The 140295-nt window shown below is 35.6% G+C and overlaps 4 protein-coding genes across 4 annotated transcripts; all 4 read left to right on the top strand.

Moving 5' to 3' along the window:
- Nucleotides 1-5820: 5820 nt before the first annotated feature.
- LOC142341109 (ADP-ribosylation factor-like protein 2-binding protein) lies at nucleotides 5821-12333 on the top strand. Its single transcript, XM_075391988.1, has 2 exons — nucleotides 5821-6655; nucleotides 12112-12333. Exons 1-2 carry the CDS (start codon nucleotides 6067-6069, stop codon nucleotides 12285-12287), a joined length of 765 nt encoding a protein of 254 aa, XP_075248103.1. The 5' UTR covers nucleotides 5821-6066; the 3' UTR covers nucleotides 12288-12333.
- A 6978-nt stretch (nucleotides 12334-19311) lies between these two features.
- On the top strand, nucleotides 19312-64385 carry LOC142341366 (uncharacterized). The gene is made up of 3 exons (XM_075392293.1): nucleotides 19312-19549; nucleotides 51046-51175; nucleotides 63950-64385. Exons 1-3 carry the CDS (start codon nucleotides 19474-19476, stop codon nucleotides 64383-64385), a joined length of 642 nt encoding a protein of 213 aa, XP_075248408.1. The 5' UTR covers nucleotides 19312-19473.
- Nucleotides 64386-67995: 3610 nt separating this feature from the next.
- On the top strand, nucleotides 67996-77744 carry LOC142341108 (uncharacterized). Its single transcript, XM_075391987.1, has 5 exons — nucleotides 67996-68190; nucleotides 73084-73240; nucleotides 73315-73427; nucleotides 75138-75275; nucleotides 77327-77744. The coding sequence occupies exons 1-5, from the start codon at nucleotides 68094-68096 to the stop codon at nucleotides 77662-77664; spliced, it is 843 nt and encodes a 280-aa protein (XP_075248102.1). The 5' UTR covers nucleotides 67996-68093; the 3' UTR covers nucleotides 77665-77744.
- A 46-nt stretch (nucleotides 77745-77790) lies between these two features.
- LOC142341106 (uncharacterized) lies at nucleotides 77791-96619 on the top strand. The gene is made up of 5 exons (XM_075391986.1): nucleotides 77791-78077; nucleotides 78799-79244; nucleotides 79543-79730; nucleotides 95444-95677; nucleotides 96268-96619. The coding sequence occupies exons 1-5, from the start codon at nucleotides 77791-77793 to the stop codon at nucleotides 96448-96450; spliced, it is 1338 nt and encodes a 445-aa protein (XP_075248101.1). The 3' UTR covers nucleotides 96451-96619.
- Nucleotides 96620-140295: the final 43676 nt, after the last annotated feature.

Here is a 140295-nt window from a genome sequence, read left to right as displayed (position 1 = left end):
GTCTATATATACATATACAAGAAGTCTATATATATATATATATATATATATATATATATATATATACATATATACATATATGTATATATATATATATATATATATATATATATTATATATATATGTAATTTATAGACTTCTTGTATGTATATATATAGACTTCTTGTATATGTTCTTGTATATTATATATATATATATATATATATATATATATGTATATATTATATATATATATATATATATATGTATATATATATATATATATATATATATATATATATATGTAATTTATAGACTTCTTGTATGTGTGCTTCTTATATATGTAGAGCAGACTTCTTTAAACCCATCTACAGAGTTTTATATATATATATATATATATATATTTAACTCGGTAGATGGGTTTAAAAGAAGTCTGCTCTACCCTGTATGTGACCCTCTTTGATGGTTACTTTCAACCTCATTTTCAAATTCTGCACACGATGTAAATTGTACAGATATGGACAGAGGAATATGTATCTGCGCTGTTTTTGTGAACATTTTCTTCATTGCTGTCTGTAGTTATTGTTATATGTTTCTGAAATAAAACCTTGTTGAAAAGATTTTGCTCTATCCTGTATATGACCTGCTGCGATGCTTCATCTCAACTTCATTGGAGTAGCCGGACAAAATTGCCGCTGTCACTTTAATGACGCTTTTACATTTTGAATTTACGAAGAAGGCAAATTTTTGTGGCACTACGACATCTTAAACCACCACTAAAATTTTGTAGGCAACATATATTGTACCGTTATCAAGCTTTTTATATATTTTTTATTTTATACAGTTATATAATGTATACTTACAGATTACTCTTTTGAATTTTGTGCTCTATCTTATCTATGGTCTGCTGTGTTGCATGTTCTCAATTTTGTTCGAACTAACAAACAAAATTGCCTCTTTTTCACTTTAATGCCTGTTTGCAAATTAAATCGATGAAGGCGAATCATTGTAGATCTTTAGTAACTAGAACTACTAATCAATTTCGCAAACACAATATAATTTAAACAGATATGGACAGATGAATATGTATATCCGCTGTTTTGTGAACATTTTCTATCTGCTGTCTGTATTTATGGTATTCTCTTTTTGTAATAAAACAGTGTTGAAAAGATTTTGCTCTGTACTGTATATGACCTGCTGCGATGCTTTGTCTGAACTTCATTTGAATAGCCGGACAAAATTGCCTCTTTCACATGAATGACGCTTTTGCAATTTGTATTGACGAAGAAGGCAAATTATTGTGGCACTATGACATCTTAAAGCACCACTAAAATTTTGTAGATAACATATATTGACCGATATCAATCTTTTCAAAATTATTTTTTATTTGTTATAAATAGTTGTATAATATTATATACTTAAAGAACATTCTGTTGAATATTTTTGCTCTATCTTGTCTATGGTCTGCTGTGTTGCATGTTCTCAATTTCTTCGAATTAACAAACAAAATTGCCTCTTTTTCAACTTAATGCCTGTTTGCAAATTAAATTGATGAAGGCTAATCATTGTGGAGATTTAGTATCTTGAACTACTAATCATATTCGCAAACACAAGATCACTTGTACGGAAATTGTACAGCTGATTAAGTATCTACGCTGTTTTTGTGAACATTTACTTTATGCTTTTTGTAAAAAGGGTATTCTGTTTCTTAAATAAAACGAAATTGGAGAAATTTTGCTCTATCCTGTATTTGGCTTGCTGCTTTGCGTTTTCCCAACTTCATTGGAATCCGACAAAATTGCATCTTTTCACTTAAATGCCGCTTTTAGAATTTTAATCAATGAAGTCGGCTATTTATTGTGGCCCTATGATTTAAACTACCACTCAAAATTTGCACACAATATATACTGTACAGATACGAGTTTTTATAAATATGGTTTGATAATTATATATTATTTAATATCATATAATTCTATAGTATTATTTTGATTTTTGCTCTATCTTGTATATGGTCTGCTGTGATGCATGTTCTCGAGTCTTTTTGAACTAGCCGACAAAATTGCCGCTTTTGCATCTTATTGAGCGTTTGCAAATTAAATCGACGGGGAAGGCTAATCATTGTCGCGCTGTAATATCAACTATCGATCAAATTCTGCACACGATATAAATTGTACAGATATGTACAGAATAATTTGTATCTACGCTTGTTTTTGTGAACTTTTTCTTTTTTGCTGTATGTAAATATGATATTCTATTTATGAAATAAAACCGTTGGAGAATCGGAATAGCCGAAAAAATAGCCTCTTTTTCCTCCATTGAGCCGCTTGCAATTTTACTCGATGGAGAAGGCAAAAAATTTTAGTTCTGTGCTATCGTAAACTACCGAATCGAATCTGGCAGTTTTTGATTTTTAATGAGCAGAAATAAGTAATTTTGATACCTTTTCGCTTTTATTCTATCAGTTCCTTAATGGATCGAAGTTAAAGTAATCGAATATCATTTTGAAGATAAGGTGAACTAACTATAAAAGAAAACAAGGCGGCTCGTTAGTGTGCGTTTGCACATGATGTTCCGACCCGAGCTCATCTACATTTTTGACTTAATTGTCAACCAAATGACAACAGAGATAACAAAAATAGATGTTTGAATTTAAAAAAAATGCTACATTTTAAATTAAATAAACACACTAAATTCTGCCTCGATGAAATAGCAACCATAGGTTTCATTCATGTGACATCAATAACTCATCACAATAAGTCGTATGGCAAAGAAAAATACATCAAAACCACGAAATTTTTGAGAAAACCCATAGTATCAAAGTCAAAAAATTCTACAGCTTTCAACGGAAGGCTTTTAATACGCTAAATTATGCCTAGATGATGTGACGACTAGGATGTTTGTCATTTAAAATTTATCAATAAGACATTACAACAAGTCATTGACTATGAAAACAACAACAAAAACAGGCAAAATCCAAAAGTTCTGTAGAAAATTGAGAGAAAGTGTCGAAGCTATTTAAACCATAAGCTTTTTTCTCTGAAAACTTTTTCAACGATCCATTGAACGTCTTCACTAAGCCAATGGGAGCTATCAATATTAGGATAATGTAAGACGATTTCAAAAGGAACCAAAATTACTAAAAAAAATCCAAAAATTATAAAAATTATGAAAACTCGTGCACCGAAGACAAAAAACCAATAGTTAGAAGACAAAACCGCTAACTAGATAAATTGTTGCTGATGTAGAAAAAAAGCGGTTCTGTCATTACCGAGACTGACTTACAATCCACGAAAATAAGCTTAAGATTGATTTATGTTCAAAAAAAAATAAAATATTTTTAAAGTCTTAACAGCCATTAAACTCAAAAACTTTCATAGGAATTCAATGAATACGCTCAGCTATGCCACGATGTGAATACAAGGATGTTTATGATGCCTAGGTAATCAAAAAGACATCACAATATGTCTTATGACTATGAAAAAAAAACAACAAATACAGGCAAAAACCAAAATTTCTTTAGAAAAATGGAAGAAAGTGTTGAAGCCATTTAAACCATATTTTTTTCTCAAAAAGTTTTATCTATGATCCTTTGGACGTCTTCACTAAAGGAAGATGTAGCCATCAATATTAGGATGACGTGATAAGATTTCAAAATGAACCAATAAAACGAAATGTCCAAAAAATTTTTAAAAAAATTTGAAATCTTGTGGCATTGAAGACGTATAACCAATAGTTATTAGGTAAAGCCGCCTATGAGATTAACTTATGTTGCAGTGGTATGAAGAAGTTCAATTCTGTTTTTACTGAGACGAACTTACAGTTCACAAAAATAAGTTTATGATTTACTAATTTTAAACAACTTTCGAAAATTTATTTTCAAAGCCTTAACAACCATTAGCTGTCCACTCACAGCACTAGATAGGTTCACTTAATGCTCATTATCAAATCTATTGAACTTTTAGTCAACAAGTTTATGCCATAGGATTATAAAACTTTAGTAAAACCTCAAAAAATAAATCAAAATTTCATTTGAAATTACGAAGTTTGAGATAAGAGTCCAAAAAAAACATGAGCGATCCCTTCGAAACAAATTTTTTGTTCATTGGGCTTCATTTGATCGTAAGAAAGGTTTGTCATTAACGAAACTTCGATATTAAAAGTGTCTAGTAGTCTCTAGATGACTTGAAAAAACAAAAAAATTGCAAAATTTTCTAAAAAAAGCTCCCAAACCTAATTCGAATTTTTTGTTATATATTAAACTTCCCTAGTCTTTATTATCTCCTTTCGTCTATCAAAAACCTAAAATTGATTTACTTTTTGGCGTGAAATCTATTTTTTAATTGAATTTTTCGTAGAAAAAACAATTCGAACGAAAATTACGGTAAAAGTGAACAAAAGTTAACCAAATATCCAGTGTTCACATGAAACTTTAAACCTCGACAACTCCTCGAAAAAAACGAAATTCAAAAAAATCTTTTTAATTTCGAGTTCTACGCTGGACGAGCTTTTTAATGATACCACGCATATTTCTCTACGATGAAAATATCGGTCGGCCAAAATTCACGGAACAAAAAAAAACCCATTTGAGTATATAGTTCCTCCCCCCACAAGTGGGGTCGGAACAAGAAATTGTTCAATCGGAGCTTAGAATAGAAACTTTCCTTTGTTGATTCTTTCAAACCTTTACCTAAAGTTCCTGTTAACTATGTAATTGATCTCAGATAATTATTTTGGTTATAAAAAGTTAGAATTTGGAGTTTCAAGATTTCATCTGTCTTTTTTTTCGAGGGAACACTTTCGAGTTTTAACAAGGAATCGAGATTTAACTTATCGAAACAACCGGAGATTTTTGCAGGTTTCCAGAGAACAATTTTGCTATATTTTCTATATCTAACATCTCTTTTGATTCCAGCTTTAGTGGACTCAGCAGATGCAATATGTTCTGTGAAGCTGCCGGGAAGGACGACTAGCGAAAATGGGAAAATTTCAGAAAATTTTTTCGGACTGTTTTTGAAAATCGTGCACGGATTACATCTTACACAAATTTGACCTAATTTTGTTGAACAGTTCATAAAGGTTGTTTAGAGACTACCTTAGTATCAAGAATACGGGAAATGTTTTTGTTACAAAAGTTATAGCAAATAATGGCAACACTCTTTTTCTGCGCCTGTGGTGCTTGAGAAGAAACTTTGATTAACTGACTTTGATTCAATAATGACTTAAAGAGAAACTTTGATTCAATAATGACTTAAAGCATAGAATATGGTATTTTTTTAAAACATTGCAATTTTTCTAGCATCATTTTTAAAGTTGAAACATCAAGATCATAAGCCGTTGAAACGACAAAAATAATAATTTGATTTTTAATTGATTTTGAAATCTGTCATATCAATTAACAAAATTTTTATCATTAATTCGGACACCAAACGGCCCTTAAATGAATTCTATAGGGGCTCTTGTAGTAATAGTTAAAATGTGTTTAAATATCATATGTTGTTGATGCGGTAACTATATCCAACACATTTTAGCATTTCAAGTTTTTAAATGGCGTCGGTTATGACGAATTTGAACAGTATGCGCAACAAACGCACAATACCGATCTTCCTTGTTGATCTGAAATTGGAACATCTAATCTATTGGTAGTGGGGTGTTTGAACGGAATTTTCGAGCATGTTGGTACTTCGATTCTTTCTCATTATAGCCCCCCATCTTGGAGAACATATCATAATGGGGGGGGGGGGTGACATAATTTCGTGGGGCGTCTATAATGGGAAAGATTCAGTAATTTGACTGTCTGCAATTTGTGCCATATATTTCCATATTTTTGTGATATCTCAAAATGAAGCACGTGCTTTTGTAACAATTCATCATTTTCGAATTGCATTTAAACACTGTATTCAAACGAACAGCAAAAAATTAGGTGTATAAATTTGCTGCTTATATTACACAACACGCTGGAAGCGTTTAAACACGTAGAATAACGTACACCTGTTTTCGTATTCAGTGCATATAGATAGCATTGGTGGTTATTTTATCTCTTATCTGTTAAAACACAGACAGTACATTGTTATATTTTCTTATACGAGAATGGCCAACCAAATTGATATGCTCAAACTAGACTTGGACGCTGCTTTGCAGGATGATGTTGGAAATGGAGACGCTCCTTTCATCGAAGAAGAAGAAGTTTTGATATCGAACAACGATTCTGATAATTTCAACATAATCATCGGCTGTCTTGAAGAAATTGTGATGAGTGATGCTTTTCAATCAATTCAGAAAAATTTTATGGACAAGTATTACAAACAGTTTGCAGACTCTGACGAGAATAAACTAGAATATACTGGAATATTTAACGAGTATGTATCCCTAATTGAAATATTTATTGAAAAGGAACTGAAGCAAGACGTGCCAGATTTTAACATGCAAGCATTTTTGAGTGATTTGCCTTCTCGTCAGGATGAGATAGACCAGGAATTGTTCAACATCCTTTTATCTTTCACTGACTTTGTGACTTTCAAATCTGTCGTGTTAGAATACAAACGTGAGCAAGAGGGCACTGCATTGGACTTTGGAGACATGCTGCTTGTGAATGGACAGCCTGCCACTCCCAGGACTGCAGCTGCTAATCAGTCGCTCGCTGCTAAACTCGGTCTCAACTTCGGACCTGTGTGTCAAGGTGAATAGATGAGAGTCATCATTCTCAATTTAGCTAACAGAGAAAGCCATGACTGTGTTGATGACACTGTGTTCTTTTTTAACAGTACCCCCCTTTGGTACACAAAAATGTTGCTGATAAAACTTATGAAAAGCGCATTTTTCGTACATCGTATCAAGACAACCGTGCAAGTAAACAGAGGATTAGTTTGTAATCGTAGCAATCTTTTCTAATGTTTGTTGATTATAACTGCATGCTGAGCGGAGCTATATAGCGGTGTTCGTGGTTTTTTTTACAATTCTAAAAATCTGAATTGTATTGGGGCGCTGTCTTTTTTCACGATTTTTGAAGTCAAATTGAAGTGATGATTTTGGTCACTCCAAAACAGGAAGTGGAGCGAAAAAGCGAGTGGTTTTGTGGCGTGAAATGTTATCACTAATTTTGACGTAGAGTTAGAAGCGGTGTTCGAACAGAAAATTGCTTTCTCGCTAGTGGATTTTGTTCTAATGCGGCAATTTGACTTTGTTTTCCAAGTTGTTTTTCCAATCAGTTCATGGTCCAATCTGCGTCTATTTTTTTTGTGAAGTCAATGAAAGTTCTTTGAATTGTTTCAGGTTTTGTCCTGCTATGTTTTTTTTGTTTCTCCGGCTGACATACATTTGCGCGCGTGACGTCATTTCGTAATCTGTATAGTAAAGTTTTTCAGTCACTTTAGTGATTAGATTTTGGTCATACGTGACTTAGCTCTCAATAAAATGACTTTTGCACTTCAAAACTGAGGTTTAATTTGACTTAGTTTAAGGTCAAAGGAACTCATGCTTGCAGTAACCGAGTTATTGAAGCCTCCCTCATCTTTTCAACAGGCTTTTATTGCGCTCCTATTGTTTTTTTTAACTTCGTCGAATAATTTTTTTTTTGCTTTATCTCAATTCGCCGGTTTTTCTACATCTTTTTCGGCGGAATCGTTTTGACTTCTCTAGGCTAGTTTCGCGGCTCCCTCATTCTGCTCAAAGTGCTTTAAATAGCAGTTGCTTCGCAAAGCAATCTCAAAATCACCAAAATTATTATCAAAACACAGAATCAATGCCGGAATCGGGATAAACCTCATAAAGCTGATTTTCAGATGAACGCTACGTGAAGTTTGTTCTCATAAGTCTCAGATATCATCTCTAATGCTTATTGGTATTGGTACTAGCCCCTGTGCCCTCTCATTAAGTAGCAGAAGTATGTGTAACAATAAAATGAAGTCGAATTAGTTCACACTTTAAAAACGTTTTCGTACATCAATCAGTTTTTCCCGTTTTTTTTCTGTTCTTTCAATCCCAATCGGGATTATGGGAATCAATGGTGGCCATTTTTTGGCAATCTGTCGGGTAATTTTTTGAGCGTCAATAACTTTCTCAACTTATATTTCTGCATCTGTTTCTGTCTGTTTTATCTGGCAGGCAAATGATTTTTGTAACTATTCCGGCAAGCTGCTGGCTATGTTTTAAATAGAATTGTTTTGTGCTCAACATAAGCGTGAAATTGGAAAAGGTAAAGATCAAAAAAATGCAAAAGTTTGAAACAATATTAAAATTTTCAGCATGTCGAAACGCAGTCGAAACGCAGCATGTCGAAATTATGCCTATATCAACAACTCTTTTTCTGAAAAATGAGAATTTATCTTTAAATCAATTGAGGATTTTTTGGCAGGTTTTGAGAGGCATGTCGGAATGTTTAGCTTCAACGATAACAGTACACTATCATGTTAAGCAAACTTGATATATAGTAAACACAAGCACAATATATTTGAAAACTCGAAAAAGCGAAATTAACTACACAAAATTTTACCATTTTTGGAACTGCATTTGTACACCATTATATGCAATCCTACCTCCAGTAAAATGATATATCCACACAAACAGAAGTGAATGAAAGGGTAAGAGATTTTCTCTTGAAAGAGAATAAAATCTAATATTTATGGCCGCCCTAACATCATTTTTAAAAGATATGCATGGAACAATTCAGACTAAATATTTGTGTAAACAGAGAAATACCACCACTGATTATAAACAAAAGACACGAAATACAATAAATCGAGAAAAATCAAAAACCAATACTTATGCGATTTTTATATTTAGCGGTCAGCATGCAAAATTTGTTCGTAATTGCAAATAGCAAAGCAGTGACCTTGAGTAAACCGGAGAAAAAGGGTGCAAAAAAGAACAATCCAGTTTTTATTACCTAATCACGTCTAGTTGCAGTATTTGTCCCCAGAGGCTATATAAGTCTGGTCTTTCAATAACATAGGAGTTCATCTTCAAAAATCTCGTGACATCAAATTAATTTTTTGGAGCAAAGATTTTTGACTTGATCAGCATTGTGATCCATATACTAATGACGCTCATTCTATGAGCCTGAATTATAAACTCAATTGACCGAAGGAGTGTTCAAGACAGTGTAAATTTTTTTGTGTTGTTATTTTCTGTTTGTACAATTTAAGTATGTAATGACAAATTACAATCTTACTTTACTTACCAAGCAAATGAGATGCTTATGGTTTGTTTTACTACCTCTGGCGTCAAGAATTCTTGTGTCAATGACAGCAGAACGAAATCATGCTCAGAAATGCTATAGGAGTCTCGCTTCAAGTCTCAAAATTTTCAAAAGTTTCTAAAGTTACTTGTCAAATATTTTTCAAATACCTTTTTTCTCTCTAACAGCGTTAGTAATGGTCGGCTAGATTGAGAGTAATTCACAACCCTTTAGGACATGCTCATCTGTAATTAGAAGTTTTGGCTACTGAAACAGATCTGAAAACTTTGCATTTCAAATGCCAGTCTTGTTTACAAAACAAAATTAAAGAAGAGTTTATTAGTCAATGGCATTGGGCAAATTTGTTTTGACTGTATTATGGAGGAATGGTTAGGTAACTCTGATAGCCAAAACATCTTTAACCAAATATTTTGCCATGCTTACGATCTGATAGACATATGTTGAATCCAAAAGAAAGGGAGGAGGAGCCTTGGTTTTAGTTCCGAAAACTGGCACGACATTCAGAAGAGTTTTTTTTCAAATATTAAAATCATGTGGCATATGTTCTTTTCGACATCACAGACAGAAACTGCTTTTTAGCCTTAGGTACTGTGAAAACAGTTAGCGTGATCTTTCATAGACGAGTGGGTTATCAACATAAATACCATGAAAACGGAAGATTAAAAAGAAACACAATATGAAAAGTTTAAAGCAGTAACTGCTGTGTGAAAAAAACATTCGGAATATAAAATATGGCTGAACCTATAGACCTGACTTCGCATATCTAAAATATAACTGATTGTGTTATTGCTGATGAGTGTGTTATGAAACAATCTTCACCATGCTGTAGGGCTATTTTAGGTGAGGTGCTCATTTTGGCACCGTGAGTTTTTTTTTGAAATTTTAAACCTAATAAAACTAAATAAAACTATTACTATTTCAGAAACTTGGAAAAAAATAGTTAAATAAAGAATTAGAAACTTTAAATTGTTCTAACAAACGACAGGTCCTGGCGTAATGCTGGCTATAATTACAGTTGTCCTAGTGCATTTTTTGCCTTTAAATGCTCCATTAAAAATGTCCGAAACAACAAAAACATGGCGACGGGTTTTCCTACCACACTAAAGAACTTTGGACTAAATAAATTTTTTTTAAACGATGGGAAATACGAGAACTTGTTTAATCGCAGAACAAATTGATTTACAATGATGAGATTAATAAGTTTTATCCAAATCTAATGCAAGCTGCACAAGGCAATGGAAAGACAGGCTTTTTATTAATGAGATGACATGAACTGAATTAAACCTAATATTCATTGCTGCAATAACTTATTTCCCTCATTAATAAAAAAATGCCAACGTGCTTCATATTTGATTTTCCATGCTTGGATAGAGCCGTGCTCTTGTTAAAAGCTATCCTCCATTCATGCTGTACTTAAATTTTTGGTTCCTCTTCATTAGTGCTGAGGAATGGAACGATGCAATAAAATTGTTAGGTAAAAATAAACCTCTCGGTTCTTTTCAATACAGATCTGAGAATGAAAGATTATGGTCCGGTTGTTGTACATGTCATACTACATATTATGAACAACTGCATTATTTATCTTTCGAAAGACGTTACTTTGAAAAGCTTTCGTCATTCCACTTGTTGGGAAACAGTAATCACTAATTGTCGTCGGATACCATTAACGCCATCTTATTTGGGCATTTTTTTTTCTAAGGAACGAAATAAACATTTAGTTCAATAAAAAATTTTTTCTTACTAAAAATCTGCACGTTTCTAATCGAAAAGTTTCCAACTATTGATGCGATAATATGCATTACAGTTTTTAGTAGACTAGCAACAGACGGAGAAAAGTTTGATTTAGTAGCCTTTCTTGATCTCTAAATGGCTTTTGATTAAATTTATAATAAAATTTTGCAAACTAAGCTAAAATACTTGGCATTTGAGCTCTGTGCATTTTATTTGATTATAAGTTGTCTGTCAGTGAACGAATTGAGTAACTTCGTGGAAAATTTTATCAAATAGTGTTGGTTATACCGTTAAAAACGGAAGGTAAATAGATATTCAGGGTAGATAATTTGACATCATTTGAGAAATAGCAGTCAAATAGTCGACTTCACATTGACGATCAATTGAAGTGCGAAAGCCATTTTTAAATTGTCTTGAAAAATTGTCTCAAAGAACTGTGACAAAGCTAATTAGAATTCCAAAGAACCTCCCAAAATCAGCTCCCACACTTTGGTAAACCACTTCCAACTTGGCACATTAAAGATTTAATAAGGACGATTTTTTTTCTTGAACCGGTGCTTCAAACCAGGACAATAAATAAGCTTTCACGCGTTCTCATCAAGATTTGGATTGACCTACAATTAACTTGTTAAGAGTTTGTCAAAAAAAATGTTTGCGTACCTAATTACAGGTGTGCACTCACGTCAACCAATACGAACGCGACAATTTACAGAATCAATAAGAACAGAATTTTTTTGTTCAAAGGCAGGAAAATGAAACACGCTTTCACGCGTTTGACATCAAAAGTTGGATTGACCTAATTGTTTAAAAATTGAGGAAAAGAAATAATTTTCAACCTTTTCTGGTCAAATTCTGCTTGAACAGATATCAATTAGATCCTGACTTGCATTCAATGAGAAATTTTTTGTGGATGGATTAAAAATTTAAACGATTTTAAGCTTGATTTGCTGGGTTTTCACTATAAACGATTTTGCCATGTTATACTTTATAAAACGTTTGAAATTGATATAAATAATTGAAGAATTATCTAAAAAACAGTACCGTAATGTATATCAATTGATAATGTAAATCAATACAATCGAGTGCTTTTTGTTCTTGTTGCGGGTGCTGCTAAGTGTTGATTGAAAAATTTGTATTATAGTTTTGATTCATAGTTTTTCATGTACCCAACCGTCACTTATGGCGCTTAATTATGTGTGTACCCTCAGGTCCCAGTGCAAGCTACAGCAAACCAGCTTCCTCCCCTTCACTTTCATCAGGCAGTGTCAACAGAGTGAACAAAGGTCACCAACAGCTGTCAAGATCAGTCAGCTCTGAAGGAGACCAGATGGACATAGAGACAACACCCGCTGTGCAATACGAGAATGGAGCACCAATATTCTGATGATAGAATTATACATTTCAAGGATCTATTCTGTTTGCCCCCTCCCCCCCCCCCCCCCCCCCGTGTTTTTACCCCCAAACCCCCCCCCCCCCCCCCGTTACAAATTAACAAATTAAATGTTATATATATAGCACGTTGCTATGTAAAAAAATAGCACGTGAGGCGGGGGCGTAAAAGATATAAGCCCAGTAAAACAGCCCAGGCAAAACAAAATAGATCCGATTTCAATTTCCTAAATAGTTTCAAACATATATTGTGTTGTTTTCAGTGGTTTATGAACGTACGTTTCGTGTGACTATACCCTACTTTTAATATTTGGATTTTCGAATCTTTTTAAAAGCAAATGCGTCAAATTAAAGCTCAGCAACATATCACCCCAGAGACTGTACAGGAAATTAAAACTTGCAATTTAGAAGTTTTGAAAAGAGTTTAAATTCAAAGTAATTTTTGACTTTTTAAGGTAGTCAAAGAAACAGATGTTTCAAACCTTTTGAAAACTTGCGAATCAAGTTAAACTTTTGATGGCATCAGTTTTTGTCTGTATACGTTTTTATGTATTTGTAGAATTTATCAATAAATTTATTTGAATTGCTGAGCCTAACTTTTGAAATAGTACACCGCACAGAGCTGAACTTGAATAGAAACCCCCTAATAAAGTCTGCATGGACATTGTGATTGATAGAACTTCCTGAAATTCAACATTCAACATTTTTGAGCAGAACAGCTAAAGAATTTGTATGTCTAACGAATTATATATACTGTAGCTTGTAAGTCTCCATCAAACCAATGTTAAAACATGATCATTAAACTTACGTGAAATTGGACTGCAAAATATTTTAGAATAATAATGTAGTAAAAAACTTAAACTAAAGCCTTTATTTCCTTTTCAGTTGCTCGGTTTGAAACGCAACTTTTTTTTTGAAAAAAAAACCACTTGATATCAATAAGCAAGACGGATACTGAGCACTGTTAGAATTTTAGTGGCACAGTAAGTTCTCTAATCATTCAGTAATGAAACAGCTGAATTAATTGATAAAAGTGCCAAGATTTAAAGAACATTCAACGAAACGCACATTCAAGAAAGTTGACTTGCTTTTGAAAATTTGGAACAATTTCTTCGGATTCGCCCATTTTCATGATTTTTAATTTATACTTCATTCTTATCAAAAGATAGTAATTGTTCAATGATTTAAAGTCGAATATAATTCAACTAACGACTCCGGCACCCGTTAATTTTTTAAATTCTGCAATCCTTGTAGTTTGTTTCGTTATTCTGTTGCCTAAATCTCTAATGACAGGTCTCAATGACTCCTCTAAGCAGGAGCAATTGATTTTGCTCACGATTCAATTTCAAATGGTTCAACTTAACATCAATTGCTTTTTGTGGAAAAAAATCAAAGCATTATTTTTGGTTTTGCCATTATTGTGTTTGTTTTTCTTGTTCTCTCACTTAGTCCTCATCAAGTCGCATCATTTCAATTTGGAGTCTTGTGTTGACTAATTCGATTCATAATTCATCATTTTTTTAAGTATCCAACTCTTTTAACGGTTTTGATGCCACTTTTTGAAAAATGTGCGAATTTTCTTTTGTGTTAGACCATTTTTAAGTTTTTTTGCAATCTGGTCACTTAGTCTCATTGACGATAGGTCTCACCTGCTCTCTTATTAGTGTGAACTATTTGTTTCTTTTCAATAGTTCTAATTTACAGATAGTTACGTTATTGACTGGGATCCCATTTAGTTTCAAAATTTTTCGTTTTTGCTCTTTGCCTTCAATTATTGTTAATTTCGTTACGTGACACTCTAATTGTTAAAGCGGAAACGTGTTTTCTAATGATTGATGACTTGGTAACTATGTATAGTTTGAAAATCCAATTGCGTGTCTCAATGACTTCGAAGGCATTTACTTTCAATTCATCAGTTCAAATCTTTTTTGACCAAGGACTTGTCCCTTACTTTGTCTCATTTGTTTTTATAAAGAAAAAGTTGAAATGGGCTATAGTAAATCCATTACGTTATGCTCTCTTAGGATGACGTTTTTGGACCGTACAATTTAGACCACCCAATCTTTTAAATAGATTTTGAATTTGGGGAAAGTAGATTATGGCTCTTTTTACTATGGAAGCTGATCGTCTAAGTTCTTTAGGTTGTCCAATTCCTTGAACTGTATTTCACTTATTTTTTGATTCGTCAAAAAAATATTATTTCGTTTTATTCATATTTGCCAACTTCGCTCATTCTACTTAATTTTTAAAAAAATTATTTCCTCCGCAAATCAATCTACATCAAAATTATATAAACGTTTTAATTAAAAATGAAAAAGGCGAAACCCATAACCTATTAAGTTCAGTTGGCGAAAAAATATTAAGTTTCTGCAAAAGTTAAAGAGAAAACAACTTTTAATTGTATTCAATTGTTAATTGTTTCTTGTCAGAAAATCAAGGGAAAACAGACGAATTAACAAAATCATTTTGATATTTCTTCTTTCACTTAATTTTTTCAACTCTCATTCTGTGAACATTCTGTGCAGCGCACTGTACTAAGCGAGCCCTGTTGTTTAATATTAATTTATGTTTTTCTATTTGTTTCACTGATAGTAGCAATTGATAGTAGCCGCTTGCAATCTTTTCCTTGTTTCGTTTGAAATGTAAACCAATCCGCAAAAAGGTTTGTGAAGCAACTGTTTTTGGTTGAAAAATGTCAAATATTAATTATCATATAAATTATATACGAAAGTGAGAGTGAGAGAGAGAATAGCAATATGACAGAGGCTCAGTTGACATTTTTTGAAACTGTTAGTCAATCCCAAACAATGTTTGCTGGCAGTTACTCGGCTGCAGCTTGTCTTCTCTGATGGTGCTATTGTGGCATGGTCGGACGTTTCTGCTTTTTGTTTTCAACAGCGGGATAAGTTGATAAAACTTGAGACAATTCAGTGTCTGTTTAGTGCTGTTAGAGCTTTGCAAATCTCTAAGCAAGTCACCAAAACTAGTGGAGACAAGGAGGCTTGATAATGTGCGTTCGCACAATGTTACGAACCACCTCAACCACATTCTTGACTTAATTGTCTACCAAATGACGAAGAGATAGGAAACTTTCAAAAACATATATATCGTTCAACAAGCCACGAATGGAGAAGCAAAATGCCACTTTAGAGGGCCAATGAAACTTGTTAAGAGGGCCGTTGTTAATATCGCTAATAGAAAAACAATCATAGAAATGAAATAACAAATATTAAGTACGACCAAAACTCGATGTCGAAATTTTTTTAAAAAATATTAACAAAATTAACCTCCCATCGCATAACACCTGCTTGAATGAAAAATATCCTATACTTCGTTAGTAAGGACATGGGACCTGTCCTCAATGCGTTTGGGTAACAGGTCAACAAAAAGAGCAGAGTGAAGTTCAAAAATACGTTTCTATTTTTAAAAATAAAAAAGTTCAGTGATTAAAATCATTATATAGTAACTGAAGTCACTAAAATTTTAAATTATATCTCCCTAGGAAGCAACTGAGACCTGTCTTATCCACTTTACGTCATGCAAAAAGAAGGACAAATATCGGCAATATTAAAAAAAATCGAAGTGAAACCGTTAAAACGAAAATCTTGTCACTAAGAACCTTAAAAATGTTCAATTGCGCAATCTTTCAAAGCCATTGGGACCTCCCAATAATGTCAAAAATCAAAAGGAAAACAACAATTCTGTAAAATATACAAATAAATGAAATTCAATGCTTTTGTGAAATCTAGTAACCCAGCCAAGAAGCAAATGGTTGAAAAAAAAACCGTTATATAGATTAATCTATAGCTCACTGGCAACAAGTTGGAACTTGTCCTTACAGAGAATTGATATCAAAAATGACGAAGCTCTAATATCCAAAAGTTTTTGAAAACAAATATTTTTAAAAGTAATAACAGTCATAAGCCAACATTTCACCAAAAAAATTAACGACATCGTAGTGTTGAAGTCAATATAATTATAAGAGGTTATCTGCTGGAAACATAAATCATCACTTGCTTATCGTCTGAACATCAACGGGTTTTGGTTAAAAGAAATTAGGTTGAAAAGACAAAACAGAAGCCCAATAAAAAACAGTGTCGAAGAGTAGAGTATTTGTTATGAAATAAAAAACGGTAGAAGCCATCAGTCAAAACATATAAGCAACAGAGGAAATGATGTTTGAGTCAACAAAACTAGTCGAGGTTTCTTATTGATGAGATTGAGTTACATGACGACAAAAAAGAGAACAAAAAAGGAGATAATTGAAAAAATGTTTTTTTGATGTTCATTTAAGAATCATTAAAACAATTAGTATTAAAACTGAAATTGTTAAATAGGTCCAATTATAAGTCTTGGGGAAGAAATTGATACCTATTACTACGATATCATAATGAGAAACCAACACAGGCAAAAATGAAACTTGAGAGAAATAAGATAAAATAACGGCAATGTAAAATTGTAAGTGCAATAGAGACAGCTGAATGGAAATCAATGAAGAGACACACACACACGCACACAGAGAGAGAGAGAGAGAGAGAGAGAGAGAAATTATGAAGAAACCAGTTACTTTTTACATAAAAAAACCGAACGCAAGTCCAAATATTGAAAGTTTCTGTTTTCTCCGATTTGAAGAAAACTTTGTAGATAGCGAAAAATTCCACCCACAGCTTTTCCGAGAGGTTTCATCAATTTTACACCCGGGATGAGGTTTTACCCTTTATCCACCCCTAATTAGCGGGAATATATATATATATATATATATATATATATATATATATATATATATATATATATATACAATTCGCGACTGTACTTAACGACAGTTCTTGTAATGTTTGTTCCGAGACGAAACTCGTGGAATTTGTTCTAAGGTCATTTGATCTTTGTTCGAAGATAACAAGTGAAAGGTAAATTGTTGTATTTCTATTCTTTTGAACTCTTATTCTATTGTCACAAATACGACTGGGAGATATGGAAGATTTCATTGTAAACTTGGAAGAGTTGTGAAAGGAGACCGAAAAGGCGTTCGTGCATATGTTAATCTGAATCATGGCTTGACGAATTTCATCTACATCTTTCAAATTCCATTCCACAAACTGACTTCTCTTGAATTTTAATAGTTGATTTTAAAGGTTGCTCACGATGAGATGCCTTATAGGACCGAAACAATCTCTCCTCATGTCCACACCAATGCCCAGGATGAAGTCCGCGACCCAAGACAGGTATTGGCCAGACCGACTTGGGTCGCAGACAGGGGGGTCCGGTGCGACCGTCCACAATGGTCTGGAAAAAATTTGGGTCGCGACTTCCGTTTGGCCAATGGCAATTTTAGTCTGTTCGGTCTGGCGAATACCCATATTTCGGTCTGGCCAATACCCATATTTCGGTCTGTTCGGTCTGGCCAGTACCCATATTTTGGCCTGTTCGGTCTGGCCAATACCCATATTTCGGTCTGTTCGGTCTGGCCAATGCCCATATTTCGGTCTGGCCAATACCAAAATTTCGGCCTGTTGGGTCTGGCCAATACCCAAATTTCGGTCTGGCCAGTACCCATATTTTGATCTGTTCGGTCTGGCCAATACCCATATTTCGGTCTGTTCGGTCTGGCCAATACCCATTTTTCTGTCTGTTCGGTCTGGCCAACACCCATATTTCGGTCTGTTCGGTTTGGCCATTACCTAATTTCAAGGCCTAGAGGTCCAGACAATTAAGAGCCAAATTGTATAAATGCGTGCTGTATTGACTGTTATTCAAAATAGCAGCCCATAAATGGTAAACGACATCTACTTCTAGATGATTAGAATACTTCATTAACCTTCTTTTGAAATTTGCATTTGTCTTTAAATCGACGGTTTTTTTCAATAATTTCTTTTTAAAATCTCATATTCATTTGTCATTCAAAGAAATGAAATGAATAAATTATAAATTTTATTGGATGCTTATACACGTTTAAATGAGTCTGTTCGGTCTTGCCAATGGTCTGGACAACCGTCTGGTGGATGGTCTAGCCTACGGTCTGGACAATGGTCTGGCCTAAGGTCTGTTCGGTCTGGCCATTAATCTTGACAACAGTCTGGCGGATGGTCTGGCCTACGGTCTGGACAAGGTTCTGGCGTAGGGTCTGCTCGGTCTGGCCATTGGGCTGGACAACGGTCTGTTGGATGGTCTGGCCTACGGTCTGGACAATGGTCTGGCCTACGGTCTGTTCGGTCTGGCCATTAATCTTGACAACGGTCTGGCGGATGGTCTGGCCTACGGTCTGGACAACGGTCTGGCCTAAGGTCTGTTCGGTCTGGCCATTAGTCTGGACAACGGTCTGGCCGATGGTCTGGCCTAAGGTCTGTTCGGTCTGCCCAATGGTCTGGACAATGTCTGGTCAGTCTGGTCAGGCCAATGGTGTCCAAAGTCTGTTCAGTCTGGCCAATGGTGGCCAAAGTCTGCTCGGTCTGGCCAATACCTATCTTTGGGTATTATCGGTCTGGTCAATGCCTGTTTTGGGTATGTTCGGTGTGGCCAATACCTGTCTTGGGTCGCGGACTTCATCCTGGGTGTCCACGCTTTCATGTAGCCCAAGTTATTTCAGACTATTCAATTGGTAGGCCGAACATCCTGGCATGGGCTCAAACATTGTCTGATCAGAGGTCACTTTGTTCTGAGACCTGGACCTGAAGTAACTCTGTCATTAAATAAGAATAAATCTTGTTTCCCTAGTGTTGCATATATCTTTGAATTGATAGAGTTAATTTATTTACAAATGACAAAAATTGTTTTACTTTTAATTGACAATTGTCTCTGTTTATCTTTTCTTTTCTTCTCACTCTATTTGATCTGAAATATATCAAAAGTTAGCCTGAGTTATCAGTTGTCCAGGTGTATTGACAGGCAGCAGCTGTATTATCATTCAACAACTAACAGTTTAAAGTGATCAATCATTGATATTTGACCATACCTACAGATCTTACTGTTGAAAACCTTGCAACAGAATACATAATAACATATTTCCCTTGCTCTAAAGATATTTGCTACATTTGATATCTCCCATTCCATAGTTTAATTGATGCTGATTATTTTTCAAACAGTTTTCAAAATTAGTCACAGCAAAAAATTCAAAAATTTTAAAAATTTTCTCGAAACTTTGAATTTTGCAGCGAAGCTATTTATCTCGGCTGTTTCCCCCTAAAATGTTGTTGCTTTCTTTGTGTTTAGCCTTTTTCCTCCTCTCAACCCTCGCATCTACTACATGTCCTGAACAAACAGGTGAGAGCATATCATCTAAATTTAGAGGTCATTTGTCTGCTTTTAATTCACCAAAATTTAAATTTGATTAAAAAGGCCTCATTTGTCAACAACCATCGTTTCAGTTGAAACACATAGTATATTGAGTGATTAGTGCCTTTTCAGTGTTGAGTATTATTTGTATTAACTGTTCTGTTGACTCTTTGTGTCAATTTGGAATAATTTGATCTGATCTTCCTCCCATTGGATGAGAACAGGACTGGCAATACATGCAAAAAGTTGCAAGTCAATTAAAAATCAAATATTGCCAACTTCTACCCGGGCCGAGGATTTTGCCCAAAAATAACGGGGAAAAGAGTGTAAAGAGTGTAAAAATAATATTTTTACACCGTTAGTGCCCCCCTTATTAAGGGTGAAATTCCCTGTTAGAGTGTAATTTTAGCGGTGTAATTTTAAGATTTAACGGTGGAAAAAGAGTGGAATAACTTATTTTTACACTCTTTTGATTACACTGTTGAAACTTAAATTTACACTCTTTATTACACCGTTAAAACTTATTTTTACACTCTTTATTACACCGTTAAAACTTATTGTTACACTCTTTGTTACACCGTTAAAACTTATTGTTACACTCTTTTTTACACTCTTTTTCTATAATTTACACCCGTAAATTACACTTTAATATGTAATTCCACCCTTAATAAGGGGGGCACTAACGGTGTAAAAACATTATTTTTACACTCTTTACACTATTTTCCCCGTTATTAAACCCTTAGTTAGGGGGGCACTAACGGTGTAAAAATATTATTTTTACACTCTTTACACTCTTTTCCCCGTTATTTTGGGCAAAATCCTCGGCCCTTAAACCGTCTCGAAAGCACGCGGTAGTCTGATCAGATGCACTAAATGAGTCTATAAATTTAGCTACAGTAGTGTCGGAAATATCTCAATTTGATTTTAAAAAATCAACTTATGAGATTTTTCCATTATGATTTGGGTGTGTTTCCCTCCTCCTTATCTCAACCGGGCTGGGGACCGGCTACGGCGGAGTTACGAACATTCAACTATAGGAGATTTTTGAGCAAAGCACTGGCCAAAAAACCAGGTCTAAACTCTATCTCCAAAGAAAATAAAAGCAAACAATAAATAAAACAATTATATAAACCATTAAATAAAATTCAATAATTGCAATTTAAACGAAATAATAGCAAATTTCCGTATGAAAAACTAACTTTTTTTCTAGGAAGGTTAGGCGGACCATTCTTTTTGCATTACAACCTAAATATTACTGGTAGTGTGGGATATCAATTTGGTTCACTTTGAACAACTTCTTGACCCGATGAAAAAGACCTATTTTTAAAATTATTTATTTGAAATAATAGCAAATTTCCGTATGAAAAACTAACTTTTTTTCTAGGAAGGTTAGGCGGACCATTCTTTTTGCATTACAACCTAAATAGTACTGGTAGTCTGGGATATCAATTTGGTTCACTTTGAACAACTCCTTGACCCGATGAAAAGGACCTATTTTTAAAATTATTTATTTGAAATAATAGCAAATTTCCGTATGAAAAACTAATTTTTTTCTAGGAAAGTTAGGCGAACCATTCTTTTTGCATAACAACCTAAATAGTACTGGTAGTCTGGGATATCAATTTAGTTCGATTTGGACAACTCCTTGACCCGACGAAATAGACCTTTTTTTAAAATTCAATAATTGCAATTTAAACGAAATAATAGCCAATTTCCGTATGAAGAACTAACTTTTTTCTAGGAAGGTTAGGCGGACCATTCTTTTTGCATTACAACCTAAATATTACTGGTAGTCTGGGATATCAATTTGGTTCACTTTGAACAACTCCTTGACCCGATGAAAAAGACCTATTTTTAAAATTATTTATTTGAAATAATAGCAAATTTCCGTATGAAAAACTAATTTTTTTCTAGGAAAGTTAGGCGAACCATTCTTTTTGCATAACAACCTAAATAGTACTGGTAGTCTGGGATATCAATTTGGTTCGATTTGGACAACTCCTTGACCCGACGAAATAGACCTATTTTTAAAATTCAATAATTGCAATTTAAACGAAATAATAGCAAATTTCCGTATGAAAAACTAACTTTTTTTTAGGAAGGTTAGGCGGACCATTCTTTTTGCATTACAACCTAAATATTACTGGTAGTCTGGGATATCAATTTGGTTCGATTTGGACAACTCCTTGACCCGACGAAATAGACCTATTTTTAAAATTCAATAATTGCAATTTAAACGAAATAATTAGAAATTTCCGTATGAAAAACTAACTTTTTTTTAGGAAGGTTAGGCGGACCATTCTTTTTGCATAACAATCTAAATAGCACTGGTAGTCTGGGATATCAAATTGGTTCACTTTGAACAACTCCTTAACCCGATGAAATTTCTATATTTTTGAAAATAGAATAAGCGAATAAGTCAAAATTTCCGTATGAAAAACTAACTTTTTTCCTAGGCAAGCTATAGCAGAAATTCTTTTTGTTTTACACTCTAGATACCTATGGGATTCTCCATACCGAGTTTGGTTTGATTTGGACAACTCCTCGACCCGACGAAATTGACCTATTTTTAAAATTATTTATTTGAAAAAATAGCAAATTTCCGTATGAAAAACTAACTTTTTTTCTAGGAAGGTTAGGCGGACCATTCTTTTTGCATTACAACCTAAATAGTACTGGTAGTCTGGGATATCAATTTGGTTCACTTTGAACAACTCCTTGACCCGATGAAAAAGACCTATTTTTAAAATTATTTATTTGAAATAATAGCAAATTTCCGTATGAAAAACTAATTTTTTTTCTAGGAAAGTTAGGCGAACCATTCTTTTTGCATAACAACCTAAATAGTACTGGTAGTCTGGGATATCAATTTGGTTCACTTTGAACAACTCCTTGACCCGATGAAAATACTATATTTTTGAAAATAGAATAAGCGAATAAGTCAAAATTTCCGTATGAAAAACTAACTTTTTTCCTAGGCAAGCTACAGCAAAATTTCTTTTTGTTTTAGACTCTATATATACAGGGGATACTCCATACCAAAATTGGTTTGATTTGGACAACTCCTTGACCCGACGAAATAGACCTATTTTTAAAATTAAATAATTGCAATTTAAACGAAATAATAGCAAATTTCCGTATGAAAAACTAACTTTTTTTCTAGGAAGGTTAGGCGGACCATTCTTTTTGCATTACAACCTAAATATTACTGGTAGTCTGGGATATCAATTTGGTTCACTTTGAACAACTCCTTGACCCGATGAAAATTCTATATTTTTGAAAATAGAATAAGCGAATAAGTCAAAATTTCCGTATGAAAAACTAACTTTTTTCCTAGGCAAGCTATAGCAAAATTTCTTTTTGTTTTAGACTCTATATATACAGGGGATACTCCATACCAAAATTGGTTCACTTTGAACAACTCCTTGGCCCGATGAAAAAGACCTATTTTTAAAATTATTTATTTGAAATAATAGCAAATTTCCGTATGAAAAACTAATTTTTTTCTAGGAAAGTTAGGCAAACCATTCTTTTTGCATAACAATTTAAATAGTACTGGTAGTCTGGGATATCAATTTGGTTCACTTTGAACAACTCCTTGACCCGATGAAAATTCTATTTTTTTGAAAATAGAATAAGCAAATAAGTCAAAATTTCCGTATGAAAAACTAACTTTTTTCCTAGGCAAGATATAGCAAAATTCCTTTTTGTTTTAGACTCTATATATACAGGGGATACTCCATACCAAAATTGGTTCGATTTGGACAACTCCTTGACCCGACGAAATAGACTTATTTTTAATATAATACTCGCAAAATTATTCGAAATAATAGCAAATTTCCGTATGAAAAACCAACTTTTTTTCTAGGCAAGCTATAGCAGAAATTCTTTTTGTTTTACACTCTAGGTACCTATGGGATTCTCCATATCGAGTTTGGTTCGATTTGGACAACTCCTCGACTCCACGAAATAGACCTATTTTTAAAATTATTTATTTGAAATAATAGCAAATTTCCGTATGAAAAACTAACTTTTTTCCTAGGCAAGATATAGCAAAATTCCTTTTTGTTTTAGACTCTATATATACAGGGAATACTCCATACCAAAATTGGTTCGGTTTGGACAACTCCTTGACCCGACGAAATAGACCTATTTTTAAAATAATACTCGCAAAATTATTCGAAACAATAGCAAATTTCCGTATGAAAACCCAACTTTTTTTCTAGGCAAGCTATAGCAGAAATTCTTTTTGTTTTACACTCTAGGTACCTATGGGATTCTCCATACCGAGTTTAAATCGATTTGAACAACTCCTTGACCCGATGAAATTTCTATATTTTTGAAAATAGAATAAGCGAATAAGTCAAAATTTCCGTATGAAAAACTAACTTTTTTTCGAGGAAAGTTAGGCGGACCATTCTTTTTGCATTACAATCTAAATAGCACTGGTAGTCTGGGATATCAAATTGGTTCACTTTGAACAACTCCTTAACCCGATGAAATTTCTATATTTTTGAAAATAGAATAAGCGAATAAGTCAAAATTTCCGTATGAAAAACTAACTTTTTTCCTAGGCAAGCTATAGCAGAAATTCTTTTTGTTTTACACTCTAGATACCTATGGGATTCTCCATACCGAGTTTGGTTTGATTTGGACAACTCCTCGACCCGACGAAATTGACCTATTTTTAAAATTATTTATTTGAAAAAATAGCAAATTTCCGTATGAAAAACTAACTTTTTTCTAGGAAGGTTAGGCGGACCATTCTTTTTGCATTACAACCTAAATAGTACTGGTAGTCTGGGATATCAATTTGGTTCACTTTGAACAACTCCTTGACCCGATGAAAAAGACCTATTTTAAAAATTATTTATTTGAAATAATAGCAAATTTCCGTATGAAAAACTAATTTTTTTTCTAGGAAAGTTAGGCGAACCATTCTTTTTGCATAACAACCTAAATAGTACTGGTAGTCTGGGATATCAATTTGGTTCACTTTGAACAACTCCTTGACCCGATGAAAATACTATATTTTTGAAAATAGAATAAGCGAATAAGTCAAAATTTCCGTATGAAAAACTAACTTTTTTCCTAGGCAAGCTATAGCAAAATTTCTTTTTGTTTTAGACTCTTTATATACAAGGGATACTCCATACCAAAATTGGTTCGGTTTGGACAACTCCTTGACCCGACGAAATAGACCTATTTTTAAAATAATACTCGCAAAATTATTCGAAATAATAGCAAATTTCCGTATGAAAACCCAACTTTTTTCTAGGCAAGCTATAGCAGAAATTCTTTTCGTTTTACATTCTAGGTACCTATGGGATTCTCCATACCGAGTTTAAATCGATTTGAACAACTCCTTGACCCGATGAAATTTCTATATTTTTGAAAATAGAATAAGCGAATAAGTCAAAATTTCCGTATGAAAAACTAACTTTTTTTCGAGGAAAGTTAGGCGGACCATTCTTTTTGCATTACAATCTAAATAGCACTGGTAGTCTGGGATATCAAATTGGTTCACTTTGAACAACTCCTTAACCCGATGAAATTTCTATATTTTTGAAAATAGAATAAGCGAATAAGTCAAAATTTCCGTATGAAAAAATAACTTTTTTCCTAGGCAAGCTATAGCAGAAATTCTTTTTGTTTTACACTCTAGATACCTATGGGATTCTCCATACCGAGTTTGGTTTGATTTGGACAACTCCTCGACCCGACGAAATTGACCTATTTTTAAAATTATTTATTTGAAAAAATAGCAAATTTCCGTATGAAAAACTAACTTTTTTTCTAGGAAGGTTAGGCGGACCATTCTTTTTGCATTACAACCTAAATAGTACTGGTAGTCTGGGATATCAATTTGGTTCACTTTGAACAACTCCTTGACCCGATGAAAAAGACCTATTTTTAAAATTATTTATTTGAAATAATAGCAAATTTCCGTATGAAAAACTAATTTTTTTTCTAGGAAAGTTAGGCGAACCATTCTTTTTGCATAACAACCTAAATAGTACTGGTAGTCTGGGATATCAATTTGGTTCACTTTGAACAACTCCTTGACCCGATGAAAATACTATATTTTTGAAAATAGAATAAGCGAATAAGTCAAAATTTCCGTATGAAAAACTAACTTTTTTCCTAGGCAAGCTATAGCAAAATTTCTTTTTGTTTTAGACTCTATATATACAGGGGATACTCCATACCAAAATTGGTTCGATTTGGACAACTCCTTGACCCGACGAAATAGACCTATTTTTAAAATTCAATAATTGCAATTTAAACGAAATAATAGCAAATTTCCGTATGAAAAACTAACTTTTTTTCTAGGAAGGTTAGGCGGACCATTCTTTTTGCATTACAATCTAAATAGCACTGGTAGTCTGGGATATCAAATTGGTTCACTTTGAACAATTCCTTAACCCGATGAAATTTCTATATTTTTGAAAATAGAATAAGCGAATAAGTCAAAATTTCCGTATGAAAAACTAACTTTTTTCCTAGGCAAGCTATAGCAGAAATTCTTTTTGTTTTACACTCTAGATACCTATGGGATTCTCCATACCGAGTTTGGTTTGATTTGGACAACTCCTCGACCCGACGAAATTGACCTATTTTTAAAATTATTTATTTGAAAAAATAGCAAATTTCCGTATGAAAAACTAACTTTTTTCTAGGAAGGTTAGGCGGACCATTCTTTTTGCATTACAACCTAAATAGTACTGGTAGTCTGGGATATCACTTTGGTTCACTTTGAACAACTCCTTGACCCGATGAAAAAGACCTATTTTTAAAATTATTTATTTGAAATAATCGCAAATTTCCGTATGAAAAACTAATTTTTTTTCTAGGAAAGTTAGGCGAACCATTCTTTTTGCATAACAACCTAAATAGTAGTGGTAGTCTGGGATATCAATTTGGTTCACTTTGAACAACTCCTTGACCCGATGAAAATACTATATTTTTGAAAATAGAACAAGCGAATAAGTCAAAATTTCCGTATGAAAAACTAACTTTTTTCCTAGGCAAGCTATAGCAAAATTTCTTTTTGTTTTAGACTCTATATATACAGGGGATACTCCATACCAAAATTGGTTTGATTTGGACAACTCCTTGACCCGACGAAATAGACCTATTTTTAAAATTCAATAATTGCAATTTAAACGAAATAATAGCAAATTTCCGTATGAAAAACTAACTTTTTTCCTAGGCAAGCTATAGCAGAAATTCTTTTTGTTTTACACTCTAGATACCTATGGGATTCTCCATACCGATTTTGGTTTGATTTGGACAACTCCTCGACCCGACGAAATTGACCTATTTTTAAAATTATTTATTTGAAAAAATAGCAAATTTCCGTATGAAAAACTAACTTTTTTTCTAGGAAGGTTAGGCGGACCATTCTTTTTGCATTACAACCTAAATAGTACTGGTAGTCTGGGATATCAATTTGGTTCACTTTGAACAACTCCTTGACCCGATGAAAAAGACCTATTTTTAAAATTATTTATTTGAAATAATAGCAAATTTCCGTATGAAAAACTAATTTTTTTTCTAGGAAAGTTAGGCGAACCATTCTTTTTGCATAACAACCTAAATAGTACTGGTAGTCTGGGATATCAATTTGGTTCACTTTGAACAACTCCTTGACCCGATGAAATTTCTATATTTTTGAAAATAGAATAAGCGAATAAGTCAAAATTTCCGTATGAAAAACTAACTTTTTTCCTAGGCAAGCTATAGCAAAATCTTTTTGTTTCAGACTCTATATTGACAGGGGATACTCCATACCAAGTTTGGTTCGGTTTGGACAACTCCTTGACCCGATAAAAATGACCTATTTTTAAAAATTATTTAAAATTAATTATTCGATTTAATCGGAAATTTACGTATGAAGCAATATATATCAAGCAATATGAACATATTTGATTTATGAAAATAAGTTTGAAGCAATATTATATTGAATCAATATAAAAATTTTCGGAAAAAGTCTCTATAGTTGAATTTATAATCAACTTTTCGAATTCTTTCCAGTATGCTCTGTTCATGTTACCCTCCTCCTTTTTCATTCCGGACTTGGGACCGGCAGTGGTGGAGTTACAAAAAGATTTAGGAGAATTGAGCACAGCACCAGGTACACAACCAGGCTCAAGGAACTCTCTCCAAATGTAAACAAACAAACAGATATTTCTTTTGTTTGAAGGTTATAGGAGAGATAAGCATAGCACTAGATACAAAACCAAGCTCCAAAACTCTCCAAACCTAAACAAATAGATACTATTTTTTTGTTTAGAGGTTATAGGAGAAATGAGGAGAGCACTAGATACAAATCAGGGCTCAAAGAGCACTCTCCAAACCTAACATAAAATTATCTATTATCTAATTAAACTTCGAAGCGTGCAGAAACACCCGCTAAAGTCCCGGAATTTCAAATTTAAAGATTTAAATCCGCGGTCGAAGCGGGCAGAAACACCCGCTAACGTTTATTGCGTACTTCAACATTATTAAAACTTTTAAGTAATATTAAAATTAACTTAAACAAGTAACAAAGTTAAAAGCAGAACTAGTAATAAAAATTCGAAGCGGACAGAAACACCCGCTAACGTCCCGGAATTTCAAATTTAAAGTTTTAAATCCGCGGTCGAAGCGGGCAGAAACACCCGCTAACGTTTATTGCGTACTTCAACATTATTAAAGTTTTTAAGTAATATTAAAATTAACTTAAACAAGTAACAAAGTTAAAAGCAGCACTAGTAATAAAAATTCGAAGCGGACAGAAACACCCGCTAAAGTCCCGGAATTTCAAATTTAAAGTTTTAAATCCGCAGTCGAAGCGGGCAGAAACACCCGCTAACGTTTATTGAGTATTTCATCATTATTAAAGTTTTTAAGTAATATTAAAATTAGTATGTATGTATGTGTAATGAATGTATATATGTACTCTTGAGAAAATAAATTTCAGAAACCAGTAAATTCACTCAGAAGCTCCACTTAAACAAAATATTGATTTAGTTCCCTTGCTATCAGAAACCTACGCAAGTAGGCAAATCTCGACTAAACTATCAGAACAAGTAAAAATTAAATTTTAAGAACTAAACGGTCCTTCAAATCTAATCGTGCTCGAAATGTTTTAGCACATTGATAAAGTAAAGATCGCCCAGGAAGAAAAACTTGATAAGCTTATTTTGAATTGAATCCACTCTCAGAAGCTGAATGTCAGGCAATTCTGTAACACGATATGCAAGAGGCTCAAGGACACCTGATTCCTTTTCAAATTCTGTCGACCTGAGATCAATAACGACTGTTTCAATTATCTCGTACAGCTGTACTAAACAGAAGATCGCTGAACTTCGATCTACGAACAGTAGAATCTGACCCACCTTAAACTCACCATCCTCACGAATTGCGACAAAACTGTTAGCGTTTGATCTCGTATAACTCTGGCTGTCAAGATGGAACAGCCCTCGAAATCTGCCGAATAAACGAGCTTCTGGAAACTTAGCTTGGGTCTCATTGAAAACGTCATTCCTTTCTACGCACAAGTCCTCTTTGAAATCGCTAGGTTTGTTTTTCAGTTTTTTAATAAAACATGTCAGATTGTCTTCTTTCGTTTCAAAGCTGCCAAGTTGTCGATTACGAATATAGCGACTGACAATCAGACTGCAAGTATTTACCGTTCCAGTCAGAGTTCTTATAAGGTGGTTGTTTGCGTTCTCAAACATCGTAGCCGAAGTAGTCCACAATGGCCCAAAGGTAGCGCACTGCCATGCTAGATGTCTTAATAAATGATAATTGATAGAATCAAATTTTTTCAGCGGATAGCGAAACGACATATTATAGCAAAAGGCTTCTAAAATATGTCCGCATAGGCTTGCTTGTGATACACTCTCGTACATGGATCGTAGTGAAAATGCTAGGTAATCAAGATTTTGAATGTTAGTCTCATGGGCGACAGAACTTTCGAAAAACTTACGAAAAACTATGGGTGAAAAAAAAAGAAGAAAAGTTTTCAATTCATTTGCTTTGAAATGATCAAGTGAGCGCAGTGATCTGATCGACCGCTTGAACTCGCTTGGTAAACGTACTTTTTCAGTTGCATTGTCAATTTCGGCTATTTCAATCGAGCTGAGTTGTTCAGCGAAAAATTTGATGACATCATGAGCAACACCCTTAAGGCATTGGTGCATGGTGTCTATAGGGCAGGTCAATGGCAGGTTCGGAACAATGTCGAAAATTTTCGAGCGTCCTTTGACACCCAAGGTGTCAACTTCTGGATCCTTCTCTTTTCTTCCCTTTCTTTCGTCAACGACTCCGCTCTCAAATAGTCTAACCAAGTGCTCATGCTCTGCAGGATTCCTCATTGTGAAGGTGCGATCATTCGGGTACGATAGTAGAAAGCCCACAGCCATAATAACCGTTGAATTTTTTCATTTTCAGAACATCATGTTTGCAGACGAGGTCGACAATCAAGAAAATTGTAGTGAAGCGGATTTGGTACGAACGTTCATTGTATTTAATATTCTCTACTTTTGAAATCTCAGAAGCATAGTGATCAAAAATGGGATCCCACGAAATTTCTCCTTTGCCGTACCACAAAGAACAGAGAAAAATATTATCGAATGATGATCTGAGTTTTGGTGGCAGGTCAGCTAAAGCAACCCAGAGAGGGTAAGCGGAGCAATCACTAGATTCTCGAACCTGAACTCCGTCAACGTTAATTATAAGTTTCAAATGGATTGTACCTTCCTCAAAAAGACTCGAGAGTTTTAGATCTGTTTTTGTTTCTGGGTCTGCGTATTTCACTATTTCATTAATGTACTTTTGAACATTCTGCACCAATTTGTCGAAAAAATTTAGATAAATAACTTCCCCATTGCCATTGTTCTCTCTGTGCTTTATGTATTGCTCTGTCAGTTTCTTTGTCTCTTGTTTCAAAAAATTTGGAGCAGGTAGACGGTCATTTGGATGAATAATCTTTTGAAATTTTAAAAGGTCTTACAGCGCTTCGTCGGGTAAACAATAACGGGCAGAAATTGCAAATAAACCAAGTGCAGCATTATGGACAGTGACGTTTGAATTACACAATAGAGGCTGAGAAGAAAATTGAAAGCCATCTTTGCTATGGTCGTAACAGTCTTTTTCCGTGTCGACTACGTCTTCACTGTCGTGGTCTGAGATGATATCTAGCCGATTCGATGACGATTCACCTATAGAAGCAACTTCACAAGATGGATCGGACATTATGTCATCAGCAGAAACAGGCATACTCCCATGGGTACTATTCTCCTCAGTTTCAACATCTGAGGAACGCACAGAATCAACTTGGTGTATGTACGTTTGAATGTGTCTACTTGAACTGTCCACCAACCTTCTTTTCACGCGCCTCTTCCGTTGATTCTGGAATTTTCTTTTTATGGCACTTCCAAAATCGGTAGGCGTACCAACACTCGATTGACTTGCTCCATAATTTGAACCGAAACTTTCTCCGGAATGAAAAATTTCACTTGAATTTCCTGAAGCATGTAAAGATTGGGTCGAAATATCACCCAGGCGTTGTTCTCGGGGTGTCGTGGGTGGCAAGATTTCATTATATGATTCATGCTTCTCTTTGTGCGGACATCTACATTTCAATCGGCCATCTTTAAAATAGTTGTTACCGTAGCTCACTGTGATTTCTTCTCCAACTTCTATAGACTTGATAACTTGGAGAAAAATGCATCTATTGTGGGGGAGGAAAGAGCTTGTGTATCCCATAAAAAATTTGGTGTTCGGGGAGCAGGAGTGGTTGGCAAACCGAATTGGACCCAATAGCACTAGTTCATCCCTTTCCAACTCACCGCGCATGACTGACAAATCAGACATTTCGTTTTGTAATTCCTGAGGAACACTTTCAATAGGCCCAACAGGAAAAGGTCTTAGGGGTTCCAGCGAAGGCTTCAAGGTCTTTTCTGTATGATTGAAGAGGCCAAAGCCCCCGAAACTGTCTGGCAAGATTTTGAAACCCCTCTCAATAGAGGCCTCATAGAGTTCTTTTAAAGACGAGTATGCTTTAAAAAGTCGTCTGTCTGCTTTCAAACGTTTCTCATACTCTTCAAAACTGATCAACGGAAGCATTGTTTGAGGAACTACATCGAATTTGCTTAAGATTTGACGCATTACTTGTCCGTCCACAATTACCAATTCTTCGCAAGTTATCATCATATGACTTGAAAAACTTAATTAGAATTTAATCAAAGTGAATGAATGAATAAACGAATGAATGCATGAAGGGATTAACGTATGTATGCAAAAGAGCACTCTCCAAACCTAACATAAAATTATCTATTATCTAATTAAGCTTCGAAGCGTGCAGAAACACCCGCTAAAGTCCCGGAATTTCAAATTTAAAGTTTTAAATCCGCGGTCGAAGCGGGCAGAAACACCCGCTAACGTTTATTGCGTACTTCAACATTATAAAAGTTTTTAAGTAATATTAAAATTAACTTAAACAAGTAACAAAGTTAAAAGCAGAACTAGTAATAAAAATTCGAAGCGGACAGAAACACCCGCTTAAGTCTCGGAATTTCAAATTTAAAGATTTAAATCCGCGGTCGAAGCGGGCAGAAACACCCGCTAACGTTTATTGCGTACTTTAACATTATTAAAATTTTTAAGTAATATTAAAATTAACTTAAACAAGTAACAAAGTTAAAAGCAGAACTAGTAATAAAAATTGGAAGCGGACAGAAACATCCGCTAACGTCCCCGAATTTCAAATTTAAAGTTTTAAATCCGCGGTCAAAGCGGGCTGAAAACCCGCTAACGTGTATTGCGTACTTAAACATTATTAAAGTTTTTAAGTATTATTAAAATTAACTTAAACAAGTAACAAAGTTAAAAGCAGAACAAGTAATAAAACTTCGAAGCGTGCAGAAACACCCGCTAAAGTCCCGGAATTTCAAATTTAAAGTTTTAAATCCGCGGTCGAAGCGGGCAGAAACACCCGCTAACGTGTATTAAGTACTTCAACATTATTAAAGTTTTTAAGTATTATTAAAATTAACTTAAACAAGTAACAAAGTTAAAAGCAGAACAAGTAATAAAACTTCGAAGCGTGCAGAAACACCCGCTTAAGTCTCGGAATTTCAAATTTAAAGATTTAAATCCGCGGTCGAAGCGGGCAGAAACACCCGCTAACGTTTATTGCGTACTTTAACATTATTAAAATTTTTAAGTAATATTAAAATTAACTTAAACAAGTAACAAAGTTAAAAGCAGAACTAGTAATAAAAATTCGAAGCGGACAGAAACATCCGCTAACGTCCCCGAATTTCAAATTTAAAGTTTTAAATCCGCGGTCGAAGCGGGCTGAAACACCCGCTAACGTGTATTGCGTACTTAAACATTATTAAAGTTTTTAAGTATTATTAAAATTAACTTAAACAAGTAACAAAGTTAAAAGCAGAACAAGTAATAAAACTTCGAAGCGTGCAGAAACACCCGCTAAAGTCCCGGAATTTCAAATTTAAAGTTTTAAATCCGCGGTCGAAGCGGGCAGAAACACCCGCTAACGTGTATTAAGTACTTCAACATTATTAAAGTTTTTAAGTATTATTAAAATTAACTTAAACAAGTAACAAAGTTAAAAGCAGAACAAGTAATAAAACTTCGAAGCGTGCAGAAACACCCGCTAAAGTCCCGGAATTTCAAATTTAAAGTTTTAAATCCGCGGTCGAAGCGGGCAGAAACACCCGCTAACGTTTATTGCGTATTTCAACATTATTAAAGTTTTGAATGTATGTATGTATTTAAGTAAGTACGAAATTAATTTTGTATGTATGAAAAACTATCAAGTAAACTTTGAATTTATGATCACAACACGAAAACAGAGCTTCAGAAAACGGCAAACTCATCAACTAAACAATATAATATCAAATGATTTAAACAGGGAATTAGGTTAAACACTAGAGTAGAAGTAAAGGCAGAAAGGCGAGTATTTTCTAAGGAACTGTATTTCTACAAATAGGAAGCAACGTATCAGTACAATAAACAAGATCAAGGAGATGGCCTTCACATTACAAACAATGATCTTCTAAACAACTACTCATTCGCTTCTAAACTAGAATGTCGTTTCCGACAATCCTTGCCGTATTGGTTGGCAGCTTTTCTTGCAGTCTCGAAAGCCAGTTTTGGTGTATCTGGGTGTTTTTGCTCTACAACTTCTAAAACAGGCAGAAAAACCTGGTCATTTTTTGCTCATCAATTAACTTAGGTTTTTGGGTTTTCAGGTCAAGGAAAGATCGATCTCTTAATTCATGCTATTTAAGGCTGTTATGCAATGATGACTCCTACGGTGAAGCTGACGAATAAGTTTTACTAAAAAAACCTACTCCTGAACTTTTCGAGAATTTCACTTGGCGCTTCTTTGCGGCCGTCAGCTTCACGTCTTCTCGGCTCAAGGATAACACCTGCACGCTCGTTTTCTGGCAACAATTTCTCAAAGAGGGCCCGCGCAAATTTCCCGACTTCAGATCCGGCATGCATTGTCATCAGATCTTCATCGTTGTGTATAACAGCAACTATAGATGTGCCGCGGGAAGGATGATCGTCTATGCTCTGGTAGCCGTGATGGTCAACAAAGAGAATTTCTTTCAACTCTGCAGTCTGAAACAAGTTTTCATGTAACCCACTGCGCCTATTTCTTGCAGAAACTCATTTGTCTACTACCACTTGTCACTACCAGTTGTCATGGGTAAGGCCAAAAAGGTCTAGCAATTAAGGCTGGGTGATACCAAATTGTTAAGCAAACAATAATCTAACTTTCTCGTCATTTCTTGCACACAGGTTTGCGCGCTTCTTGTCGTCGATCTTTCGTTTCTCTTCAAAGCTTTTCATCAACTCGTTCATCTCCAGAACGTGATTATCGAGATACTCTTTTAAAAAAGAGCAATTGGGGCCGCAATCGTTTTTGTTGGTTCCACTGTTTGAAACCATGTTGGCGCTGATCTGAGGTAAAGAACTGGAGCAAGGTTGTGAGAAACTCAGATTGTCAGAGGGCTGCTAAAAACGCAAAGAGCAAATTTTCCAATCACACCAAAATTCGAAACTCGAAGCGAGCAGAAACACCCACTGACGTCTGCGATGATTAAAATTATTATATATGTATGTTTGTATGTATGTATTTATGTATGGAAGTATGTATGTATGCATAAATGTTTATTTAATTTGGCGACTGATTTTGATTTAGAAACAACTGGAACCATATGATCTGGTTTGTGATTAAAATTATTGAAAACCTTTAATTTTTACCATGTTCTTGTTCTGGCTGCCCTGGAGAACGGCTGGCCGCGTTAACTTTTCGACTTTAGCCTTTTTTGAATTCTTCCGCTCAGTTGATTGTCCTAGGCAGACTTCTCTGCTGCTCATAACTGGAGCGCGGGAACGACTCAAAAAGTTGACATCATCAACTACAGGAGCCTTCGGCGCAGCTAGAACTTTTTTGCGCAATTCTGAAGGACTTTTGCCACCGTCTAGTTCTGCTTGAAAACTCTTCATCGCTTCTTCTAGTTTTTTATGATTGCTTTTAGACAACAAACGACAAGAAACAGATTGGTCTTTAAATTGCAGGTTGTAACTCTCTCCTTCAATTAAACTCAACATTTCTGAGGGTTTTATTTTCTTAGGCCACTTGGTGCTGCTGTAAGTAATAAGAATCAAATTGTCTTTCACAAAAAGCCATGCTAAGTTGTCCCTCAAAATGCTATCCTTTATACTATCCTCTCTTTCAGCCTCAGAGTCGAATAGGTTATGGCTTTCGCTGGTTCAGATCTCAAGTTGTCTTTTTTCATTTTCAACGATCTAAAAATTTGCAGACAAAGTAGAGCGAAACTATTTCTATGTTGTGTGCGAATCTGCAATTAGAATTTCTTACATTAAATTGTTCTTGTGTTAAATTATTTGAAAAAAAAGACTTGATTTTCAACAACCTAAATGAGTTGATTTCATCCAAAATTTCCAATACAAAAAATAGCACCTTTAAGAAGACAAACTGAAACTAACTAGCATAAATTCTCATCTGTAACACTTAGGCGTACTTCTGCTAAAGACAACACTTACGTATAGGATATAGGAACCCAAATCAACCTCGTGTTAAACGTCTGACTCAATTACAATTTATTTCAAAACAGAACTAAAGAAAAACAGCCGATTCTAAAATCACTACAAACGGTTCCTAATCTTGATTACAATTCAATTTTCTTCATTCTTAACTATCTTAAAACTTTCAAACTAGCTAGAGCGAAATTACTTCTATGTTTTTTCTGCGAATCTGCAATTAGTATTTCTTGCATAAAATTGTTCTTGTGTTAAATCATTTGAAAAAAAAGTGATTTGATTTTCAACAACTTAAATGAGTTGATTTCATCCAAAACTTCCAATTCGAGAAATAGCACCTTTAAGAAGACAAATTAAAACTAAAGTAGCACAAATTCTCATCTGTAACACTTTTGCGTGCTTCCGCAAAAGACAACACTTACTTATAGGAACTCAAATTTACCGTGTTTAACGTCTGATTCAATTACAATTTTTCAAATTTCAAAAATCACTCGCAACAATTGCTACTCCTGACTATTGCATGGAAACTCATTGCTTTCGGTCTCAGATTCGCTCAAATCTACACAACTTTGAGAAGTCTCGGGGAGTTTCTTTCCCTGTCGCTTTTTCTTGGTCTCTAACTTTTCCCTCATTTGATTCACCCAAAAAGGATCAGATTTTCGTTTCTTGTATCGAAGTGAATCCATGCCAGCTCTGTTGGCAGCCAAACAAGCTTCATTGTACGCATCTGGCCAAAGACGATGTGGAAACTGTCTCTGTACAAGGCCTTAAGCAGAGGAAAACACACCTAAGCTAAGCTTTTTAGGAAAATCAATCATAAAAAATGGTTCCAAAAAACTTCAAAAACGAAAACAGAAAAAAATCATTTGAGAAAATCAGTTTGAACTTCCGACAACTTATTCTTGAAACCCAGTTTTTGACAACTTAGGTTTTGATCATTGTACCTTTAAAGATTTTTGTTCTCTTGGGAGATGCAGGCTTCCGCACTTCGCTTTCTCGGGTTGGGGATATGATATCCCTCTGTAGACCCTTCTCGCCCCATAATGCTGTTCGCAGATTTCTTCCCAGTTCTTCCGGATTTGAAGTTGTTGGGAAATTATCCAAATCAACTTCCTCATAAAAACTTGGTATAGCTATACCTGCCTCTTCTGTGTCATTGTCTGCATCAACTTTCTTGAGATCTTTCTAAATACAGATAGTTTGGAATCTATCCAAAACTTGGCAAAATAAACATTTCTTGACAGAAAAGTCTGAGCGCAAAAATAGAGCAAACTTTATAAAAACTTGCTAGAAACCACTTCTACCAAAAAATTGGTCAAAACTTTTGTATCACTGAGGCAAGCTCTTACAATGGTTTTCAATTTCTGGAGCTCGCTCTCCAGCTTTTTGTTGCAGGACAAAACCGTCTTCTAATATGCTTGTATAACCTCTGCGATGAGTTTTTTGTCCTCATTAAGAACTTCCAGCAATCTTTCATGATTAGCGCATTTCTAAACAAGAATGTTTTTAACTGACAAAACCAAAGAACTGATAACGAATCAACCAAATTTTTGGATCGTAGCTTAACGATTGCAGTAGTCACTCGCTATGATATTTTATCTGCTTAAATTTCTCGCAAAAAATTACAATGTTTATCTTTTTTTGACTTCTTAGACAGCAAATGTTTTATATTTATTGCGATAACTCTTTCACAGAGAGAAAAAAGAGGAGCTCTAACCAAAACCCTTGGACTTGCAGTTGCTAGCCTTGTAGTCGGTGTCCCACCTTGGCTGAGGGTCCACTTTGCACCTGTAGGTGGGGTACCACTTACTGGGTTTTCAAACTGTTGTGCGAAAGCCCCATAAATTTCTTGGTATCGCTCGAATTCAACTTGCATTGCCGCAGGAGGCCCGTGTTTTAACAACACGCATTCAATTTCAACACCATCGATCAACAGATTAGTTTTTCCATCAATCTCTAATTTCAATCGATCATTTATTTGAAAGCTCTTGAGCCAACGCCCATCAAATAACCCAATTTTTAACACCTGACAACCTGCTGTCAGGAAAACAAACTCGATTTTCATTGGCATTTCTGAAATCGTTAGGTCAGTAAAAACAGATCAATCCAGAAATTTAAAAAATAACGGAGAAAATTGACAAAGACGTTCGAGTCAACATTCATTTAATTGAGAGTCAATTGCAATCCAACGAAGAAAGCGAAAAGACAAAAAACATCAACTTCATGCACAATTACTAACAATTTCAGTCAAACTCTACAGCCAAATGAATTGCTTTGCGACTATCATTATCAAAAAGATCAAGCTCTGAGAATAAGAAAAACAAAGTCAAACAAAGTAACACTACGAAAGTTTCACACTGCACCTTTGAGGAAACAAAAATTAATAAAATCCATTCATCGGCTCCATATTTTCAGCACTTGATATGGAAGCAGTTGTCGTGTAGCTGGACTCCTCATTGCTTTCCGAGAACTCAATATACTCAACTTCTAGGTCTTCTACTCGTTGCCTTAAGCCATCTATTTTTTTTTTAAGTAGCTGTTTTATTTCTTGCCACAGTTGCTCAATTTCAGACAAAGGACTTTCAAGAAACCTGGTTTCAATCGCAGTACCACTTTCCAAACCCAGAAAATTCTGTCTGAACACAATTTTTGTTTGTTGCAGCATATCAGCCGTTCAACTGAAAACATTTTTGAGTTCCAAAAAAGTTTATATCGAATAAAAAAAAATTATAAAAATTTCTAAAAGGTTTCTTAAAAAGCACAACATGTAATAAAAGATGACAGCTCAAAAAAACTTTCACCTCGTGTCCTACCGCAGTACATTCACGCCTAAATCCACCATCGCCATCAATCTTCAAGAAGTTATGGGTATTCTAATTTCAACTAATTATAACTGCTAATTTCTACTTCATCTTAAGTTATAGGTCTAAAAATTGGAAGCGGACAGAAACACCCGCTAACTTTCGTCAATTTTAATTTTATTGAAATTTTACAATAACGGTCGAAGCGGAAAAGATCCGCTTAGTGGAAATTCGAAGCGGGCAGAAACACCCGCTAACGTTCGTCAATTTTAATTTTGAAATTTTACAATAACGGTCGAAGCGGAAAAGATCCGCTCAGTGGAAATTCGAAGCGGGCAGAAGCACCCGCTAACGTTTGTCAATTTCAACTTTATTGAAATTTTACAATAACGGTCGAAGCGGAAAAGATCCGCTTAGTCGAAATTCGAAGCGGGCAGAAACACCCGCTAACGTTCGTCAATTTTAATTTTATTGAAATTTTACAATAACGGTCGAAGCGGAAGATCCGCCTAGCGGAAATTCGAAGCGGGCAGAAACACCCGCTAACGTTCGTAAATTTTAATTTTATTGAAATTTTACAATAAAGGTCGAAGCGGAAAAAATCCGCTTAGTGGAAATTCGAAGCGGGCAGAAACACCCGCTAACGTTCGTCAATTTTAATTTTGAAATTTTACAATAACGGTCGAAGCGGAAAAGATCCGCTCAGTGGAAATTCGAAGCGGGCAGAAGCACCCGCTAACGTTTGTCAATTTCAACTTTATTGAAATTTTACAATAACGGTCGAAGCGGAAAAGATCCGCTTAGTCGAAATTCGAAGCGGGCAGAAACACCCGCTAACGTTCGTCAATTTTAATTTTATTGAAATTTTACAATAACGGTCGAAGCGGAAGATCCGCCTAGCGGAAATTCGAAGTGGGCAGAAACACCCGCTAACGTTCGTAAATTTTAATTTTAATGAAATTTTACAATAAAGGTCGAAGCGGAAAAAATCCGCTTAGTGGAAATTCGAAGCGGGCAGAAACACCCGCTAATGTTCGTCAATTTTAATTTTATTGAAAATTTACAATAACGGTCAAAGCGGAAAAGATCCGCTTAGTGGAAATTCGAAGCGAGCAGAAACACCCGCTAACATTCGTCAATTTTAATTTTATTGAAATTTTACAATACCGGTCGAAGCGGAAAAGATCCGCTTAGTGAAAATTCGAAGCGGGCAGAAACACCCGCTAACGTTCGTCAATTTTAATTTTCTACTACTACTATTACTACTACCGTGGCCGGTCAATTGGCCGACATACAAATTAGACGACACACCTTTTAGCCGGCACTTGAGCAAATATAACAACTCGAACACCGCAATTCACGATAATTACCCGCGCATTAAGCGGTAAATGTAGCACTCTTTATTTGTGAAACAAACATTAATCGGCTATTACTGCTAGCTAACATAGCCATGCCTCCGTGGCTCGTGGGACTTGATATGAATCTATCACAACCGAACAAATTATGACGGCCGAACGTAATTAAGTCGACGCTTCTAATAACACAACTTTAATTATACAGTTCCGATTTTGGTCATTTTCATGTCGTCTTGATGAAAGCTGCCAGCTAATTGGCGTGTCTTCTAACTTGTGTGTCGCCTAATACACCTAGCACCTACTACTACTAATGTTATCAATTTTTTTGTCAAAATCGGTCAAATGTAAATTGAATCAAATTGCAATAGTGCAAGTACAAATAGTCAAAGAAAGCAATCAAATTGCAATAGTACAAATAAATCAAAGTAATAAAAAAAACAAAGGTACAAGTAGTCAAAGAAAGCAATCAAATTTAAGCTAACTCAATTGATTTTCTCGCACGGCTTTGTTGATTGCGCAAGCAAGCTCCTTTCTACCCTTCTCGTTTAGATGGACGCCGTCAGGTAAAAAAGACCTCGCTTTGTGCACTTCTTTGTGCAGCTTGAAAAAAGGCAAGTTTGACTGGCTTAGTTGCGCGTTGAAACGTTGGATGTTAAAGTGAGTGCAGTTTCGCTTCAGTACAGTGCACACGATCACTCTTGGACGGTTCGCCAAATTTCTGATGGCACTGTATAAGGCCCGTATTTTCTCCAATACATCAGTTGGATCTTCGCCCGGTCCATTGCGCGCAGCCAGATTGTTACCACCTACAGCCAGGATAACATTTCTGTAGACGGCCAAGGTATCCAGCAACACAAAAAACCGATTAACTTCCCCCCCGATAAGGAATAGGCAACACAGTTCTGAACACATATGCTGTCGAAGATAGAATCGCCGACTATCGCGGTATGGACCTCTTCTTCATCAACAAAATTATTATAAATAAATTCAGTTGTGGTGCCGTCGATGATGTCTTTCACAAGCCGTCCGTGCTGTTGATGGTTAGCAAACAGCGGTTTTAGCCTTTTCTTAGGCGGGGCTGAGTTGTTGTTCCCATGGAGGTTACCCAGTCGACTGCGATCCATTTCAACTGAAAGCGAAACAAATATTTACAAAGCTCAATAACACAGCAGCAGCAAACCACCAATAGTATAATAGTACAGATATAGTATTAAGCGCGTATTGGGTACTGGCATATAGCCTATCGACTTCGCCTTGACGAGAGCTTTCCAACGATATAACTTTTGTATGGGTCCCATCGAAACGGAGCGATGGGCCGCGCCAGGCCCCTGTGCCGCCATCGCGACCCTGTGCCGCCATCGCGACCCTGTGCCGCCATCGCAACACATCCGTCCAACACGCCATGTATCGCAACACGCCATCGCGACCCTGTGTCGATCCTGTGTCCGAAATCGTACAACGACCTATTGGAACTAATGAAATTAATTCCGGCTTACTGTCTGAGCTTTTGGAACTTTCGTATACATTGCGCAATTTCAAATGCTCTATTCATGGCAGTTCAGTGAGCGGATGCAGGTGATGCCGTCTCCACCAGTGTTGACTCACAATTAGCATGTCACGTTACCTGTGAGGCAACACACCAAACGAAATTTTCATACCCTGCTTTATGGTGAACAACTATGAAGTGAGCATTTCAAAACTTGAAATTTAAAAAGTATATCATTGGAAAGCTGGATTCATATAGAATCTAACTAAGTAAACGGGATTTCAAAAATCGAACGGGAACACATTTAAAAAAAGGTTTGCAGTTGGGGGGGGGCTGGAGGTTATGGGACCCATGGGCCTGGTATGCGTCCGAAAAAGGCTTATATCTCGAAAACTACTGAACCAAATTTAAAAAATGAATATGTTTTGGAATCAGCATGAACTGGGGCATCAACCTGGCGTTAAAAAAAGTTAAAAAAGTAAAGGAATAAAAACTCAATTTTTGACAATTTGGCTAAATTTTGCCTTTTTTCAGCAAAGTTTGGAAAATTGGAAAATAAGGCAATGAAATTAAACCGAAGCTTTTCAACCAATATACATTCGTAAAGAAAATTAAATGGGCAAGAAAATGATATAATATACTTTCAAATACGTCGGGTAACAAAAAAGTTATTAAACTAAACAACTTTGAAAATTCGAAAATTTTGCGAAAATCGACCCTGATTTCGGTCTCTACATTGCTCTCGCATTCTCTTGTTTGGCAATACTTTAAAAAGATAATAACATGGTTGTTGGAAGCGTGAAATCTAGTTTACCATGATACCAAAAACTTGTATGTTTTGTCTTGACAAAGTGGGAAATTTAGTCAAAGTAACTCAAAATTGTCAAATTTTTGGCCCCTAAATCGCTAATTATTGAAACTTTTGAAATCAAATAAACAAAGTGGGAAAAAGATCTATATATATTCTGAAAGTACACTAACAGGGCAACAAAATGAGCTATTATAGACCTTCTAAATCGTCTTCTTCAAAAAGTTATTAACAGACGTTTTTCATGAAGTTCGACTTTTTCTTCACCTAATTCGACGGTTCTTTAAAATTTTGTGAACAAATCAAAATATTGGCATTTACTTCTACACAAACTCAAAGAGTACGTTAACACGGCAACAAAATGAGCTATTATAGACTTTCTAAATCGTCCTCTTCAAAAAGTTATTAACAGACGTTTTTCATGAAGTTCGACTTCTTCTTCACCTTATTCGACGGTTCTTTAAAATTTTGTGAAGAAATCAAAATATTGGCATTTAGTTCTACACAAACTCATAAAGTATGTGAACACGGCAATAAAATGAGCTATTATAGACTTTCTAAATCGTCCTCTTCAAAAAGTTATTAACAGACGTTTTTCATGAAGTTCGACTTCTTCTTCATCTTATTCGACGGTTCTTTAAAATTTTGCGAACAAATCAAAATATTGGCATTTAGTTCAACACAAACTCATAAAGTACGTTAACAGGGCAACAAAATGAGCTATTATAGACTTTCTAAATCGTCTTCCTCAAAAAGCTATTAACAGACGTTTTTCATGAAGTTCGACATTTTCTTCACCAAATTCGACGGTTCATTAAAATTTTGTGAACAAATCAAAATATGAGCATTTACTTCTACATAAATTCATTGGATACGTTATCACGGGAACAAAATGGGCTAACAACTGACAGAGACGTTCTAACTCGTCTTCTTCAAAAAGTTATTAACAGACGTTTTTCATGAAGTTCGACTATTTCTTCACCTAATTAGACGGTTCATTCAAATTTTGTGAACAAATCAAAATATGGGCAATTACTTCTACACAAACTCATAAAATACGTTATCACGGCAACAAAAAAGTCTAACATAGACCTTCTAACTCGTTTTCCTAAACAAGTTTTTAACAGACGTTTTTCATGAAGTTCGACTATTTCTTCAGTTAATTATACGGTTCATTAAAATTTTGTGAACAAATCAAAATTTAGGCAATTGCTTGTACACAAACTCATGAAGTACGTTACCAGTGCAACAAAATGGGCTAACATAGATCTTCTAATTCGTCTTTTTCAAAACGTTATTTGAAGACGTTTTTCATGAAGTTCGACATTTTCTCCAACTAATTCGATGATTAATTAATATTTTGTGAACAAATCAACATGTGGGCATTTAATTCTACAAAAATTGATTTTGTACGTTATCACGGCAACAAAATGGGCTAAAAGCTAACATAGACTTTCAAACTCGTGTTCTTCAAAAAGTTATTAACAGACGTTTTTCATGAAGTTCGACTTCTTCTTCACCTTATTCGACGGTTCTTTAAAATTTTGTGAACAAATCAAAATATTGTCATTTAGTTCCACACAAACTCATAAAGTACGTTAACAGGGCAACAAAATGAGCTATTATAGACTTTCTAAATCGTCTTCCTCAAAAAGTTATTAACAGACGTTTTTCATGAAGTTCGACATTTTCTTCACCAAATTCGACGGTTCATTAAAATTTTGTGAACAAATCAAAATATGAGCATTTACTTCTACATAAATTCATTGGATACGTTATCACGGGAACAAAATGGGCTAACAACTGACAGAGACGTTCTAAATCGTCTTCTTCAAAAAGTTATTAACAGACGTTTTTCATGAAGTTCGACTATTTCTTCACCTAATTAGACGGTTCATTCAAATTTTGTGAACAAATCAAAATGTGGGCAATTACTTCTACACAAACTCATAAAATACGTTATCACGGCAACAAAAAAGTCTAACATAGACCTTCTAACTCGTTTTCCTAAACAAGTTTTTAACAGACGTTTTTCATGAAGTTCGACTATTTCTTCAGTTAATTATACGGTTCATTAAAATTTTGTGAACAAATCAAAATTTAGGCAATTGCTTGTACACAAACTCATGAAGTACGTTACCAGTGCAACAAAATGGGCTAACATAGATCTTCTAATTCGTCTTTTTCAAAACGTTATTTGAAGACGTTTTTCGTGAAGTTCGACATTTTCTCCAACTAATTCGATGATTAAATAATATTTTGTGAACAAATCAACATGTGGGCATTTAATTCTACACAAATTGATTTTGTACGTTATCACGGCAACAAAATGGGCTAAAAGCTAACATAGACTTTCAAACTCGTCTTCTTCAAAAAGTTATTAACAGACGTTTTTCATGAAGTTCGACTTTTTCTTCACCTAATTCGACGGTTCTTTGAAATTTTGTGAACAAATCAAAATATTGGCATTTACTTCTACACAAACTCATAGAGTACGTTAACACGGCAACAAAATGAGCTATTATAGACTTTCTAAATCGTCTTCCTCAAAAAGTTATTAACAGACGTTTTTCATGAAGTTCGACATTTTCTTCACCAAATTCAACGGTTCATTAAAATTTTGTGAACGAATCAAAATATGAGCATTTACTTCTACATAAATTCATTGGATACGTTATCACGGGAACAAAATGGGCTAACAACTGACTGAGACGTTCTAACTCGTCTTCTTCAAAAAGTTATTAACAGACGTTTTTCATGAAGTTCGACTATTTCTTCACCTAATTAGACGGTTCATTCAAATTTTGTGAACAAATCAAAATATGGGCAATTACTTCTACACAAACTCATAAAATACGTTATCACGGCAACAAAAAAGTCTAACATAGACCTTCTAACTCGTTTTCCTAAACAAGTTTTTAACAGACGTTTTTCATGAAGTTCGACTATTTCTTCAGTTAATTATACGGTTCATTAAAATTTTGTGAACAAATCAAAATTTAGGCAATTGCTTGTACACAAACTCATGAAGTACGTTACCAGTGCAACAAAATGCGCTAACATAGATCTTCTAATTCGTCTTTTTCAAAACGTTATTTGAAGACGTTTTTCATGAAGTTCGACATTTTCTCCAACTAATTCGATGATTAATTAATATTTTGTGAACAAATCAACATGTGGGCATTTAATTCTACAAAAATTGATTTTGTACGTTATCACGGCAACAAAATGGGCTAAAAGCTAACATAGACTTTCAAACTCGTCTTCTTCAAAAAGTTATTAACAGACGTTTTTCATGAAGTTCGACTTCTTCTTCACCTTATTCGACGGTTCTTTAAAATTTTGTGAACAAATCAAAATATTGGCATTTAGTTCCACACAAACTCATAAAGTACGTTAACAGGGCAACAAAATGAGCTATTATAGACTTTCTAAATCGTCTTCCTCAAAAAGTTATTAACAGACGTTTTTCATGAAGTTCGACATTTTCTTCACCAAATTCGACGGTTCATTAAAATTTTGTGAACAAATCAAAATATGAGCATTTACTTCTACATAAATTCATTGGATACGTTATCACGGGAACAAAATGGGCTAACAACTGACAGAGACGTTCTAAATCGTCTTCTTCAAAAAGTTATTAACAGACGTTTTTCATGAAGTTCGACTATTTCTTCACCTAATTAGACGGTTCATTCAAATTTTGTGAACAAATCAAAATGTGGGCAATTACTTCTACACAAACTCATAAAATACGTTATCACGGCAACAAAAAAGTCTAACATAGACCTTCTAACTCGTTTTCCTAAACAAGTTTTTAACAGACGTTTTTCATGAAGTTCGACTATTTCTTCAGTTAATTATACGGTTCATTAAAATTTTGTGAACAAATCAAAATTTAGGCAATTGCTTGTACACAAACTCATGAATTACGTTACCAGTGCAACAAAATGGGCTAACATAGATCTTCTAATTCGTCTTTTTCAAAACGTTATTTGAAGACGTTTTTCGTGAAGTTCGACATTTTCTCCAACTAATTCGATGATTAAATAATATTTTGTGAACAAATCAACATGTGGGCATTTAATTCTACACAAATTGATTTTGTACGTTATCACGGCAACAAAATGGGCTAAAAGCTAACATAGACTTTCAAACTCGTCTTCTTCAAAAAGTTATTAACAGACGTTTTTCATGAAGTTCGACTTTTTCTTCACCTAATTCGACGGTTCTTTAAAATTTTGTGAACAAATCAAAATATTGGCATTTACTTCTACACAAACTCATAGAGTACGTTAACACGGCAACAAAATGAGCTATTATAGACTTTCTAAATCGTCTTCCTCAAAAAGTTAATAACAGACGGTTTTCATGAAGTTCGACTTTTTCTTCACCTAATTCGACGGTTCTTTAAAATTTTGTGAACAAATCAAAATATTGGCATTTACTTCTACACAAACTCATATAGTATGTTAACACGGCAATAAAATGAGCTATTATAGACTTTCTAAATCGTCTTCCTCAAAAAGTTATTAACAGACGTTTTTCATGAAGTTCGACTTTTTCTTCACCTAATTCGACGGTTCTTTAAAATTTTGTGAACAAATCAAAATATTGGCATTTACTTCTACACGAACTCAAAGAGTACGTTAACACGGCAACAAAATGAGCTATTACAGACTTTCTAAATCGTCCTCTTCAAAAAGTTATTAACAGACGTTTTTCATGAAGTTCGACTTCTTCTTCACCTTATTCGACGGTTCTTTAAAATTTTGTGAACAAATCAAAATATTGGCATTTAGTTCTACCCAAACTCATAAAGTACGTTAACACGGCAACAAAATGAGCTATTATAGACTTTCTAAATCGTCTTCCTCAAAAAGTTATTAACAGACGTTTTTCATGAAGTTCGACATTTTCTTCACCAAATTCGACGGTTCATTAAAATTTTGTAAACAAATCAAAATATGAGCATTTACTTCTACATAAATTCATTGGATACGTTATCACGGGAACAAAATGGGCTAACAACTGACAGACACGTTCTAACTCGTCTTCTTCAAAAAGTTATTAACAGACGTTTTTCATGAAGTTCGACTATTTCTTCACCTAATTAGACGGTTCATTCAAATTTTGTGAACAAATCAAAATGTGGGCAATTACTTCTACACAAACTCATAAAATACGTTATCACGGCAACAAAAAAGTCTAACATAGACCTTCTAACTCGTTTTCCTAAACAAGTTTTTAACAGACGTTTTTCATGAAGTTCGACTATTTCTTCAGTTAATTATACGGTTCATTAAAATTTTGTGAACAAATCAAAATTTAGGCAATTGCTTGTACACAAACTCATGAAGTACGTTACCAGTGCAACAAAATGGGCTAACATAGATCTTCTAATTCGTCTTTTTCAAAACGTTATTCGAAGACGTTTTTCATGAAGTTCGACATTTTCTCCAACTAATTCGATGATTAATTAATATTTTGTGAACAAATCAACATGTGGGCATTTAATTCTACACAAATTGATTTTGTACGTTATCACGGCAACAAAATGGGCTAAAAGCTAACATAGACTTTCAAACTCGTCTTCTTCAAAAAGTAATTAACAGACGTTTTTCATGAAGTTCGACTTTTTCTTCACCTAATTCGACGGTTCTTTAAAATTTTGTGAACAAATAAAAATATTGGCATTTACTTCTACACAAACTCATAGAGTACGTTAACACGGCAACAAAATGAGCTATTATAGACTTTCTAAATCGTCTTCCTCAAAAAGTTATTAACAGACGTTTTTCATGAAGTTCGACCTTTTCTTCACCAAATTCGACGGTTCATTAAAATTTTGTGAACAAATCAAAATATGAGCATTTACTTCTACACAAATTCATTGGGTACGTTATCACGGGAACAAAATGGGCTAACAACTGACAGAGACGTTCTAACTACATGCCATTAACCTGCAAAAGTCTCTTCTACTGCAGAAAGAAGAACAAAAATAAGCCAAACCAAAAAAACTAACAAAAAAAGGCTTCATTGTCATCTGTATCCTCCTCCTCTTCATTCTGGGTTGAAGACGTAGATCAAATGTTTATTTTTGCAGCACAAATTTCTGTAATTTTTTTCCGTGCGGAGCCTGGATAAGATTTACACCCGTTGAAAAGAAGGAAATAAGTGGACAAAACAGTGTAATTGTAGTGTATTTCTAAGAGTGTAATTTATTAAAAATAGCGGTGTATTTCTAAGAGTGTAATCACTTCAAAATTACACTTTTCACTCTTTTCCCCACTAAAAATTGAACAAAAGAGTGTAATTTTTAAGAGTGTAAAAAGAGTGGAATGAAGAGTGTAAAGAGTGTAAAAAGAAGGTAATTTTCTAAAAATTACACTCTTACACTCTTTTCCCTGCTATTTAAGAGTGGAAAACGCTTTACACCCTAATCTCGCTTAATAACGGTGTATTAGGGGTGGACACCTCGGCCCGGGTAGGAAGAAAAACTCATTTGACTTCATTTTTCCCGGAAAATTAACACAAAAAATTTATAGCAATATTAGAACATCCAACAATAACTTGAATTGCTTGATGCATGGCTGACAAGTTTTCAGAAATTTCAGCTAAAAATTCTGAAAATGCGCTTCCAAATTTTTATATGCAAACTGATAAAATTATAATCAGTTGCAGCTATGGCTAGACTAAATTAATCAATTCACTGTCATTATAAAAACATTTTAACTAATATGTTTGGCATCGAATTTTATCTTTTTTCAAAAACAAACATAGTAATCAAAAACTTTCCAAAACTTCTAGCACTTGTGGTATTGTTTCGTTTATAATTTTCAAACGTTCTGATAGTTCTTTTTTGAACTTGCTATTTTTTCCATATCTCGAAGATTTTAGGGTAATTTACTGTGAAGGGCGAAATTTGTTTGGATATTCAAACAAAAGCCCCAGCTGTCTACTGGAATACTCGGAAAAACAGATTTCCTGAATTCGTCATGTGTTTGCACAATTTTTTTCAACTTTTATCAGTTTATGCAAAAAATTTGAAATTTTTTTCCATAAAGGCTTAGTGTGCATGTTGAGAATTTGTTGCGTAGAACAAAATTGCAGATGAATTGCCACTTTAGTGCAGAAATCAAACTTTAATTCCCTAATTTTATCGAATCTTTTTCTTTCTCTGTTTTTCTGATGGACCAGAAAAAAGCGTAGTTTACGTGAAAGCAGACTAGGTATCATAAATGTGTTTGTTGTTTGCGTAGCGGTAGCGAGTTTTTCGGTTAGTCAGAAGATCCGAGTGAGTGATTCGCCGCTGTGTTAAGAATCACATTATTATCAGGGTAGACAAACGATATTTACAAGTTTGCTTTATTTAGACTGCTTAAGTCCCAAATTCGATGTCCAAAAATTATATGCTTTTTGTGGAACGTAGTACCCAATGTTTGTTTAGATTAAATTTCATATTGTAATTCAACTTTTTTGGAAGTTTTTTTACTGTTTTTGTTTTTCTTCTAAAAACATGTAATTCATTTTTAACAGTCAGTATGCAAGATCTTTGATTAAAAAAATGATTTTGATAAGTTTTCTAAAAATTATTTATCTGTAATATAAAGATTTTATGTCATCCCTGAAAACTATGCCCGCTTTAATTTTTCTAGTAAACGTTATAGATATTCCCTAGAGTTTTCCGTTGCACTACACTTTCGTGAGAATGTTTAAGATGCTTTCTTCTGCGTTTTCTAAGTTTTCCAGAATTGATTTTTCTGTTATATGACGATTTTAGGCCCAGGTCATCCCTGAAGATTATGCCCGGTTTAAATTTTCTAGTAAATGTTAGATACTCCCTTGAGTTTTCCGCTGAACTATACTTTCTTGAGAATGTTTATGATGTACTTTCTTGTGCGTTTTAACGGACAAAATTTTACTCAATCAAGAACTGTTGCTAAAACATTTTTAATTGCATTAGTTGTTTTGCCATTAAATTCTTAAAAAATAGAGCAACCAATGTTGCGTAGATTTAATTTTTCTCAAATCGTAATGGTCTTCAAATAAAAATTGTTTTCCATAAACAAGAATTTTAACTCGGTTTTGCCTAAATTGTTGTAATGTTTTCACGGGGACGCGGGAGAGCGATAGGATGGTAATTTAATAGATCTTATGAATTATTTTTTCTTGAACATCGGCGTCAAGTATTTTTTTAACGGATCTCTAGAAACAAATTTTTGTTATAATGCCAATAAATTTTTAATGAAGATGAGCACCAGTTGCATGTTTGACGTGTTGGATGTATCAATTTGGCACTCCCAATAGTCCGTATGGTAGTTTGGTATCTGTAAAACTTTTTAAAAGTTTTAGTTATGTCGTGGATCAAAATTTTTTTCTAATCATGGATGCTTCTAAGAGAAGATCTACTCATTAATTAGAAAAAATTTTGATTTCAGTAATTTAGCCTTTAATTAATAAATGATGCAATACAATTTTGATTCGTGACTACTCTTCAATATAATTTATTTTGCTAGTTAATGAAACTGCATTGAAATCCAGTTGTTGGAAATTTTTGAATTTAAAATCCGCTTATTGTAATTTGTTGTTTACTTGGTTGCTTATTATTAAGCAACCAAGTAAACAACATTACAATAAGCGGATTATAAATTCAAAAATTTCCAACAACTGGACTTTAATGCAGTTTCATTAACTAGCAAAATAAATTATATTGAAGAGTAGTCACGAATCAAAATTGTATTGCATCATTTATTAATTAACAGCTAAATTACTGAAATCAAGATTTTTTCTAATTAATGAGTTGATCTTCTCTTAGAAGCATCCCATTATCAATTGAATAATTGAATTTTAAAATGTTAATGGCAACGAGTATTTCTAAATGAGTTTTGATCATATAAATAGGTTATTTCAAAACGGTTAATTGTGTTTTGTGACAGATGATAAGAATGTGATGCCAGTGCCTCCATCTCTTCATCCCATTCCCCAACTCAGACTGCTCGAGTACAATGTCAGCCCAATAAAGCTCACTTGCCAGATCAAATATTGCGCAATCACACAACCCGTCACGTGAGTTATTGCAGCCTTTTTCATTGTAACATAATCTTGTCTCTCACAAACCAGTTGTCAATAATCGGCAACAGAACCTTGTGAAACTGAGGAGAGAGGTGTTATCATGCGAACAAATAATCACGTGCATTTAATGTCCTGGGAACCCCCACCTCAATTTTCAAAATGATACTTATCTCTTGGCAGAATGGATGTTATCAACCACTGTCTAAAGTATAATTCGCTCTTATAGCAGACTACTTGTTTTACACGTTGATAGGCTATTTAGTAAAAAATGTTGAAAGACTCTGATGAAGTCACTGACTAAATCTGACATTTGGCGAGAACTGCTATACCGCAGTACTTCGATACGTGATGGAGTTATGTGATAGAATTTTGATGAATAATACTAAACTCTGGTAACACTAACAACAGTTTCATAACTTACCGATGAAAAAACTTCTTAGCATCCGATAAAAACTTTTGAAACTTCAAATAGTAGCCAAAACTTTTCTTGAGATTGGAATCCATTTTCTGCTACTTTTTTCTCGCAACAATCGGATTGACAAACAGTTTTCATCTTCGCACCTTCATATTATGAACATTGATTTCATAAATAAATGATTCTTTTGCCATTAAACGAAGTTCTTTTGTAACTACTTCTCCATCACAGACAACAGTGTGCATTTAAAGAGTCTCCGTTCATTTCAATAGACCTCATAGCGTTCTTAACTACAAGAGTTGTTGAACAGTTTTCTTTCAGAGTCAGAAGCAAATACGGAGCTCAGGCCTAGGCTTCTACTTATGAAAAGACTTCAAAAGTCTCGTAGGGGGTCCAATATTGACTATAATTACACGGTCGAGATTCCGATTAAAGTCTAGCTAATACCTTTTCATGCGTCCATTCAAAGTCTTTTTAACGATGAACGTCCAGCTAAGGTCTTTTCATGGGTCCACAATTAGTCATTTCATCACCCACAAAGACGAATTAAGGTCTTTTCATGGGTCCACTATTATTCTTTTCATAAGTCTGTTTTTTTCAGATTTCCAAATTTTTATTTTTATTCTGCTTGTGTACATAAAGAAGCAGAACCGGAGCAAGACTTAATAGCTCTGCACCAGAACAGTACAAATTAAAAAAACAGTTAGAAAACTGCCAAAAATCTTAAAAGTTTAGTCAAATCTTAAGATAAATAGTTATGGCAGCTTGAGCATATCACCTGAGAACAGCTAGCTTAAGTGTATTGGTGCTAGTCCCATTAGCCATGAGAAAATTTCGGCTTTACTCAGATTGTTTTCCCTTCCAATATCATGAGCTATTGTTATTTTTTAAAATAAATGCAGGTCTTTGAGGGAGTTGTAGTTCCTCTGAATTGTAAAAGATGAAGGAGCATACATGTTGACTACGTAAAATGCAATATTGCACGTAAAGTTTTAATGGCAAAAAGCAGACTTATGAAAAGACCAATGATGGACCCAGAAAAGACTTTAACTCGACTTTGTTTGCAAAGATTGTGTCGAGCTAAGTCGAGCCCAAAATTTGGGTCAAGCCAAAAAGTTTTGTAAATTTTTGGGTCCATCTAGGGTCTTTTGTGAAAAATCTGAGTCGCGCCAAAGTCAAGAATGTCTTAAACTCCAACAAAAATATTTTCAAAGCTCAAATGAGTCGAGTATGGTTTTTTCATAGTACATTTTGGTCGAGCACTGTCTTCTCATAAGTCTGTACCTAAACCTGGGAGGCTCTGTTTTCCTTGACATGCAAAAGCTAAAAATCTTTAGCCGAATCCCAGATAGGCAAGGATTTGAAAAAAATCCCAAAAAGGTAAGGAACAAAGCAAAATTTATATACGACATACGGGAGAAGGTCCTTGTAAGCGCATAAGAACAGGATAGACATTTAGGAAATTGATTTTTTCCCAAAAAAACCGTTTCCTATGAAAACGTAGCCCAAGGAGCTAAGTCAAAAACTCTTGATGTTGTAAACTCCTAACTGATAGGAAAAACTACAAAAACACTATGGGTAACAATGAAATGTGCATATTTAACTGGTCAAATGAGGAAGCTTTAGATAATTTTTCAACAAGGTTTAAATTTTTGTTTTGTTCTGGTGGCATCAACTATAGTGAATTTTTAATAATGGACAATTTGAGTAAATTGTAGTGCTAGTTGATGGGTTGCAAGTTTTTTCATTTTAAATAAACTCACAGTTAGCCACTATTTGAAACTTCTTTTGACTTAAGAAGTTTTATGACTACGTCTTCTAAATAGAACGATGTACTGATTTGTCACCGCAGGCTCAGATAATATTGGAGGGTAGAATAAGAAATTTCCAAAGTAACTCTAAATTCTGATCTCACTGTTCCAACTAGAATTTTTTTCAGTTCTTTGACTACAAGTTTTCCATACGTACCCGATCATTGAAAAATGATATCTGGTTCTTTTAACTTTAATTTAAAAATTACTGATACCACACTGAAAGTAATTAGATGTTTTCCCACCACTCTTTTCTTGCCAATCTTCAAAGTATCACTATGGCTAGAAAGCGTGTCGGAAAAAGAAAGACTGAGCACAAAAGAGAAAGACAGACCATTCGGCTAATGTTTCAGAATTATTACTGGTAAGACTGAAAACTGTTCTTGTTGCGGATGCAACTTCAAGATGGCTAAATACGGAAGTTCAGATGATTTGCCGCAAAAAACTTGACTTTATGTCCCACATTGATAACTGTCAGTTACCAAAAAACATGGAAACAAAACATCTGAATTTGAGTTTTTCAATGCTAGAAATGTGTTTTTCACTACATATTAATGGTAACTAACCGACATTCATCCTTCTGATGTTACAATTACAGACGCTAACGATTACTTTTGGTTGTGACAAGAGCAGACAATGATCTCCTGCATGGATTTTTTACTGGAATCAGATGTCACCAAGGACAATTTTTTTTGGAAGTTGGGTTTCAGACGTCACCCCTACAAGAGGTTCTAGTTTTTTTACTGGTTTCAGACGTCACCAGCAGAAGTCCGCCCGAGGTCTCAGACGCCACCTCTGATGTCCTGTTCCCCGATTAGATCGAGCCGAAAATCTCTAATTTTTTCGACAAAAAGCCACCAAAAAATTAAAATTTTACCCCCAAAAACCTGTTTTCTGTTACTATAACACCTTGATTGATAAACTTTGACTAGTTTTATTATTCTAATAGCAAGTAAAAGCAATTTAAATACTTTGAAAGAAAAGTTTGGTGAGAAAAAGGCCAAAAGTCAGAAAAACGGTCGCAAAATCAGAAAAATCAAAAAACCCATTTTGATTTTCTGACCCCATATCTTATTGATTCACAAAAAACTCTTAAACTATCTTTGTGAGTTAGTTTTGCAGTAGCCAGAAAGCTATTTTGGTCGATATAGTATACTGAGTCATCAAAAACGAGAATTGTCAGAAAATTTTTTGAAATCAGAAAAATAAAAAAACCCATTATGATTTTCTGACACCATATCTTATTGATTCACAAAATAAACTCTTAAACTATCTTTGTGATTTAGTTTTGCAGTAGCCAGAAAGCTATTTTGGTCGGTATAGTATACTGAGTCATCAAAAACGAGAATTGTCAGAAAATTTTTTCTGAAATCAGAAAATTCAAAAAACCCATTTTGATTTTCTGACCCCATATCTTATTGATTCACAAAATAAACTCTTAAACTATCTTTGTGAGTTAGTTTTGCAGTAGCCAGAAAGCTATTTAGGGTCGATATAGTATACTGAGTCATCAAAAACGAGAATTATCAGAAAATTTTTTATGAAATCAGAAAAATCAAAAAACCCATTTTGATTTTCTGACCCCATATCCTATTGAATCACAACAAAAACTCATAAACTGTCTTTGGGAGTTAGGTTTGCAGTAGCCAGAAAGCTATTTTGGTCGATTTAGTATACTGAGTCATCAAACACGAGAAATGTCAGAAAATTTTTTCTGAAATCAGAAAAATCAAAAGACCCATTTCGATTTTCTGACCCTCATAACCTATTAATTAGCAAAAAAGGCTCTTAAACTATCTTTGTGAGTTAGTTTTGCAGTAGCCAGAAAGTTGTTTTAGTCGATATAATAGACTGGGATCTCAAAAACTAGAAAGATCAGGAATTTTTAAAAAAATTTTCTGAAGCCAGAAAAAAAAACTCCTTTTGATTTCCTCACCTTATATCCTGTCTATTTGCAGAACTCCCGTGCTAGCCCTTTGAGTTAATTTTACACTGGAGAGAAAGCTATTTAGGTCAATACATCGAATTGTGATCTCAATAACGCGAATTGCCAAGAAAACTTTTTTGAATTCAGAAAAAATTCAGAAAAATAGTTTATTTTCTGATTACACATCGCCTTGAAAAGCAGACCAAGTTGTCAAACTAGCCCTGTGACTTACCGTGCAATTGCCGAAAGTTGATATTCAGTAGATATATTAGTCAATCTCAGAAAAAAAAGAGAAGTTAAAAAGGCCTTTCGAAAAAAAAGAAAAGAAAAACGGTTTCGATTTTCGGAATGCACAAAAAAAAACCTAAATTGTAAATCAAACAGTCTAACTCATTTTTTGAGTAAGATTTTGAAATCGTCTCAAAATTTTTCTTTTCGAATATATTATATTCGGAGTCTGGAATCAATAAGAGTTACAGAAAAAAGTTCGAAACAGGTTTCTTTAAAAATTGAAAACTCTTATTACAAAATCCCAAGAACACCTCCGATAAAGAAAGCAAAACACATAAAACAACTTCCCAGCTAGAACAAAGTTCTGATTTTTCGAAAGATTTGCAAAACGATATATATAAAATATAGCCTTCAGCAAAAAAAACAAACGCGAAAAGTTTTCCTCTGTTAACTTTAAGATTCGTTTATTTTTTTCCTTGTCCGCGGTCACAAACGTCACCGAGAAGAAGTCCCTATTCCCCTGCTGGTCTCAGTAGTCACCAATCAGAAGAACAAATTTTGCACGGTTCCAGTAGTTACCGAGAAGAAATCGATAATTTTTATTGGTTTCAGAAGTCACCATTGTAAAATGAGAAGCCTTTTCTTTTTGGTATCAGTTGTCACCCCATTTAGAAGATTTCAATTATTTCAAGAAGAGCAAAACATCTCTCAAGCACCTCAAGCAGTTCTACACAGTAAAGTCCTTAGTGGGTTTTCCTAAATCAACACAGAGACAACTCAACAACCAACGTTTTTTCTTGTAACCCTCGTTGCCTAGTCGCTCCGCAAAAAAAAAAAAAATTATTATATAATTTTTTTTCAGCAACCTCCTTTTGGGCTTCTCGTAAAAGTAAAACAGTAGAAGTAATTGTTTTTTGCTTACATTCAGGAGAAAGCACAAACTAAAGTTTACAGTCATTGTCTGAAAAAAAAACTATTTGAAAACAAAAAAGAAAATCTATTCGTAGCAGTTATTTGGTCCTGTTAAAAATAGACAATAAACGTTCGAACGAGTTTTTTTTTATTTTTTAGCAAATAAAATCTACTATAATTAGCACCATCACAACCTTAGGATTCTTGTTTTTGAAACATATTGCGTCGCTGAACTTTTATAGGAAATTTTTTGGCTGATTAGCCAAATTAGTTTTTGACATCAAAAGTTCGTCGCTCCGGTTTTTAGCCGTTTTCATTTTAACCTGAAAGACAAGAGCATAACAAAAGCAACAACAACAACAGAGATCAAAGATGTCGCAAAGCAACAACGACGAGTGTTAGTTTGCAGTAAACATGTTTAAATCAACGGAAAGTTCTTTGAAAAGCCAGCTTGAATTGTTACAGAAGGCAATGGACGATAGAAAGAGCTTCGGATCAATAAATCCAATGATAAGCAGAGCCAAAACGCTGCAAACAGAATTGGACAAGAAGACAGAAGCAGTGTTGAGGTCGATGCCTCACCAGAGTACAGCAACTTCGATTCTCGACAAACAGAAAGCCTTAACATCCAGACAGCAGCAATCCGAACTGGAAGTTGACACATTGGACGATGATGGTCTATTGAGCCAGTCCTCAACATGATTTCAATGATAATATCAACAACGATGACGTCACAATTCCTTCTCGCCCAAGCAGCCGACGACTGGATTCAGAGCGATCAACACCAACACGTAATATTATCACTGAAGAAACATTTGTCGAGCAAGCAGCCAGTTCACAACCGAACGACACAACAGTCTTCATTAATCCACCGCCCATTCCTCCAAGACCAGTCAAGTCATCGCTGTTCCTGAACAACCAGCAAATCTAGGATCCTCTTATTAGCCATTTGATAAATCAACAACAAAATTTCCATCAACAGAACAGAAACCAGTTTGTTGACTCCAACTCAACACATCATGCTAGTCATTATCATCCAATGGCATCAAACACCCTAGAACAACTCAATGCTAATCATCAGCAAGAAACCTTCATTTTGCCGCCTCTCAACATGTCAGACTTGGATCATCAGTTGAACCAAGAAACCAATTTTCTAACGGCAAAGGATTTAGAATTCAGCTGTTCTCAATCCAAACAAAAGCAATTTGTTAACAGTTTCAGTTTATCTTTGACCCCTGAAAGTCAGAGAGGCTTCCGAAACGTCAACGTACCTTGTCCAAACCTTCAAGATGGGTGTGGAAACCCGTTCCTTGGCAAAGCAATTATTGACAAGCCTCTTAATCATGGACCTGAATACTTGACAATAGATCAAAACCCTCACTCATCTCAACAAAACTACGTTCAGCCTATGCATTATTGTTTCACAAACAATCTACTACCAACAACAGCTGCAAACGTAGTTTCGGACGTCCAGAACTATTGTTTTTCAAAAGAACAAGATGTTCAACTCAAACCTCAAAAGCCTGAAAACAGTTTTGTGCAACGTGTCAGTTCTTTCAACATCGGTCCCAATGATCCTGTAAAAAACACAACCTTGACAAACAGCTTCCCAATTCAGGGTCTGGCAGTTCAAAGGCCTCCTGTTTACCCATCTACTACCCCAGCGCAAGCAAACATCCAGTCAGTGCAGAGCGATCTACAACTTCTTACAACGCATTCCACAACCGCTCAAGAAGCGAACAAACCAGTCCATAGCTTCAATCCGGCTACTCAAACCAGTATGGTGGATATTGGTCAGAACAACACAAACGCTTATTTATCATATCCTTTACGCATTAAGAACATGGCAGCTGAACCCGCTGTAAATCAAAGTCATTCAAACGACGAAAATTCACACTTGCGACCTCCCCCTACCTAATCTTTATCCAACTAACATCTTGCCAACTTCAAGCGTAAGGCGGCATCAGGCTCCAGTGTTTGCTACAGCTGGACAATTTCTCCCCTCGATGAACAATAGTGAACTTCAGCCAACATCCTACGACCTAAAATGCTCGATCAAATTGCCGCCATTAAAATTGCAAAATTTTAATGGTAACCCCATGCACTATCACGAGTGGATAAATAATTTTTTCTCAATGGTTCACAATAAAATTTCAATTACTGACACACACAGAAAAACCTACCTACAGAATTCAGTGTCGGGTAAGGCAAAGGATCTGATACATGCTTACTCTTGTGATCCATCCTATTATAATACAGACCTCAACAAGATAATGAGCCGCTTTGGCGACCCTTAAGTTGTTGTCAACGCTTTTATCAACCAATTAGAGTGCTGGAAATGTAATAGTTCTTACAATAAGCAATCCTTCATAGCATTCTCTTCATTTCTAAAGAGACTTGTCCAGGCTTTTCAGAACCTATGTTTTCAAGCCGACCTGCAATCGTCTACTTTATTGAGGAAAGCGAAGGAAAAAATTCCCCACAACTTGCTTCTTAAATGGACTGAATACACCCTGACATAGAATGTTACAACAACTACCCTTGTTGAGTTTCAAAAATGGCTTGATGTTCAAGCAAGGTTTTATGACAAAGTAAACCAGGAAAATAGAACCAGTACCTTCACTCACTACAAAAACGGTAATTATCGTGCTGTGACAGCACAACAATCGCTTCAAGAACAGTTTAAGCAAACAACTGCAAGACAGTCTCAAAGGAACGATTTAGATCAACGAAAGGTTAATCACAACGGCTCGAAAAATGAGCAACAGTTTGCAAACAAGCACACAAATTGTGTTCAATGTCACACACCCCTTTTTGTTGCAACTTGTTCAGACTACCATAAATTGTCCCCTGAAGGTCGATTTCAAACTATCCAGAAAAATAGCTTGTGTACAAACTGTTTATGTAATCAACATCGCAGAGACACTTGTCCCTCCTCGAAGCGTTGTCAGGTGTGTAATGGTTTTCACGATACAACACTACACAATCCAGCTAAACAATTCAGTAGAACACAAGCCGCTTTTACTACCAGCAACGTCCAACAGCAAACTAAAACCTCAGGTTAACAACTTTGGTCATCGAAAGACGACAACAACTCACAAACGCAAAAAAGTAGTGAAGCAACTCAGAATAAAATAACACAACTCAAACCCAAAATCAATCTCAGGTACGGAAAAAAATTTGGAAATAATGATAATCAACAGTCATTGAAACGTGCGAATTTGAATGGACCTTCTACCAACCAAAGTTTCAATGTCAACCAAATATCCAGTACACCACGCCTGGAACTCCCACGCAGTTTCTGACTACCTGGAACTCCCACGCGAATATCAATCTTCAACAACTGTTCAATATTTAAGCGTTGATTACGAAATGCCCCTATCAAAAATAAAGCAACCAATAACAGTTTGCCCTTTCAATCAGTTTGATGAAAAGTTCCAAATATCCAGAGCCTACAGCACCCCTACATTAAACGTTAATGCAGCCAATGTCACTGAGCTAAATTATGTTTGCGATGCATTCAATGAACTTCGACACATATATTTCCCAGACATTGCCGAAGGTAAGATTGGAGCACTCCTTGGTGTCAATGCTTTTGCCTTTACGCATCTTACTGAAGTAATTCAAGGCACCGAAATCCGCCCCTTCGGAGTAAATACAAAACTTGGATGGACACTTGCAGGAAGTACCTGAACACACTAGGAAACTGCTCTTCAAAATCTTCTAACAGATCGAAAGTATTTGTATACCATGTCTGTCGGAAAAGTCCAGAACAACCCTTGGACAATTTGATACAAGAATTTTGGTCAATAGGGAACGATGGTACCAGAAAAGAAGATAATACTATCACTGAAGATGAAAAGTCTGCCATTCGAATACTTGAGAGTACTATCAACCACACATGCGAAAGGTATGAAATAGGTCTTCCATGGAAAGTACCTGCCAATCTTCAAAATTATTATTTTTCTGCCCTCAATCAGCTAAACAGTTTGAACAAACGACTTAAGAATGATCCAAAACTAAGTGATATGTACCAACAGACTCTTGTCACAGATCTCGAGATAAATTACGTCAAGCCAGTGGAAATGACAGACCCACCCCCTGAGAAAATATGGTACTTGCCGCATCACCCTGTTCAAAGCGCAAACAAACCAAACAAAGTGCGTCGTGTCGAAGGAGAGTCACTAAAATTCCAAAGGCGAGTCACTAAATTCCAATCTTCTAACAGGACCAGACCTCTTAAACAGTCTAATAGGAATTTTGGTCAGATTTCGTGAAAAACCTATTGCTATTTTGGCAGACATTGATTGAATGTTCTCGCAAATCGGCATCCGAAATGAAGATCAATCTGCACTACGTTTCCTATGGTCTATTGACAATGATGTGCGACAGTTTCAATTCACCAGATTGATGTTCGGTGCAACTTGCTCAACATCTTGTGCAATTTTTGTCTTAAACAGATGCGCAGAAGACAACGTCGAGACATATCCAAAAGCACAGAGCGCTATAAAGTATTATTTTTATATGTATGACTACATCCAGTCCTTCGACTCTCCTGGAAATGCCAACGCGTCTGCATTTGAAGTAAAGAACTGCCTGAGAGCCCGTGGTTTCCGCCTCACAAAATTCCTGTCAAACCATCAACAGGCTCTTCAGTGTATCACTCCAGAAGACCTCGAGGAGCCCAAGAGTGAAACAAGAGTCCTCGAACAAAAATGGAACCTTGAAAAAGATACATTTTTCATGAAATCCCTCGGAGAATTCCCTAAAGAAGCTGAACAATACACTCAACGGAAAGTTTTTAGTCTGGTGTCATCGATTTTTGTCCCAAATGGGTTTCTTGGCCCAATGACAATAAAGTTCAAAATTCTTCTTCAGCAACTTTGGAAGTTAGGTAGAAAATGGGACAAGCCACTCCCAATTGAACTTCTACATCCCTTACGAAAGCTCCTTAACAGTTATCACTCTATGCCTCATCTTGGAATTCCACGACAGTTGACAACACAGAATCTACTGGAGACAGAGAACCAGTTGCATGTTTTTGTTGATGCGTCGATTGTTGCAACGTGCTGTTGTCTACCTCAGGAGCTTGAATAAGACCAGCAACGAAGTACAAACTGCATTCGTGATCGGGAAATGCAAAGTAGCGCCCGTAAAACAGTTGAGCGTTCCAAAGTTGGAACTAGAGGCATCTGTCACAGGTGTTCGACTCCTGAATTTTGTTGGACATGAACTCTCTGTTGAAATCAGCAATGTTTTTTATTGGACGGATAGTCAAGTTGTCCTTGACTGGATTGGTTTTTCCAAGAAGCAACCAGTTTTTGTTGCTAATCGCATTGCAGAAATAAAAATCAAAAGCAGACCTGACAATTGGAATCATATTGCGACAAACTTAAACCCAGCTGATCATGGTACTCGTGGTTTAGAACCCAAGGAAATTGAAGCAAAATGGCAAAATGAAGCCACCAGATTTTCTCTCCACAAATGATGTCTTTTGTAGACCTACAAAGCCAATGCCGATTTGTGCTGCAACAACACGATCTGCCTTAAGAACCAAGACACCAGTACTCGACCCTAAACAGTTTTCAACATGGACAAAGATTTTGCTAACGATAGCTACTGTTTTCAATCTGATCTACAGAGCGAAGAATTAGCGTGAGAATCACCATCAATACACTGTTGAAGACATTGAATTATCAAAATCTTACTTGATACAAATGTCGCAAGTCAATAGCTTCCCAACCGTCATCGAGTTTCTAAAAGATAGCCGTAAACTGGACCCGAAATTCAAACACAGGTCGTTAAACCCAATGCTTGATAAGAACGGTATATTACGCGTCTGTGGAAGGCTAATTTTTGCTCCCAGTGAACTCGAGTTGGCCAAGCGGCCAATACTACTTCATGCAAAAGATCACATTTGTCGTTTAGACCTCGAACATGCCCATCGCATCTGTGTGCATCAGGGAACAGAAGCCACTAAAGCTTTTGTACAGCAAAGGTACTACGTAATTGGTCTCCGCAGAACACTGCAGATCATTAGATACAAATGCTTCCTTTGTCGACGTTTCGAACCGCAAAGCATTGAAACTTTTATGGCACCGCTACCTGATTGCCGCTTCCCGACTGAAAACAAACAATTTACATTTGCCAACTGCGGAATAGATTTTTTCGGCCCATTTTACATTGAGGAAGAAAAAGATAAGCTTCAGAAACACTACGGCCTCATCTTTACTTGTCTGGTAACGCGAGCTGTTCACTTGGAAACCTGTCCAAATTTGAATACAGACACTTTTCTGAACGCCTACCGCCGCTTCACTTCGCGAAGATGTCAGCCCGCTGATTTGTACAGTGACAACGGTAAGACTTTTGTTTGTGCCAAAGAAGAACTCAAAAGGTGTCTGAATGATCTCGACAAGGACAAAATTCACAAAGCACTCGCAGCACAGAACACCAAGTGGCACTTCAACCCAACTTATGGCCCTCATTTTGTCGGCGCTTGGGAGCGGCTGATCCAGAGTGTCAAGCGGACGCTCCTGATCATTCTAGTGTCAAGAAAGTTTACTTTTGACGTTTTCCACACAATCATAGTTGAAGGACGCTCTGGAAAACGAAGAACCATTGACGCCAAACCATTTTCTACTTCAGCGTCCTTACAACTCCCTTCCCCCTGGTGTCTTCCCGTCAACCAAGCCAGCTAACATGAAGTCTTGGAAGAATGTTCAACAATTCCTCAACCACATCTGGAGGAGACTGGTCCGGGAATACATACCGACCTTGATAAAGCGACCAAAATGAACCGAAAACGACGCGAATTCACTCAAAGTCAACGATGTGATGTGGATCCTGAAAGACTTCACCCCACGTGGTATTTGGCCTCTGGGAAGAGTAGAAGAAGTGTTCCCTGGACGAGATGGTAACGAGTAGTTAAAGTTAAAACGGCTTAGGGCACCTTCGTCCGCTCTGTGTCCGGTCTCGCCTGTGTTTTCGCTGATTAGCTTTTTGTTGATATTTTTTGCGCTCCGGTTTTAGGCAAAGGGGGTTGCATTTACTTTTATTCAATTTAATTTGGGTTTATGGATTCTAACTGGAATTGGAAACAATATTTATTTGGTGGATTTATTCGTGTTTTACCCTCTTATTCCTGTTGCCCCCGTGGAGCATGTTGCGGATGCAACTTCAAGATGGCTAAATACGGAAGTTAAGATGATTTGCCGCAAAAACTTGACTTTATGTCCCACATTGCTAACTGAAATTGACTTTTTCAATGCTAGAATTATGTTTTTCACTACAGTTCTAATCGCAACAAGAAATGATCAAAGTGGCTTCAGCAGAGACACGTGACTTTGACTGAAACACCATTTTACAAGATTAAAAATCTGATACTCTGTAATGGAAAATCACTAGCATTCTAGAATCTGGTTCCGCATTTTATAATGCATTTTAATACATACACATAATTGTTTTAATTGCAGATATAAATGGCAGTTTGAGAGTGACAAATACAGTGGCGATGCGCGTGAACTATTACCCCAAGAACGTGAACTGAATTCGAGTACTGAATTGTACCATTTTGAGGGCTCTGACCTCTACATACACAGTGCGTATAAGGACTGGAACAAAGTCACTGGCTACTACTGGTGCGAAGTCACAAATGTGCACGGGAAGGCCACTTCGAACAGGTGTTTGGTTGAAAGAACAGACGTGAAACAAAGGAGGAGACAACTTAATCAAGTGAGAGTGTCAAGGGGTGAATCTGTTCATATCAAAATGGATAAACCACCTCCTAAGGATAAACAAGTGCCCTATACTAGTGTATTCTACGCACTCAGGTTTCCCAACTCTGTCACAATTATTCTAAAGGCAATTATTATTATCACCTTTACTCTTCTTTTCCCAAATGATCTTTGATATTCCTCCAAAGAGAACCAAAATTAAATTTTAAAAAAAACATATGAACATACTCGAGTAGGTTATCGGATCTTAGACTGGAAGCAATCTATTATTGCTATCACAAGTGCTTAATTGTTGTGAATGACCTTCTCAATTTAATCCAAAGCAATACAACATGTTTGTGAAATAAAAACTAAAGTAGCACGAGTCGATGCAAGAGAAAAAGTAAACTTTAAAAACACCTAAAATATAGTGTTATGGCAAGAGAAAATATAAACTTAATTTACACCTAGAAATTATCTAGTGTTTTTATTCGAAAGCTTATGGTTGATTTAACGTCTAAAAGTGAGTGTTTTCAAAATAAACAATGGATTATTGAGCTTTGCCATTTTTTCTTCTTCGTCAAGATGAGGCTTAAGCCCAGCAAAGACAGGTTGCATCCTCCCTCTGATGGGTTAAGTTTGAATAATTATTGCGGTTTTAAGTTTTGAAAATTTGTTTTAATACTACAGTTTTTCCTATCTTTGAGATTCGTTTTCTTGTCGTGTCCATTATTGACAGGCCAGTTATCATAATATTCGCCTTTGAAAGAAAAACGCATTTGATCATATTAATTTATCCTGTGAGTGGCAAATCTGAGTGGCTTCCTATGGACGAGTGGTTTTCCTTTTTATTCATTTCAGTTAATAGCTAGAAGTTTTCATGTCTTTAAAACCAAATGATTTAACAAAAAACAGATTATTCTTGAAATTTGCACTTTGCTGTTATTTTTTGTCTTCTTGTTAGCTAGTCGCCTTACTTACAGGCCAAAAATCAAATTAAAGAAATGCAAAAATGAAGTGATATGGTGTTTCCAGTGCATTGCTTATCGCTTGAACTGCTTTGACATGGAATTTTCGAAAAAACATTAAAATAGTTTTTGATTTTATTCTGTGTTTGTCCTTCTTTTTGTAGTCTTTCTTTCTGACATATCTCGAGAAACGACAGATCTCAAAGGATTTTTTTAGATGTCTAATTGAACCAACTCAATCAATAATCTGCTCAACTGACCTCCTAGAAAGCTGCAAATTGATCCTTTTTTTTAGTTGAAAAAGTATTTTTTTTACTTTCAAATTTATTTGTTTTAAAAAATGAATCAATTTTTGAACTTTCCCTTTGTTTCTAACTCACTTCTGTCAAAATCAGTCAATATTTTAAAACTTAAATGAAGAACCAATTTAAACGAATTTTCCTAAATTTTTTACCTAATTTTTAAAGTTTTTATCTAATGTTTTTATGACTCTGAAATTATTTTTTCTTAGAAAATGATACAAATACAATTTTATCATTGATAATTTTGTTCTTTTTGGCTCTTTGTTACCTAGTATCTTTCTTTATTCAGGTGTCAAATATCTTATTATTGGTTTTCAAAGAAGGAAAGTGCATTTGTTGTATCTTACTTTTATTGTATAGATTATGTTTTTTAAGGCTTCAACAAATTTTTCTGGCAGAACTTAGTTAATTTATGGTTTTTCGTCGGTTTTTGTTGTTTGTTTTTTTTTGTTTTTGTGAACATAGGAGATTTTCTGGATAATGACAGTTCTTAATGTCTCTATATGGAGGCATGAAAAACATGAATTTATCTGATGTTTTTATTTGACATCTAATATTTTCTGTTTTTTTTATTGAAATATAATTCTTCTCAAGAAATACAAACCTATTTTTAAATTGCGCCTACTTTTTTTTCTATTTGTCGCCGAGACTCATTAACAATTGCTCCCATGTTTTGTTCTAGTGAAGTAAAAATTAATTTATTTAGTTTAATTTTTTTGGACTATTTCGGTTTTGTTATTAATTCTTTTTTTTCAAAAAATTGACTTTGATTTTTGGATATAAATAATGTTTGTTGTTATTTGATTTTGTTCTTTGTCTTGCCTGGTAGTTTTAATAATGGCAGGTCTCATCGGCCCTCTAATGTGGCATTATTTACTTTACTAAGTGATTCGAATAGGAAGTAATTTTTTTTATTCTTACACCAATTATTTTTGAACATGATTTGAAATTTTGAGTTTTCTGTCTCTTTAATCATTCGGTAGACAATTCAGCCAGAAATTTGGTTCAGCGGTGTCAGAACATTACGTCTGAACGCTCATTACCGGGCCTTCTTGTCTGGATTCGAATGTTAACTGCTCTTTAATAAACTGGACACAAGTGATTAGTTCAAATTAGGTTTTACATAGAATTTTTTTTCAATTCCATGTGAAATAAAAACTGAAAATTTTAGACAGAATAACAAGATACTGACGATGCTGAATAATAATAGAATAGCTGCCTCCTCTAATAACATTTCTGAATATTGCTTTGGTACTCTTAAATTCGATCTACTTAAATAATTCTTTCATAGAACCATACATGAAAAGGAACCTAGTTATAATGGCGCTATGACAGCAGATATGAAGACAGCAGATCGGAACTTAAAAATTAGGACACAAAATGGGACCTAATTTTTCAGAAAAAATTTATGCTCTCTTGATCTACTAACCTAATTTTAATAATGTTTTGGGAGTGAATAGGGCAGCATCTTTTCGTTATTGTCCCAGTACTCTATGCGTCCCTCAATTGCACCAGCGCTATTAAATAGTAAACCATTATGTGAAAATATGACAGAGACTCTTAGAATTTGCAAATAATAGGCTTCCACTAAGTTAGGAGGACCTAAGTGCAAAAATACAAAACTTTTACAGCTCAAATTACTCATTTTTGGGCAGCAATGAGATTAAGTGACTATGATGAGCTCATTAATGAAATACGGCCGTGTAAATCAGAATTTCCAATTGACTTTAACAGAGGCATCCTTGAAAATATCACTTCAGAGTCTGGCAAAGATCGGGAACTTTTGAACAAATGCATTTTCTACTTAAACTTAACTAGTCTTAAATCCTTGTACCCTCCGCAGAATTCACCAAGCTTCCCCTTCATTCGTTCGTACCTCCCTTTGCCCCCTCTTGGTTTGCACTCTCTTACATTTAATAATTACAATGTCATTTCACCCCATTGCAAAACATGCCCCCCTTTGTCATTTTCTTTCCTCAATCATACAATTTAGCCTGGGCGTCGAATACTCAAATTACAGCTCCACTCTAACATTATTAACCACCTCCAGACAAACTACCCCCAAGTGTTACATCAAAATTGGAGTATCAGAGATAGCAGAGAACCTGTGAAGAGAAATTTGATCAAAGATTATGTTATCTGCGAGATTGGGTGGGTTCAATCGCATGCTGAAATTGAGTATAAACTCGTCACAATGAATGACTGATAATAAGAAAACCCAGGTTGAGGTGCCAGACGGAAGTGACCTCCAGTCAATCCCAAGTCCAACGCACACAGTGTGTTTCCAGTCCAAAATCACAGGTGGGATTTGGCGCGAGCGCGCTTAGGTATGATCAGAGGTCACTTCGGTCTGGGGATGGTCTGATCAGAGGTCATTTCCGTCTGTGTTGGTCTGATCAGAGGCGAATTCAAGCGCACATTGGTCTGATCAGGAGTCACTTTCGAGCGCGCAATACACTGATCAGAAGTAATTTTAATTTAAATTATGTTCTTTATTTAGTGAATTGGAGTTATGAATATGTGATATGTGAAGTTTTGTTGCAGCCTAAGGTTGAATGAGAGAGCAGAGAAGGCAGGTTTGCAATTGGTGCCAATGGGGATCTGTTTATTCTAGAAGCTCAGACAAAAGATACAATGAATTTTGAGCTATTTTTGCGGGAGTATGAAACAATCACCACTTTTACTTACAGAGAGGGCTCTTTGTATGTGGAGAACACCACTTTCACTGGAGGTTAGACACATTCTACATCTTTTAACCTTTACATTATAAAAAAGATTTAATTATTGAACAAAACAGCAGTGCTCAAGATTCGAGCATTCATCCAGCTTTAAAGCTAGCCACCGTCCTTAGTGAAAAGTTTTATGCGGAATTGTTAAAAATAGAAAACATAGCAGATTCCCGCCGATTAGTAATTTTTGTTTATCCGTTATATGATTGCTAAATGAGGTTAGATATTGCCTATGAAACCAGTTAAAGAATCTTAGTGAAGGGTGGGTGGGGTTCAGTTTTGATTGTAAATAAGAAATTCAAGGTCAAAGAAAAAATGAGCTAAGTTTTTTCTTTGATAGGTTGACATTTCAGACTGCCTGCAGTTTTCTCTATTTTGCACTGAGTAAAAATTAAATACTTTTATTATCCTCCTAAATACCATTTTATTGTTCACATACAAACTATAATGATAAAAAATGAATTCAAACCAAATATGGTTTTCGCCATTTTGGTTTTGAAACACTTTGAGGAGACTCAGTTATGATTTAGGTTATCTAATGGATCCCATCCAGAAGGATGGCAGTAGTATCTGCATTTTGATATTGCTTCTGCCTGGGAGAATTTTGTCATTTCTCCTTTGAATGTTTTGGGATTGATCAGATGTGTAATCCAGAATAGATTGTGGGGAAAAAAGCGTATTGTTATACTTAGCTAGAAGAACAAAAAAGTTTTCTTCACGCCACATCTGTTTCGTTTCTCTAGCTTACACGAGAGCATTCCACGTGATCTTGTATTGCAGTCGTGTGATATGGTCTTACCGGGTATTACGAGTATTATCGTCACTTTCCTCTATTGTAATTTTTCCATAGAGCACGCAAAGGAAGGAGTAAGGAAAATCTGATTAGGCGAAACTTTGTAAGTTGTCGTGAAAATTTTGTTGAGCATATTTCCGATTACACCGGATGAAATTTTCGGGTTCAATTTTCACTTCATTAAAATTCACACTTCATGAAAATGGAGGAAACTATGTTGTAGATTATCATATAAAATGTTAATTTCAGATTGCCTTTCATAAAAATAGACGTTGATACTCTGATGAGCATAAAAGAGTGAAACTTAAACTGAATTTTTTAAAAACCTTAGATTTTTCGCATGTGTTCACTAATCATCCTCATCGAATCCCAAAAGATAAAGACCATCCTACTAAGCAATTATTTTTGATGCAAAATAAAATTGATTGATGCCTGAATTTGACGAATTGAGGTTCAAGAAAATTTTCAAGTAACAAGCAGGGGACGGTGTATTCATTTATCCGAAAAAGTAAAACTTGCAGTGCTGAAGTTTTTTCATGTTTGCTAAAATTCTTCGTTTTTTCTTTGTTTTTTTAAAGGTTTTTTATGTTTTTTTTTGTATATGAGGTCTCTACTTCATTATATCTGCACGTTTTTTAAACAATTGCAATGTTAATTTTAGCAACAGAAGCTAACTTGTGCTATCATTTGCAATTTTTTTTAAAGATGTTGAAACATTTTTGGTCTTTTGTTTCATTTCTTACTTTACATCAACAAAGGCATTGTATTTGCCTATCACCAAAGTTAGCATTTTTTGTTATCATCTATTGGTTTGGAGACAAACTGATAAAATTTTTTTCAATTGTTTTTGCATCTTTTTGCTGTTATCTGTTTCTTATTTGGGTACGTTTGCTCAATCAAATGTGAAACAACTTCGAAGGTCTTCGTCAAATATATTGAAGCAAACTAAGTTTCTACTTTTGTTATGTCATTATTTTTTGCAGCTGGCTTCGAAAACATAAATACTCAATGGCTACAAGGCAACATTGTGAGATTCAAATTATATGACTGTGTTTACAACACACAAATGTTTTTCGGATCACGTTTTGGGATAGGAAAATTGTACTCCTATTTCGCTGTTCTTGTTCGTGGCGCTGTTTTCGTGACAAGTTTACCACAAATTTTAGTTTGGAAGGTATTTTTTATCCTCAAGAAGTTTTTTGAGTACTCAAAACGTTTTTTTTTAGAATTACCATTCAATAAAAACATGATTGTTGGTTCTGAACAGAGTTTATCATTGTTTTTTTGGTCAGGTCACATTTTTTCTATCACGGATTCTACTAGAATTTTCTGTACGAATCAAAACTTATGCAAGCTGTTCTGTTTTTCATATACTTTGGAAAAAAAGATCAACAACCGCCATAACTTGACAAATTTGCAAAAATTAGAAGTCGGAAACGAAAAGACAATTTAAATATTCCAATTGGAACTTTATCGGGGCTCTAATTATTATAACAAGACAGCAACTTGCGTACAGGAACTAGAATGGAAAAAGAGGTTCGGTAACGTTCGTTTGCACAGAATGTTCCGACCGCACTCAGCTTCATATTGGACTTATGTGTCCAGCAATGAAGAAATATACTCAAATAGATGTTTGAATAAAACAAGTTGCAAATCCAAACTGCTAAATGAGTTCCACAATGTCAATTCACATTCGAGAACTGTTGATGCAGGCTTTTAACAAGGCAACGAGACAATACAAACAAAAAAGACAAAAACGATAAATATTTAAGGGAAAAACACATTATCTGATTTTAGCTCATTGTAACAAAGTCAAAATACCATCAGATGAAACCTCAAAAACACAAATTCTCCTGTACTTAACTACAAAGAAGATATTACATGGCAATAATGAGACTAGATAACCAGTCGACAAAATAAATGAAAAAAGGGTCGAAGTTCAAAAATTTATCGAAAATTTTAAAACCAAATAATCTCAAAAGCCATAAAAAACATTAGCTTTTAAATTAAAAAAATCTGGGAATAAATTTTTTATCAGCTCTCAAAAAACCAACGGGCGCTGTGTCTGATAAGAATCGGCCTGATGACAGGACTGAAACTCACAGATACAGAAATAGAGAAAAAATTTACAAACATTGTACAAAAACACTGTTTTGAGGCCATTAGATTCATCAGCTAATATCTGAAACTCAATTATAAACATTTCAACTATTTTTTGTTTTTTAATAGTTAATACATGGGTGAAAATTTATTTTTGTTCACTGTTGTGTCATCTGAAGATCAATTGAACTTGACCACTGAAAAATTTTCCAAGTAAACGCTCGATGCCTTAGATATAAAACACCGGTTGTAAGATGAAACAAATGGAGAGTTTAGAGTTTAAATACTACGAAAGTGGATGGAAAATCTCATAAGTAAGACTAAATTTCAAGTTGACAAAATAAATTTAGAACAATCTGAATTTTTTGATAACAATTAAAATCGAAATCGTCAGCTATCAAAATATTAAATACGCACAGTAAATAAAGACAATTACTCTTAGTATCAGGGCCATTAAAAACAAAAATTATTAGTGGAAAGCGTTAGAAATCTTTAGTTTTATTTGAATTGGACGCCAATGAGATTAACCGATGATCAGAATAAGTCTTAGGATTAAAAAACGGCAACAAAACAGCCAAAAACACCAAGATTTCAAATGAAAAGTTGAACCCATTTTAACCATAAAATATTCGCTGATAACCTTTTTTATGTTCGAGTATAATTCTCTTCGATGCCTTCAAAAATGTGGTAGCGTGATAGGAGTTCAATAAAGAATCGAAATTGCGAACAGAAATTCAAAGAAAAGAAAACTTGTAGCGTTAAAATCATAAAACCCAATATCGGAAAACAAAATCACTAACTGGACTAATTAAAGATTCATTATCATGCATATAAATTCTGTCATTAGTGGGCTAATCTTCAAGTTCATGGAAACTACTTTAAAAGAGGGTAACGCTCTTTTTTCGAAAAGTTATTTTTTGAATTTGTAAACAGCAAAAACATATTTCTTGAAGGCATTAGATAGGTTCTCTAAACCCTTGTTAGGAATCCAATGGCACTTTTAATTAACCAGACTAAGCCATAGGACTACGGAAACGCAACAAATGCATGCAAAACACAAAATAACTTCAAATATTACAAAAACAGTGTCAAAGCCACAAAAACAGGAGCGACGATTCCCCGAAAACAACAGAAATTTTAATTGGGCTTCAATTAATCATAATTGGATTCGTCATTAATGGAATCTAGATATGGAAAGTGATTTATATCTGAATGAGCTGAGAATACTCAACAAAAACCGTGAAAAGTATAAATAAATAGCTCTACAACAGAATTCGAGGACTTTAGACATTGTAAACTTCCCGATGAGACAAAAATTAGCCTTTTTCACTGCTCGTCTTCTCAGAACACTAAATTGATCCATATGTTAATGTTAAAAAAATTTTTGATTGAACATTTTTTAAAAAAATTTCTAATTTTGAGCAAGACCTTCTAATAGAGAAGGACCTTAAAAGTGATAGAAACCTCGCACAAATATTAAATGTTAAACAAAAATTTCAAACCTCCATAACTGCTCGAAGGAAAAGAAATTTGAAGAAATTTTTTTAATTTCTAATTTTGCGCTTGCAGAGCTTTCTAATGATACCACTCACACTTCTCTACAATGAATATAATGATTGGCAAAATTGACTGAATAAAAGAGAGAAAATCCGTTTGTATGGTTCCACCCCCACTAAGGGGTGTCGTCGGAACAAAAATGCTCGTGTTCTGAGTTGAAGCTGGCCTCATTTTGTTCTCCTTAGTTCAAAGAGGTATTCGCAATCGATGCAGTTTTTTTTTCAGCACTAAACAAAACTTGGATTACAGAATTCTAAACCTGATTCTAAAGACGAGTTTTAAACTTAGGCTAGGTTCTCACTCCTTTTAAACAAGTAAAAAAAATGCGTCGAATCAGTGAAATTTTATAAGAGTTAAGATGAATGAAGTTTAAAGAATAACTCATCTCTAATTTCATCGAGTTGACAAGTATTTGACAAACTTTGAGCCGGGTCTCTGTGCTTAGAAAACAAGGGATTTTTCGATATGTACGAGGAGTATGTCTTTGTGAGAGGGGAGGAGGGACACCTGACTTGCATCCCAAGGAAGAAGACTAATATACTCTTCAAGAAAGATGGGAAGGACTTCCATGTGTCCTTTGACCAGAGTGCCAAAATATACAGGTCTCTCTGCCAACTTTCTTTGTGTGAATTCTGTTGTTGTTGTTACCCTATCAACTAAAATCTAATCGTTTCAGGACTCAATATGGGCTGTGGTTCTCCAATCCTACCGAGGCAGACAATGGGAACTACACTTGTTACTTAGAAGAAGATCCTGATCAGATGTATCATCAGAAAATCACAGTTATCGGTGAGAGCTAAATTGCGACCATCAACCTTCTATCCTCTCTTCCATACAATCTCTAGCCTCAAGCGATGTTAATGGAGATTTTTTACATGCTTAGTAATCCACTCTATACAAGTACAAGGAGTTGTTCCAGAATAGTCCTATAAAGTTGATTGAAACAAAACGTTAACTTATGGTTCAGTGGGTTTCACAAAAATCAGCAATAAACGGCTGGAATATAATTTTGCACGCTAGTCCCTTCCTCCCACAAACAGACGCACACGCATTCTTGCCCCCCCCCCCCCCAGCTTCATCTGCAACTACCTTTATAGAAAAAAGAGATGTAGGTGTTAGATAATCTCTTTGAGATGTAAGATGAGAAATAAAAACCTTGAGCAGTTCTCTGAAAACATAATTTTTATTGTTCCTCATTTGTACACAAGTGGAATCTATCGTTGATTGAACCTCAATATGAAAGCTGACTGGTATCTATTTGGCATAATAACAAAGTGCGAACGGATTTTTTCAAATAAAGGACAGCGCTCCTTCACAATCCGAATCCTTTATGATAGTAAAAATCGATGATGAGATCAAAACCGCGCTTGCTATCCTTGCGCGTGTAATAGAAATTTTAGCTGTTCCAAATGTTAGCCTAATACATAATTTGACAAAAAAATCTGGATCTTTTCCATTTGTGCCGGAAAAGATCAGAGAATCTCAATATACGAAATTGAAAAATTGATTTTTGTTAAATATTCAAATCAAAATATCGAAATGTCGGGAAAATTCAGCTTTTAATAGAAGGCGGAAGTCAAAGGATCCCTAATTTGAATAAACAATGATTTAGTCAGCAGTTTTTCTCCGCCGATTTGGTACAAAATGAGCTACAAAAGCATTTTAAGTGTCATTTTTCAAAAATTCACCCAAAATTTTGTTTAAAAAAACTTGGGTCAAACAGTTCAGCATCCACTTTTTACTTAAAGTGGAAAAGACTAGCACGTTCATTAAGCGTTTAAACATTTTTTCAGCTAAATTTCTAAAAAAAATACGGAAATTGTAAAGAGAAACAACGAAAATCGCGGAGTGTTCACAAAGTGTTAATTTTAGATAACTCTTCGGAAAAAAAGCAATCGAAAGAAAAATCCTTTTAATTTGATATTCAACGCTTGACGGGTTTTTCAATTATACCACCCACAACTCTGTACCATGCATATAACACGATCGGCCAAAAGTGACTGAACAAAAAACCTCTAGTTCCTCCCTCTCACTAAAGTGGGGTCCGAATAATGAACAGAATCTGAAATTTCAGGACACTGTAGTATTTTGCTCTAAATTGAATACAAATCTTGGTCGAGGATGGAAAGATTAATGTCAGAGTATCTTTTATTTATTTAACAACCTTCTTTTCTTCGATTTGTCAGTCTGCGGTTGAGTATTAACACAATGCATTTCTATTTTATGCTGTACACTTCTTTGTAAAGTTGGAATTTTACCTCGCCTAACCAAATTGTTGCCAGTTTTCTTTATCTGCTATCAATTTTAATATTAGGATATGAAAAATTGTTCGCATTTTTACATATAGTTCCTTTTTTCGAGATCTGTTACGTCACAATTTCAAAAAGAATATACCTGTGTATATTGTTTATATTGTTATCAGATTTGTAATATCACTCAACAATTTTAATATATGACCAGAGGATATCGTGAACAAGTTAATTTCCTTTATTTCTCAAGGTCCACCCGAGATCAACTGCAACTACGATGAAGTTGTGATAAGATTACCCAACTCTTCCCTCGAGATGGAGTGTGAGGTGTCTTCCGACTTCCTCTCTCTCCACTCTCCTACCCTCTACTGGGATGATGAGCCAATCAGTGAGTGGGTGTCCTTGTTGTTGTTATTGTTATTAACAAAATAAGTACACAATAGGCTGCTGACTTTTAGACGTTGAGGCATAAAGTTTTCGCTTTTCACCGAGAATTACTAGCACTGCCTGAGTGCAGTTCTCTCTTCTCACTCCAAGTCTCGTCTCATTGTTGTAATCATTTCCAGAGTAGACCTTGGCTTTGGAATTAGTTCAAGCCTACAACCAATCCTAATTTGCAATATACACTGTGATTAAATTACTTCTGATTTTTTTTTATGAATTTACTATTCACTGAGAAATGAATCTAAGTTCATCGTGTTGAACTAAAAACAAAAGTGATTAAAGTCGCTGTGTGAACTCTTTTTTTCTGAGCGAGAGAAATTTTTTTTATGATGCGCTGCGTTAAGTAAATGACTTTTCGACTTTGAAAAGTGTTTTGTGACAGAAAGGTCCATATAGATAACCGTTATTAGCCGTTTTTTGTTCAATTGGCCATTTTTGCTTGTAATGTGTTTTTTTTGTCAAAATAAAATTTATTAGACTCTGAATGAATTTGTAATTCTGTGATTTGGATACCACATTTTTCGAGTACCTAATATTTCGTTTCAAGTTCAAAATGGGCACATTGTTAAATTTTGGTTTTGTTTCATTACTTTCACAAGTTTTGGATGTTTAAGGGAACTTTTTTCAATAATCAGTGGATAAGGCAACTTCTTTTTGAGAGTTCATTAATTTGATGCCCCTCTGTAAGTTTATGTTTTTTTGTTTTATGAAATTGTACAAATTCTAATCCGACTTTGGCTATTTTGGTTGTTGCTATGTTGGCATTAAATACTAAAAAAGTCTTCTTGTGCAATGTCAGGGTTTCTAATTTCGTATTATCTGTTTCTCTTGTCTTGTTTCATTTTTTAGTATTCCAATAGTTTGAACTCATTTTTTCTACGATATCTCCATTAAGTGAAGTATATCTTTTTGGTCCAAATTGCAGTGAATAAAAAATAGTGTTTGTTTGGGCTCTAAATATCTGTGTTCTTATTTTGAAAATTTCAGTTCGTTTCTAAAGAAATTATCCGCCTCATGCTTTCAAAATGTGTTTTTTTTGGGTCGTACAGTCGGTTGCGGAGTTTTTTAAGGACTAGTAACATGAATTATTTCAAGACTTTTCATTAAATTGTGCCTATGCTCAACTGTTTATGGAAGTTTTTGTTCAGTTTCTCTTAATTTTTGTTTACTAATTTTTGTATGCTAAATAATTAGTTGTATTTTTTCTCCACTTCATTTCTTTTTTAATTTGATTTTTATTTTTACAAAAAACAATAAGCAGGTTTTTTGTTTCCATCTTTTTTTTGACGTGTCTATATTTTTTCCACAGTTCATCATGTGATTTTAGCATCCCCTTAACAGCTATACTGTCTTATTTGCTCTGATTTTATCAGTTATTAAAAAATTTCAGATTTTTTCTCATTTCTTTGGTTTTCAGTGCAGTACTGAGAAATTGCTGGTATTCTGTTTTCAATTTTTGACCGATTTCTTCTTTCTGCGAATATTCTTGGGGCTACCGGTTTTGGTTTTAAACGATTTGCCTTCGAACATTTTTCTGTTTCTTTTGTCTTTTTAATTACTAATTTTGTTTTTTCAACAGCGTAATTTATTTTTCTAACCTATATCCAACAAGATGTCTATTTTTGCCTGGAATACAGTGACGATAAATGTAGTTGTTCTTTTAGTCTTAGTTTGTATTCTTTTTCCTATGCAAAAATTCAGTTTAGATTCCAAGAGTATTATCCGCTTTCTGCCTTCGTAATGTCTTTTCCGGGTATTACAGTTGATTGATGAGTTCTTTTGTTCATGACCGGTATCATGAGTTTTGTAATGGCAGTTTTTAGCCCTACCATTTGTTTTAGTCTACCAGATTTTGACCATCCTAAGAGTTTTGGGCACCCTAAAACGTTGCCAAACGCTTTTAATAATATTAAATTTTATTGCACCAAGATTTCCGTTTCATCCCGGACTGAGAACTTCACCATTTTTGTAGGGTATTATTTGTAATACTTTCAGATGCCAACAACTCACAATCGACTCTGAAACATGAAATAGCTCATGATCAGGAGAATTCTTTCAAAATAAAGCTGAACTGGTCTAATTTGAAAGAGGAGACAGACACAGGAGTGATTAGGATCATGGCCACTGCACACACACTCAACAGAAGTGAAGTGCTCACAACGCTAGGCTTCAAGATGCCACAAGATGATACTAAAGTCTACTTTGCCGATTACAGGCAACTCTCTGTTTCTTCTTCCACCATCCAATATCACCATCTATTGTCATTTTTTCACACCTTTTTAGTGGTATACATGTATGTATTAATTCTAATGGCTAGTTCCGCCTTTTATTAGGCTATTATTCAAAGCATAATCAGAGCAAAAAATCATCATCAATTGTTTATTGTTCACACAGGCTCATCAAAACAAATATTTCACCCAAGTTTAGACCTCGACTTATGAATAGATTTTATAGCTCTAATGCATCCAGAGTGGAAAGGAAACAGTTGCAATTTCAGACTTTTGCCTTTTGAGAATCGGAAGGAATTACCAATTGCAGTATTCACAATGCCACTCCGAGTCATTCCAGATGAAAACCAACGCCTGGACGCTTTAATGGGAGAAAAGGACTTTGAGCTCAAAACAACAATTTGTGGATCGCCTCCTCCAGATGTGAAGTGGTTTGTTGATGGAGTTGAGGTCTTGCCAGATGAGGGTAACTTCAGACAAGAGAACTTGTTCCAAATTATCTTCAAATTATCCATAGGGTTAGAATTATTTGCTTGTTCTTTGAGTATAGCGGTGTTTAATTTGCTGTTGGAGGAGCAATGCATTTGATGGCTTTTTCAATAAGAGATTGTGAATGTTTTTCTTATCACATGATCAAATGGAGAGTATTCAGGATGTTGTATTATAATTCAGACCAAAGGTTTTTATTCAGCCCAGTTTTGATTGTTTCTTGCATAGATTTGCAGAAGACCTATCAAGTCTTGGCCAAGACTTGACTCAATACTTGCCAAGACTTAAGAATTGCCAAGTCTGAAAAGTGTCATGATCAGAGCTCTTATACAGTACTGATCAGAGACTAGCAATTTCACGGAATCAGTACTGATTAAGACTACGTTCAGTCCGGTTTGGCTGATTTTAGCTTTTTTCATGCGCTGAACGTGTAGAAGTTGCTGAGAATACTTTAGTTCGGAGGTTAGAAGGTCACCTGAAGTTCTTCGGCATAAAATTTTGATTTTTCAATTTATTTTCACCATTTTGAAACATTTTTTGGAAGGCAGCGAATGATTTTAAGCGATTCTGTAAGCAATGGGGTTTGGTGAAATTTGTCTTGGCAGTGATTGTAGGTGCAATTTTTATCGTCCATTTTTCTTTACCGAATTAACGGCGTTGACTGCACTTCACAACAAATTTTGGCCGCATTTACCAATTTATACCGATTGCAGGACCTGGATGCGAAAATAATGAGATGCTATTTTTCAGAACAATTGAGAAGAATTACACTATAAAAGCAGAAGTCACACAAGAGATAGAAGGAGTTTGGACAAGGACTGTAGAAGAAGAGTTCAGAGTTATAGCTCACAAGCCAGTCCAGTGGGGGGCTCATTTGCCAGATGAATTCAACACATTTACTGGCACTGAAGCGAATGCCATGTGTGCTGCGACTCAAGTAGACGGTGAAAGAACAGCAGACATTGAGTTTACATGGTCAAGACAAGAAGACGGAAGCCTAATCTCGGACAACAAAGAAGGCTTCAAAGTAGTCAGCGGCGAATTCGTGGACAACAACAAAGTGAAATATTCTACTACCAATTTGACCTTTATGACGTCATCTGATGATGTGCATTTCTTCACTTGCAATGCGACACTGACAGTCAATGGACATGTATTGGAGATGCTGAGTCGAGACGTGTCTGTTGCATCGGGAAGTTAGTTCATTTCAAATTATACCTTTATATGTTGTGTGATGTAAATAGCATCTGGTATTTGGATTTTAACAGCAAAGGAATGAGCACTGAAAGAATATTTCAACTGTAGCATTGCTAAAATTGCAAAAGAGCTGAAATCGGTAACGGTCTTACCAAATTACACCTCTACCAATTTCAGTCCGAACTGGTATTGATATTAAAAATGGGGAACAAAGTTGAAACTGTTTCTTTTCGAATCTTGTGTAATTGTTGACATCATGGCAGAAAGTTGGGTGACAAATGATGATTGTTTGTTTAGACAAACCGAGAACTCCGAAGGATTTAGTTTATGTGCCCAGTAGAAAAGTGTTAAAATACTCATCAGAGAGGAATCGTGGCGATTACACATATACAGATGTGGTTGAGTACTCGCAAGTTTGTGGAGAGACAGCAGAGAGTGAAGAAGACTACGAGTGGAGAGAAATGGGAAGGACTGAGAGAAACATAGTAAGACATATTAGAATTGTAAGATTGACTACTGCATGTTCAAACACGTTCTCGAGAGCAAGTCTTTCTGCTGAGCCTCCCGCTCTTCTGGTCTTCCCTCGGGTTCATGTGCTTCTCCTCTGCAAGGGGGCAACCTCACTTCTGCTGTTGGCTACTGGGCTAGGAAGAAGAAGAGTGTTGCAGCTAGAAGATTGAATTGAAGTCTTCTGGAAAAGGTAGTTGGAGAGAGGACCAAGTCCGTTGTTGAAGTTCCAAAAAGTCCGAAACAACCGATTTTGAAATGTTCAGAGTCCTCCTTTTATCCTACTTATCCATATGGCTTAAAGTCAGGCAATCAAAAGCACTGACGTCAGAACACTGCTTCTTTTCTTTTGGTGGTAATAGGTACCGCATGGAGCATGAAGTTGGAATTACATGCACTCTCCTCATCATCCTTTCCTATTGAAATCATGCATACAAAATTCCATCAGAACCACACACCCATATTTCAAGTAAATTACTTTTTAATAAACTGCTTAAATGTGTTTCTATTAAAGGAGGAGTATGAAATTGGTACTTCATTAAAAAAAGATAATATAATTTTGTTACGGTGTAATCGACCACCTAAGTTGGTTTATCAACTTTGACGATTTGGTGGATCTTGGATCAACTACAAACGGAGAAAATCAACGGAGCAAGAATTCAGACAGGTCGTTGAGTCAGTAGTAGAATAAAAACAAAACTCAAGACAATTTTAGACCATATGTAAATATACTTTGTTCATATATGTTGGTGAATTAATCTTGTTTTAACTAAATCCCTTAGTCAAGCGAATAGCGCTTGACTCAGGCATATTTCTTATTTTAGTATTTAAGGCTACGCAACAATTATTTTTGGTCTTAAATTGCGTTCATTTTTTGATTTTAAATACCCCTCATCTAGTCTTGCTATTCTCCTGAATAGCATTTATTAAGCAAATCTAATATAGTTAAGTAAAAAAATTGGTTTTTGGCTAAAAGTCTAATTTCCCCGCAGGCTTTTCAACTTTAGTTTCTTCCTTCTCAAAACTTTTGCTGAACGTGACTTTTTCTCTTTCTACTGCTGGTGACTCTTGCTTAAGTTTATTCGCAAGAAACGCCGAAGTCTAACCAGAAGCTTTCGGTGACCACAAACAGCTCCCATACCATTTTCCAACAGAATAGCGAGGAATATAAAACTGTTGATGGGAAATATCCCGTGTTGTATTACTTGCTCGCTGTAGTCCTGACGTTGTCTTTTTTGGTGCTCTATGAGGGGTTCTGCCATCTGAAGTTGTTTTTTTGGCATCAATATGTTTTCCAGTAGTTGGTTTAGTGTCAATTTGACGGCTTTGAAGATCTCTTATTTCATATGATCTTTTTTGGGGGCTTGTGCCAATGTGAACTGTTTCTCCACGTTTTCAAACATTTCCTGTAGAACTCCAGGGAGTTGAATGCTTGATATCACTCCGGTATCAACACTGCTCAGCTCGGGCTTCGGATGAAGGATCAGACCACCACTAGGGAGTTATAGATGTCCATTGCAGGGTGGTTGCACCAAACAAACTCTACAGCCAGGTGCTAGGCCCGCTCGTGTATCCATTGTTACGTTAATAAGATGATTATTGTTATGTTCCGCCTATTGGGTTGAATGGTTGGCTGGCAACGAAACTAAATTTTCTGGACACAAATTCATCGCGTCAGTCTTTTGGTGGAAAAACAGACTGCTAAGACACGAGCGCTTTGCTGATCGTGTTAGAGCAAACGGATTCTTGCAGAACCAAAGACGGTCACTGCCATGGCGTTTGACTAATTCAGGTCTATCCAATTCCCCAAAGAATTCCTGCCATGGGGAGATGACAAAATATTCTTTCTTGAACTCGTAAACTGTTGCCGTCTTTCCGCTGCTCAGTGGTTGTGAATTCGCCACGCTTGATATTTTGCGCAGTTGTGATGAAATGGAATTTTGAGTTCAATTTGGAGTCCTTTGGAAGTTTTTTTGGCGCTTTATACATGTTTAGACATCTCGCTCTTGCTGATTGCGGTTAACCATCCCGTTTGTTCCAACTTTGACACATTGTCCCTAATTTGCGGTGGCGTTAGAAATCTGACTGGTATTAGTCCTTTGGTTAGAGAGACTAGGGCACCGCTTAGGACATATCCCAGGTTGGTCACAATGGGGCGCACAAAGAGAACCTGCCCTTGTAATTCGGAAACAATTCTCTGCAAATTTTTGACGTTCAAGTTGACTTTCAGCCCATCTCGATACGCTTGGGTTATCTTGCACCCCCAACCGCTCCTGCGTTCCCGCTTTTCCCCCATCTCATTGATTTGGGTGTCAAGCAAGTGTAAGTTTCTGTTGGTATTGTTCCTGATAGTTGCGACACGAGTTGCGCATTGCGAGCTCCTCAGCACTCGAATTTTGACTGCATTTCCCATTTGAGTGTTTAGCCAGTCTACGTTACACTTGTTACTCTGATTTTCTTCATGCAGTTTCTCTATGTGTCTTGCTTCCTTTGATTTGCTTAAACCGAATATAGAGAACAGTTCACAGTCTACTGCTCCACCGTGGGAACAAGGATGATTGCCGCTCCTGTCGCCAATAGAACGTAAACTTGTCTCTTTTGCCTTGCCTCCTCTTGAATCACAATCTAATGGTTGCTAAACAAAGACATCCGGTCCATGAATAGCAGATAATCTTGTTGAGGTTGTTGGTATTTGTTTTCCAGTTCAAAAACAGCACTAGCAGCCAAGTTTACGTAACTCTCCTTGACAACCGTGGAAGAGCAAATGCGTCCTTTGTAGTTTCCGTCCCATTGTTGTGTCAGATCCTGCGCAAGGTTGTGTCTTGCTAGTTGTAGTGTGTAGCGTCGATACGTGGGAGTTCTGGAAAGGGTGCAAACACTCATTGTTTTGAAAGAAGACGCCACAAACAACGTCGCATCTGGGATGAACACCAGTCTTGCTTCTAGCCAATCGTCCCGAATGAAGTCACCAGATTTGGAAAGAATCAGCCAGTATATTAGAAGGTTTCGCAGCATGTTAACACTCACAAAGTTTTATCAAGCACGATTAGAGGTAAAGCCAAGACAAAGTAACCCCTAAAAATGATTTTGAAAGAGAAAGGTCCGCTTTTTATTTTATGCAGGTTGAATGCTAACCAATAGGATTGGTACTTTTTGTGATTGGTTGGTTAGTTTGACCTAGTACCTGGGATAATTGTACTTCATGCCTTTATATTGTTTTCCTCTATAGATTGGTTACACTATTTGAAATAATCATCTGATTTGCATTCGTAATTTTTGCATTCATGTTGGTATCCTAATCATTTATCATGCAACTGTTAAAAGTTTTAGAATCCCATTATGTCTACTGTTCTTCATGTTTTTATCGGATATCGACGTTGCTCATCATCGTCAATGTTGTTTGGTTCGTCCACAACAATCACTGGTTGCTCTTTACTTGCATTGACTGCTGCCCCCTGCTCTGGCTCGATTTTGTTAGCTGCCGGTTCCTCACAATTGTTGATTTCTGGCGTTGGTGCCATAATTGGAGATGGTTCAGCAGAAACATCTTGCATGTCCCCATCAATTTGATCGTCGCCCACATGTCGTATACAGGCTCTCTAACACGCCTGTGGATCCTCCGATTTGGCTGCAGCAATGCATCATCTTCAACGTCGCTACTTGGCAAATGATCCACATCGTAACGTTCAGTTGGTAGCGTTTCTGAAATTAGTTTGGATCAACGCACGGGCTGATCATCATTTTCTTATCCTGCTTTGACGGACTTCAGTGTGTTATAGTGCACAATCTGATTTTCCCTTTTGTTCTTATCTGAACAAGTTTTGCAATTAACTGCATTAATTTTTCGTACAACTGTATATGGGCTAGTCCATGGGAGGTAAAAGTTACTTTGACTTTGCCAATTGAGGCGAAATGAGCCACACCTTGTTGTCTTTCTTATATGGTTTTCCGTACGTTTTCTTGAAAAACTTGTCCTTCTGTCTTTGTTGTACTGTGCCTAGGGTCTCTCGAGCACACATGTGGTCTTCCAAAAACTTCTCGTTAAAAAGTTGAGTGTACCCGTGTACTGTAAGCTCTGTGTCTGGGGGTTTGGAGAACAGTAACTCAATCTGGTGGACGGTTTCGTTGAGAAAGGGAGTTTCTCAAGTTGACATTTGGACAGTTGTGTTGTACACAAACTCTACGTACGGCAGGGTTGACTCCCCTTCTCTTACAATTTCCGAGCAGTATTTGCCGATCACATCTGCCAGAACACTATTGTTGTGCTCTATTTGCCCATTTCCTTGTGGGTGATACGGAGATGTCTGGGATCTTTCTATGTTCAGGAGGGTGCACATTTCAGTCATGAGTTCGCTCTCAGAAATTGATTTTTTGGTCTCTATGCAACGTATCGGGGGCTTGAAACCGTTAAACCTATTTCTCAACGAATGCCTGACCACTTCCGCCGCTTTTATTGTTGAGACAGGGACAGTGATTACGTATTTCTAAAATAATCAGTTATGACCAAGATATATTTGTTTCCCATTTCTCGATTACGCGTTACTTGTCCCACGATATTAGCACCCACTTTCGCCAATTGTACTCCCAAAATGACAGGCTGCAACTCGGATTTCAAAATTCTGCCCGCTGTCGATCGCGCTGCGTATGGATTGCAACTTTTGATCCATTTAACGTCCCTTCTCATCAATGGTCACCAGAACCATTGTCGATTTCTATCGAGTGTCTTATGTAATGCAAAGTGCCCTCCTGTTACTTTAGAGTCATGAAGTTGTTCTAGTACACTGCGCTTTGCAACTTGTGGCACAACGATAAATTCTTGATAGCCGTCTTTGCCAGGAGTATTCCACTTTCATATGAGTATACCATCTTTCATCATAAATCGCTTCCATTTATTCCTCAACCCGAAAACTTCAGGTCCCAGCTTCTGAGCCTGTTCCCTCAACCTTGGGTTTACTGCAAAAGTCCTGAAGTTGTACTGTCTGTCATTCAGTGGTTTCATAATTTTTTGGAGAGTCGTGGCAAGAGCTGAGTCTTCCCTCTGTTTTACCATGACTTCATCACTACTGGCTTTGAGTTCCACTGAGACCACGTTCCCTTCTGAAAGCTCCGTAATTGAGAAAACAAAAACCTCTGGTTCTCGCATTTTGCTATTGCCGTCTCTAAGTTCATGAGTTCCGGACAAGATCCAGTTGTTGCCTCTTCATCGCCCTCCTGCCACTCCGGTTCTCTTGTTGTTTGCCGAGAAAGAGCGTCTGCATTGCCCTGTTTCTCACCAGGCCGTTGAACTACTTGGAACTAAATTCTTGCAACACCTCGATCATTCTATGTGTCATTTTGTAAGCATTCTGACGAAAGAACCATTGTAAATTTGCGTGGTCTGTCCGAAGTATAAAGGGGATACACAGCAAATAGGACTGGAACCACTTTACTGTTTGGTAAAACGCCAATGCCTCCCTCTTCGTTGTACTGTAGCTTACTTCTGTTTGCGTCAGCACGCAACTAGCGAAAGCTAGTGGATTCTCCGTATTGCTGTCTAGATTCAACAGAACAGCCGCAATGGTGTTGTTACTAGCATCAATGTCCAAAACAAGAGATCGGTCGTAGTTTGAATGGCTCAAAATTGGTGCCCGATGAGTTTTTTCTTGAGGTCTTCAAAGAAGCACTGACAACTCTCGTTCCAATAGAATCGCTGGTGTTTTTTAGTAAGCTCTTGCAGGGGTTTCGCTATACCCGCAAAGTCTTTAACCAATCTTCTGTAGTAGCTACAGAAGCCAGCAAATGATCGTACCTCCGTTGTATTAGTGGGTTCAGGATATTTCGATAGGGCGCGCAGTTTCCTCTCATCTGGCCTTATTCCATCTGCTTCAATGTGATATCCAAGGTAGTACACTGCTCGTTGAATCAGCTTGAATTTCGAGTGCTTCAGTTTCAATCCCGCTGACTCTAGTTTCTCCATGACATTTTTAAATGTTGGAGGTGCTCTTCAAGGTACTGACTGTAGATGAGGACATCATCAAGAAAGTTGGTCACGAAATCATACAGCTCTTCTTTGAAGAATTGGCTCATGTTGCGCTGGAAAGTTGCGGACGCATTGCACTGTCCGAATGGCAGCTGTTTGTACTCATAGTGGCCCCCGTCGGGCGTTGAGAAGGCTGTTTTCGCTCTCGCACTCTCAGTGAGTTGTACTTGCCAGTAGCCTGCCACTTGGTCCAAGTAACCGTGATATTAGGTCCCTTCTAAGCAATCCAAGATCCGATTAATCAATGGCAATGGAAATGCGTCCCTTTTGGTGATTGCTTTGAGTTTGCGGAAATCTACACAGAAACGTTGCCTTCCATCCTTCTTTCCCTCTAAGACCACTGGAGCACGACAATCACTGTTTACGGTTGGATAATGTCCAAATCTGTTGCAGTAGTTTTTTAATCTCAAGCTTAGCCGGGGTGGTTTTGTTATAGGCCATTAGCTTGATTGGCGCGTTGTGGCTGGTGTCAATGTTGTGCGCAGCGGGTTTGGTCAGACCCAATTCATTGTCATTATTTGCAAAACTGGCTCGAAAACTGTAGACAATCTGCTCCACTACGTCCTTTTGTTGGTTGTTGGTCCCATCTGCGTTCTCATGGAGTGCCTCCGTATTTTCGTTTACATCAACATTGAACTGAGCCTTCGCTGATTAAAGAGAGCACTGCAGGGGCTCCTTTTATTGAATCCTCAAACAAAAAGTTCTGCAGGTGATTGGTCGGGGATGATTCACGATCTAATTTTAGAAACGCCAAATATTGAGACGATGAATTCGCGTACGATCTTTATGTTCAAACCAGGCACTTGAGGTCTTTCTCACCAATTCTGAGCTCTATTGTGTGGTATCGTTCGGCTTTGGTTAGAAGGTTCGAAAGCACTCGCCAAAGATCTGTGTACAGCACTTTCTTTCCCTGTCGAAACCAAGGTTTAATATAATAACATATATTCGACCCCTTGTCCAATGAAAAGTTGCCCCGGATCGTTTTCAGAATAATTTGAAACGGAGTCCAAGTGCGTTGTCAGTTTCTGATAAAGTATTCTCCGTGTCGACCAAACTGGTTATCAAATTCACCATTGGCATTTTGATGCGTTGTGCAGAAACGTCATCACCGTTTTCGTACTCTAAATGACTGAGGTTGGAACTCTCGAATTCGTAAAATTGCTCGACGAGCCAATTAGTGTTTTCTAGCACCTCTCGGTTCTTTGGCTATGCAGTTTTACTAACTTTGGCGATTAGGGCACCCACTTCAATCTTGACACTTATTTCGGCATGGTTTTTTATGACTATTTCACCATGTCCCCGGCCATCACACGAAAAAAATTGCAGAAATTGCCAGCAATGACTTTTTGGGCCAATTCGTTTTTGAGACCAAAAAGTTTCCTCAAGACTTGTTTACCCAGCTCTCCGAGATCTCAATTTCCACAGATAGTGTCCCGTAGGGCGGTGGTATTTCTATTGCGTTTAGGCATCTGGCTGTCAAGATTTTTCCATCGAAGACTCACATCTCACTTGACTCGTGATCGATAGTGTTGGCAATCACTTCGGTCTTGAATACACAATCGAATGCCACAGCACTCGATTCAGTTTTACCGGTGAACGTTTGACCCGTGTGAAGTCCATTGAACATTGATTGGGCTTAAGGAAAGCTGTTCCAAGGATGCTGTCCACTGGCAGTCTAGGGGCTCCCAGAAAGTCTGCATCGCACAAAAATTTGCCTCCCATGCAATCTGGCAAGGTCTTCTACCCAGAAGTCGAATCTGCTTGACCTCTGCATGGTACACTGTCGCGTCATACTTCTGTTGTGGCAATGGATGCTGTTCTGCTATCTATTTGGACATGAAGTATACCCCACTGCCGATGTCCAATACAGCTCCACGTTCAGCTCGACCGATATCGGCTTGTACTAGTATCGATGAGCCGCTAATTTCTCCCACTGAAGTTGTTTTTGAGGACTCCGTTCATTTTAGGACAAAAATGCGTGTCATATTGGTGGCCGGAGCAGTCCTGGGTGGATTATTCTCACCCCAGCCGATCCTCATTTAAATGCTCCTTCTTGTTTCGGACAGTTTCGGGAATAGTTCCCTTTCTCATGGCACGCATAACACTCAATGTCTTGCTTTGACCTCTCGCTCCTTTCTGCTCGCTGAGGTCTTTTCGTTGTCTGTAACCCATTCTTTACGACTTGCATCAGTACCTCTTGCATCTTATGGGACTGCAAAAGAGATGACTGAATCGAATCTAGAGCACTACTGTTTCCCAAGTCTGTGACCTCAACGTCCACATATCGTACACCAACACCACGGCTACGGTATCTCTGAGCCTCAACCTTGATCACTGCTTCTCGATTTAGTGCTCTCTAGTTTGTCCATGACATTTTTAAATGTTGGAGGTGCTCTTCAAGGTACTGACTGTAGATGAGGACATCATCAAGAAAGTTGGTCACGAAATCATACAGCTCTTCTTTGAAGAATTGGCTCATGTTGCGCTGGAAAGTTGCGGACGCATTGCACTGTCCAAATGGCAGCTGTTTGTACTCATAGTGGCCCCCGTCGGGCGTTGAGAAGGCTGTTTTCGCTCTCGCACTCTCAGTGAGTTGTACTTGCCAGTAGCCTGCCACTTGGTCCAAGTAACCGTGATATTAGGTCCCTTCTAAGCAATCCAAGATCCGATTAATCAATGGCAATGGAAATGCGTCCCTTTTGGTGATTGCTTTGAGTTTGCGGAAATCTACACAGAAACGTTGCTTTCCATCCTTCTTTCCCTCTAAGACCACTGGAGCACGACAATCACTGTTTACGGTTGGATAATGTCCAAATCTGTTACAGTAGTTTTTTAATCTCAAGCTTAGCCGGGGTGGTTTTGTTATAGGCCGTTAGCTTGATTGGCGCGTTGTCGCTGGTGTCAATGTTGTGCGCAGCGGGTTTGGTCAGACCCAATTCATTGTCATTATTTGCAAAACTGGCTCGAAAACTGTAGACAATCTGCTCCACTACGTCTTTTTGTTGATTAATGGTCCCATCTGCGTTCTCATGGAGTGCCTCCGTATTTTCGTTTACATCAACATTGAACTGAGCCTTCGCTGATTAAAGAGAGCACTGCAGGGGCTCCTTTTATTGAATCCTCAAACAAAAAGTTCTGCAGGTGATTGGTCGGGGATGATTCACGATCTAATTTTAGAAACGCCAAATATTGAGACGATGAATTCGCGTACGATCTTTATGTTCAAACCAGGCACTTGAGGTCTTTCTCACCAATTCTGAGCTCTATTGTGTGGTATCGTTCGGCTTTGGTTAGAAGGTTCGAAAGCACTCGCCAAAGATCTGTGTACAGCACTTTCTTTCCCTGTCGAAACCAAGGTTTAATATAATAACATATATTCGACCCCTTGTCCAATGAAAAGTTGCCCCGGATCGTTTTCAGAATAATTTGAAACGGAGTCCAAGTGCGTTGTCAGTTTCTGATAAAGTATTCTCCGTGTCGACCAAACTGGTTATCAAATTCACCATTGGCATTTTGATGCGTTGTGCAGAAACGTCATCACCGTTTTCGTACTCTAAATGACTGAGGTTGGAACTCTCGAATTCGTAAAATTGCTCGACGAGCCAATTAGTGTTTTCTAGCACCTCTCGGTTCTTTGGCTATGCAGTTTTACTAACTTTGGCGATTAGGGCACCCACTTCAATCTTGACACTTATTTCGGCATGGTTTTTTATGACTATTTCACCATGTCCCCGGCCATCACACGAAAAAAATTGCAGAAATTGCCAGCAATGACTTTTTGGGCCAATTCGTTTTTGAGACCAAAAAGTTTCCTCGAGACTTGTTTACCCCGCTCTCCGAGATCTCAATTTCCACAGATAGTGTCCCGTAGGGCGGTGGTATTTCTATTGCGTTTAGGCATCTGGCTGTCATAATTTTTCCATCGAAGACGCACATCTCACTTGACTCGTGATCGATAGTGTTGGCAATCACTTCGGTCTTGAATACACAATCGAATGCCACAGCACTCGATTCAGTTTTACCGGTGAACGTTTGACCCGTGTGAAGTCCATTGAACATTGATTGGGCTTAAGGAAAGCTGTTCCAAGGATGCTGTCCACTGGCAGTCTAGGGGCTCCCAGAAAGTCTGCATCGCACAAAAATTTGCCTCCCTTGCAATCTGGCAAGGTCTTCTACCCAGAAGTCGAATCTGCTTGACCTGTGCATGGTACACTGTCGCGTCATACTTCTGTTGTGGCAATGGATGCTGTTCTGCTATCTATTTGGACATGAAGTATACCCCACTGCCGATGTCCAATACAGCTCCACGTTCAGCTCGACCGATATCGGCTTGTACTAGTATCGATGAGCCGCTAATTTCTCCCACTGAAGTTGTTTTTGAGGACTCCGTTCATTTTAGGACAAAAATGCGTGTCATATTGGTGGCCGGAGCAGTCCTGGGTGGATTATTCTCACCCCAGCCGATCCTCATTTAAATGCTCCTTCTTGTTTCGGACAGTTTCGGGAATAGTTCCCTTTCTCATGGCACGCATAACACTCAATGTCTTGCTTTGACCTCTCGCTCCTTTCTGCTCGCTGAGGTCTTTTCGTTGTCTGTAACCCATTCTTTACGACTTGCATCAGTACCTCTTGCATCTTATGGGACTGCAAAAGAGATGACTGAATCGAATCTAGAGCACTACTGTTTCCCAAGTCTGTGACCTCAACGTCCACATATCGTACACCAACACCACGGCTACGGTATCTCTGAGCCTCAACCTTGATCACTGCTTCTCGATTTAGTGCTCTCTGTTATGTTGTTTTCAGCGTCGCGGGTTCCTCCCGCAGTAGGTGCTCCCTCACTTCCGGGTCCACCAATCCTTCTATGAAGGTTTCCTTTGCAGCCAAGTCTCTTGCATCTGCCGCTAGGGCTACAATGGTCGATTCACTAGCTTTCCGCACTTGTTGGTAGAAGTCCACAATCTTCTCAGAATCCCTTTGTTGCAGACTCTTGAATTCTGCCCTGGTCGTCCTCAATTAATTGCGTTGAGTTTGGAGTGTTGGTGCTGGGTGTCCTGCTTCCTGTTGCAGGAACTGTGCCGGGAGTATGTAGTACTCGTCAATTGCATGACCAGTCATGCATGCTGTCAGTATTCCTCTTGACCGAGCGCCATTCCACCCATTCGCATGACAGACAGAATGGAACTGTCTCGCCCAACGGTCGAAAGAATTGAAGAACTTCGACGGGAACTTGATGGGTATTTGGGCTTGGGGGCCTCCTGCCGCTGGAGCCACTGCAGCGCCGCAACTTCCTCCTGCTCCAAGTCCTGGTTGTGCCACCTGAAGCTGGAAATCGTCTCCTTCTTCACAGTAGCCTGTCTGGGATCACTATTTCCTATATTAGTATTTCAGACTATGCAACAATTTTTTGGTCTTAAATTGCGTCTATTTTCGATCCTACAATAATAATAATAAGTTTGTTTCTGCGTATTCGTAGCGGAGCAGCATTAGGTTTTTAGTCTGCACTAACAGTAGCCTGTTCTCAGCTGTCCTTTTTCTATTATTCTCACCACATCTCAGACTGTTCCTTTGTGAGCATGAATGCTCTTTTTTGGTGACTATGGCCATTTTTTTTGCGTCTGAGATTTTCATGTGGTACCATTAATGCAGCCAACATTGGTCAGGCTATGGTCAACCTGAGGTCAGGTTATGGTCAACCTGAAGTTAGAGTTCAATTCCTTTATCATGTCCACTCGTTTAAACGACATATTGATTGATTAACAAGGCAATTTTTGGAAGCCTGAGCTTGATTGCCGCAATAAGTTCCAACATAGTCACAGGTGAAAGTGCGTGTTATGAGCACACTATTATCATAGATTAAAGTCCTGGAGATAAGATTATTTTATCTGTAGCATTTTGTAGAAGGCAACTCATCCGATGAAGGGCAACGAATCTCTGTGATTCGATGTGACTTATTGTTCAGAAACTTCTCATCAACTAACTCTCTAAGCAAATCAAAAGTTAAAATAGGAATCTTGAGTTTTAAAAGCTGATGGTTAAGAGGGCAGATGGTGAAGGTTTGCTAAATGTTTTTGGAAATTTGACAAAGGAAAGCGCAACAAACGTAAAAGCAACAGCCCAATAAATATGCCGATGAACAGATTCATACACCTATCTAATTAGATAGGTATAAAAATTTCATACACTTATCTAATCATACAACCTATCTAATATAAATAGATGGATGAAATGAACATTTTGCGGGATTCTACAGGCATTTTATGACTTTACGGATATTTTATATTATGTACCTCAGCAGCACAAATGAATAGTAATTTGAAGCTCAAAATCTTCCCGAGAAATAAAAAATGTAACTATTTTTTGTCAGCTTCTCATTTTTTGGCAGTTTTTCTTCAATATTTGACGTTTTTGTTACCCATCATGGATTTGTTATCGTTGCAAGAACATTTTAAACAATCTGCGCATTTGCTTCAAGAAAAGTTTTTGTTTTTAAGTGCACTTCTCTTATATAAGGAGTGATTGGCTTTTAATTTTAATTATTTAGGTTGGTTTTTGGGGCTAGGTGTTACATTAATTGACGTTGAAATGGTTTATTTTATTGACTGGCTTCAGTGTATACCCTAGTGATTCTGGAATTTTTATCGTGTAAGATCTGATAAGATGCTGACTAAGAATTTTTATCGTGTAAGATCTAATGAGATCTTACGCGATAAAAATTCTGGTAAGAGGAATTTTTATCGTGTAAGATCTGATAAGACATCTTATAAGATAAACATTCCTCTTATCAGAATTTTTATCGTGTAAGATCTGATAAGACATATTATAAGATAAACATTCCATTTATCAGAATTTTTATCGTGTAAGATCTGATAAGACGGAATTTTTATCGTGTAAGATCTGATATGACATGTTTTATTTATTTCAATATAACCGTACAACGTAGTCAAGGTCCTATGAAAGTAAAAAAATACTCGGTCAGCTAACCAATTATGAAACAAAAAAATGCTTGTTGATTCTGTTTTGGCGGTAGTTTAATTGTGAGTCTTAACTGGGTACTATGGCTAAACTTAGCAGTTCAATATAGTTTTGGTCTTTGAAAAAAATTTCAGCCTTGTTTGATAATCACCGCTTCGGAGAAAGCCCCTGCTACTCAAATAATCTTTTTTACAATATCTTATAAGTCTTAAAAGACATTATAAGATATTGTTTCTTTGTTGCTCTGACACTTAAGTGTTTCATGCTGTATTTTTTCGGCTATTGCTTGAGAGCAACTCTGAATTGTCTTCAATATGAAGAATATAGCATACTTCAGGAATTTATATTAGAGGAGATTTTCATCGTGTAAGATCTGATAAGACGGAATTTTTTATCGTGTAAGATCTTATAAGAGGAATTTTTATCGTGTCTGATCTTATAAGAGGTATTTTTTATCGTGTAAGATCTTATAAGAGGAATTTTTATCGTGTAAGATCTTATAAGAGGAATTTTTATCGTGTCTGATCTTATAAGAGGTATTTTTTATCGTGTAAGATCTTATAAGAGGAATTTTTATCGTGTAAGATCTTATAAGAGGAATTTTTATCGTGTAAGATCTTATAAGAAGAATTTTTGTCGTATAAGATCTGATAAATGTCTTATCAGATCTGACAAGAAGATGCATCCCCTTACAGGCTATTAGCAAGATGGTTTTGTCAGAAATTTGTCAGATCTTACACGATAAAAATTCCACAATCATTGGGGTACTAGTTTTCTAATGGGGTTGTTGTTTTTGGCAGAGATCACTCTTCCGTTTCCTGGTTCTTCTGGCTTTTTTTAACCGTACAAATAGTTTGAATTGTATTGAGGAGCTGTCTTTTTACAACTCCAAGTAGAGTATTGGAGCAGTCCTTTTTAATCACTTTTATTGGAATGAAGTTTGAAGCAGAAAATGAAACCCGTGAAACACTTGGATTGCTGAACAATTATGAAAAGTGGAGCGAAAAGAGAGTGCTTTTTAGTTCATACCGCTGTTTTCGAGAGAGCGAGAAATTGAGGTATGAAAAAACGTTTCGGTACGCAAGCGGTGCTGTACTAAACGCGCGGATTATTAAAACAATTTTCTTCTCAAATTTTTTCTGGTGTAGAAGTTGATTATGATATTGTATTTGTTAGAGTTGTCTGATGGTGTTTTAAAGTTTTCTGGTTTTTAATATGACTTTCATGCAATTTTGCAGGGTTTTTTTTTAGCTATTATGGTGAATTTAGGCGAATTTTAGCCATTTTCTGCAGACTATTCTGTTTTACTCACTGAAGTATGATTAGAAAAGACGCCTAATATCTTAGGACTTTTTAGATACCAATGAGTACAGTTTTTTTACATAAAAAAATTTTTGCTTCGAGAATGCTTCGAGAAGTATCTTTGATCGAGAAATTTTGAAAAAAAAAATGAATTTTTTTTGTTCTTATTTTTTTCAGTTTTTCCTGTTTTCTATAATTTTGGACACGCTTTTTTCAGCCTATTATGACTTTCATAATGTTTTGCGGGCATCTCAAAACACGTTTTTGCTGAAATTATTTTTAGTTTTGAGCATAATGTGTCCTTTAAATATAAAAAAATTTGTTGCATTTATCTAGTTTCTTGGTTCATTTTCGTTTTATCTTCTTTTTATCATGATTTTTTTTGAATTATATTCTTTAATTATCATGAATAATATAGGCAGTTAATGGTTTTCTGGAGGAGTTTTTTTGTTTTCTTCGAGTCGATTTTGTGTTTCTTCCAATATTGATTCTTTCTTGTTTTTTTTTCGTTTTTTTTTTTGGATCTCATTTTTCATGATTTTCGCAATTAATTCATAGTCCATTATGGGTGTAGTTCTTTTCTGTTTTGTCAATAAAAATGTTTTGAATGAGCCAGGACTTGACAAACATTTGTAATGCGTTCAAACCTTGTTCAACATTTTGCATGAACTATTTATGACTTTTCTAAGCTAGTTACATTTTGCGTTTATTCAACTCAAAGCGATTTTAATCAGCAGTTGCATACCAAAGCAATCTAAAATGGAAAGAGACAAAACACGATATCGAGAATAGAAACGGGATTGAGCCACAAAGCCCGTGATCTGCCCGTAATCTACCCGTAATTTAGATTTTAGATGCCTGTAATCTGCACCATGCTGTAACCACGTATACTATTTGTCTACATGCATGCAAACCTTTGTGCCCTCCGATTAAGAGTCAGGAATATGTCTAACTTCAAAATCCAATCGAATTGGTTAGCAAATAATACTACTTTTTACAACTATTTGTTTTTCTTTTTTTACTTTCAATCTGAGTCGGGGTTATGGGAATCAATGGTGGCTACTTATCGGCTATTTTCAGGCTTTGTTTCTTTGTTCTAGTTAAGAGGTGCTGTTGGGGAGATAGTGTAAATGTGGCGAAAGCATTTATTTATAATGTAAAATGTCTCCTAGGAAAATTTTTCAATCCCTAGTGAGAAAAAAGGCCCTCTTAATTTGTAAAACTGATACAAACTGTTCAGCAAAAGTTTCTTTTTGTTGGAGAACTCAACGTACGCAATAAAAAATATGATAATACATCTGTTGGTTGGAGCAGTTCAAAAACTTGAATGCGGATCAAGGCAGACAGAGATCAAACTGTGAGTTGAGAATTGATAATGTTTGGGCGCTGATTTAGGGTCGCCATGGGTTCTTTGATATTCGAATCCCTCTCTCCGAAATCACTGGGAACAAGAAGGAGGAGCTCTGGGAGACATTACCAGAAGGGTGCAAGATATTAGCCAGGGCGTATACTAGGAACAGGTATGGAAGAAGTGACGTGTCCAGTGTGGTTGATTTGACAGCTCCAGTGACTATTGTGGATGTAAAGCCAGACCCAGATGGAAGTGGGGAGATTATCATCTCGTGGGATGTAAGAATATTTTCCACTAATAGCGTGGAACATTTTTCCATAGATTAATATCTTGTCACTTTAAATGAAGAAATCAAACAAAAAGTCAAAGGCAAGTTTCCTTGCACCGAATTGAGATGAAATTCAATTTATGACAATGGGAAATATTTTGTATGTTTAAATAACTGTTCTCTGTAACTGTTGATAATTTTGATAGCTTTCTTTGGGCACTGACTGAAATTGCTCAAGATTGTTTATAAAACAATTTTAGAGATTATGGACTAAGTAAGTTATAGTTTATAATCTTTAAGTCCAATTATAAAACAAACTTGAACAAACACTGGAAATCCCAGTCTGAAACAGTGTTAACAAGTCTTAACAGTCTGAAGCATGCCAATTTTACAACTTAATACTTCTAATTCCCATTGTCATATGTAAATATACGATATTGGCATCTTTTACCTCATCTCACAGTTTCGAGTCTATTTCCTATTAAATTTGTGAGCGGAGTAAGTGGGAAGGAAAAGTGAAGAAAGCCTTCTAGGGGTATCTGCACACGGTATGAATCAAAAAGTTGCCACCTTTTTTGATGATGTTTATCATTTATGTAGTATTACACGCGTGACGGTTTGGACCCTGGAGAGGACATGTGTTTACACATTGAAATAGAGTCTACAGCCCCGGATGGAATAGAGAGAATGATGGCACTGGACTGTGTGGATCCCACCATGAAGCAGATCAAGAGATCAAGACTGGATGGACAGACAGTGAGTCAACGACTGAACACAGAGTGACTGCCTGGATTTCCACTTACGAAAGAGGAAATTTTGACTAAACAGAGACAGATTAAACCCATTGGCAGCGATGGATTCTTAAGAAACTCAATCGAAACATTGATATCAAAGTCAGAAAGTTTTAAATGATAACATGTGATGTATAAATTTACAGGCTCTGTTCCAAGTATAGGACCTTTTCGAGAGCTATTTTCATCACTTCAGAAGTCGATTAGAAGGTAACCCGGTTTGACCACCATAAAATAAACTTACCAATCATAAAACCATCATAAAAATTGTTGAGTTTGGCTGATAAACAGTCCAAAGGGCCTCCTGCAGTTTCGAAACAACGCTTCTGTGCATGAAATGTCAAAATTTTGTACTTTACTTTTACGGTACCTTACTTACCATAAAACGCCATAAAAAATGGCCTTTTGGGCCTTTTTATGGTTACAAATTTCTCATTAAAATACTGTTCTTAAAAACGTCCATTTTAGGTTGTTTTTCAAATCTGTTTGAAAGCCAATTTTGGATCCATAAGTTGACGAAAAATATTATGACATGTTTAGTTGGGCAGAGTTAATTCTAGAAAATTGAAGGTATCTGCAAGCTTCTATTTGTCGAATTTCTCGAAATCGATTACAGCACGTCAATTATGTTTACGGTATTTTATTCCAAGTTGCAGCTGTTTGATCCTGACATGTTGCTTTTCTTTTGAAAAATAATGCAAACAGTTGAAAAAAGCAGGAAAACGTTTAAAACAAGGAATGTTTCAACAGTTATGAGAAATTGTTGATGAGACACTCTATCAGTTTCTCAGATCTGTTAGGCAAAGAATGACAAAAAGAAAAATAAAAGAAAGGTCCGTCTCACAAAATCGGATATCCAATTACACTGCAGCAGATGTTAAGGTTCTTCCTTCTGATTACTTTCAAACTTGCGTCAGCACGAAGATGATACAAAGAACACTATCAGGAACACTACCGAAGAGTTACCATTTAACTTTATTAAGAAATACATTTTAACTTGCCATATATTACTAATGTTAAGAATACTGAAGATGACTATTGTTTAATATGAGTATTTAAACTTATAAAATTCCAAAAAAATGAAAAAAGCAAAGATCATCAAAATATTTTATTCATTTCAATTAGAATAATTTCTTTAGTTTATTCTTCCCATACGATCAAAGATACAAAAATGAATCACGGATGAAGATTCAGAGATAACTTCAACTTTCAACTTCAACATAATTGAAGAAAATAAAGATAAAAGAAAAAAAGAACTATATTTGAAGGACACAATAATTATAAAAGATGTAATTTATTGTTATATAAAGATCACTATGTAATATGTACTGATATATCTACTATACTTAGAAATTCAATTAATAGATCATTATCTATGTTCAAACTGTTTAACAAGACATTCATCTGAACATGTATTGGAAAATCAAAAAATATGTGAAAACAAAAGCACAACAAAGACAACGCACACAAAGATAATTGGTTTTTTTTTGGTAAATGAAAATTTTTTTTAAAAAAATTAGCATCTAAATTGAACTTGAATATTGTAATTTGAGTCAACTTTAATGTGAGTTACTTTAATTTAAGTAATTTTGAGACTCTCAACACAACAGATCTGGCAAGCCAACTAAAAAGTTTGCTAGGTCCCCGTCACCGATATAAGAAGTACCTCTGATATTACCCAAACACAATTGCTAAACTATTACCCTTCTGTTACCATCTAGTAAAAAATCCAGCTTTTCTAATATAAAAAAACCTCATGAAGAAACATGTATAGGTAATGATTGCAATGAACGTGTAGAAAATACAATAATAGAACATGAGGATAAATATAGAAGATTATTAAACTTAAACATAGTTATGAACATAAACAATGTTAATGGCGCACCATCTAATTGTTACTATTGTGGGAAACCCTCACATCAAAACAATGTAAGGGACCACAATCCCTACAATCCCAAGTTTAGGGGGTATAACCATAAATTATGTAGCCTGAATGCTAAAAAAAGAAATTATGCACCACTATGCTTTTATAATGGATCTAAATGAGACTGTATAAGACTGTATAAATATGCTGTAAAATTAAATCAAAGAAAAACACTGTCACAATATGAAGCGTTCTCTTTTAAATTAAAACAAGAACAAATGCCACCTGATGGTTATATTGATGCTAGAGAGATCTACAACAGCTTGTGTACTACCATAAGCAGTACTCACTAATGTATTTGACACAAGATGTAAACGTACTTGCACAAGTATTTCAATACTTCAGGGGTTTGTGTCTAGAAGGGTTTAAAATAGATCCTTCTACTAAATATACAACATCAGGATGATCAATATCAACTGCATTAAGGAAAACAGATGTTAAATTCAGTTTTATTAGAATGATACTTATGATATAGTTCTCGTGGTAGAAAAAAGAATAGGAGGTGGTATAGCAACAGTACTTAGAGATAGATATATTAAACTATGGAATAGATGCACACAACCAGAATTAAAGCATTCAATTATACCAATTACCCAATTGAAGAATTATATTGTAAAGATAAAAAAAAATAACCTTGAAGAAATTTATAATCAAACTGACGTTATAACCGCAAAAGAAGAAGACTTTCTGTTGTATTGTGATTTCAATTCATTATACCCGTCTGGCATGGTTGAAGAGTTACCAAATTGTCAATTAATCAGATGTGAAGAATACGAGAAAGCATGGAATACGAGAATACAATTGAAATAGGTATAGTATATGAAATATGAGTTTAATACAACAAAAAAACAATCTAAAGTATTCCCTTATTTCCCAGAAAACACAAATCCTAATACAGAGGTGTTCCCACTAAACTAACTTTTGAACAAACCATGTAAATGTAAAACACTAGATAAAAAATGCCTATATTATATGATAAAAATTACTATGTAAATGAAGGCAGAATGTTTGATTGGTATCTAAATAGTGGTAATAAATAGAAGATCTAACCTTTTTTTAAAAGAGATTAAATATAACAAGGAAATTGCTTAATTCATATATAGATAGGGACATTAAAAAGAAATGAAGCCGAAAGTAGAGATGATAAATTACGTGAATATTTCTACAAGCTAATGAATAATGCACCATATGGGAATTTTTTGAAGAAGTAAGAAATAGGCAAGATGTACAAAATTGTTGTTAAAGTAGATAAAAACAAACTGTTAGTTAGTATAGAAACATATAAATCAATGAAAATGTTTAGTGATGAACGATTTCCATGCAGGAACGGCACTCACAAGCCTTTGCTATTATGGCCCAGTGGATATTGGTTCACTGACAGTTTTGTGCCAGATTGAGTATGGCAAAGCTCGACGGGAGCGTGGAATGAATATCATCAAGATATGTGTCTATTATGACCTTGCGGATTGCGATGCATTTGTCGATGCAAAAAGCAGCCTGATCTTACTTTAAGCCGCCCCACAGCAAATAGATGTAGGGACTGACCTCTTTGAGCTTCTGCTCGTCAACTTGTTGTACAGAATCCGGCTTTTTTAGAAGGACATCATTCCTTGTTGAAAAAGCAATCAGGTTCCTGCCTAAGTTTTTGTCCATTGTCCCCGTAAACTTTCTCTCTTCAGAATTGTTCATGGAGCTGTTGGCAGAGGATGGCGTTCCCGGTGATGCCGAGGTGTTTTTATTGGCCAAGTTTAGAGGTTTTGTCTGGTGAGTTATCCAAATCCAATTATGGATCAAATGCCAGCCTCTATTTTAAGGGACTAGAGGTCTTGGCAGTCTCTTGTCGAGGCATGTTGATTACATTCACCGAGTGTTTTTCCCTTTTTGAGACGCTTTGGTATAGCAGAGATAAACTTGTTGTAAGGGGATTGTGAGCGAAAAACGAGTTAGTTGTGTTTGTGTGTGCTATTGACAGGCGGAATTTGGGTATATAACTTTCTTCGCGCATGTGAGTGGTGCGTGATTGATTTATTTGGTGTCAGTTGAAATTCCTAATTGCTTAAATATTCACATATTTGGGCTTGCAGCTTTTGCATTGCAAATTCTAATGATTTATGTAAATGATTTTGATGTTTGATTTTCCAGTGCTGAATTAATGCCAACAATTTGTTGTGGATTTTGCAACGCGAATGCTGCATTTGGAATTTGAATAGCGTTGACTTGTGAAAGTGGATTTTGCGTTGCGAAGGTATCAATTAGGTTGACTCTATGATTTTGGAATGCGTTCGGTACTGTTTTATTAATTTAGTGTGCAGTCTTTTTACTGGTGTTATTTGTGGTGAAAATCACTGTTTTTACAAGGTTTTCTCAGTTCGATTTGCAAAGTCTTTGGTAAAAAATTAATTGTTTTCGAATTCGTTTTAAGTGTGGAATTGAATGAACTAGTGTTTTTAGAAACTCTGTCTACCGCGACGTGTTTTTCTTGTAAATTAATGTTTTTTTTGCTCGAGCAAAAGGGTTTTGAGATATATTGTCAACTAATCTCAACGTTTTTGACTGAGAAATAAGTCTTTGATAAAATATTAATTGTTTTTGAATTAGGTTTAAGAAGGGACTTGAATGAGCTGCGGTCGAAATTGTGTCTACCGTGACTTAATATTTGTAAAATAACCTTTTCACGGCTTGGGCAAACGAATTTCTGGATATAATGTCAACTAATCCAAAGATTTTTGACTGAAAAACCATAAGGATGAGGTCTATCAACCCATCTAGACAAGTGTCTGTAATAAGATTGGTTGGATCCATGTTCTTTTAAACCCCACAGAAGTGCTCGGTCATTGGTGATAACTATAAATTGCTTGCTGATGCGATATTATATAAAACGTTCAATGGACCAAATCAAATTATTCCTAGCAGTTAATGTTTATATAAAATGTATCGTTCTTCAGTCCTGTTTAGAAATTGAGATGCAAATGCTATTGGTTTTCATCTGTCTTCTGAATCTGATTCGAATGCAGCTCCCAATTCTAATACGACATTAATATTTAGCGTAATCATGGTTGGAAAGACCAAAATATTTGCTTGACACAGAAATGGAGTTTATCTGTAGAAAACGCGACTCAGTCTTTGCTTGTTAAAAATGCAAGCAGGGACTTGCCTAAGGATTTATTAACACTCTGAGTAAACTTTCTGCATTTGTAATCATTCATGGAGTTTTTGGCGTAGAATGACCTTCCCGTTGTTTCCAAGTTGTTCCGATTGTCCCAAGCATAAAATTTTGGCTGGTGAGGTATCCAAATCCAATTATGGACCAAATGCCACCCTATACTTTGAGAGATTGGAGCTCTTGGCAGTCTTTTGTCGAGGCATGTTGATTATCTTCACATAGTTTTAGCCCTCTAGAGGAGATTTGGTATAGCAGAGAGCAGCTTGTTTGATTGGAGATTGTGGGCGAAAAACAAGCCATTTGTGTGTGTTTGCTATTTACAGGCGGAGTTTGGGGAATGTAACTTTTTCGCCCAATTTAATGTGAGTGGTGGGTGCTTGTTAATTTGGTGTGAGATGAAATGGCTAATTGCTTAAATGTTCACATATTTGGGCTGGCTGCTTTTGCAGCGGAAGTTCTAATGCATTACTTAAATGATTTGAGTATTAATTTTGCGGTGCAGAATTAATGCCAACAGTTGGTTGTGGATTTTGCAACGCGAATGCTGCATTCGGATTTTGATTAGTGTTTACTTGTGAAAGTGGATTTTGCGTTGCAAAGGTATTGATTAGGTTGACTCTATGACTTTGTGATGCCTTTGGTAATGTTTTATTAATTGAGTGCGCAGTCTTTACTGGTGTCATTTGTGGTGAAAAATCACTGTTTTTACAAGGTTTTCTCAGTTCGCTTTGCAAAGTCTTTGACAACAAATTAATTGTTTTCGAATTAGTTTTAAGAGGAGAATTGAATGAGCTAGTGTTGTTGGAAACTCTGTCTACCGCGACGTGTTTTTTTTATAAATTAATGTTTTTTTGGCTCGAGCAGAAGGATTTTGGGATTTATTGTCAACGAATCTCACGATTTTTGACTGAGAAATCATAGGGACGTAGTATATCAACCCATTTTTCTCTGCGAACAATGCATGCAGGGAGTTGCCTAAGTTTTCTTCTACCATCTCCGTAAACTTTCCATCTTCAGAATCCTTAATAGAGTTGTTGGCCGATGATGGCGTTCCCGGTGATCTCGAGTTGTTCTGATTTTAACAGGTGTATAGTTTTGACTGGTGAGTTATCGGAATCCAATTATGGATCAAATGCCACCATATACTTTGAAAGATTAGAGCTCTTGGCAATTTTTGTCGAGGCATGTTGATTATATTCACAGAGTATTCGCCCCTTTTTGGGACGCTCGCTCTGGTTTAGCAAAGAGCAAATTGTTTGATTGTAGAATGTGGGCAAAAAAAGCGGTTTTTTATCTCAACATATTGAAATTCTGGTATGGGTAACTACGTCATTTTAGTTTGAAACTTCGCCGTAAAAATATATTGAACTGATTATCAATATAACTCTTGAAGTGAGACTGAGATGAGAGTTCTCCTGAAGAGGATGTTTGCGTGTGATATCTGGTTTTGAAAGATGGACTAGAGTTGTTTGCGGATTTGAGTGAATCACTTCCAAGCTCGGATTTTTTTTGGGTGTTTAGGAATCCTTAGATCAATTTATTCATCATTTGATTGTGCCTTTGTGTTCAAACAAAAGAGTATGTCCTCCTAAATAGTTTGATATTCAAAGCACCATTCACAAAAACTCAGCAATTAAAAAAGTCCTGGTTTACCGTTGCTACTCTAAGATTTCTAGGCACCTCAAGCTACGTTCAACGATAATGTCTAGAGACACCAACTCGTGGCCAAATGTAGCCTCTACAGTTGTTAAGGGTTCTTCTAACGCGCTTGACTAATGAAATTCATTAACTCTACTCAAACTTCACTGACTAGTGAGAGCTTTAAGGACACCAGTATAATATAAACAATGGAAAATTATAATTACAAACAGCTTCGTTAAAAGATTAGTCAGATTTAACGAGAAAAGAACATAGGGAACATAAGGAGAAAAAGTGCATAAACAAAAGAGTAACATTTTTTAAAACTACAGAATCGAAACACCGAACCAGTATAAAACTTCTTCAACAGCAGAGAAAACTATCAAGCAAAAACTATAGCTACAAACAATCGGAAGGTACACAACAAAAAAACCAGAAGAGGAACAGAGTTGTGCTGAAAAAACCAAAAAGATATTACCTGAAACTTTGAAACCACCAAGGTAGAGGAACAGAACAAAATGTGAGGTGATGACACAACAGCTTATGAAAGATGAATTGACATCCCTTGCAGATCACTGTGCACGAAGAAACATAAAAAGGCATAAGTGCAAGTAAAGAATAAATTCACTAAGATCAGTCGACATAGAATCCGTGTTGAACAAATCAACGACGTTTTCTCCCAACCCAGCCATCAAACAAAACCAGCTACAAAATAGACACGTGAACCTTTAAGTCATGGTCCGTGCAAAACATCTAAGGAAACAAGTTAACACTGTTGACGAGTCATCTCACTCATGTGATCCCAATAAATCTCAGCCACTTCTAAACGTTGAACAGAGGTGGTAAATTCATAGAATATCTGACAGGATCTTTGAGACCAGAAACAACAAAACCGTCTTCTTAGCATTCCAGAAACTAATCAAACTGAATCAGATATGCAAATATTTTCCAGAAGAATGCATATAGGTGATCATCATTCAAGAGATTATCATTCTTCAAGATGCCGTCGCATGTTCGTTCCAAAACATTTTTTCTTCGGACAGCTCCATTGCAGCTGACCAGGGGCCTTCCTCTGACGACTTGCGAGCTACATTAACATTTATCTTGGAAGTTGTCTGAAAACTAAACCTGCTGGAATTTGCTGTTGGGTTTTGGAATCGTGAGGCAAATGCAACTATTTCCCAACAGATATGTCTTCGTTGTACTTAAAAAAGAACAAGAAGAATGGAATTTGATGCGCGTTTCAAATTTTGGTTATAACGAGCGCAATCGGTCGCGATTGCTGTTTCTTTTTTGGAAAAGAGGTTATGCAAAGATGAAAAGAGTTAAGAAAGGTCATGTTTTAAGTTCTGAGGTTCGTAAATTATGGCTGATGTCTTTGTTTTCAGTGCTGATATAAAAATTTGGCTAAAACTAAACCCAAGTAACTCAATTTCAATTTTTGCACATGTAATGAAAATTTATCCGTATAATACCCCGGCCAGTTTTCTCGCGACAATTAGAGACTAACTTAAAATGATCTTGATGTGTGCCTCGACTAGCAACTATTATGTCAGCAAGGAAAGAAAATCTGTTTCTACTCCCGATCAGTATAACATTCATTGCTTTTCAGAATGATGTCGGCTTACCAGTGATGCAATGGAAACCGATTATAATAAATCTGTGTGGACATGGTAATTTTCACTAATTGTGCTGAGGTTGCATTCGCGGTGGTTTCAGTGCCTAAAATGAGTAGGCTGTATACGTACTTTTATTACCATTTGTTTAAATAAGCGGTTTAGAAAAATTGATTTTTTAGGGAAAACTTTTATTGCGTCAATTGAATTTTCAATAAAAAGTATTTGGTACACTAAGTTTTGAATTGCAATGTTTGCAATTTCTGAGTCAAGTGCAAGTTCAATTTTCTCTTTAGACTGTATTTTTGATTGGTAAAATAAAAATATTTTGAAAGCAACTGTCTAAGTTTATGATGAGTTTTTTTATTTATTAATTTTTGAGGTTGGAAATTATCAAAATTTGAAGATTTATGGGTACTGTTTGCCCTTTTGATGCGTAGGTTTGAAGTTCTTTGTGAAATGTTGATCTGACGATATCTGTGTTGGGTTTTAAAACACGTGAAGTAAGTGCAGGAAATCCATTGGCTATTTGTTTTTTATATTGGACGCTGCATTGATCATTACTATTGATCATTATTGTTTGAATGGTGGGTAGTCCTATTTTTTGCGAACAAGTTTCCTACAATGAGAGGTCAATGACCATCTTGCAACGAAGGATGCAACGGCGGTTTTGTCATCATTTTTTGCTTTCCAATCATTAGAAACGACTGTGGTGTTGATTGGTCCAATGGTATCGCTTTTGTCTTGATAGAAAATAATAGAAAACTTGAACTGTTGACCTAACACTAATTTTGTTTAATTGGTGACGACCTTGGCTAAGTTTCCAGTGAGAAGCGATCATGCGCTAACGGAACCCAACATTACCAGTCTGAAAATTTTTCTAATACGAATCTGGGGATTTACAGGCCCGATCTATCTCATTGTTTTGTGTTACTAGTGCGACATATTTGTAATTTGAATCATTGTCTTCTGTGTCGTTATTTGTGTCATAGAAGTAATGTTGTGATTCAACAGTTGCTCTGTAGTTGTAGTTGCAACGTCAGATTAGGGTTATGGACATTGTTAACTCGTAATTTGTTTTTTTTTAAGGTGAAAATTCTAGTTTCCAGTGTTATGACAATTCGTAGGTCGCTGGCTACTTTTCTATCCATTTTGCTTAAAATTGGGTTCTTTTAGTGTAGAAATTTCGTTGAATTTCGTTCGTTGCTGCATTTGCATTGTCTATGTTGCTTCCTGCATAGGCTGACGTTCTTTCTATTCAAATAGGATTTTATCTGCCCTGGTCAATGTTTTTTGGCTCGATTGCAAGTTTTTACGCAATATTTTTGTTCATATTGTTGGATCTCGCCATCAGGCATGTTAGCAATGAAAACGACTCCATGACTTCCAAAACCACAATTGAAAAACAATTCACTTGGGTCTCCTCGAAGTCTTCCACAGGCTATTCATTGAACTGTTTTCCAGTGAGAAAAACGTATCTATCGAAAGCTATATTGCGTCATGATTTATTTTATGTTGTTTTGCTTGATGAATATTGTTTCATTAACTCTTTTTGTGCCATATTGCCTATTTGGTAGTTTGCATCTTGTTTAGTGAACATTATGCTTCTTTTAGCTGCGAATCTGAAATATGACAATGGAAATGCCTTGCTCTCACAAGATTTTCAAGGTCTTTCCACAAAGAGTTCAAGCTGCCTGGATTTTTTGGCAATTGTTCAGCTATTTTTTTCATTGTTCTTTCCTAGTAATACGGCCTCTTTCGCTTGGTTTCGTTTTGTTTTCTAAATTTATTTTGTTGATGCGTTCTGGTGGAAGGGTAACTTTATCAGGAGAGGCTTCTTGAAAAATTTCTGCCAATAGTCCATCGAATGCCAATATTGCATAGAATAATGCACCAATGTTCGCACGTTAAAATGGCTCAAGTTTTGGCTGATCCGAGAACGGCAGGATGCCTATACCATTGCTCGATTGTTTTGTAGCTGACTGCAACATGTATTCTTCAGAGCTACGATTTAACCAGTTGTATGGCAAAAGCAAACGTGATACTTGAAATTCAAGTTTGATTCACTTTCTCATAGCAGAGTGGAATTGAAATTGTGTTTGACGAGACTTCAATTAATTGGAACAGTTCTTTCACATTCCACTGATGGAATGAGAGATAGGTAAAGGCGATTCGATTGTAGATAAATAAGATTTTTGCATAAAAGATATGAGAAACAGAAAGTTGAATTGTAAACGTATTGACGTATTGTTATGATTAGGATTATGGGCAGGATAGTTACAGGATGTGTGAAAATTGGACTTTTTTTGCAGACAGAGGAGCGGCAAAACCACTATACCTGAATAATTGGTTTTTTTTGTTAACACACCACAAGAACAAATATCAATATTTACTGATAGTTTGGTACTGAGGTATAGTGTTGTGAAGTGTAATACATAATTTTTCTGAAGGTAAAACCGAATTTTGCAAAACAGACTTTTAAAAAACGTTGATGGGCAATCACAATTCTTTTTGGGCAGAGAATAGTTCTTTAAATAATTTGATTTCAACATACTTAATAAGCGTCGTAACTATTCCAGTGTTTCTTGTTTCTACATTTAAAAAAATGGAATAATTTGCTACCATTTTTTTTGTTCAGACAACTTTTGATTTTTGAGGGCATCCCATAATGGCATTTGTTGAATCAATATGAAGATTTCAGAGCGGCAGATTTAACTACAAAAAGAATTCTTTGGAAAAAGGCGATTTTAAAAAAAAAATTCACCAAATTCTACCCACATATTCAGGAAATTTAGCCTCATTTTAGATTAAAAATTAGCTAAAACTTTGTTCAAAGTTCAATCAATTACCACAACTGACAATTTTTGGAACTGTATTTTTGAAAAAAAGTGCATTATCGTGTTCGTTAAAGTCTCCATACAATACAGAAATACAAAACAATGCGTTTTTCGTAAACTTTGCCGCAAAGTTTCAGCCATTTTTTAGACAATATTGGAATTTTCAACAAGGTTCTCTCCTGAGTTGCTGTTAGCCTAATTGTCATTCAGTGTGCTGTTTAAAATCTTTGCTCAAGCCTCGGTAAACAGAGAAAAAGTTCTTTGAGATCTTTTGATGGAAAACTGTTAACAAAATCAAAGACAAAAAGCAAAACAGAAAAAAAAACGTTTTTAAGCGTCGAAGACAAAAGTTGACGAAAAATTTTAGGTTTTAGTGATAGCTTTCATTTTTTTTCAAATGAAAAATTGCTGAAAAAAATCAGCAATGTCTAATTTTTTTTTACTTTTGTACTTTTCGGGACTAAACCGAGATTTGAAAAGCACATGAGATACTTTTTTGGCCTTTTTCAATTTTAAATCACATTTATCCAAAAAAAAAACATTTTTCTCATAATTTTAGCTATTCACTAAAAACAACAAAAATAGAGCTCTTCATATTTTTTGATGACTTTGAATTGAACTGAAAGTCGAATTTGAGAGGCACAGGACGTAGCCGAGCAGCTAATCACACTGCGGCATCACACGTTTCAAAAAAAAACACTAAGTTTCAGAGTGCTAACGTCTATTTCTGATATAAGAGAGAAATCAGATTATCCCCAGTCTTTGTTGAATTGCCGCGCTTCGGCTGCTGCTTTTAATTTCAACCTTTTCAATATCAGACTTATACATCTCAACTGTCTTTGAAAAGCAGCAGGTTAATTTAGTTAGTGCTCATTATCAACTGTGAAATCACTTTTTACGAATCTGATGATCTCTTGAGTGAAAAATTGTTTTCGAAAAATTTGTCAAGGTTACTTGTTTCTATTCCTCCTTTTCATAGTCAATTTCGGTGCCTTGCTTGATCGTCATTAATGATAATAACTGTATTAAAAAGAGGCAGTTTTTTTCTAATTTAGACTGATTTATACTCATCGAGATTATCTGTTAAGAAAAGAATGTTTTTTCGAAACAGATTTTTTTATGACAACTCTTTTGAGTTCTAGACTAAAGCAGATTAAAAACAATTTGAACTCCAAATGGTCCGTATCTCTTTTCGAAAAATACTTTGACGTCTGCTTTTTATTTAACAAATGTTACAACTTTATATTAAAAGCTTACTTTATATTTCATTATTGATGAACGTTTCTTTCTTGTATTTCTAACCTAAATAAAATATTAAGGGGTCTGAAATGCTTTCTATTGACGTATGTCGTCTTATTTTTGATCCCACTTGTACGCAGTTTAAGGTTCTACCAAAATTGGTTTTTTGATAGTGTGAAGTTTTTTGGGTTGATGCTCATACAATATTGATATTCGTTCTCGGATTGGATGTTAAAAGGAGGCCAATGAACCGCTTCAAGTCTTTTGAGTGGGTTATTGGATATATATTAGGGAATCAGAATCAAATAATGTTTTTCTTTTTAAAATTTCAAGAGTTTCGCCGATGTTTACATATTTGTTTGGCTACTGTGATTGTTTAAGTTTCCCAATTTTTGAGACTGATTTTTTTGGCTGGAATTTTTCTGCTGGTCGGATACAGTTGTTCTGAAGTTTTCATTCAAGTTGTTGTGTTGTATTTTAGGACTTGTGTTGATTTGTTTGTTCTTTTGGATTCATTAATTTTTTTTTTGAGATCTAGAAGTCAGAGAAACTTCTGGTAATTTCGTTTTCTCAGAAAAGTTGACAAAAAATTGTTGGGTGGTTAAAGAGTTTTGAGGAAAAAAATGAGCAGATTTCAACTTTAGGGTTTTGGGTTGAATTTCGTCGGCTTTTCAAATATCAATTTTAGTATGTGTGTATGGGTACTCCTCACAGTTTGGGGTATATGTCGTAACATAAAGTTATATTTATATTACCCAATATACCCCAAAACTCTGGGGGTAGCCATATACACATTACTAATTTTGAATCACCTCTGTTCGCATTTTTTTCAGTAGTTGGCAATTTTTCGGTGATCGTTTTCATTATCTTTTGCGTTCTGTGTCTTTCATTAACTTGCTTGCAACTTTTGTTGATTGAAGGCAGTCATTATGTTTTGTTTTGAAAAGAGATATTTTTCGTCCTGCGTTTTCTATGTAACAAGTTTTTTTTTGAAAAATCTGTGAATTATAAATTTCTGTTTCGCAATCAGTTGTTTTGAAATTGCTGTTTTATGTTGAAACAGTTTACTCGAAAAGTTCTTTTAACTTCCATATGTTAGTTTTCTACAGTTAGAATATGAGTAGTGGAAGTTTTACTAGAGTTTTACGAGTAGTGGATGATCTAATTGTCAGCAATGGAAAATTGGAGATCGCTTGAACGTTTTCTGAGAGCTTTGCTGGTTTTTTTAAGAAAACTTGCCACTATATGTTAGTAGTCAAAATGCCGGCATCGTTACGGGGGCGGGTGACCTGTCACCGACCATGACATCGCCGGCAAGACCTTTCATGTGCCCTTTCAAATATTTAAATAATTTTCAAAAAATATGTTTTTCTTAGCTGACAAAACTTTGTTATGTTTGTGAAATTGGCGTAGTCAGTGATAGAATTTGTAAAAATTGTAAAAAATAATTGTGATTTTATAACAACTGATTTTTTTTCAAATTTAATGTAACTTATGAAGGGTTAAAAAAATCGAAACTTACTAACCTGATATGAGACTGAGGTAATGGTAGAGAAAGATAGTGCAAATCTCATCAATTTCCGCTTTAATATAAGAAATTGTATAGTTCTGAGAGTCCGAGACCGCACAAATGATATCAATTTAGTGGGTTTTTCTGCCCATTTGTTTAATTAAACACTTAATTGAGGTAATATAAATAGAAGCTTGTCGAATTTCATAAATCGAGTGAAGTTTTATGCACAATTCGAACTGAAAATAGTGCATGAGAGTGAATGGGGTCAAAACAATTTTATGTAATTCACACTGTGTCAGGAAATACGTGTCATGGGGGCCAAAATAATTTATGCAATTTTTTGGGTTGAAAACAGTTTGAATAGAGGGTATTGGGTGAGCTTTTAGAGTCATTTTGCGTCAAAAACAAACCAAATTGCCAAAAAAAGTGCAATAATTGATGATTTTTGAGGTAATAGCGTAGATTAAAAATGTTTATCCAAGTTAAAAATGGAGTTAAAGAAATTTTTTTTTGCCAACAGTTCAGTCAAACAAATAAGATTTAATAATTGGGTGTTGTTTACTTTATAATTCGTGTTTTTTTTGTTTTTAGTTAAAGTTATCACTCTTTTGGGGTATCAAAAGACACAGTCCTTTATAGTAGACGCTGCCTTTTGGAACAGAGTTTAGACTACAATGTTCTTTGGGTTTTTTTATTGAAATTATGGGCGGAGAGTAAGAAAGATGAAGAACAAAAAAGCAAGCTCCTGACCACTTTGACGGCGATTAACATAATTATTTTTCTGTGAAGACCTCTTTGAATTGTTCAAGTATTAATTCATTCAATTTGTGGCAGACAAAATTGAACAAAAAATGTTCTCAAATTAGTCCAAATTAGCTTAGCCAAAAACGTTTCTTTCTTGACAACCTATTTTGCTTAGCATATTCAAGTGTATCTTTAGCTAACAAAGATTTTGTGATCTGATAACAGCATTTCCTCTAATGTTTCAGTACACAAATTAGCATTTAAAAAGTGTCCAGTGAACGGTTTGGAGACTGCAGTAGTGACATATTCCAATTTTTGAATTCTTGCAAAACTGTTTTTTCGTCTGAAAAAGTTTTATTAAAAAACAAGCCAACCTGTTTGTGTGAAATTGCTGTCACAATTTACAAACTGGTGGAGTGAACGGTTCTCTGGTTTCTTTCAATATCTCGTACATTATTCCAAACCTTTAGCGTAACAAATACGCACTGGGTCCGTGTTTGCTGTAAAGTGCGTTTGAATAAATGGTCAGGTTAACGATTGAAATTTCTGCGAAGACATAAAAAGGCAAGAAATGAGATAATGAATTTTTGTCAATTGATGATAATATGTTGTTATTTTCAACTGGGACCCAAACATGAGTCTCAACTTTTCTATCTGATCGCGAAGGCTTTGAAATTGGTTGACTGATTAGGATTTTTTTTAAAACGACTTAACCTAGATTCTGTGAGGCAAACAAAAAGAGGTTAATAGTCATGAGGATATCCAACTTCATTCGTGTATCTTTATTCTATTATTATAGATATTTCTTTAATGGTAAAAGAAAAAATTTGCCTGAGGCAGTCAACTGAATTTTGAAGAGCTCTTTACTATGCAACCATTTTGCTCTGAAGGTAAATTATTATCAATCTTTTATTTCTGAAAAAAGAGCTGATGTGATCTAACTTTAATTTCTAAACGTTTGGTGTGCGTGAATTGAGAAGTTTAAATCGATAGTCCTGAACGTTTTCATTTTCCCACTCCCTTTTGAAAAACAAAGTGTTCCCATGAAAAATATTTATCCTACAATTGGAATTTGAAATAATCATAATTCTGCAATTTTCATGTGTTTGAAAGCTCTACAACCGGAAATCCCGCACGAGTTTTGGCTGAATTAATTGTACCCTAGCGAATTTTGTACTCATTATTAGTGATAATTCTGAGTCAGCATTTTTCGTGCAAATTCTTCAACTCATTTTTTATCATGTATTATTTTGGTCAATAATGCTACCATTTTGTCACTTGTTTTCTCTGGTACTCCTAAAACAATGTTTTTTTTTTGTTTCGGTCTGTTTGACCTGTCTGATCAACTTGGCTCATAGATTCTCAGTCATCTGTTGTGTTTCGTTCTCGTCGTTTCTTGAAAATTGAAGCGTCGTCCTAATTTCTTCTGCGGTGGGATGCTTTTCGTTTTTAGTTCAGTATTCTCTTTTTGCAAATCTTCTCTTATGCTAGCTACTTTCAGCTAAAACTTACTTTGCAATTTTTCGATTTGTTTTTTTATTTTCTTTAACGTTTACTCTACAGGTTTTGTAGGCCTAGAAGACACCCTTTATCTTGTTCGACGCCACGAAATTCTTATGAGACAAATGTGTACATGCAACGTGAAACCATAAATTGCATTTTAAGCAGTGATTGCAGTAATCTTTGCAGTTTAACATGCAGGAGTTTAAATCTTCCTATATTCTATTAAGACTGAATAGTTCAGCCATTTACTTACGCATCTTAAATTTTTGCAGAACGGTTTTGTCCGGTTTTGATCCCAATTATTGTTACTGATATCGATGGAGTCTTTTTATGGCGATCTGCAAAGTACCATATCATTTGGTTTTTGTAATGGATTCTTGCAGTTATTTTTTTTTTGCTTTTAAAGTCCTAATTGTGTTCCAATCACAGAGAAAGAAATTAATAGAGAATTTTCAGTGGCTTTTCGAAAAAGTCCATTTAACAAATTCGACTTTTCGATTTTTTGATAAAAAAGTACCCGATCTGAACTTCCACTTTTTCTAATCATAGTCATGCCATCTCAATTTATCTCTTTCTTAAAAAATACTAACCTGAAATCTCTCTGAAAAATATATCGGCTTGGCATCTCTGGCTTAACAAAAACGTACTTCAGACATAAAGTTTCTAACACTCATTTTATTGGTTCTTGGCACAAAAAAATTTTCGAGGATTACAAACCAGCGGAAAACGATCCCGGGTTTGTCATTGGTTCATTATCACGTTTTCTCTGATCACAGAAAATTCATCGATAGGCAACCTCTGATTATTGCTGAATCATAGAACCCATTCATGGTATTTCACTGGGTTTGCCTTTCACAAATTTGGTTTTTAAATTTATGATGAAATTTTCCTCGGTAACATTCTCGAGAATTCCTCAATGTTTCTTATCATCACATCACATCACGGCCTTAAGAATACGCAAAACACTAATTAGAATAGTAAGTGATGAAATTGAAAAGTTTGAGGTAAGTTCAGATTCGAATTAAAGAGAGAAAATGAGCGGGTAAATTCTAATAAAAATCTTGAAGGCATTTCTGCTTATATTTAATTTGTTCCCATGTGAACTAACAGGCACTTGATTAATTCACCTAATAATATATTTCCTCTCCTCACAAATTAAAAATATTTTTTGGGATTGCAATAAATGGTCTTAGACAATGTGTTTTGTTGTCTTTTGGAAAAAAAATGCAAATTTTGATTTTACAACGACACAGGAAAACAAGAGGACTTAGTTTCTATACTTGTATTCCTTTTGAGGAGGCAACTTACAGCAAGAGGCAACTTGCAAAACTGACAACAATGTAATCTCAACAGTGCTCATGGTCAAAGTTAATACAGGTGAATCAAATTATCAGGAAAGGCGTTCCCTTCATCTGTTCAGATCCTCAACACAAGTTAAACCTCTCATAATAACGTGCGTTTTTGTAGCAAACAGAATGCTTTACATAGTCGAACGCAGTACAATAAGATATTAAAATTCATCATTTTTTACAATTTCAAAATTTGAACCAGTATAGCGACCGGATAGCTGATTACAGAACCCACAAAACGCACAGATAACTCATTTTGTAATTAAATTAATTGTTTAAATTAAATTTTAACAACTCATTTCTAATTGCAGCTGCAGTGGAGTACCGAAACATGCTGCTTTTGATGTTCATTTTATCTTCATTTGTGGTTGGAAAATCAGTTGGCATCATTCAGGAAGTAGCCAAGCGTAACATTTCATTCAATCACACACTGCGGGGTCAGAAACTGTCCGGGACGCCTATTGAAATCTATGGGATCTTTTAAATTCACTTTTTAACCCCAACGTCAGTGCTCAATCCAAATAGTTTTGAGGAGAGGCTTTTTAAATGAAGGTAAAAAAGCTAGTTAAAAATATAAGTGGTAAAATTAGTAAATAGCGAATATTTTTGTATTTTTTCTTTTGTCTTTTTCTCTCAAATGTTTTTTATTAAACTATGATGGCCAGTATTTTTCGCACCTAATCAAAATTTAAAAACTTTGGCTTCAAAAATTTCGGCTAATATAACAAAGTGTAAGAAGGAGGCTCGGTAATGTGCGTTTGCACATCAAATTTCGACCCCCGACCATCCACATTTTTGACTTACTTGTCTACATAATGAAGAAGAGATAGAATATAGATAGAAAGAGTTTCACATATTGTTCAACAGACCACTAAATGAATAACTTAATGCCACTTTAGATGGCCGATGAAACCTGCCATAAACGAGAATACGAGATGAGACAAACCTAAATTCAAATAACAACAAACATTAATTACACCCAAAAGTTGATGTCTAAATTTAGAAGAAAACACAAAAACAAAATCAAAATAGCGTCAGATAAAACCTGAACAATACAAATTAGGCTCTGCTGCACAAAAAAGTCATGTGATTTTTCCTTAGTGAGGCAATAACTGCAGAAACGGCAAAGTTCAAAAATAGATTTTGTTTTTGAAAACCTTTATTTCTAAGTGATTCATTCTAATTGAAATAATTAAAAAGGTTGATTTATTCCACTTGAGGTGTAGCTGTGGGCGAAATTGAGACCTCTCCATTTAAATCTCTTGAGGAAGTAACGGGACATGTCATTATCCCGAAAATGCCATAAGACTTCCGAAAGAACAAAAGATTGTCAAATTAAAAAAAGATCAAATAATAGAAGGTGTAGCAGCCATTAAAACCATAAGCAGTCAACTGAGAACATTGAATAGGTTAAATTACGCATTCTATTATTTCAGCTCAAAAAATAAATCCAACATAGAGTGATATTGTGGGGGAAAACAACCTAAAAACTGAGCAGATATCAAGAAATTGCATTTTTAAATGAAAATGCGTAATATCAATGCTGACAAACCATTAGTTGAAATAAAAACACTTGTAGGTATACAATTTCAGGCTGCCAGAAAGAGGATGCGATCTGTCTTTACAGATATCAGCTAAATACTCATAGATGTAAGATGAAAAGTTTCAAAGTTGAAAAGTTCATTGAATTTTTAAAACAATTTTTCATTTGGAAATCAGAGCAAACATAATTTTTTAACTGCGAAGCACAGATCATGTTGCCACTCTTTTGTAATAAAAGTGGGCTGAAGCCTAAGTCAAAAACCTACGACGAAAAACTGCTAACGAAAGAACTCCAAATCTGCGGCTAACTAACATGATAACAATATACTTTGCAAAGCAATAGAAACAATGAGCTCATCCTGAAAAACCTAATATATATTATGTTCAATTGAGCTCATTTTCACCTAAATGAGATTTACTTTGGTTGAAACTTCATTCTACATCAATCTTCTCGGTAATTAACATAAAAATTTATAAAAGTTTTTTTGAAAATTAGATCACAACTCAAAATAATCCGAGTAGTTTAGCAAATGAAATAATTCATTTTATCAAAAGTAAATGACGCATGTAGGATAATTAGCTGTTAAATTAGCGAAAAGAGGCAATATTTTATATCAAGAGCTCAAGAAGTGGAAGTTAAGCTAACCACTTTATGTAGTTTAGAGTTATCGTGTCCGAAGACTTCAAAAAAACCATTCAACATACTTTTTCTACCTAAAGTTAAAACCAATAACACTGTTGTTGAAAATTTCAAAGAACTTTAGCAAAATTGACGAGAATTTGGTAAGAAATTACCGTAAATGTAAAAAAAACAACAGAGGTCGTCTACTATTCACAAAACTTTAAACCTCAATAAATCCTTGGAAAAAACAAATTTCAGATTTTTTTAACTTTTACATTCTAAGTTCAACGGGTTCTCTAATGATTCGACTTACAAACCCCTTCGATGAGAATACCTGTTGGCCAAAATTAACTAAACAAAAAAACCCGTTTGAGTATATTCTTCCCCCCACTAAAATGCAGTCAGAACAACTAAAAGCGTGCACATTCACTTCCGCTTCTTCAGCATTATTGAGGTGGGTAGATAAAAAAGTAAACAAAAACAAAGCCCTGGAAATCTGTTGGGGATCTTTACTTTTCTGGCAAGTGGTCTTCCTTAACAAAAGTGTTTGTCGTAAGACTTTCACTGAAAAATTGTGACCGCTAAGTTCAACAAAAACTAAACAAATACATTAGTTTTCACATTTTATCAAAATCCAGAAGAGCTAAAATTTTAAATAAAGCGTTTGCAGAGAAACGTTTGAATCAATAAAATTCAGAAAAGTCACAGAAACAATTTTAAACACCATTATTAAAAATTAAAATAAAACGCTGACTAGAAGTAACTGCAAAGAACAGCCCAAATAGGTGCAAAATTAGAGTTACATATCGCATTTTTTTCCATTCCTTTAGTTTTTGGAAGAACTTTTTTACATTTTTGTTCACTAAATTCTTGAACAAAAAAATGTTTGCAAAGTTTTTGAGAAAAAATGGCCAACGAGCAGAAACAAAAACTTGAGTAAATTAGGGAAACACATTTATTGTTAAAGTGTAAAACTGATAATGGTTTTTTATAGTAGAAGTATTTTCAAATAACTGGTTTGTTTTGACTAACAGTTCCTTTTTTGTTTGAACATTTTCGTTTTCCAATTCAAGCAATATTAACACTTACACTAAGAAAGGAAGCTTTTATAAAATGTTATTTTTACGACACTCCTTAGTGGGAGGAGAGGATCTATAAACTGAAAAGGGTTCTTTTTTGGCTCAATCCGTTTTGCCCAATTGATATAATCGTCGTATTGAGTTGTGAGTAGTGTAATTAGACAGCCCGTCCCGCGTGGAATATATAATTCAAAAGAGTTTACCATTTTTTTTCTCCACTGAGCTATCTAGCGATCAGGCGGTGCCAACGTCAGGAGTTTCCCCACGTCATTAGTGTCCCCTTGGTCATTAGTTTCCCGCAATTTTTTGTCTCTTTTTCCTGCAGCGACTGCCGCACCTACAAAAACAGGCCAGTACCCGTTTTTTGTGTAACAATAAGCCTGAGGGCAGCGGCGGGCACGACTACACGGCGCGTGAATTGTTAGCAAACTCTGGGTCTTCTTACAAGCGTCGTCTATTGTAGGTACTGTTCTGGTGAACAAACCCCCCAACCGGTCCCGGTTTTACTTAGGGTTTACAGAAGAACACATCACATCCCGTTTTATCCCACTGTCCCAGGATGAAGATCATAGCTGAGAACTCATCCAAAAATTGAATTAGGCCAAAAACTGATGCAACAGATTTCCGAAATTAAACCTTTTTACTCTTAGCCGGCAGCTGTTGCTACTGTGCTACAATCCCATGAACTGCTCGAATGCTTAAAGGAGTAATAATTGCTTTCCTTTAAATACGCTGATACGCTGATTGCTTGGTCAATCAGCGCAGGGAATAAGGTGCTTAAAAGGACGTTGAATTGAAGGAAATGCATCGCGCTTTAAACTGACCGCCTAATGTTGTCAGAAATAAACCCACGCTTGAAAGAAAAACTCATTTGATTGAAAAGTTTGACTGATGAATATTGATGAAAACACCAGATTATCAACAAAAACAAACTGTTTCTCAAACTTTCTTACATTCTCTTTTATTATCCCCTTGTGGGAATCGTTACAGAAAGATGCAGCGTGGGCGGTGGAAGCGTATTGCACACTGTGCCAACATTCTAAGCTTAAAAATAATAGAAGTGTCTTGCAAAATTAAAAGAGGGTCTTCTACAAACTGCGAAAAAAGGTCTTTTATTCAACGAAGATAAATTCAACAGAATCACACCGCTTGACAACTTTCTTTTCCAGTTTCGAGAAAATGCATTTTCTCCAAGTTTAACGCCTTTTTCAAGGAAAATGTCCAAAAACTATGCAAGGATTGTTTCAATCTTCTCGGGGCATACAGATCGGTGCCCTTTGATTTCCCATTTGGACATGCATGCAAAATTTCAGCCAAATTCTACGGGTGCATTTCGAGAATTCGCTCAGAGCGAAAATGGAGGGAAGAGTCATATTCCGTGACTAAGCCGGTAAGGCCTTTTTCCTGCCGACTCTTAGAGAATATCTATAGCATACACGCGAAACCGAGATTTCAAAATTTCGTGAGCAATTATTGACTGATTTTGGTTATTTTTGTTCACATTTTCCATATTTTGCGCAACTTTTTGGCCAACGTTTTTGAACAGAAGGTTTAAAACTGGTTAATGATAACGTTTTTGTTCGACCTCAAGAGACGAAAGAATGTTGTTGAATCGCTTAATCTAATTCTTTGACTAGATCTGTTTTAAAATGTTCCAAAATTTAGATTTTTTTTAACCAGAAATGGCTTGAAACAATTTATCTCCCTTAGACCACTTTGTTCAGGAGTTTTCTTGAAAAGGCTTGCTGATTGTTAGTCAACTTAAATCCGTATTTATTCAAATTGTATTATTTAATTTTGATGTATTAACTTTTTCTTGTCAAATTTTCCACATCTATAAAAATTGGAAACAGTACAAGTTCTTAATGAGAGAACAGCAATAGCAAGGCTAGTTTTGGTCTTATTGTCGCTTTTAAGTGCACAAAAATCTTTGGGTTGCAATCAGTTGCTGTTTTTTACAAAAAAAGTTTTTGAATTTTCGTTTTTTGTTATTTACAGAACAGAACTACCCAAATCATGACATACATGACAGGTCGGATTGGCTCGCTATCTAAGATTTTTAGTCAAAAGATTACGACGGTGTTGTCTACAAGATTTATTTGTTTTCAGATTTGCTACGTTTTCTCTTTTTTGGCGTCATTTTATCAACTTTTGTAGTGGATTAAAATTTTGTTTTTTTTGCAGTTTTACGTTTAGACTAATAGTTTTTTGGCTCCGTTACTAACAGTTTTGTTAACTGTTAGTTTCTGTTATCTTTGGACATTTCCCCATGTTTGATGTTCTTTTTCTTGTGCCGGCCACGTTATTGACCGGAGAGTTATCAAATTATTTTAAAAGAAGGCAAAATTGCATGTAACAATATTTTCAGGGAATATATTTTGCTTTATCGCCTTCGACACAGTTTTCTCTCAAAAAGGAATTTGTTTTCATTTTCCTTTTTTATTTATGTTTTTTTTTGTGCCGTGTGAAAGCTTCTGGATAAATGCAGGGGTTTGAGTGGCTTGCTGTGGTTGAAAAAAAGAACCTATTGCCTGATTTCAGTTAATGGATGATATTTGAAATCAGATATGGGATAAATGTGGAGGTTTTTTAACTTTGTTTTTTTTTTGGTGTTTTTTTGTCTGCTTATTAACTAATCTCATTATTTACAGCTGGCATATCAACCTAATGGTTCTCGCAAATGTTATTAGTTTTTACAACTTCGAACAAATTTAACGTTTTTATGCATCGGTTATTCTTTTACTTCATCGATTTTTCCGCAAATATTGGTTTCAACTTCTTCATCAACGGTTTTCCGCTAACAACTTATTTCCTTTTCAACTTTTTTGTCTGTTTTTGTCGTTTGTTTTGTGGACATATAACATATTCTGTATAGCGACGGATCTCAATAGTTTTTTTTCGAGATATGAACTTGTTTAATGTGTTCTGTTGATAGCTATTGTTTTTATGATTGAAAATGACTGTATTTCAAAAATACAAATGCATTTTTTAACTTTTCTCTTCTCGTTTCTCTTTTTGTACCCAGTATCACTATTTGATACTTAAGACTTAGGTCACTTATGACATAACACATGTTGCTCAAACGAGGTGCAATTGATCAAATCTTTTTTTAAGGAGTAGATTATGTTTTTACGGATTTGACACCGCTTTCTCGAAACTTAATTGAAATTTTGTCTTCGTTTGTATTCAAGAGTCCTCTAATGTGGCATCGTTTAATTCACCAAGTGGTTTGAGTTGGATGCATTTTTTATATTTACACACCCATTAATTTTGAACTTTGAACAATATTTGTGTTTTTGTATATTTTCTATTTTTTTCTTATTTGGTAGACAGTCAAGACAATTTAGAGACATTTAGCGACAATCAAGAAAAAATTAGATGAGCCGGGTTGAAACATTATATTCAACGCTCATTACTGAGCATCTTTTTTGATGTTTTTAGTTTGCTTTCCAACTTAATTCTGACTAGAATTTTACCGATGAAATAAAAAGGCGGAGACAATTCAGCAACCAAAATTTTGCATAAGAAGTGTGATGTGAATAAAATGTTTCCTTTCTATTATCCCTCGTTTCTACTGGACCAACAGTTCATCTTGCCTTAGACAAAAAAATTTATAAACAAATAAAACTATAAACAAATACAAACTCGAAACAGTTATGAAAAGCTCATCAATTCGGTTTTCCGTTTCTGATTGACTCCACTTTGCAAAACGCTGTTTTTCCATTAACTAATCCTCCGTAAACTTAATGTTTGGAATAACTACAACCTGATGCAGAATTTTAATCTAGTTTAGCATATTAACGCAGAAAATAAGGAAAGCAATTGCTTCTGCTTGCAAGCCGAAATTCCTACAAAAATTCATTAAAAAAAGTCGAATCTTTTTTGGCATTTCAAAATATGTATTATCTATGTGTTCAGTTTTCGTTTTTCAAAGGGTGCTTTGATCAAGTTTTATCATTTACCATCTCTCTCATTAAAATCATGGTAGATTGCGACTCAAAATGCCAATTTTACTGTTGCAAAAGTGTGAATCGCTGGCTTGTTACCGTCCGGTTGAACAAGGATCTTCCAACTTTGAGCATGACCTTACCAAAACCACATTTTGAGCAATCAAAATTGCTTGCTAATGTCTGCATTGTCCGCTCCCACATGTTTTAATATTAGGCTTTATAGGTTTTCGCGGACAACAGTGCCAGTAAGAAAAATTAGTTCAAGTTGGCTCAAAGTGGCCACTGATATCCGTGGTTGCGGAATTTGCTGACGATCAAGTAAATCCGACAGATCTGTGTCACTATTATCCTAAAATTTTAGTCAATTATATCCGCACTAATGTACCTACTTTCTGCGCTTTGAATTTCTGCAGTTTTTGGCGTCTTTAATGTCACTATTTTCTGCGTCTTTATTATCCGCAACCTAAACATCACTTTTATCCGCTTCTTAATCCTAATTTTAACAAGACTATTATCCATGGCTTTTTTTTTACAAGTAAGCTTAGTTTTTTAATTTTTGTTTCAATATAATACCTATAAAAAAGCACTGAGGTTTCTATTAAAAAATCAGAAGCCTTCGTTTATCTTTAAAGTAAAAAAACGCTGACGGATTTTTGTGAATTAAATCTGAAGACTAATTTTATCTAAGGAGAAAAGCAGCACCAGGTGATTTTAAAAAAATGGTCAAAAGGCTGAAATCATTTATAAGGAAAACACCACTAAATGTTAGTATTTAAAAAATCATAAGTCATCTATAATAAAAACAGCGCTGAATGACTTTTATTCAAATAATCTACCGCTGATTATAATAAAGTTTAGTTTTTGACGCTTCAGTTGGTGTTTGACGCCATTAAATTGATCGCTGCTGAGTCCATATTCACTGTCAGATGATTTAGAATTGAGCAAATATGGCGTTAATTTGAAGCTCATTCGTTGTAGGCTTTGATATAAATGTGAAAATTGTGGAAGAGGCTAAAAAAATTTCCGTCTATGATTTCATTTATTTATATTGTAATCAACTACCGCAAACTCATGTAATTCAAAGCGAAGTATTCATGCAAAGCGAAGTATTCAAATTAATGCAATAAGCATGCTCAAAATTCGGGACATTGATGGCGATACCCGTGCTCACAATTTTCGGGTTTTGATGAAAATGTTAAGTGCAATTTAAAGATCAGTGACGGAATTTCGTAAGGACTGTTCGCAATTTTTTTGTTACAGTTGTCCACAATTTAACCATAATTCTGAAACGCGAGAAGCGGTGACAAAACGTCTTCTCTCATTTCGCAAAATTGGACGACACGGATTTGTGGGATTGGCGGCATAATGAAGCAAAAATTTTGCACATTTTGTCTCGTTAAGCCCTATAGACTCTCCAAAACTTCTTCTAGGATCATTGATCTGATATTTTGATCACATATATATCCTCCTAATCTTTTTAGCTGAATTGTCTGTTAAGACGACCGCATTAAAATGACAATATAGACGTAAATCAGGTTCTCTCTTTTTTTTTAAAAAAATTACCCAAACTAGAAACCCATTCGATGAGGAAATGAAGGCCCCCGAGGTCTTTGCCTCTCTGTGCTTCCTGAATATCCCTTTATCCAAAAAAGGCTGATCATTTTTTGCTTTTTCGGTATGTTGAATTTTAAGATGACTCGAGGGAATAGTATTCTCATAACTGTTCTTTTTTATGGCTGGAAAAATTTTTTTTCCACAGTTTATTTCATAAAAGGACAATCATGAAGAGTTAGGCTTGAAACAAAAGAATTTTTCCGCGATTATCGGTAGAAGTGTGTAATGCTAACGTGGCAGTATGTATAACTTTAATCATTCAGAGACAAGTTTTTATTACGAACGTTTACAGGGACCCGGGCCGATGTTTTACCCCCATTCCACCCCTAATTAGCGGGGATTAGGGTGTAATCCGTTTTCCACTGTTATTTATCGGGGAAAAGAGTGTAAGATTGTAATTTTAAAAAAAATTACACTTTAATTAAACTCTTTTGTCCACTCTTTTTACACTCTTTGTAAAGAGTGTAATTAAGGGTGGAATTATAAAAGATTACACTCTTTTTTCCACCCTTATATTAAGTATCAATTATTTTTACACTCTTAAACCTGTATTTTCAGGAGAGTGTAAATTAAGGTTGGTCGGATAAAAGATTACACTATTTCTTCCACCCTTATATTAAGCATCAATTATTTTTACACTCTTATTCCTTATTTTTAAGACAAGGTAATTTAAGATGGACGGATATATGATCGAGCAAAAAATCGAACCACCCAACCTAGGTTTTTGAACTCTTGCTATAATTTACTTTCAATCTACACTTGCAACTTACAAAACAACCAGTTTGGAGCAAGTCAAATCAATGGAGACAAAATTTGTAAAATATCGAAAATTTTTCTTTTTAAATCATATTTTTCTGTATGATCGAGAAGAAAATCAACCATACCAACCTAAGTTGTTGAGCTCTTGCTATAATCTACTTTCAATCTACACTTGCAGCTTATTAAAAAAATCAGTTTGGAGCAATTGAAATTGGAAAGTGTTCAAAGGAGACAAAATTTGTAAAACATCGACAATTTTTATTTTTAAATCATATTTTTCTATATGATCGAGGTAAAAATCAACCGCACCAAACTAAGTTGTTGAGCGTTTGCTATAAGTCTACTTTCGAAGTATACTCGCGATTTTTCAAAAATAATCAGTTCCTTGCAATTGAAGCTGGAAAACTTTCGAAGGAGACAAAATTAGTACAAATTTTGAAAGTTTTTTTTTTAAATCATTTTTTTCCTATATCATCGAATAAACAATTGACCCTCCCAACCTATGTTTTTGAACTATTGCTATAATTTACTTTTTATCTACACTTGCGACTTTTTTAAAAATATCAGTTCGTGAAAGTGAAAATCGAAAGTTTTCAAAGGAAACAAAAAAGAAGTCGAACATCATGAAAGACCTTCGTTAATAACTTTTTGAAAATTACAAGGTACAAAAAGGTATGGCAACTCTTTTGGTAGCCCTGATAATGTTTTGACAGCGTTTGAGTAGTAACAGACGCCAATTTTTTAACTTCTATCAGAAATTTTAAAGAATTGTTGAATTAGGTGAAGAATTCGTCGAACTTCAAGAAAAACTTTTGCTAATAACTTTCTGAAAGAAACAAGGTAAAATATGTATGATAGCTCATTTGGTAGCTTTGACAAGGTACTTTTAGAATTTTTGTAGTAATAAATGCCAGTCACTTGATTTCTACAAGAAGTTTTCGAAGAATTGTTGAATTAGGTGAAGAATTTGTCGAACTTCATGAAAAACTTTTGTTAATAACTTTTTGAAAAAGATGAGTTAGAAAGTGTATGATAACTTATTTGATTGCTTAGATAATTTACTTTGGAATAAATATAGTTCTCGTTTCCATCCATTTGATATGTATCTAAAATTGTTAAAGGAACCGACAATTTAGAGGCAAAAACTGTTAATTTTTATAAAACTTCGACTAATTTTTCCAAAAAAGAAAAGCATAACATACAAGTTTTTGATATCATAAGAAACTAGAACTCACGTTTTCGATGACTATATAATTATCTTTTTAAAGTATTGCCAAACAAGAGAATTCAAGGGCAATTTATAGACCAAAATCACGGTCGATTTTCGCAAAATTTTCGAATTTTCAAAGTTGTTTAGTAAAATTACTTTTTCGTCAAAAATCGCTTTTACAGGGATGTTACATCTTTTTTTTCTAATCATTTAATACTCTTTATGAATATATTAGGGTCAAAAAGTTTCGATCCATGGTCCAATTTATCGATTTCTCAAATTTTACTGAAGATGAGCCAATTTTACCCAGAAGGGCAAAAATCGAGTTTTGACTTCTGTATTTTTTTAAATGTTTTAAAACCCTAGGTCGAAGCCCCAGTTCATGCTGATACCAAGGCATCTTCATTTTTTAAATTTGGTTCAGTAGTTTTCGAGATATAAGCCACATATATCTCTGACACATACCAGGCCCAATCCCAACCATAGCGCCCACCACCACTTCCCCCCATCCCCCCAACACCCTCTCAGATGCAAACTTTTTGTATTTATCTCTATACACTGTCCAGCTAGAGAGCTTCTCGAATATATTACCTTACCACTTTTTAATTTACTTCATCTTTATAGCGGCTAACTGACTTGGAGTAGTGAAATTTTCGTTCACAACGTCCTTCCGGTCACGTGACATGCCTATACGGGCGCTGTCAGGTCAAGTGACAGCAGAGAGTAGCTCATCGACTGCGACCCTACTTCGAGGCAAGCATGCATAAGGATGAACGTGGTATCGTATCAAAAGTTTCAAATGAAGGAGGGAGTGTCGGAAAGTTCATCATTAGTAGTAACAGATTGGATTGGGTTCGGGGGTGGCCCAGATTGGATTTGGCCCGGCGCACTTGGTTGCGCTTGTCCCAGCAGGTGGGCGCGTCTGCTTCGGGGCTCTCGGCCCAGATTCCCGCGTCGATGGGCACGTAGGTGTAGATTGAGAAGATATAAGTAAAATACATCTATGGAAACGGTGGATTTCAGAGATTTTGGTTTGATATGCCTCCTGTTCTTTTAGATATGCATTGTTTTGGATGCTTTGACGGCAACCTGAATGAAAATAAGGTTGTAGCTTGCTTTATTGATGAGTTCGAATGCCCGGGGGGAGAACGAAAGAAGGCGCATGTTGCAAAATTGAAGCTCGATCGAGATTGCAAAGTTGAAATGGCCAAGTATAGATACAAGCCGAAAGTCGACACAAATTTGGCCATTTCGTTCAAGTTTGTAAGTTTTGCAACAAATTGTCAACCCGTGGAGGCACTGGGAACAGTGGAAAATCTGTTCCAAGGCATCAAGCAAGTCAAGTTGGAAAAATTGAGGCCCAATGACAAAATATCCGCGGATAAGTGTCAATGGAAGTATAATGGATGGATCGGCTTTTATGGCTCTGCTGATTGTCGTCGGGCGATGGATCTATTAAAGCAAGACCAGATGAACAAATACAACGGCATGAAGTTTGTGAAAGTAGGGAAGCTGAGGAAACTTATGTGCGATTTTAACGGTAGATCGAGGATGCCAGTTGAAAGGAAGCCAGCAATGAAGGTTGTCAAAAAACGTAGGTAATTCACATGCTGGAATCAAAAACTTATCATTCGCAGTCGGCAAAAATTCACTGTTTTCAAATTTTCTAATTGTTCTATTAATTTCTGAAATTGTTTACTGATTGTTTGATTTTGATATTTGATAGATTAGTTATTAGTAGTAGTCAAAGACTCTATTGCATTCTCTTCAATTCTACTTGTCGCAGATTATAGATTATTCAATCAAATTTGTAATCAAATTACTCTTGAATTAAGTAGATAGCTTTATTGAATTGGTTAAAGTTATAACCTCTCAATTTGAATTTTGAAATTATGAATTAGCTTTTCCTACGTTAATTTCCGATTAATTCGAATAATTAATATTAAATAATTTTTAAAAATAGGTCTTTTTTTATTAGTCATAGAGTTGTCGAAAAAGAACCAAACGCGGTATGGAGTACACCACGTGTACCTAGGGTGTAATACAACAGAATTTTTTGCTATAGCTTGCCTCTGGAAATAGTAGTCGGAGTTTCCTATTGCAATTGGACTCTGAATCAAAAGGTTTTTGCCAACGTTTTTTCAGCTTTGACAATGCATCAAACTTTTATCGTTTACACTGGGAGTGCTCTTATTTATGAAAGGAGTCCTGCGCTAGTGTAAAAAACGTTGGCCAGTTTTCTGACAGAACTGAATGCACTTAAGTCTCAAATCAGGCAACTCTATGAACGAATCAAAACTTCAGAGAGGGCTAATGCTGAAATTGTTGATGTGACTGCAGACGTTAGCTTTGAAACGACAGTTTCTGATCATTCTAGCGACATGAGCGACAAACTGCCCTATGGCATTGGAACTAAACTTAGATCAAGGGATCGTTTAGAGGTTAAATTTATAACTTTGTTGAGTTATTGTTGCCAAGCTCCCAGAAATAATCTTTTGTTGAATTAATTGAGTTGTTTTGTAAGCTTCCGGTTATTTTAGTTCCCTGATGCATCCCTTTTAAGTTCACAAGTTTTGCCAATAAGCTATGTGTTCTCAGTCGACCTTCTGCAATTCATATCAGTTGAACTGTAGTATTTCATTAAGTTTCTCAATAACACTCTTATTTTTAGATTTTTAGAAAAAGATGCCATTCACAATTTAAATTTTGTTTCTAACAGAATCAAGCCAGGTCATAAAACTATCCCTATTCGGCCCCCGTTGGCCAAAGGAGATGACAATAAATCAAAGAATGCAGATGAAGGAAGATGATAAAGTAACAATGAAGTTAGAGAATGGTGACACTGAATGCGTCCTCCTGAAGCATGGGCCACCAGCAGCAATAAATTCTGGATTTGAAAAATTTAGCGAGATCCATTCGGCTTTCTCTGAACAATGTGAACGAGACCTGCTTTCTAAGCCAACCAGGGGTACAAGGTAGACAAGCAGTGCAACAGGTACACATGAGAACATCTCTCAAACGCCGGGGACTTTGATTAGAGTAATATTAGTTTTGTATTCGTTCAGATTAGTCAAATTAGAGTTGCCAGAGACGTGAGCTCAAGAGTGAAATTATTTGATGAAATGCTTTTTTGACTCGAAAAGCTTCAAAAGCCGTTTTAATTATTGGGGCACTTTAAATGGAACTTTTTTCTTGAAAGCTGTGTCAAGGTAAATACTGTTTCTTTAGAAATGCAGAAACCACGCCAAAAATGGAGAACTTCTGAAAGAAAAAAAAAGACTTTATCTCAACATTGACCACTGACCCAGAGTCTCAACCAAAAAATCATCGCTGAATGCAACAAGACGTTGGAACAGCAACTACAGAATTTGAAATTTATTGTAAAGGTTTTTAAATGTTATAAAAAAATAGTCTGCTTTAAACTCGATTAAGAAAGCTTAGCTTTAGATGGTAGCTATTAGTGATTAAGAAAGTTAGGTATGAATGTCTCAAGCCCTATTAGGACGGTATAACTATTGTGATGGTATAACCAATGGTTCAGGTCGTCCAATAATAATTTCAGAGAGAAGTCGGTAATAAAAACTACCCAGGAAGGCGAAGTTGAGGAGCAAGCCCAAGAAGAAGGTCCACCTAGTGTTTAGAACGGTGTCGATCTTGAGAGCTTACCAAGAAATGACAAGCTGGAGTAGTACGGAAAAGTTCCGCGAGTTGCTCTGTCGGGTGAAAACGGACTCCAAAGAGAAATTTTATCCCCCACTCGAGACGGCGAAGTGAAAAAACCGGTTTCGCCAAAAAGAACCAAACTTTTTAAAGGTAAATTTCAACTACAAAATTCCAACGTGTTAACAATAAGTATAGAGCAATGAAATATTCAGAAAAACATTTTTATTTTGGCTTTTAGGTAATTTAAGATAATTACCCCAGATGTCACTTATAATTTTTTTTAGACCTGGTTAAGAAAAATTTTTCAACCCGACTGTGGACAATGCATATTCCGAAGCCCGAACCTCGGCGAACAGATCTGGCATTGACTCCCTGAGACACAAAAAGAGGAAATCAGATCCATTCTGGTGTGAGCAGCTGTAGAGGAGGACAAGTTCTAAGAAAGTTAAAAAAAATCAATCCAGCGCTCCCCCACAATTGGAACCGGGTGATAGAGCAAACAGAGAGTAGCAGTCTCAGCAAAATGATGAAGAAGGTGGAAAACCCTTAGCTTCACCTGGCAGTGATAATTAGTTCTTTTTGTGTAGAGTAATTTTCTTTTTGGAAAGTTGCAGGAATTTTAGTTGCTTTTATGTTCAATACTGACGAGGCGCAGTTTTTCATTCATCAAATTTAAGGATGTTTAGAGAGAGAGAGAGAGAGAGAGAGATAGAGAGTTATTGATTTACAAAATATTTCCGCATTGATAGTAGTAATCTTTGTTTTTCTCATAAAATTCTCTATAATTTAATATATTTACCGATCGTGATTTTCTTCAAGAAATGAACGAGAGAAAATTAAGCATTAGAATGGTAGATATGACAAAGCCGAAGGGAGAAAAAAGTTCAGTTAGAAGAATTTCCAAAATTTTACTATGTCTTCAACTTTCTTGTCTCAATTAGGTTGAATTGTTTCAGAATGTTAAAAAATGAAAAGAACATCGCGTCAGGAGCAGGCAAAGAAAAACTTTCACTTCGACTCAGAAGCTGAAAGAGAGAATGCAATCCAGGCAAACCTCGTGTCAAACAATTTGGCCTGGCTCTTTGTGGAAAAAAAAGTTAATACTGTTAAGTCTAAATAGCACAAAGTGGCCTGAAAAGCTCAAACCATCGCAAAAATTTAGCATGGTTGAGGGTCAGAGCTATGACTTGAGGATAAAGGAGGAAACATATCCCTATCGCCTTTTGACCAAAGGGAATTTACAGTATGTAGAACGGGCGATGTTGAGTTACCAAGCAGAGATGGACTCGGGAAAACGGCCTTCGGATCTGAAGACATCAATTCTGACAGCATCGAAAGCTCCAGCTCCGTTGGTAGAAGAAGTCAACTTTTTGAGCTCATCTCGGGCACCGAATATGACAAGCACGGAAATCACACTGGGCAAGGAGAGTGGGAAAGCAAAAAAAAATGAAGGCAAGCTCAAATCAGCAACCGGTGGTCAGCCAAAGCCAGATTCGTGAACAGGTATTTTTCAATCAATACAAATTGAAAAAGTTTCAGGCAACAAAAATAGTAAATTTTGCAAAGTTCATTAGCTGGTTCATCCTATTTTAATTGACGAGTAGGCCAATCTGATTTTTTTTGTGTATCCAGGATGAAAAAGAGGTTTTCACACAGCCCTGCTCTTCGATGTGACCTAGTCTTACTTTTGACAATACAGGGCGAAACGAGGACAACCCTGACAAACCCTGACTGTGGTCCAGACTGCAAGCTGCTCAATGAGTTTTTGAAATCTTATGCCCTAGAAATGCACGCGCTGCGAAAAACGTTTGAAGAGCAAAAGAAGAAGGAGGAAACAAAGCGGACAAATTTGTGCTCTAGAATCGAATAGAAAGTAAGCTTGCTCTCCGTTTCTTTTATACCGTTGTCATGAGAAACTGATTATTTGAAAGGAGTTTTTTGTTTCACCTTTCCTCATCTGATAGATATAGGTTTTTGCTACAGTTTTGCAATATAGGCACTTTTTTAGACTGCTGAGCTGAAGGAAGTCCGTTTCGTGGACGTGAATGGCTTCCGGAGTGTAGACGAACACCCTTCACGAGCTACACAGAGCAAAGTAATTCTCCACGAGGGCGAAGACCTGATATCCATCCATGCAGGGGCCGTTTTTGGAAAGTTGACCAGGGCACTTTTCGACAGGCTTTTCTGCGAAAGTGATCGTGGGAAGTTCATTCTTTCGCCGAGACGGAAGGAGGATGACGGTAGGACGGCAGCTCCTGAAAACCTTCTGGAAAAGTTTATGAGTAAGAACCTTTGTAATTATTTTGGTACTGTTGAATATTATTCAATTTTTCCAACCTTGAAAGTTTTTTTACTTTGACTTTCAATCTGAGATGCTAAAGCTCGAAAACGAGAGAAAAACCTTAACTATTAATAAAGCAGCATGAAAAATAAAGCGCTTTTAGAATTTTTTTTTTTGCATTTAGATTTTGTGAAGCAGAAATACCCTGATACCCCAAAGCTGGCATGCGAGGAAGCGAAATTCTTACTGAAAGTTTTTACTTTTACTTTCTTCATTTTTTATGAACACCTTCACAGGTTAATTGTTTGTGATAAACTGATCAGTATATCTACGTGTTTGTTCTTGGTGTCAGTTTTATGCTTCAGATCACGTTTAGTTGTATATTTTATAGTACAATTCTGATTGCTTGTTCAATGAGTTTTAACCTATTTTCATATTTTAATGTTAATCAATTCTGCAATCCAAACTTTTGATATATTTAACCTTTCAGGTAATTCAACTTTTAAAAGGTCTGTTTTTTCTGTGAGAAACTGATATTCACCTAAAAACGGTCACCAAGGCAATGTTTGATTTTATTCCTTCTTTTTTTATTCACTGGGTTTTTGAGTTTTTTCTTTTTAAACCAACTCGTTTCTAAATCGTTTCCCAGTTTTTGCAGATTTTTGATTAATTGTGAAGATCTAGCTATTGAGGATGTGCAAGTGTTTCGTCAATTGCTCAAAGATTTTGATGTATCTCCTGAGTCAATGCTGCCTTTAAACAGTTTCGAGGAATTTGAAAATCGTCTCAAGTTTGACAAAAAGCTTATGAAAGTGTATTATTGGCTGCAAGACCTTTATGAGCAGTGTGTTCAATCTGGTTTCAAGATTAAAATTCGGAGGCTTTGGACTATTTAATCATGTAGGTAGAGTTTTGAAGGCATCAATTGAACCTCTAAGGCCAATTCCTGTCAAAAGCGTCCCTGCTGCGCTTCAAAACGAAATGTCCTATCTTTCAGTCATGCGGGGTGAGTTGGACGCCGATGAAATAGTCCTACTCGGACCGATTCGTTTCGCCAATCACTTCTGCACTCCTAACACACAATTTTTTCTTGGTTACACCAGCCCCTTCCTTTCGCATAGCAAACGCGTTTTCCTTAAAGTAATAACTTCCATACAGCCCTATGAAGAAATCACCGTAAGTTACGGTTCAAAATACTTCAAAGATGGTCGGCTAAAATGTAGATCCCCACATACAGAAAAACACAAAAGTTTGATGCATGAAAATCCTCAAGATTCTTCTACGCCCCAGATTCCAATCAGTCTTCCCCAATCGACAGAATCATCGACTACTGGATCACAGTATTCGGCAAGTCAATCAAGTTCCGCGACACCTATCAATTCTCAAACTGACAGAAAAAGAGGAAATTCAAGTCAACGAAAACGGAAAGTGAAAAGAAGACTGGTTGACGATTCAGCAAGTCGACAAATTTGGACATTCATTCATCAAGTAGATTCTAGCAGATCTTCAGAGTTAGAAATTTTGCTTGATGACAAGATAGAGAGAACGCAAGAGCTTGCAACTCTATATAGTTATGAAATAGATTCTGAGATTTCTAGTCAAGATGGCACTTCAGTTCCACAATCGCAGTCCGAAGAAGAATCAAGTGATGAGGCGGAAAAAACCGAGCACGACGAGGAAGTCGAATTTGCTTTCTCCTCAGCCCCTCTAAGTTGCAATCAAAATGTCAGAGCTCATAATGCATCAATGGCTTTGTTTGGAGTTGTTGCAAGGCATTGTTTACCTGACGAGGCGTTGTATGACCTCCTTTGTGGCACGAAGTTTTTTCATCCGCAAGACAATTTACCGGCCCCCAATTTCATAAAAAATGAAACAAGGAAATTAACTGACCGATACATCAAAGGGACAGAGGCTAACGGCAGTGGGGAAGTTATTTTTCTGAGTTTCGCTGATAAAATTCAGGAAAAAATGAAAAGTACATAAATGAAATTTTAGCCCATGCTAATCCAGATACCAAAACAGATCTGAAGCTCGCAGATTTGTTCGATGGAATAAAGTCACTTTCAAATTTTATTCTCAATACAGATGGAGTTCGGATGCAAGAGTCCAGTGACTTCTCTGCTTATCTTGTTTGGGTTGGTCTGGCTGACCTACCACCGAAACTACGAGCTTCATTTGATAACATTATTTCTCTGTTCCTTGTGGTATGACAAAGGAAGTTTACACTTGGATCCGATATTTGAGCACTGTTCTTCTGAAATATTGAAAAAGAGGAAGATTAAAGTGAATAGGTTGGAATACGAACTGAAGTTTACAACTGTTTTTGTGATACTGGACCTTGTTTGCAAGCATGGCGTCCGGCAAATGAAAAAGTTTAACGGATACTATGGATGCGGTTTGTATACCATGCGAGGCGTGCAAAAATATCCAGGTAGTGTTCTAATCCGAACAATGAAACTTTTACAACGCGTGATCCTGGGATGCACGAGTACCTTGTAAGACAATTTGAGAGTGGGAGCGTAGATGAGAGGAAAGGTAGAAAGGAGAAAGATCCAGAGGTTGATACGCTTGGAGTGAAGGGCACTCGTATCTGTTCAAAATAAATCCAAAGCTCCCGTTGACGTGTCCCGTTGACACAATGCACCAATGTCTCAAAGGAGTTGCGTATGACTTGATCAATTTTTTGCCGAACAGTTGAGCTCCGTCGAATTAGAAATAATTGATGGCGCAACAAAACAAGTTGTCTTACCAAGCGAATTCAAGAGATTGATTAGATCATTGAGATCACGTGAGCACTTCAAAGCTACCGAATTGAAAACTTCTCCGCTTTATTTTGCGCCAATTGTGTTCCAAACTTATCCAGAAAGCTCCGTGGCGCTTCAATCGAATCTGCAAAGTCTCATTTACCTAGTCTTCTCACTCCACTCTATGTACGAAAATGATGCCGAGGAACAGTTTTGTGGTTACCTTTTAAGAATTTTCTGCTACAACATGTCCCATCGTTATCCCTTCGACTCCATTAATTTCCATCTGCTTCGACATTTAGCATGGCAATGCAGGTTTTTTAGGCCATTGTGGACTACGTCTGCAACAATTTTCAAAAAGGCTAATATTCGTCTTATCAGGACCTTAACTGGCACTGTCAATCCGTGCAGCCTCATTGTCAAACGATACATTCGGAACAGACACTTTGATGCCTTGGAGGTGAAGGATGATAATTTAACAGGCTTTCTGGAGACGTTGAGGGGCAAACCAAGCAGCTTGAAGGAGGATTATCCTATGAAGCAAAAAATAGTGTACGAAAATTTTCCAAGCAAGTTTCCCGGCGCCCGGTTGTTCTGCAGATATTGAGGCAAATTTTATCTGGACAGCCAACTAAATACAAGATCTGAATCAAGCAGTTTTCTTTCTTTTTCTTCGGAGAACGAAATGTTGGTCGGCCAGATCTTGTTATTCACTGAGCAAGATTCAGTGATTATGTGCGCTGATCAGCTCTATGACATTGTTGACAAAATAGTTTTGGATCTTTCTTCAACTGATTTTCGTTAACGTAAAATAACTTTGAGCTTCTTGGTTATCTTGTCGAGAAGTCCTCAGAAGTTCGAGTTTTGAAGTGCAGTTTAATAGATAGCAAACTTATTCCCTTTTTGTTTCTCGACAATCTGTACTTCATTGATGTGCTCACACATTTCGAGCATGACTAATGTTGAGTTGAACTTGAAATACTTCAGACTTCAATCAGTAATTTTCTTTGAACTGTCTCCTAGAGCTAATTTTTTTCAGAAAAAAATTATTTTTAGTACTCAAATTTATGATTTGTTCTGATAGAGAAACTAGTTCAAAATGTGATTTCTTCATTAATTCAGTTGTATAAATTTCTGCTGTTTGTTTCCCTTTTCGATTTAATTTGCCCGATACTTTCGAATAATGTAGATCTATGTTCCGGATTTTTTTATTCTTAACAGGAATTATCGCAAGCTTATGTGTATGTATATATGTGTGCATGTACGTACGTATGTGTGCATGGAGTTTTCCCTGTGAACTAAGAATTTAGAGTAGACAGAATTTTTGCGATAGCACATTTTCGAATTTCGCGAACAGCGAATTTAATAAATAGCTCTTTTTCATCGGGTCAAAGGTGTGTTCAAATAAAACCAAACTCGGTATGGAGTATGCCATATACCTAGAATAACGAATTTTAAAAAAAGGGCTTTTTCGTCGGGTCAAGGAGTTGTCCAAATCGAACTAAACTCGGTATGTAATATCCCTTGTGTACCTAGAGTGAAAAACAAAAATATTTTTTGCTATAGATTGTCTAGGAAAAAAGTTAGTTTTTCATACGGAAATTTGCGAGTTTCGCCAATAACGAATTTTAAAAATAGGTCTTTTTCGTCGGGTCAATGATTTGTCCAAATCGAACCAAAATCGCCATGGAGTATCCCATGTGTACTTAGAGTGTAATGCAAAAAATTTTTTCGCTACAGCTTTTCTAGGAAAAAAGTTACTATTTCATACGGAAATTTACGATTATTTCGAATATTTAATTTCTAAATATAGTATTTTTCATCGGGTAAAGAAGCTGTCCAAATCAAACCAAACTTGGTATGGAGTATGCCATATGTACCCGGAGTCTAATGCAAAAAGAACTTTTGCTATAGCGTTTCTAGGAAAAAAGGTAGGTTTTCATACGGAAATGGGCGTTTATTTCGAATAACTTGAGATTATTGAATTTTAAAAAAAGGTCTTTTTCGTCGGGTCAAGGAGTTGTCCAAATCGAACCAAACTCGGTACGGAGTTTACCATGGGTACCTAGGGTGTAATGCAAAAAGAATTTTTGCTATAGCTTTTCTAGGAAAAAAGTTAGGTTTCATACGGAAATTTGCGAATTTCGCAAATAACGAATTTTAAAAAAAGGGCTTTTTCGTCGGGTCAAGGAGTTGTCCAAATCGAACTAAACTCGGTTTGTAATATCCCTTGTGTACCTAGAGTGAAAAACGAAAAGAATTTTTGCAATAGCTTGTCTAGGAAAAAAGTTAGCTTTTCATACGGAAATTTGCGAATTTCGCGAATAACGAATTTTAAAAACAGGTCTTTATCGTCGGGTCAAGAAGTTGTCCAAATCAAACCAAACTCCGTATGTAGTATCCCATTTGTACCTAAAATGCAAAACGAAAACAATTTTTGCTATATCTTGTCTAGAAAAAAGTTAGCTTTTCGTACGTTTATTTCCTATTAATTCGAATAATTAATTTTAAATAATTTTTAAAAATAGGTCTTTTTGATTAGGTCATTGAACTGTCCAAAGTGAACCAAACTCGGTATGGAGTATACCATGGGTACCTAGAGTGTAAAACAAAAAGATTTTTTGCTATAGATTGTCTAGGAAAAAAGTTAGTTTTTCATACGGAAATTTGCGAGTTTCGCCAATAACGAATTTTAAAAATAGGTCTTTTTCGTCGGGTCAATGATTTGTCCAAATCGAACCAAAATCGCCATGGAGTATCCCATGTGTACTTAGAGTGTAATGCAAAAATTTTTTTCGCTACAGCTTTTCTAGGAAAAAAGTTACTATTTCATACGGAAATTTACGATTATTTCGAATATTTAATTTCTAAATATAGTATTTTTCATCGGGTAAAGAAGCTGTCCAAATCAAACCAAACTTGGTATGGAGTATGCCATATGTACCCGGAGTCTAATGCAAAAAGAACTTTTGCTATAGCGTTTCTAGGAAAAAAGGTAGGTTTTCATACGGAAATGGGCGTTTATTTCGAATAACTTGAGATTATTGAATTTTAAAAATAGGTCTTTTTCGTCGGGTCAAGGAGTTTTCCAAATCGAACCAAACTCGGTACGCAGTATACCATGGGTACCTAGGGTGTAATGCAAAAAGAATTTTTGCTATAGCTTTTCTAGGAAAAAAGTTAGGTTTCATACGGAAATTTGCGAATTTCGCAAATAACGAATTTTAAAAAAAGGGCTTTTTCGTCGGGTCAAGGAGTTGTCCAAATCGAACTAAACTCGGTTTGTAATATCCCTTGTGTACCTAGAGTGAAAAACGAAAAGAATTTTTGCAATAGCTTGTCTAGGAAAAAAGTTATCTTTTCATACGGAAATTTGCAAATTTCGCGAATAACGAATTTTAAAAATAGGTCTTTATCGTCGGGTCAAGGAGTTGTCCAAATCAAACCAACCTCCGTATGTAGTATCCCATGTGTACCTAGAGTGCAAAACGAAAACAATTTTTGCTATATCTTGTCTAGAAAAAAGTTAGCTTTTCGTACGTTTATTTCCTATTAATTCGAATAATTAATTTTAAATAATTTTTAAAAATAGGTCTTTTTGATTAGGTCATTGAACTGTCCAAAGTGAACCAAACTCGGTATGGAGTATACCATGGGTACCTAGAGTGTAAAACAAAAAGATTTTTTGCTATAGATTGTCTAGGAAAAAAGTTATTTTTTCATACGGAAATTTGCGAGTTTCGCCAATAACGAATTTTAAAAATAGGTCTTTTTCGTCGGGTCAATGATTTGTCCAAATCGAACCACAATCGCCATGGAGCATCCCATGTGTACTTAGAGTGTAATGCAAAAAGTTTTTTTGCTACAGCTTTTCTAGGAAAAAAGTTACTATTTCATACGGAAATTTACGATTATTTCGAATATTTAATTTCTAAATATAGTATTTTTCATCGGGTCAAGAAGCTGTCCAAATCAAACCAAACTTGGTATGGAGTATGCCATATGTACCTGGAGTCTAATGCAAAAAGAACTTTTGCTATAGCTTTTCTAGGAAAAAAGGTAGGTTTTCATACGGAAATGGGCGTTTATTTCGAATAACTTGAGATTATTGAATTTTAAAAATAGGTCTTTTTCGTCGGGTCAAGGAGTTGTCCAAATCGAACCAAACTCGGTACGGAGTATACCATGGGTACCTAGGGTGTAATGCAAAAAGAATTTTTGCTATAGCTTTTCTAGGAAAAAAGTTAGGTTTCATACGGAAATTTGCGAATTTCGCAAATAACGAATTTTAAAAAAGGGCTTTTTCGTCGGGTCAAGGAGTTGTCCAAATCGAACTAAACTCGGTATGTAATATCCCTTGTGTACCTAGAGTGAAAAACGAAAAGAATTTTTGCAATAGCTTGTCTAGGAAAAAAGTAAGCTTTTCATACGTTTATTTCCTATTAATTCGAATAATTAATTTTAAATAATTTTTAAAAATAGGTCTTTTTGATTAGGTCATTGAACTGTCCAAAGTGAACCAAACTCGGTATGGAGTATACCATGGGTACCTAGAGTGTAAAACAAAAAGATTTTTTGCTATAGATTGTCTAGGAAAAAAGTTAGTTTTTCATACGGAAATTTGCGAGTTTCGCCAATAACGAATTTTAAAAATAGGTCTTTTTCGTCGGGTCAATGATTTGTCCAAATCGAACCACAATCGCCATGGAGCATCCCATGTGTACTTAGAGTGTAATGCAAAAAGTTTTTTGCTACAGCTTTTCTAGGAAAAAAGTTACTATTTCATACGGAAATTTACGATTATTTCGAATATTTAATTTCTAAATATAGTATTTTTCATCGGGTCAAGAAGCTGTCCAAATCGAACCAAACTTGGTATGGAGTATGCCATATGTACCTGGAGTCTAATGCAAAAAGAACTTTTGCTATAGCTTTTCTAGGAAAAAAGGTAGGCTTTTATACGGAAATGGGCGTTTATTTCGAATAACTTGAGATTATTCAATTTTAAAAAAAGGGCTTTTTCGTCGGGTCAAGGAGTTGTCCAAATCGAACTAAACTCGGTATGTAATAACACTTGTGTACCTAGAGTGAAAAACGAAAAGAATTTTTGCAATAGCTTGTCTAGGAAAAAAGTTAGCTTTTCATACGGAAATTTGCGAATTTCGCGAATAACGAATTTTAAAATAGGTATTTATCGTCGGGTCAAGGAGTTGTCCAAATCGAACCAAACTCCGTATGTAGTATCCCGTGTGTACCTAGAGTGCAAAACGAAAACAATTTTTGCTATATCTTGTCTAGAAAAAAGTTAGCTTTTCGTACGTTTATTTCCTATTAATTCGAATAATTAATTTTAAATAATTTTAAAAAATAGGTCTTTTTGATTAGGTCATTGAACTATCCAAAGTGAACCAAACTCGGTATGGAGTATACCATGGGTACCTAGAGTGTAAAACAAAAAGATTTTTTGCTATAGATTGTCTAGGAAAAAAGTTGGTTTTTCATACGGAAATTTGCGAGTTTCGCCAATAACGAATTTTAAAAATAGGTCTTTTTCGTCGGGTCAATGATTTGTCCAAATCGAACCACAATCGCCATGGAGTATCCCATGTGTACTTAGAGTGTAATGCAAAAAGTTTTTTTGCTACAGCTTTTCTAGGAAAAAAGTTACTATTTCATACGGAAATTTACGATTATTTCGAATATTTAATTTCTAAATATAGTATTTTTCATCGGGTCAAGAAGCTGTCCAAATCAAACCAAACTTGGTATGGAGTATGCCATATGTACCTGGAGTCTAATGCAAAAAGAACTTTTGCTATAGCTTTTCTAGGAAAAAGGTAGGTTTTCATACGGAAATGGGCGTTTATTTCGAATAACTTGAGATTATTGAATTTTAAAAATAGGTCTTTTTCGTCGGGTCAAGGAGTTGTCCAAATCGAACCAAACGCGGTACGGAGTATACCATGGGTACCTGGGGTGTAATGCAAAAAGAATTTTTGCTATAGCTTTTCTAGGAAAAAAGTTAGGTTTCATACGGAAATTTGCGAATTTCGCAAAAAACGAATTTTAGAAAAAGGGCTTTTTCGTCGGGTCAAGGAGTTATCCAAATCAAACTAAACTCGGTATATATTTTCCCATGTGTAGTTAGAGTGAAAAACGAAAAGAATTTTTGCTATAGCTTGTCTAGGAAAAAGGTTAGCTTTTCATACGGAAATTTGCGAAGTTTGCGAATAACGAATTTTAAAAAATAGGTCTTTATCGTCGGGTCAAGGAGTTGTCCAAATCGAACCAAACTCCGTATGTAGTATCCCATGTGTACCTAGAGTGAAAAACGAAAAAAATTTTTTGCATTAGCTTGTCTAGGAAAAAAGTTAGCTTTTCATACGGAAATTTGCGAAGTTTGCGAATAACGATTTTTAAAAAATTGGTCTTTATCGTCGGGTCAAGGAGTTGTCCAAATCGAACCAAACTCCGTATGTAGTATCCCATGTGTACCTAGAGTGAAAAACGAAAAAAATTTTTGCAATAGCTTGTCTAGGAAAAAAGTTAGCTTTTCATACGGAAATTTGCGAAGTTTGCGAATAACGATTTTTAAAAAATTGGTCTTTATCGTCGGGTCAAGGAGTTGTCCAAATCGAACCAAACTCCGTATGTAGTATCCCATGTGTACCTAGAGTGAAAAACGAAAAGAATTTTTGCTATAGCCTGTCTAGAAAAAAAGTTAGCTTTTCGTGCGTTTATTTCCGATTAATTCGAATAATTATTTTTAAATAATTTTTAAAAATTGGTCTTTTTGATTAGGTCATTGAATTGTCCAAAAAGAACCAAACTCGGTATGGAGTATACC

The sequence above is a fragment of the Convolutriloba macropyga genome, chromosome 6 (genome assembly GCF_964194025.1).
Source record: "Convolutriloba macropyga chromosome 6, txConMacr16.3, whole genome shotgun sequence".
In the NCBI taxonomy this organism is placed as follows: Eukaryota; Metazoa; Xenacoelomorpha; order Acoela; family Convolutidae; genus Convolutriloba; species Convolutriloba macropyga.
Note: the sequence above shows the minus strand (reverse complement) of the source record. Positions and strands in the feature narration are given on the sequence as shown.

Bases quoted from the DNA above. Each gene is read 5' to 3' on its own strand.
- LOC142341109 (XM_075391988.1), top strand. From the start codon at position 6,067: ATGGCCAACCAAATTGATATGCTCAAACTAGACTTGGACGCTGCTTTG. The intron at 6,656-12,111 runs GTGAATAGATGA...GTGTACCCTCAG, and splicing joins CTTCGGACCTGTGTGTCAAG to GTCCCAGTGCAAGCTACAGC.
- LOC142341366 (XM_075392293.1), top strand. From the start codon at position 19,474: ATGTTGTTGCTTTCTTTGTGTTTAGCCTTTTTCCTCCTCTCAACCCTC. The intron at 19,550-51,045 runs GTGAGAGCATAT...GTTTTGTGACAG, and splicing joins TACATGTCCTGAACAAACAG to ATGATAAGAATGTGATGCCA. The intron at 51,176-63,949 runs GTGAGTTATTGC...TTTTAATTGCAG, and splicing joins GCAATCACACAACCCGTCAC to ATATAAATGGCAGTTTGAGA.
- LOC142341108 (XM_075391987.1), top strand. From the start codon at position 68,094: ATGAATTTTGAGCTATTTTTGCGGGAGTATGAAACAATCACCACTTTT. The intron at 73,241-73,314 runs GTCTCTCTGCCA...TAATCGTTTCAG, and splicing joins CAGAGTGCCAAAATATACAG to GACTCAATATGGGCTGTGGT. The intron at 73,428-75,137 runs GTGAGAGCTAAA...TTATTTCTCAAG, and splicing joins TCAGAAAATCACAGTTATCG to GTCCACCCGAGATCAACTGC.
- LOC142341106 (XM_075391986.1), top strand. From the start codon at position 77,791: ATGCATCCAGAGTGGAAAGGAAACAGTTGCAATTTCAGACTTTTGCCT. The intron at 78,078-78,798 runs GTTAGAATTATT...GCTATTTTTCAG, and splicing joins ATCTTCAAATTATCCATAGG to AACAATTGAGAAGAATTACA. The intron at 79,245-79,542 runs GTTAGTTCATTT...TTGTTTGTTTAG, and splicing joins CGTGTCTGTTGCATCGGGAA to ACAAACCGAGAACTCCGAAG.